General features: G+C 39.5%; 1 protein-coding gene and 1 long non-coding RNA gene across 7 annotated transcripts; one reads left to right on the top strand and one right to left on the bottom strand.

Annotated features, from left to right (window-relative positions):
- Positions 1-2,327: 2,327 nt before the first annotated feature.
- On the bottom strand, positions 2,328-85,633 carry LIFR (LIF receptor subunit alpha). Of its 6 annotated transcripts, XM_009240659.4 has the most exons (21): positions 84,770-85,071; positions 83,439-83,578; positions 57,983-58,143; positions 56,182-56,296; positions 54,612-54,751; positions 50,891-51,054; positions 39,284-39,458; positions 37,983-38,237; positions 34,026-34,155; positions 33,430-33,599; positions 31,505-31,650; positions 30,171-30,333; positions 27,008-27,078; positions 23,870-24,083; positions 21,100-21,279; positions 17,660-17,761; positions 16,531-16,698; positions 13,178-13,339; positions 12,140-12,233; positions 9,943-10,021; positions 2,328-9,571 (listed from the first exon to the last, which is right to left on the bottom strand). In XM_009240659.4, the coding sequence occupies exons 3-21, from the start codon at positions 58,122-58,124 to the stop codon at positions 8,948-8,950; spliced, it is 3,294 nt and encodes a 1,097-aa protein (XP_009238934.2). In that variant the 5' UTR covers positions 58,125-58,143; positions 83,439-83,578; positions 84,770-85,071; the 3' UTR covers positions 2,328-8,947. The 6 variants fall into 6 exon arrangements, with proteins under 6 accessions (XP_009238934.2, XP_054411475.1, XP_002815555.2 ...); XM_054555500.2 differs by lacking the exons at positions 83,439-83,578; positions 84,770-85,071 and adding an exon at positions 85,553-85,633; XM_002815509.5 differs by lacking the exon at positions 83,439-83,578.
- A 91-nt stretch (positions 85,634-85,724) lies between these two features.
- Positions 85,725-108,229, top strand: LOC112133427 (uncharacterized). Its single transcript, XR_008525222.1, has 3 exons — positions 85,725-87,608; positions 104,732-105,726; positions 107,585-108,229. It is a non-coding gene; the product is annotated as an uncharacterized LOC112133427 (long non-coding RNA).
- The last annotated feature ends 35,950 nt before the right edge of the window (positions 108,230-144,179 follow it).

Consider the following 144,179-nt stretch of genomic DNA (forward strand, 5'->3'; position numbering starts at 1 on the left):
AGCTTCATGGATGTAAGAGCCCGAGACATTGTTCAATTTCCAAATCGTTAGGATTGTGCTTGGTGCCATGGGGACACACAGGCCTGGGAAGGCACAGGACTGAGGGCCTGGTGATGCTGGAAAAGGCTTCTCTGAGCCAGCAACGCCTAAACTGGGCCCTGCAGATGAAAGAAGTCACCTAAGTGAAGCCCCTGTGTTCACTTTGTGGGGACAGATGACATGGCTCCCCTGCAGGTCCTGTGCTGTGCAGCTCCTCTCTGTGTAAATGGGAGAGATGACCTAAGGAACAGCTAAACAAGTGCGGAGGCATTTATACCTTTAAGCCCTTAGGTGTTCCTGTAGTTTCTCAAGAGGCATGGGTAACAAACATCCACTGCTGGGAACATGATATACTCTGTCTAATCCTCCCGAGTCCTGCAAAGGTGGGCATGAAGAGCCACGTTTCAGAGATGAGGAAACGGAGAGAGGCTGAATAACTCTCCAAAGCTTATCCTGATAGTGAGTTGTGATGCTGGGATGGGAGCCAGGCCCGTGAAGCCTCCCGCAAGGCAGCGGCTGACTCGGAAAAGGTGTGAACCCAGCCTCAGCCAACACAGGAAAGGAAAGGAGCGACAATGGTAATTGAGGAAATTAGAGTCTAGGTTCCATTCCGAAGGTGGCATGTTGCCTGCACTGGTAATTGGGCAATTCAGGACTAGGAGGGTCCATCTGTTCTCAACACTCTGCTTCCTCAAGGCTTTCAGTCTCTGGCTCGCATCAGCTCCAAGGATGGCGTAGGTGAGGGGAGTACGCAAGTGCCTCTAGGGCTGGAAGAGGCTCAGCCCCGAGCAGAGTTACGGCAGGCTGAGGGCAGGAAGGGGAAGAAAGATTTGTTTGAGCTGATGCTTGACATTCTTTCATAACTTTTGAAGGTTTGGAGACAGAGGTTCATACACTGGGATTGCATTCATTTTAATGTTATTTCCACTTAAAAGGTTTTTTATTTTTTTTTTTGAGATGGAGTTTTGCTCTTGTTGCCCAGACTGGAGTGCAGTGGTGTGATCTCGGCTCACTGCAACCTGTACCTCCCGGATTCAAGCGATTCTCCTGCCTCAGCCTCCCGAGTAGCTGGGATTACAGGCATGCGCCACCACGTCTGGCTAATTTTTTGTATTTTTAGAGATGGGGTTTCACCACGTTGGCCAGGCTGGTCTCGAACTCCTGACCTCGTGATCCACGACCTCGGCCTCCAAAAGTGCTAGGATTACAGGCGTGAGCCACTGCACCTGGCCATCACTTAACAGTTTTTCTCAAGGTCATCCTCAAAGCTTTTCTTGTCTCTAATCTGAAACTAATCACCCAGGGATAAAATCATCTCCGATTTAAGCACAAATCAGTTCAAGGCATCTCTTGTTATTTCAACTTCCCTGGGACCAGCACAATGAATATTTTCAATTCAGTTTTATTGTTGCTCACTCCAGGAGAAAGCTAATAAATCAAATTTATAAGCCACTCATAACAAGCTATTATAGTTTTGTGAAGAACTTGTTTGTAAGCTAACATTTTAGTTGACATTGAATACCTTTAAAAATTTTTTTCATACATCTCTATTTTCCCCCAATAATCTCATCATTCTTCTCTGATCCTTTTTAAAAGTTCCTGGGGTTGAGGGTGCTATACATCTTGACTCAAGAACTCACCATCTGGGAAACAAGTTATGCATTGAGAATCCCCAAAGAACAGGCCATATGTATGAACTTCCTAGCACTTAAATACTAACATGTTTTTCACAACTGAGTTGGTCTGCAGTTTCTTCTGGTTAAATCCAGGCCCATTCATGTTTCAATCCGGCTAAGTCTAGGCTATACATATGACTAAGGACTTAATTTCTCCATTTAAGAACATCTATTTAAGATCACTTTATACTTCAAAATTAGTGGTTTTGCTAAGTCTGTGACTGTATTTCCTAATAGGTTGAAATAAAATTTTGATACATTCTCAGAATCTTCAGGAATGTTTAAGCTATTTTCAGAGGACATAAACTAAAAACCATTACTTTAAAGACCAGTATTTATTATTTATTTGCTAATGTTGGATTCCCACTATTTGATTATTTTTATGCTAACTTCTCAGGTAAACAATAATGATTTAATGGACAGATGGATGTTACACCAATGGCACAGCAATGTATTCAAATGTTAAAAATACATCCATAGCGCTATGTGATTGCTTTACAACCACTGTATTTCTTATGGGATAGAACAAAAAAATACAACAACAAAGCAGATGCCACTTCTCCTAAGTGTGTAACATGGGGAAAAACCCAATAATGCCCAAGCCTGTCAGTGTAAGATGTAAGAAAATATATTTATTTTTTCCATGACAATACTATGATAAAATTGTTAAATACATGCATGTTTTAAAAACAGACATAAGTAACATCTTTAGAGTTAACAGCCAAGCATACTAGTTTTACATTTATGATGTTTTAGTAACAGATTACTTATTTTCTATGTTTTTGCTATAATCATGTTTTCCAAAAGATGCAGAAACTAAGTTCTGAAATTATACAATGATATAAAGTGTCCAAATTTCCCATTCTAACAGCAATTTAATATCCAAATTTTCACAAGGCAGGAAATGTTTCAGTTATCATCTAAGTGGAGTTGTTTTATTCCATATTACTCTCAGAATTCTGTGAATCAGACTGAATCACACACATGTACTTCATCTATAGTTTTCTTCCTGTATATGTGTGTATTGAAATGTTTCCTTATACGATTAAACATGATTTAGGTACACCACATCACAACTGTTTATTCACCTTAAAAAAAAAAGTCTGTAGTGGTAACATTTCAAGAAATGAAAAAGGGAACAGTTTGGGATCCCCAGTTTCTCCCTATCTTCTTTCAGCTACATTTACAAGCATTTGACCAAACAAAAATTAGTAAAGAGTTACTAGTATTTATAAAAAACTTAAAATATTTAACATATAATACTCACTTTAAAAAAACATTCATTCTACAAACCTTATAAAAGACAGAAACTTATATCTGTTCACAGTATGTGTAATTTGTAAACAGTAATTCACTATAATGCAATTTTGAAAGTAAAAAAAGGTAATTTCCTAGTGTTATAAGGACCTTGACTTATGGCCAGCTAATGAAAGAGAAGAAAACCTAACATTCTTATTAGGAAAGTTAAGTATTTTGAAATGATTTATTTTACCTTTCAACATACCTTTAAGGTGGTACTATCTTAAATCTAGGATGTCTATCTATCCAGGCCAATCTTTTGCAAGCAATTCTGAATTTAAATGTATTTAAGAAAAAGCCGTGCTCTTTTTTGAGAAAATAACAGGATAAAACAAATGCCAGGAAGGGCATCAATCACATAATACCTACACCTCCACAACAATGAAAGGTTTCTTTTTCGTGTTGTCTCCCGCTACTCACAATGTTATTCATATTTTTCCTAAATATTGTGTTGGAAGGAAATATTAAATAGAAGGAGACACTAGCTTATGATATATTAGACAATTTGGGGAAAAGTATTTGGAATCAAACTGGGAGAAGAATGTTTTACAAAAATTGTATGAAAACCATTATTCAGTGTTCTTTTCTATGAGCAATTGCAAAAACACTAACACTAATGTTAAACCTAACAGTTAACTTTTCCACGTTATAAATGAAAATTGTATTACCACCTAGAGATATTTTGATCTTTTAAATACACTACTGGAATGTTTAGGAAAATAGTTCAGAAGCTGAAAGTTACCCATTTAAAATGGAATAATTCTAAACGGAAGTACACTTTAAATGTATAAGGAAATTCAACAACTTAAGTGAACCATTCAAATCAGGTGTGCAAAGTATTTTAGACTTAAGTGCAACACATAGGATCTATGTTGTTAGCTTTTTTTGTTTTAAAGTTCTGACTGGCTACTGTAAAGGCAATCTTAGAAGATGCATGTAAATATAATATAAATCAACTTTCTTATCAATTAGACATTTTCCCCACTCACATCTCTTAGTTTTTAGGGTATTCAGTCCCAGCAACCAAAAAGAAAAATGTAAATTATATTTTGTTTCTGGTTAATGTTCAATCAGTTTTTCTTTTGTAAGAGCTTTTGATGTATTGTTTCTACGGTTCTTTAGGCACTTACACATAAAAACATTCAGAGGGTTTTCCCCTTAACATACAACTTTTAATTCTCATGAAAATGTTGCACAGTTAGAATTTGTCTTGCATAGGTAAATTCGGTTTATAACATGGACTCTGATAATCCAAATACTAACATTCCTAATATAGGGAAAAATAAGCACCATTCATGGCTAAAAATAATAGAATCCTGTCATAACCCAATATCATTAATTATAAGGATCTGGATATATTCTAGACCAAATCACACTCCCTGAAACATTACCATGTACAATAAAGCCTGAAATAGCCAACTAATTGAATGTTATTCTTAATCCTTTACATTGGCACTAAAAATAGTTCATCTGTAATAAACATGAATATGACCATGTAATAATTAACAGCACTAATTGAAAAGGAATAAAAAAATCTAACCACCATAGCAAAATAAGGGGTTTAAGTATTATTAATAGCCCTGGTACATAATCCATAAAGATAAAAATGAACCAAATTCAAGCCAAGTAATTTCCAATGATATTCTAAGGCTAAGTCTAAAAGATGAATGTTCTGTAACTTTGGCCATAAATCATTTTCTTCTATGAAAATTTTCTTCTAGAATAAATAAGATGGGCATGACAGCATGAAACTTCATTTCAGCAGGAAATAAAGACTTGAATGCTTTCAAGAAATAGTTTATCAAGAGAATGAGTTCTCAATCAGTTAACCTCACACACGGACACACTGTTGGGCAGAACACACGCTGGCTGGTACAAACATGCCCCAGTTGCACACCCATCAAAGAAGAAGAAATTATGAACACTTAAAATTATGGAGAAATAAGGTATCTAGTGATATACAGGCATAAGTCCTTCCTCAGTTTTCACTCAAACTGTGGAGTCACTTCCAAAGTAGATTTGAATCTTTGAGTCAATAGTCTCAGATCTACACAAGCTAGATTTTGGTGTGTATCACCCTTCAGGAAAATTCTGTTGAATCTGTGACACTCTGGGATAGGACTCAGTCAAGAAAATTAGTTACTGAGCTTTCACGATGTGCCTAGTCTTTGCAGCTAATAATCCCACATTTTACTCTGAGATGCCCAATTTTACGCTTTCAAAATAAGAAAAAAGGCATTTCATAAAATGCACACAAATTTTAACATAATTCAAAATAGAGAATAGCAAAAATAACCTTAGAGCAAACAAAAAATTTTATCAGATTATATACCTGAGCAATAGAAAACTTTGAGATAACATTTTAAAAATATTGACATGTTAAGGAGTATTTTACTTCCAAAATACCATAAAATTGATTTTAAATTCCCTTTGGAAGAAAACATCCCCTAGTCTCCTTCACTAAATTACAAATAATTACCCAAATACAAAAAGGACTTGTAAAGTTCGTTAAATATGGACGGCATGAAGACAATTAAGAAACTACAGGACTTATTTCCAACAAGAATACAATATGCATGAAGTTTTGAAAATGTGACTTTTTACCACAGTTTCTGAGAGTGTAATAGTACTAAATGTTCTAAATGTAATCTTTCAGATCCATGAGCCGTGAAAGTAATGCTGGTTTGGAAAATGAGGTTGATACTTCCTCTCTTAAACTTCTCAATGAATGGCTGCTTCTGTTTCTAAGCTGCAAGAACAAAGCACCTCTATCACATAAGCACATAAACAAACTCAACTATCCAGATACTCAGGGCCACAATCTCAAATCCAGGGCTGTACAAATTCAACAAACTGATGACCCAGATTGCATACATGTGCTAATCTATGCAATATATGATTCACAAGGTTCATCTAATGTTAAAAGTCTAGCTAAGTCTTTAATAATTTAATATTAAAGTATTACTTATTTAAAATGGTCACTCATAAAAGAAATGTAGTCATAATGAGCCCCATAATGATCTCCATTCCTCGCAAGGGAAGCTTGATTTGAAACTGGCTTGTAAGTGAATTGACTTTTAAGAGAGGTAAAAATGTGTCTTACATGAATTACTATCCCACAGATATGATGGAACATAATGCTAGTTTGACAATTAGATTTTTCTAACCAATGACTGGGCTTTCACTGAGGAAAAGAGGGATTTCCCAATTATTTTCCCAGTCAGTAAGGGCTGGAGAGAACACATCTAGCCTCTGCTTCTAACTAGTCCTTAATTGTCACTTCCAAGGGAGAAGCCACAAATCTAACTGGACAGAGCACAATCAGTATGAGACCACCTTGTAAATGGAGGCATGCAACCTTCATTGACGAACAGCGCACATTTACCAGTGTCTCAGACAACTGAACATGTGACCAATCTCCTTCCCACTTCCCTCCCCTCTTCCCGTGTTGTTACTCTCCCTACACACACAGGTTGGGGGGAGTAGAGGTAATATCCTGGGATCTGCACAAGGGTCTAGCTGTCTTCAATTCAATGAGGAAAAAGAAGGAAAACCGCTTTGGCCCCAGACATAAACCACATTCTTTTAAGCACACAGTAACTTATAAGGAGCCTGCCCAGACTTAACAGTGTTACTCTGCTTCTCATTAAGCTAGTGATCCTCGTGTATGAAACTCCAAAAGTAGGGGAAAGGTGAGTGATATTCTGCACTTTTTTCATACAGAAAAAACAGTGAAGTCTTGGATAGAATGAAAGGACTTAAGAGCCCCAGTGATATTCATCATTAGCCAAACAAATGAGTCGTTATATAGGTTAGAAAGGGCCCTGGATCCAGATGGTCACAGTTGAAATGCATATATATTGACAGACAGAGATCAAACAATCTCTTCTGGCCTTTTCTCGTTATCTCAGGTTAGCGTCGTTTAGAGCAATAAACTTTTACTGTAGCCACACTTATCCTTGTCCTGGAGAGATAAAGTACGGGATTGATACATTTCAACAGGGAACAAGGCAGGAGTTGAGGGCAAGCAGACCATACTAACAGCAAGCTTTGGCAGGGAGAGAAGGCAGCCCCAGGTCTGATGTCTGGGGTGGAAGCTAAGGGAAGGAGCAAAAGAGGATACAAAGGAAGACAAGAGAACACTATTTAGCGACGGCTCTGACTGGATATATTTTTCATTACTGAACATTTCTATGAACTATTATATAGTTTTAATATACTATGTATGTACAAAATGAATTGTATTTCATTCCAAATTCCACAGATCATAAAGCTCAGAAATTTAGCTGAATCCTAGCAGTTAAAATCAGGATTCATACACAGAGAACCTAAATAGATTTTGTTCCTTGTCACTCTGGCTTCTTTCCACAACATGGTTTTTAAAAAGATACAATATGAGCTTCAAAAAAAATTAATTGATCCATTATTTGCAAATACATTACAGAATCTCAGATGATAAAAAACAAACAACCAAAAAAACAAACAAAAAAGACATATCTTATTTGGACACTTAAAAATTTCAAGTACTTTTGCCTTAACTATGAAAAGGTAAAATACATAGGCAACCTGAGGGCAGGGAAAATACGAGATACACTTTTTAGTTTTTCCTTCTGCTTTCCCAAGAACCACAATCACTCCAGACATCGCTTATGAGAAACAAGGGTGGGCAGAGGATGCTGTGCTGAAGGCACTCAACTCTGCACAACTCACCAAGCAATTGCTGCACCTGCAACACACATATGCCCATGGATTCAGATCAGTTTATGACAGTTACTAAGAAACAGCCCTTGGGTAACTGTTCCTGTAAGACGCATTCTCTCTTTAGTTTTATATTTAAAAATGTGAGGACTGGATCAGATAATCTGGCATGATGAAAAGACTCATGAGCGGGAGGAACATCCACTAGAAGGTGTCAAAGATCACCACTGCCTGGGTAGCCAGGCTCAATGGCATGGTCTCCTCAGGAGGAACGAAATCCAATCAGAACTATACGGACAGCTAATGCTGCTAGATATTGCTTAGTAGTCATCTCACATAGTAAGTCACTGGAATTATATGCTTATGAATAATATTGAATTTGCTCATATAAAGCTGTCACTGTATCACAAAATAAAATGATTTAAAAAAAAACGTGGGTCTCTAGTCTTAGAAATGTAAATTTTAAATATTAGAGCAACCAACTGAAATAATGGAAGCATAAAAGCTAAAAAATAATGAAAAGGCTTGCAAAACCTATCACAGCAAGAAAACATAATTATGATTTGGGCTGGTCAGTGTCACACTTGTTTTCAAAGTTTGTACCCCTGAGACAACTGTTTGATAACCATTATACAGTAGGCACAGAAATCAGCATACTTTATCAAACAAAACACTAAATTGCTGTCACTACATTAAAAATTATATTAATTTTTGTGAATGCTGTGGATGGAGGAGAATAACCTTAGAAGTTTTAAAATCTGTGCTTGGTTTTCATCCTAGAAAGGAGTAAACGTCAGGCAAATAAACATCACCTGTTACTTGGACATTTTCTCCCTGGCCTGCAAATCCACTTGCAATTCCACCAAGTATACATGTGAGAAAACCACAAACAACAGAACAGAAAACAGTTGCGGCGGGATTTGTTTTACATGTACACACAAGTAGGTATTAGCCTTGAAATGCTTCTTGAAGGTAGAGTACATGAGAATTCTTTGGCTTGATCACAAAGAGCTCCAAATCTTGAGTTTTGTGGATTGAGGATTCTGAGTCACTATACTTTGGCTTTTAGACTACATTAAAAGCACATGAACACTTTTAGTGTAACTCAACATGTAGTGAAGTTCACCTCCTAACAATACTTCACAGGATCCCTCCAAGAATGCCCAGTGCTGATGTAGCAACACTAGCAATAAGAGCTTATTGAGATGGCCGACTGAAGTGACACGGTGACACTGTTAATCGTTTGGTTTGTTCTGAAAAAAGTTTGTAAAGGACCACCCTCCTCCATTAGATTTAGGAGAGTCTTCATCTTTAGGAGGAATCAAAAATTGTCGGGAATTAATGGAGCACGGACTTCCAAATGAGACAATCTCACTGTTGCTGTCTATGGATCTAGGAGAGTCTGGAGACACTAAATTCCATGTATTTACATTGGCCTGAGGTCTGTAACCCGCAGTTTTATCTAAGTCCTCTTCTGCAGTTATATCTTCCACAGTAGAATTAATGGGGAGGTGCATCTGTGGCTTATAGCCTGCCCCTCCTACAGGGTCATTTTCTTGTTCTTCTTCTGGTTTTGCTTGAGGCTGATACATCGACTGAACATCAATGTAAATGACCTGTGCAGTCCCTCCAGCTTCATCTGCGGCTGGGTTTGGTATTTCTTCCTCAATGATGGGTGGACAATAGGACACAACCACATGGTTTTCAGGCTCTGCATCAGAGCGATCTTCAGGACGCTCAGCTACTGGGGAAATTATTTCTGTATCTTCTATTTTAGGAAATGCTGATCGAGTTTCCAGAACCTCAACATTATTTGGGGTACAAGGATTCATTTCCAATGTTTTAAGAGCACTGCTTCCCTAGAAATAAATTTAAAAACAGTGATTAAAAATAGCACTAAATGCTATTGCAATGCTCCTCCTATAAAAAGGGACACTTTTTTCCCCAAATCTGCTTGTAAACAGGTGTCTCTACTACTCTGTATTTCACACTACAGCACAGTCACTTTTTTCTTCCATATCAGTATTTTCCTTGTTATTAATATTTGTGGGAGAAAAAAGAGCATGGTATAATTTAAAATTAATAATTTTAGAAACTGAGATGTTTTAAAGTATACAATTTTCCCAATACTTTTTACTTAAAATGACATTTGCATGTTAAAAACTTTTCACAAAAGATTAAAAAAAGAAGCCAGCACATCAAAGATAAATATAAGAAAATAAAAGATTACCTCACAGACACTCTTCTGAAACTGTAACGCTTTACAGTTTTCTGGATTTGGAATATCAGGGTAGAAGGTTTCTTTAATCCTTTAAATAAAAAATTATTACAGTAAATTTAATAGTTTTAAGATTATTAGATAATAAGTTAATAAATCATTAGGCTTATTTTGAAGTATTTATGAATCCTTTAATGCACATCTGGGATTAAAATGGAAGATCTTTAGTGTGATCATTCACTAGAGCTGTCTATACAATGCACTGAGAGGTTCCAACTTGAAAACCATAAACAGTAATTCCATTTCTAGAACTACAATACCCAAGTATCTCATGAAAATGGAAAGCAAGTAATTAAAATCGTGGCTGTGCCATCTAGTCCAAAGGATCTGGACTATGTAAGAACAGCTGTGATCCCATGGCACTGCTTTACCGAGGTGGTTAAAAAGGTGGTCATAAAGGTGATAACTACGTGTTGTGAGTACACTGCAGGCTGTGCTAAGAAAAAGGTTATTAATCTTGACCAAAAACTAAATGCAGCCAAAAATGAGATTTGCCTTTACCGAGGTGGTCATAAAGGTGATAGCCACGTGTCACGAGTACACTGCAGGCTGTGCTAAGAAAAAGGCTATTAATCTTGACCAAAAACTAAATGCAACCAAAAATGAGATTTGCTCAGTGTCCTATCATATTTTTATATGGATATTATACTAGAAAGAACTGTATTACTTGAAATTCCTACAGAAAAAATAACTTTGTTAATGTGAGTTTGAAACACTAACTTCTAAACTCCCTTCTTATTTTGTTTTTGTTTTTGTTTTTTTTTGGTACTTTAATAGTTGGGTTTTTTTTTTGTTTTTTGTTTTGAGACAGAGTCTTGCTCTGTTGCTAGGCTGGGGTGCAGTGGCACTATCTTGACTCACTGCAACCTCCAACTCCCTGGTTCAAGTGATTCTCCTGCCTCAGCCTCCTAGCCTCCTAAGTAGCTGGGATTACAGGCACGTGCCACTATGCCCAGCTAATTTTTTGTATTTTTAGTAGAGACAGGGTTTCACCATGTTGGCCAGGATGGTCTCGATCTCTTGACCTCGTGATCCGCCTGCCTTGGCCTCCCACAGTGCTGTGATCAGAGGCGTGAGCCACTGCACCCGGCCTAACAGTTGTTTTAAAAATATGACTTTTGCTAATGAGAATATGGTTACCAAAATAGACTATTCTATAATTCTGCAACTATTACTATTCTGATTTATAAGCCAGGATTGCTAACATATGTTCTCTTGTCATAAATGATGGCATTTTTAAGGTTGGTTAGGACTGGTCTAAGCATGAACGCAGCCACTGGCTCCATACCCAGCCAGGACAGCTCTTGCCAGGTGACCACGCACATGGCCCTCTCTCCCACAGAGCCCCCGCTGACCTCACCTCACCTCACCTCACGTCCCTCATTCCTGCTTCACCAGGCACACAGCTCCTCCCACTTTCTCTGAAGGTTTGACTCTTTCCAATTTCAGGGCCCTCAAAGAAATAATTCTGTCTGTAACATTCTTTTCCCTCTCCTTACCCTTTGGAACTCTCCCACACACCAGCTGTGACGGACCGTGGCCGACCAGCTCGCAGGATGTAGCCCCCTGCTGGTCTCCTCAGGGTACCTGGTTCAGTCTTCCTAGCACCCACTCACACTCTGCAAGCACACACTTGCTGGATGCCTATGGTTTACTGTCCCTTTTCCCACACTGTGCTTCAAGTCTGTAAGAGCCATGGCTTGTTTTGTGCACCACGATATGATATCCCCCTTCACATGGAAGAGGTCGTTCATATTTGTTGAATAAATGAGCAAATTATCAAAATGACCAGATTTTCTAAATAGGTCACCAGGGCAAGTGAGATCTTAATCATTAAATTATGCTTAATCTTGTAGATAGCTATTGCCATATTTCAGCCTATAAATATTTTTTATAATAGTAACTGCTATGACTTTAAATTATTAGGAAAAACAGTAGAAAAAATTTACACATTGACCCTATTAAGACCTTTAAATAATATGTCATGTTCTTGCTTAGTATTAAATCCAACATTAATTCTAATTAAAACCTTTTTTACTAACTTATTACAACAAAAAAGATACACTTATTTAATACGTAAACTAATCTTACAAATCTTATAATCATGCCCTTAAGAAGAAAACAGCAAGAGTAAATGCAGAACCATTACCATTCTCGTTTCCGATAGCAAAGGATACTTGTCACCACTCCAACAATGACAGCCACTGCCACTGGGATGAGAATGGCAATAATTAATCCCACAGCTGAAACGAGAGTATTGCAAATATTAAAATCACCATTGTTAGTGTGAAGTACAGAATAGATTTACGTTAGAAGGTATTTAGGTTGGTAGATTATTTAGGAAAAAAAATTAACTGCTGCACGGACACTGAAAAACTATTAAAATCTAACCTTCAGGTATTGTGATAATTTTTATACAAATACTTAAACTCTTCCAAGTAGGGTTTCTCAATCTTGATACTTTTGACATTTTAGGCCAGACAGATCTTCACTAGAGGATCGGGGAAGACAGTCCTGTGCACTACTGGAAGTTTAACAGCATCCGTGGCCTCTCACCGCTAGATACCAGTAGTATCCCCCAATTATGACAACCAAAAATGACACCAGACAGTGCCAAGTATCTCCTAGGTGACAAAATCACTCTCTGTTGAGAATCACTGCTTTAGAGAACCATATCCTCACGGCTCTTTAAGAGCTGTGTGTGAACTCCAACTCAGGGGTAGAGGATAAGCCCATGATCCAAGTGAAGTTCTTTACTGCAGAAAGATAGTCAAGGCCATCACTCTTCTCTCAGATTTGAGTGTTGTGCTTTACAAAAAATTTTTTTAAGAATATCTCCTTCACTTTTCCCTAGATATGTTAGAAATCACTTAACAGCTGGAGTAAAATATTTTTAAACGTTGACCGTTAGATAAATTCAATATGACTTTAGACCTCTAGACTTCAGATGTATCCCAAATTCATTAATTTCTTAGGTACTCATTTGGAAATAACTTCAAATAACTGACAAGAATAAACATGAAGTAATCTTACAGCTTTTTAACCCTTCCCTCTACCAGCCAAAAACTGCAACAAAATGTGAATGTTTTTTAGAAAGGGCGGGGAGGGGTTCCTACGTAAACCAAGAATCACTAGGAACACTATGCATGCAGGATGGAAAGCACCTCAACAGCAACCTGAAACTTACAATTTTCCTTTGTCACCACGTACATACTCTTCTCTGGGCCCACTCCACCATCTGTATAGGCTCGCAAGACCAGGTGGTAACTTGTTTTACCTTGAAGATCAGCAATTCTCAGTGTCTTCTGGGATATGTCAGTAATATTCTTAACCTTTATGTCAGAACGACCTATTTTTAAAATGAAGTATGTTAGCACTCATCTCTAACCCGTTTCAAATGCATGGTTACCCACACCTGTCTCACCAACTGCCCTTCTAAGTGGGTCTAGCTGCGGCCATCCCAGCTAAGGACTCTGGAGCTGCCACTACCTTGTTCAAGCTCTACCCCCACACCAGTCATTAGCTGTGTGATATGGGCCCGTTATTTAAACCACTCTCAAGTGGAGTTTTTCTACTGATGAAATAGAATATCATGACTTAAGCTGTTTGAAGTTTTCACACACATTCTCTAGCATAACGCCTGGCACACAGCAGGCAATCAATAAAAGTCCCATTTCTGCTACTAAAAGCATGAAAACCACCACAACCAAAACCCACTTAGGCTGAGCCTTCCTATGAGTGAGAGTGAAAGATGGGATGAAGCAAACATGCAGATCAATAGAGATGACTCCAAACCACTTAGAAAAAGGATCAGTGTGATGGGAACTCTCAAATGAGACTAGTGAGAAACCCTTTGGGTTATAACTTCAAAAGGAAGAGTGAGGAATCATTTGAACTACTATTTTATTTTTAAAAATTTAACCAGAATAATGCAGGATAATAGGTTAAAAAATTAAATAGTACTAAATGGTTACTAACAAAAAGTGACAGTTCTCTACCAGCTCCTCCCTTCGCCCACTACAACCACTGTAAAAGCCATGTAATCAGTTTCTTCGGGTATCTACCTCCATATTCCAAAGTAGCAAACTTAGAAAGATGTGACTTTTAACTATTAGACCTTATCTACACATACTTTATAAGGGCAGATAAAGATAGAGCTCTTTTACGCTACATCACCCTTTCCCCCACCACATCGTTCATGTAGAAACATCAGAACATTTGATGAATTCAGTGTTTGGATTACTATGATTATATAAATGTGAGTTACTGCTAAGACAAGTTGCTTGGTGCCATCATGTTTCCTTTCTTGTTTTCCCATTGTTACAACTGCTTTTTCCCTCATTTGCTTGATTTTCTATATACCAGTCAATAATTCTTCCCATATCCTCCAATGTACACTCAGTAAGATTTTCCATGTGGTCAACACAACAAAATCCCAGCTCCACATCTTCTCTGCCCTCCCCTCCACCCATCCCTTGCCTCCTGCAGTAGACTGGATGCCCTCCCCTCCACCCATCCCTTGCCTCCTGCACTAGACTGGATGCCCTCCCCTCCACCCATCCCTTGCCTCCTGCACTAGACTGGATGCCTTCAGGGCTGCGGCCCTCCTGGAGCTCCCTGCTCTCTCTCCCCTGTGGCTTCCTGGATCGGCCTCGCTTCATTTCCTCATTAGGATGCACTCTTCTAGTAGCTTCTCGAGAAAAGCAACATGGGGAAAGTAATATTTGCAGCCTCGCATGTACAAAATGTCTGCATTTCACTCTCACGTTGGTTGACAGACTGGTGGAGTATCGAGTTTTAGGTTGAAAATAATTTTCATTCAGTATTTTGAAGAGACTTCTGTGGTACCTTCTAGTATCTGGGGTGTTACTGGGCTGTCTGTTGCCATTATTATCCCTGATTCCTTGCACATGACCTGCTTGTCTCTGATCATTTCTTTACATGTTAGCTGCTTGGAAAATTCATAATGACATACCTTGGCATAGATCTTTTTTCTATTTATTTTGCTGTGTATTTAATGAATTCTTTGGCTCTATATACAGTAGTCCTCCATTTTCCTCAGAGAATAATTGTAACAATATACTGTAATAAAAATTATGTAAATATGGTCTCTCTCTTAAAGTATCTTATTGTACTGAACTCATCTATTTTCAGACTGCGTTTTGCCAGGGGTAACTGAAATGGCAGAAAGCGAAACCATGGAAAGTGAAACCGCGGAGAAAGGGATCTGCTTGTAGTTAGGCCCTTCAGTTCTAAGCAACGTTCTTCAATCGACCCCTCCGTTCAGACCAGATTGATCCTCACCACTCAGCCTCCAAGGCCTGGTCTGGCAGGTACTGGAGAAGTTCCTTCTCAACAATGCCTGACTGCCCACACAGATTTCACAATCCTCCACTCATTTAAGTCACCTGCCCCACTTCCACCCACAAATTTCTGAATCTTCATTTTCCTTGTCGTTTTGCCTCTTCTGTTCTCTCCTTGTGGCTTTATTAGAATTTGGGGGGGTTTCCCCTTCTTTATGCTAACTTTAGTGACCAATCTACTATGTCTCACTGGAAATCCAGATGCTAGAATTTTAACTGATTCAAGTGTAAAATTTCCAAGCATGTGAGGCAAGTCACACTAGACTCTGGATGTTTGTGGAATTTGATACTTAGGATGTCCCTCATTCACCAGCAATCATGAAGGTTCAGGAAATGCAGAACTTGGGGACCGATGGGGAGGCACACACTTCCTGCAGGTGCTCTGGGGAGTGACTGAGACAGTGCCCGACCAGCACTGCTATACTGTGGTGGAGTTCTCTATTTCTCAGGCAGGCATTAAATAATTAAAATGTTTTCTTTCTGAGGAGAGGTCATCCAAGGAAATGAAAGCTCTCAAACTGAAAAGATGATATGCTTGTGTTATGCAGCTATGAATAAGAAACATCTGATTCTCGGCAGAAATATAATGAAAGGAAAAGCCAGAAATCTGTACAATTTTGTATTTGTAAATCTGAGAATTCTCTAAAGTCTTTGGATGTACACTTGCCAATTTCCAAGGATTGTATGTACTTTTTAATACAGCCCCAATCAAGTCAATTAAGTTTTCCAGCTTATCAAGGACATAGCTAAGACGCTAATAGGCCAATGGTTTTTTGTCAAATTACAACTGAGGATCTGAAGCTAACTCTTTGGATTCCTGAGTTTTTCTCCTCCACTGTTCTAAGTACAAGATTTCTTTTTGGAAGTAAACTTCATGAGATGCCCTGTTATGAATTATGTATGGGTCTAATAAGAGATGGTTTCTGTCCTATGAGGCTTATAATCAACGGCTTCAGAATAAATGATTTAAATGATTTCTGAAAGACTATACATGTCATTTATTGCATACTAAAATCTTAAAACTCTTATATGCATAGAATTATTGCCTTTTCATTTCTCTTTCAGATGGTTTTGAAAACCAGTACTAAACTACTGAGCAGGACTTTCCCTATTTTTTCTGTTGTGGTTAATGAGAAACTTCTAAGAAACACTATCCTCATGCTATCAATTTACTTACCTGATTCTAAAACCCTCATCTTAGATGTGTCTCTTTCTCCTTTTCCAAAGTAAAACAAATATCCTCTTAAAAAGCCTCTAAGTTCTTCCACAGGAATGTCTTCCCATTTTACTAATATTGAATCTGCAGAAGTATCCTCAACAGTAAAATTTGGTGCAACAATGGGAGCTGTAAAAGGAAAAAGTCAATTGCTAAAGGGGACTGTATGAATACAGAGTAATACAGTAATGTTTCCTGAGCTTTCTAGCCTCAAAAATAATTCAAGTTGGAATTAAAACTTTATTTAATCATAAACTTTCAGAGAGAGATGATCACAAACGCTTTTTTTGTGAAGCTTACATACTAATAACCATAGACAAAAATATTTTTAGGAACAAAGGTAGAACTTACAATATCACTTTTAGACAAAACACATACCTAGGGAAGCAATCTACGCAAAATCTTTCAGTGGCTATTCAGATAGACTTCATTTGTATTTCCCATCTTTATTGATAGTCCTGAAGAAGTTAATAGTTTTTAAAACTTGTAAAACTACCAATTAAATATTTTGACATCCAAGTTCAGATTTAATTTTCTTGAGGACAAGAGTAAAATTGTGGAATATAAACATTCAACAAATGATTTCAGAGTAAGCAGGCCCAGTGCAGTGGCTGATGCCTGTAACCCCAGCACTTTAGGAGGCCGAGGTGGGAGGATCGTTTGAGCCCAGGAATTTGAGACCAGCCTGGGAAACATAGTGAAACCTCATCTCTACAAAAAAAAAAAAAAAAAAAAAATTAGCTGAGCATGGTGGCATTCACCTGTAGTCCCAGCTACCCAGGAGGCTGAGGGAGGAGGATCACCTGAGCCCAGGAGGTTGAGGCTGAAGTGAGCCATGATCTCGCCACTGCACTCCAGCCTGGGTGACAGAGTAAGACCCTCTCTCAAAAAAAAAAAAAAAAAAAAAAAGGAAAAAGAGGAGGAGGAGAAGGAGAAAAAAGTACTAATCAAATACTTTTTAATTTATCAAATTATTTTACCTTCCTTGAATTAAACATCTTATTTTTAGAATTCAATCATACCATTGTTGCCAATTTATAATTTCTCATGTTACCTTGAGCTCTTAAAAATAAGTACCCATTTAACTTACCCAATTCTTCTATATATCCAATCATGGAGCGTAATAATTGATATCCTTGATTTCTGCATCCATACAGGAAAAAATGGTATCTTACACCTGGTCGAAACTGATCTATAGGATGAACACATCAGCAAACTTTCATAAATATATTACTATGAATATCTATTTTAGAAACATCAAATTTATAACATACTCTAAAATTTCCAAAGCTAATTTTAAAGATGTTTTCTTATTAAAAAATACATACGTATTTTAAAGACTAGTAAATATTCAAATGAAAACTGACTAAACAAAAATTAAATTTACTTCTATTTTAACAAAAAGTTTAGTAATATAAGATGGGATTGCATTGAAGAGAACAACGATGATTTAAGGCTTACATTTTGTTCCTTTTTCCAGGAAGAAATCATCATTGCTTGATTTTTTTTTTTTTTTTCTTTGACAGAGTCTTGCCTTGTCGCCCAGGCTGGAGTGCAGGGTCGTGATCTTAGCTCACTGCAACTTCCGCCTCCCAGGTTCAAGTGATTCTCCTGCCTCAGCCTCCCGAGTAGCTGGGATTACAGGTGCCCGCCACTGCACCTGGCTAATTTTTGTATTTTTAGTAGAGAAAGGGTTTCGCCATCTTGGCCAGGTTGGTCTCAAACTCCTGACCTCGTGACCCACCCACCTTGGCCTCCCAAAGTGCTGGCAACTGCTTGATTTTAATGAACAAAATGTAAGTCTAAATCAGCTTCCTGGGTCAGCTCACTAAGCCATTCATTCGAGGTCCACATCATGCCTCTATAAATCCCTTCCTTACCTAGTGTTATTTCTGAGTTGGAAAAAGCAAACAAATCCACTGCTCTCTCCTCTAGTTCCAACAAGCAGAATTAAAAGTTGCACTCTGCCTTGAAGCTTTAGTGTTAAAGGAACTGGGTCTTAGAGTTTGTTCCTCTTCATAACATCACCATTAAGTGTCCTTGGGTGAGTTAACTCCACAAGATACAGAAATACTTTGAATTAACTCCACAGGACATAGAGGTACTTCCAATTGAAGTACCTTAACTTAAATTCAAAAGGTTGCTTTTAAATGTCTCCTGAATACAATGCAATGTGTGCAATGTGAGCAACACAGACATGCACAAAACAAAATGTCAAGCATGGAGACATTTGCAGAGTGGTGGGGAAGACAGACGAACAAGGGTAACCATAACAGTGTGTTATATTAGAGGTATGTATCAGATGCCATGGAATCTTAAGTGAGGGGCCAAATGAGTCTAAAAAGATCAGAAATAGCTACCATAAGGGCCATCTCAATAAGGCCTTGAAGGGCAATTAGATGCTCATCAGTGGTGGTCGAGAAAGAAGATAATGCCGGGGGACACGGAGGGGGGGGATTGGCAGCATATGGCATTGCATTTAATTTGCAGAATGCAATTATTCTGGTGTGGTTAAAGCATTAGTTCTCCAATCAAGTGCCCATAAAATACCAGTGGCCTGCAGGCTCCAATGTGAGACAGTAGTCAACTTCTAAAATCATACAAACCAAGAAAAACTGAATCAACTTGTCTAAAATGTTAACTTTTCTTCTTGCAATGATTTTCCTTAAACGTTTGTTATGTGCTGGCACGTCCTAAGTACGTAGTAATACAACTCAAGCTCAGCCAACTGTGTTTAGTTTTGTAACATTTTTCTTTGGAGAAAGGTATGCTTGAAGTTATGATTTTATACTGCATGTACATCTGTAAATCTGTACCTCTTTTTATGTTAAAATTATTTATTAACAATATTTTATAGGGCTCTGACACTTAAAAAAAGAGGCTGAGAAGGTTAGAGCATTAGGAATGTGCTAAGGTCAAAAAAGAGAGCAGACAGCTTAATGAGTAGAGAACGGGATGAGAGAGGAATAAAAGGTGTGCCTACTATGTGCCACTTGCTGTTCCAGAAGCTCAACAGTAAATAAAAGACAATATTCCCAGCCTCTTGAAGCTCTGAATAACTCTGAATTTGAACCCAGGTTCTATCACATACTAATTTTGTGACCTTGGAAAAGACACCTAACTTCTCTGAGTTTTTGTTTTCTCAAGCTTTGTGTCTTTGTTCAATTGAGTTGGCACAGAAAGGTCTCTTCCCACAATCATCACAGGGCAGGTGCTCCATATCCTGCAGGTCTCAGCTAAAACTTAAATGGGTAGATACTCCATTTATATCTACTCCAGCCTACCCCAGTCCATCCTGATTATTCTAAAACCCCAGGTGAGAAAGGACAGACTGGAATCGTGTAAGGCTCATTCAGCAACATGGGAGGGGATGCAAGGGAAGATGCAGGAAAGAGAAGGGTAGCATGTGGCTGGGCCCTTGTTAAGGGCAGTGCACTGGAAGAAAGGATAAAGGGAACAACTCAGGAAGATCATTACCACTTCAGCCAATTATACATGTGGAGGAGTTTGGCTGTATTCCAAGTAGAACTGGAAAATAATCTGAACTCATACATGATAATCCAATGAATGGGACCCATCCTCATCATCTGAGAGAGAAAGAGTAAGCAAGTAGAAAGTGTTCCCTGAGAGAGAGGTAAGGAGCAGGCTGCTTGCTCTTCTGCACTTCCCTAACATGCGAGGGAGGCAGGAGACAGGAATGAATGATCACGAAGCATCACTACTGACAGGCTACAGGGTCCAGAAATCCCACGGGGACAGGCAGGATACACTCCCATCGTGCCAGGAAAAAAACGATGATATTGGAGAGAGGGCTCTAATTCCTAAGGACAAGGCTGGATTAGCCTGTAGGTTGTTAAACACTCCTCTGTGGAAAAACTTCTCAGGCTGCATCCCATCGAGGGCCACTCACCTGCAGCTCACAGGCTCCTGAGCATCAGGCTCATGGAACGCAAGGCCTCCCACCCACACCGCGCTCAGTCCAGCCGATGCCCCCTTGCCCTGCATCAGGGAAAGTGGTAAGGGGTTCATGGCCTTTGTGCTCAGTCTCTCCCTAACCTCGGTAACCTGGGCCCTGGGCAAACAAGGCAAAGGCCCTTGTGTGAGATCAGGCTACAGTTCTGTAGTTTTCTTTTTTCATGAACATTTATTTATCCATGTTGCTAAATTTTCCACATAATTTTTAATGTTACTTAACATTCCATTTTATAGGTGTACCATCATTTACTCATTCCCTTATTTGCTATTTGGGTTTTTAATTTTTCACAATTATCAATAATACTGTCGTGAACATTCTTAGATTAAATCTGTGTTGTTCTCTGATTATTTCTAAGAATAAATTTCTAGACGAGTAATTACCAGATCAAAGGGTTTGGATCCTTCCACGTGCTGCCACAACTACCCTCCCAGGAAAATCAAACCTATTTATACCCACCCAGCAGTAAAGAGAATCACTTCACTGCACCCAGTCTTACGTGTTGTCTTTTAAAAATATTTTGTAGAACTTAATTGAGAGACACTAATTCATCTTACCAGATTCTATTACAGTTTCAGTGCTGTTTGAGGGAACTTTTCTCCAGTCCATAAGGCATGGTTCCGACCGAGACGAGTTACACCACTTAATGACGTAGTCGCAAGTCACGTTGGGGTCGTAATGCCAGGTGAGGAGAATCCCCTTTCCCATCCCAACAACTTGTTCTATTTTGAGATCATCTTGAATAAGAAAGGAGGATATTTTACTGGCATTAAAAACAATAATATGAGGCAAACCTCATAAAAATGGACATGAGTTAGAAAAATCACTTCACTGCAAAGAAATTATAAAATAGTGCTCAAACTAGATAAACCTTTAGCAAAGATTAGAAGTGTTGCTCTGTTATTTTTATTTTAACAACTGTAGCACTTACCTGTATATATAGATTAACATAGCAGCTGAAAGAAAGTGATTTTTAAAAAGCGCCTAGGATCAGGTAGTGACATACTGGGGCTAGGACATCAAGATCAGGGCCCAGGAAGGACGCAGCTAAGGACACTGGCTGGGACAGGGCGGGAGACGGGAGACTGGGGAGGGGACAGTGGACAGTCTGAAGCCCTCTTCTCACCACTCACTATGAATGTGTGCAGAGAACAGGCAGGGCCCAGCACAGTGTGCAGAGTAGGCACACAACAAACTTGTGGAAGCAGCAGATGAACTAGCCCCCTCTCTTTCTTTCAAGGAAGACTGCAGCCCCAGAGCTGGGCTTAAGGGGTTGTCTGGCTGATCAGGGGTAGGGTGGGGGCAAGGGAGAAAGCTGTGGAGACACCCAGAGGCTATGAGGTGGGATGGCCAGTGTGGGCACCGAGATGGAGAAGCCTGCAGAGCGTCCTAGGAGACACCAAGGGGCAAGGAGCAAAGACTGAGGGCAGAAGACAGGAGCAGAGGCCCTGGCAAGGTTTTGTTTCCCTGTCTTGCCAGATCTTGGCCTAGGTAAGAAGTGGAACCCCGGGCTGGGGGTGAAGAATTGGGGTGGGAGATAGGGCAGCGTGGTCAAAAGGGAGAAGAAAATTTCCCACTGTAACAGGAGAAAAGAAGTAGATTTTATAACTGATTTGTATTTAAGGGTTCAGTAAAAACAAACATAGAAAGGTTTTTGGTTATTTCTAAGAATAAATTTTTAGACAAGTAATTGTCTCAGGAGCCAGATGCTCAGGAGCCTGCTAACTGCAGGTGAGCGGCCCTTGACGGGATGCGGCCATGGCAGAGTACTTAATCACCCACAGGCTACAGAGAGGGTTCAGTAAAACCAACACAGACATTACCCACTGTAACAGGAGAAAGTAAGTAATAGCTATAACTGATTTATATTTAAGGGTTCAGTAAAAACAAACACGGAAAAGTTTTTTGAACAAAATGTACATTCATAAAGCAACTACTACTAAACGCAAGACAACAATTTGGCTTAGAATAGAGAACACTTCGGACATAACTGCTTTTTTTGTTCAACGTGATTAAAAAGCCACAGTGTAAACCTGAGTTGAGGCTGCAGAGCCTCCCTCCACTCGGGAAATCCTCAAGGAATGAGGATTTGTTCTGGGGCTTCAGAAAGTGTCTGAAAGCTGATGACAAAATTGCTAGTTCTGTAAATTACCATTTTCTAAGGGATACACATAAAAGGTAGGATTATGTTTCCTGACTTAAAAGACAACATAGCTATTGCCTAGCATTGTGAGAGCAATGAAATATATAATCTAAATCAGTATGTTATCTTCTTATGGATGTTCACATCTGTCTCCTTCATTTTTTATTTTGTTATTTTTGCCAGGCCAAAACGAAGAAGCCATTATTAAGCCCCACCTCCTGGCACCTGCCACAACCCCTGGGCATCTCCAGCAGCACTGCTGCCTGGGGTTTGTATCTCTGAAATGCACTTTGTTTTTCCCCTTCCTTCCTCCTAATTCTCCTATGGCTGACTCAAAGAGAACACAGAAGCAGTCAAGTAACAATAAGAAACAGCCTCAAACTGGAGTTGGAAAGCTACTTAGAGGACCCTAACTGGACCAATTTTTCTTCCTCTAGGAGCTGTGGTTATGGAAAGGTGCTCCCACATAGGGGCGAGAGAGCAAAGGTGGGTAGGCAGAAAATGACTGGAGCACAGAGGTCAGTGGAAGAAGAGGTAGAAGTGGCCGTTTAAAGCTCATAACTCTCAAAGGTGTCAAGGTAGAAGCTGGGAAGAATGTACTAATCACTGGACATCTGTAAAATTTAAAGAAAGGCACTAAATTTTAAAAATTACACCACAGTTGTTTTTCTAAAGCCTGTATTGAAGATCTAATTTATACCTTAAGAAGACTTATTTTAATCAATAAAGAATTTCTATTAATAAGGAATTTCTTATCAAAAAAGGTGCTAATTAAAACAAGCGTTTTTTTCTCCTGCCCAACAATTTGCAAAACAGCCTAGCTGACCTAAAATAAACTTTCCTAGTCTTGGGGAAGTGTCTTGGAGAAGTGTCTGAATGTCATTTGAATAAACTGTTAAAATATTTCTTCCTAAAAGTACTATCCACCACTGTACCTCTCCAATATTATCCACTATAGTTACTGAGTACAGTAATGATTGTATCCATCAGTGCACATGCTCCAAGTCAATACTAATGACTTCTTTCTCAATGAACTGTAGACATCAATCTGCTCATTCTGCCTTCTATGTCAGCAGCAACAAGGTATACGAGAAGAATGCTGACATGACAAAAGAGCAAGTAACATCAGACATTTTTCACTTTAGTTTCCCGTTCTTATATACTAAATCATCTCAAACACTCACCATTTGGAATTTCCATGCTCGCTATTTTGGAAGGTGGTGATGAGCCCACAGAATTTTTAGCCACCACGCTGATGATGTAGTCACTCTTATCAAGTCGTATCTCTGCTTTGTGCTGAGGATCAGGGATTTCAGAAAGGGACTGTGTTTCCTCATCTGATGAACATGATACATTGTAGGAAAGTATTTTTCCATTAGCTTCATTAATGGGTAAAGGCTATGAAAAACAGACAAATTGTTATAAAAACCTGCAAAACGTGACTGTGACTAGGCAAGGTAATTGGGTTTAAACTGGACGCTATATTAACAATAACAAGGTTGGCCAGGCGTGGTGACTCACGCTTATAATTCCAGCACTTAGAGAGGCCGAGGCAGGTGGATCACTTGAAGTCAGGAGTTCGAGACCAGCCTGGCCAACACGGTGAAACCCTGTCTCTCCCAAAAAATACGAAAATTAACCAGGTGTGGTGGTGAGCGCCTGTAATCCCAGCTACTTGGGAGGCTGAGGCAGGACAATCACTTGAACCCAGGAGGTGAAGGCTGCAGTGAGCCAAGATCATGCCACTGTACTCCAGTCTGGGCAACACAGCGAGACTCCAACTCGAAAACAAAAAACAACTAGTTACAAGGTAATATCAGAAAAGATGAAGCTGGCCAAGTGCGCCAATAATCCCAGCACTTTGGGAGGCCGAGGCAGGTGGATCATGAGGTCAGGAGTTCGAGACCAGCCTGACAAACATGATGAAACCCTGTCTCTACTAAAAATATAAAACTTAGGCAGGCATGGTGGCGCCTCAGGAGGCTGAGGCAGGAGAATCACTTCAACCTGGGAGGTGGAGGTTGCAGTGAGTTGTGATCGTGCCACTGCACTCCAGACTGGCTGAAAGAGCGAGACTCCGTCTCAACAACAACAACAAAAATGAATCTCTCAACAGTGTGAAACACAGATTTAAAACCCACTGGGAGCAGGGTAAATCAGGAAAGAGACACTGAAGAAAAACTATACTTGCTATAAGCGATAAGAGTACACAAAAATTTAAAAATTAAGTGAATAAAAAACAACATTTATCTCCACATTTTTCAGGAGCAAAACTTTTAAAACTATCCAGAAGCACTGCTCTACTTAGTAACAAACAAAACATTTTAAAAAATAGCATCATGGGTTTTTTTCTAAACATTTGTTTTCTCATTTTAAAGTATTACATGCCCACTACAGAAAATTTGGAAAATATATAGAAGTTGAAACAAGTAAAAATCTCCCATATTCCCACCTCTTAAGTATTCTTTCATTTTAATATTTCTTTCAAGTTGTTTTTCTAGGTATAGATTTTTTATTAACATTGTTTTAATCATATTACACCATTTTACTTTTTACTTTTCCATAATATACACTAATATATGCTTGTCCATAATACAGCTATATACATTTTCATGGTTTTATGTCTCAGGTAGCATGTTTACCAGTGTACTTGAATATCCCTTAAATAAATGAAATTTAAGTTGTCCCTAATTTTTCACAATACTAAAACAAATATTTTGGTGAACTTTTTTGTGCCACTTTTTTCTTTTTCATAGAAATTTTTAATATGAATTTCTAAAAGTGAACTTACTGTATAAAAAGAAATGAACATTCAAACCTCTTCATTTATACTGAACTGCTTTTCACAACAACTGCCTTAATTTATACACCAATGTATGCGGCTCTCTGGTTGAGACTGAGGATGATGTTAATACTGCTAAAACACTCCGCTCCAGCAGAGGTCTCTGTGATGCTCCAAATGGCCTGCTCTAAGGGGCAGGCTTTAGTCCTGAGACTTATGGGCTTCCTGGGATACTCCAGACCACAGACTGTTTGAAATGTCCTCCTCCCCCAGCTTCTCTATTTTCCTTGTTGTTTCTGTCCCTCTAAACCTTCCCCATCTCCTCTGCTGGTTCCTCCTCTGCCCGTTCCTCCTCCTCTGCTGGTTCTATGCATGCTGCTGTCACCTGGGCTCCATCCCTGGCCCACTTTTCACCTTGCATCTCCAAGTGATCCCATTTACATGCTACTCAAAGCTGTTTTCAGTGCCAACCTCTCCCCTGAGCTCCAGAGCCTTACATATATCAAACCGCTTACTGAACTCTACTTATGATATCCCAGTGGCATACCTTTTGAAAACTCACTATGACCAAAACAACACAATTTTCTACCTGAACACACTCTGACTTGGCAAATGGCGGCACCATCAGCATAGGTAATGAAGTTAGAATCTAAGTCATTTCAATGGTTTTAGTCTTAAGTCTTCGTCTAGTTTGAACAATATTCCAAACTTTCCTATATTGAAGTAAATTGTATAATCGTTGCTATATTATCATGAAATCTGACAGGCAACTGAGAGTAGCCACGGGATTTTCTAATCAAGAGTGGATTTAACAGGCAAATACAATCTCAAAGCAATGGAAGTCACATTGAACCTGCACGTACACTTCATTTTACTCAAAGTTGTATCGATGTCAAAAGTTTTTTTAAATAAAATTATGTTTTCCTTGCCATAACAAAATTCACTATTTAAAGGAATCCTATTATGACTGCTTGTGTAAAATCTAATATAGAAAACAATTGTTCATGTTTTTGATAGTCATAAAATACTTAAAAATATAGCAACAAAAAATGTTCCAGCACGGAAAAATTAGTAAAATATGCAATTCACATTTCATCTAAATATTTTACAAAATCATACAAAACTTTATAACTGGCATGTTATAATGCAATTTATTGAAGGGAAATAAATTACACATGAAATATATAAAAATTTACTTTCCTATTAACAGAAGAAAAATATAACAAACACTTAGGATTCTAACCTATAGATTTCGACTGAAGTGAGGGAGATGGAATTAATGAAATCTTCAGGTCCTTTACAGGCCTTATAAGATCAAACTCGAGAAGGCTCAGATCTGACACAGGAGATCCTCAAATGACTGTGGGGAGTTAGGAGTGACGAGGAATTTAGGGGGTTTAGGAACCAGGTTAGAGTCTCACCAATATTGCAACAAAAGCCAGTCTGGGAAGTTTCAGCTCCTTCATAACCCAAGTACTATGTGTAAGTTAAGTGGTTAAGCAAAGTAATGCAAATGTTCACAGAAAAATTAGATATTTACCTTCCAATAGATTATTAAATTTTTTCCATCAGAACTCCACTCTCTCCAAGTATCAGGCCCCTTTGAAGGAACTAAAAAGGAGATTTTAAAGTTAATATCTGAAGACACATACTATATGTATATGGTGCCTGGCATTTTTTTTCTAGGATATTTGGAATTCTCAACAAAATGTGAAGCAGTTCAGTGGCTTCCACTTAGAAAGCGAAGCAACGGAAAATCTAAGCTCTCAACAACTTTTGCAAAAACACACGGCCCCTTCGAATAGGTGAAAATCTACCTGCAGGCCAGCTGTACTGGTTCCCTGGGTTCCCCTCTGCCTCACATCCTCTTACTCCCTCCTTACTTGGCCACACACTGGCTTCCTGGCTGTCCCTCAGATATGCCAAAGACACACCTGCCTCAGGCTCTCTGCATCTTCTGTGTCCTCTCTTCCTCTGTCTACAACTCTCTTCTCCTAGATAAAACAATATGGCATCCTCATCTTTGTATCTCAGCTTGAGTACTACCTTACTAGTGAGGTCTTTTCCAACTACCATATTTAAAACTGCCATTCCCTTCAGCCCCCCTTATCCCTCAGCCTTTATTCCCATCACTTCCTCTCCTCTGTGGCATTTGTCACCACCTGATAAACTGATGTGTCTGTGTCTTTGTGTGTGTGTGTGTACATACATACATATAGATGTGTATATATATAAATTTGTTTCTAGTCCTGGATCCTACAAACTCTGTAGGCCGAGATCTCTGTTTTATCTGCTGCTATATCCCTGCTAACTAGAACAATTCCAGACACATACAGGTCGAGTATCCCTTATCCGAAATGCTTGGGAGCAAAAGTGTTTCAGATTTTGGATTTTTTCTAATTGTAGAATATTTGCATATACATAATGAAATATCTTGGAGGATGGGATCCAAGAACCCATAAAATTCATTTATGTTTCACATACACCTTATACACACAGTCTGAAGGTAATTTCATACAATATTTTAAATAATTCTGTGCATGAAACAAACTTGTGTTAAGTACTTAAGTGTGGAATTTTCCATTTGTGGCATCCTGGTGGTGCTCAAAAAGTTTTGGATCTCGGAGCATTTCAGGTTTTCAGATTACGTATGTTCAACCTGTAATGCATACTCAGTAAATATTTGTTGAGTAAATTGATGCCTTCATCTTAATGAGGTGCAAATAAGATGTTTCCTCTTGGAGATAACAGCTCATTAACTGAAGGCAAAAACTCCTATAGTGGCTAGTCTCCAAAATGACCAATAATCCCCATGTGTGTGGTGCCCTCCCACATTGCATCAGGGTTGGCCTGTGTGACCAACAGTGTACAGTAGACATAATGGTATGTTACTTCTGATTTTAGAGCATAAAAGATACTGTTCAGTCACCGGCTCTGGGAGGAACTGGCTGCCATGTCATAAGCACACTTAAGCAGGCCTAGAGAGAGGCCCACAAGGTGAGGAACTGAGGCCTCCTGCCTTTAGCCACATGAGTGAACCATCTTGAAAGTGGATCCTCTAGCCCCAATCAAGCCTGCAGTCCCCGCCCACATTCCTGACTGCAGCCTCATGAAAGACTCCAAGTCAGAGATACTCAGCTAAGCTGCTCCTGGATTTTTGACCCATAGAAATGGGAAGATAATAATCATCTGCTGTGTTAAGCCACTGAATTTTAGGGTAATTTGTTGCACAGCAATAGATAACTCATATCCTCCCTCTCTCTACTCATGCATAGCTTTCACTTTTGATGATACAAGTAATTCTTACACATGTCGCAAAACGCCCTCATCTCTATTCTTCACATCTCTTCATGTGGAGAGGCAAAAATCTAGATTAACATCTATCATTTATTTGTTTTGCTATTTCTTAATTTTTTGGAGGAAGTATTACATCTCCTACACTGCATAATATAAATAAAGCTCTTGCTATCTTTTGTTAAATGATTCCTAAAAATTAAACCTATTTCGGCCGGGCACAGTGGCTCACACCTGTAATCCCAGTACTTTGGGAGGCCGAGGCAGGCACATCACAAAGTCAGGAGTTCGAGACCAGCCTGACCAACACGGTGAAACCCCATCTCTACTAAAAATACAAAAATTAGCCGGGCATGGTGGCGGGCCCCTGTAATCCCAGCTACTCGGGAGGCTGAGGCAGGAGAATTGCTTGAACCCGAAAGGTGGACGTTGCAGTGAGCCGAGATTGCGCCATTGCACTCCAGCCTGGGCGACAGAGTGAGACTCTCTCAAAAAAATAAAAAACTAAACCTATTTGTAAGTTTTTTGTTTTGTTTTGTTTTTGTTTTTGTTTTTTTTTACACCTGACATCTGGTTATTCGAGGATAGAATATCATTCTGTCTTTGGAAATTATCGTATTTAGAAAACCAGTTACCTGATTTTGTACCTATCTTGACCTAGGTATACTACAGAAACTGAAGTTCAAGATCTTTTAGCCACATCATTTCTCAGGTCTAGGTCACAAATAAAAACTAACAAATTCTCTTTTTTAGCAATCTTTTTTTTTAAAAAAGGCCAATGAGTTAAAAACATAATTAAAATTCCAAGTAGAAGAGAAAAGAATGGGAGAAAAATCATTCTATGCATTACTGTAATATGGTGGCAATCATATTATAGAGAAGCCCTGTCCTTTCACATAATTTATGCCAATCATTTTTCTACACTATGACAAAACTTCAAAAACTATCATTTAAAATATCTGCGATATTTTATTAGCAGGTATTACATAATTTATCTAAACATTCCCCCACTTTTAAGGACTCTGGTAACATTTTTTTTTTTTTTATTTTGAGACGGAGTTTTGCTCTTGTTGCCCAGGCTGGAGTGGAATGGCGCAATCTTGGCTCACTGCAACTTCCACCTCCCAGGTTCAAGCGATTCACTCCTGCCTCAGCCTCCCGAGTAGCTGGGGTTACAGGCATACACCACCACGCCCAGCTAATTTTGTATTTTTAGCAGAGATGGGGTTTCTCCATATTGGTCAGGCTGGTCTTGAACTCCCAACCTCAGATGATCCACCCACCTCGGCCTCCCAAAGTGCTGGGATTACAGGCATGACCCACTGCACCCGGCCAACATCTTTTTAAAGAAGTTGTAAAACTTCAGGACACAGAGTAATTATTAGCCATACATCACTTAGTTAACTTACTGGCTTCTGTGGTTAAGTGTTGTTTTTTATTGCTCCATTTGCTCCATTTCCAGAAAGTTTCAGTAGAACAACGAATCCGAAAAGTATACAGAGTGTATGGATTTAACTTGTCCAGAGCAACAAGATAACTTGAGTTTTCTACTCCTTTGATTGTGACATTCCGCTATTGGAAAACAAATATGTATATATGTATATATTGTGTGTGTGAATACATATATATATATATACACACATACATACACTTTTTTTTGGTAAGAAAGCCTTCACATTTGTAACACAAACCGATGGCATGTCAATGAGTTTGTATATATAACACCCAAAGCAGTTTATCCACTGTAATATTTTAATTCTTATATACCTGCCAAGCCAATGAAATTATGCCCTATAATAGTAATAAAAAATTGGGTTTTCTTTTTAATCCAAATACTGGCTCTAAGTAATAATGGTCAATTAAATTATCTAAAGAATTTCTGATAATCAGTCAAAGGGCTAATGGTGATGCAATAAACCTTAACATGATTTATAATTTGAGATGACTGTGAGGAATAAATGTATTATTTGGATGATATTTGGAAGTTTCTTGAAGGCAGGCATTACTTTTTGTGCATCTTTGTTAATACGACACTTAGAACTTCTAGTATGATGCTAAACATGTAGCAAATATTCAACAAATACTTCCTTAAACCAAGTAAATATAGTTAAAATGAAACAATTCTAAACAAATTTGAAGATCTGCCTGTCTCACAAAAGCCTCCGAACTCCCCAAAACATTACAAAGAAGCTTTTCAGGTTATATTTTACAGTTGTGACTGATTTTCTAGACATCAGTAAATTTCCAAATGAATAGTTAAGTACACCTCATTTATTTTAGACTTACCACAAATTACAAGATAGTATAATATAAAAGTCAACCTAAATATTTAAAATGTATTAACAAGTCATGTTGTGACTTATAAGTACCAATTACAGCTTGTTCCCACTGCCACACTTCACAGTTTTAAAAAATCACTTCTGCTGTCTGCTGCCAATTCATCCATTAATGATGCTAAAGGTTACAGCAAAAACTACTCATTCATTCACAAATTTACTGAGCACCAGCTATGTGCCAGGTACTATACTGCATCTGGGAACATTCTGACGAGTAAAAGCCAAATTTACAATTGTTTTTCAAATGATACAATGCTGTTATTACATGGATACTAATGTCTTTCTTGGTTCTTAGTAAATCCCTATAATAAATAATCTGAGAGCTTAGGCATATCAATTTGCTTAATTCTTTTTGAGAACTGTTTTATCCAAAATAATCACAAAGGAAGTCTTCAGGAGAATCTTACCTGTTCTTGTACTGAATTAGATTTCTTAATTTCAATTTGACATAAAAAATTAATCTTTGCAAAGTTGCCTGGTAAATGCCAAGAAAGTTTAACAGCTGTTGAATTAATGTCCTTCACTTTGAATGAAGTAGGAGTATGAGGATAAACTGCAAATATAATTTTTAAAGATTAAACACTTATTTAAAGGGGAAAACTATCTTCTAATATGACAAATGAGAAGAAAACATAAAAAACAAGGAGGCATCATTAGTGCTGACCAACAACATCCTACCCAGTATCTGTGGAATCGACAAACCTAATTTCTACTACTGACATCTTGCCAACATTTTTAAACAATCAATCATGCTCAAAGCTCTTAAATTAGCATCAGGAATACTCAAAGGTAGTAAGATCACAGTATCTACCTTTAAGGAACTTCTAATTTACTTGGGGAATGACCAAAAAAAAAAAAAAAAAAACGAAAGAAAGATAATTAATAAGAATATAAATGCTAAGTTCTAAATGAATGATACAGATATTAACCACTACATAAATGTAAGCATGGTAGGGTAAGTCTTACAGTGAAGATGGAACTTAAGATGAGCTATGCAGGAAGAATTAGACAAAAATTGGCCAAAAAAAAAAAAGTGCAGAAAAGCGTTTCAGGCAGAGATGGCAATAATGAATGTACAGCGAGGCAAACTGCATATTACACTGGTGATAGTGTGTATGCCCAACTGAGTGGCGGGAAAGAATCACATGGGAAATAAGGCTGAAATGGCAGAGGCCAGACAAATACATACAAATACTACCATGCAAGAATAAAATGTAGCCATGGTGACGCTAGGAAAAATCCAGAAATCACAAAGATGACAGGAAAGAATAACTGATAAAAGTGACTTATGCTTACAAATAAGGCAACAGGATCATCTACTAATCAGTTGTGAGACTGTATGATACACGCCCTTGGTTTAGGCCCTTTCTCCCCTGCCTGAATCTCTAAGAGAAGGTCTAGGCCGTTGCTCAGTGTGCTGTGAGCCTGACATGGAGTATTAATGCACATGGACCATGGGAATGAATACCAAAAGATCAACCACATTTTATTTTTATTTGCAGCTATGTATTAATACGATTGGTAAAAATGCAGAAATTGTCAGTAATAAAAGGGACGAACTATTAATACATACAACAATGTGGACGGCTCTCCAGGACATCCTTAAAAAAAAAAATGCCAACCTGCATACTGTATGATTTCACTTATGTAACAATCTCAAAATGATAGAACAACAGAGATGAAGAATAGATTCGTTGTTGTCAAGGCATAGGGATGTGACTGTATGTACGGGGGATGCTGGAAGGGCAACATGAGCAAGTTCCTTTGTACTGACAGGGCAGTTCTGTATCTTGCACGTGGTGGTGGTTACCTGAATCTATACATATAAATTGCATAGAACTACACACACACGAGTACAAATGAATGCACATAAAAACTGACCAAGGTCACTAGTCCAGTTAACAGTGTTTTAAGACCGTCAATTCCCTGGTTCTGATATTGTACTAGAATTATATAAGATGACACCACTGGGGATAGCCAGGGGACGGGTTCACAAGGCTCTTATTATTGCAACTACCAGTGAGTCAACAGTTACTTCAAAATAAAAGTTTTTAAAAATTGGGCAGAAGATATTTCAGAAATCAAAAATTATCAGAAAGAACTACTTACAGTTTATTTGTAAATTACTAATTCAAGTATTTAAATTCAATAAAATAGTAAAACTTGAAATTATACATTTAAAATTTTTATAAATAAAACTTATGAAATTAATATTAAGTAACTATAAAGAAAATAATCAGCAAAAAGTAATCCCTATAAGCATTTTTCATTAATCAAAGCATTTCACCACTTCTAAAGTTATTTTTAAGACATTAGTTTATGTACAGCTTACCTTTTTCAGTTATATTAACTAAAATTGTTGATTGTGATCGACCCAGAGGATTGTGAGCATTCAAAGTAAAATTATATATTTCTTGATTTGGAAGCATTTGAAATAATAATTGATAGCTTTCATTTGTAGGTGCTTCAGCTCTTTTAAGTCTAACATATTTTCCTGAAAAACTGTTAATTAAAAGAAAAATAATTTCAAAATGGCAAGAGATAAATATTGTAGGAAAAAATAGGCAAATTTGTAATAATTTGTATAAAAAGTTAAAATTTCTAATTAGAGGCATATTACATACTCAGAGAAGAAAATGTATATGATACAGAAAATAGAAGAAAATAATCAGCCATAAGTTTACTATCCTCTGGGTAGTAAACAGTCTCTGTTCAAGTGTTCTTCATTCTAAGCTTCTTAAAAGAGGAGACATGAAATTGAGTGTACATGTGGCTGAACTGCAGTACTTATAAGTGTAATTTTATACAGCATATTTGGTTTTACATCTTGTTTGTAACATAAATGATCTAGTGCAGTTCCCTACGTCATTTAACATGTACCTCCAACGTACTCCTTGCCATCTGACATCCTTTCCCAGTTATCATTACCTTTCAACTAAAGTGTAGCTTGTAGCACGTGGGCCCACCAATGCTGTCGCCCTTCCTGGATTCCAACTACATATAATTTCTTTTAAATCATGTGTCTCACAATTCAGTTGTTGAGGAGTATCTGGTGGATCTAACAGAAAAAAAATGTAGGTACTTATGATTACATATATTTTCCCTGAAAACATAGTATTTTATAAATGTCAATGTTTTCCACAATTTCCTAAAGAATGAAATAATTTACTATTTACATTTTACTTTTGAATAATGCAGGAATTATTCTCTCTGTAGCATGTCTTGTCAGAGTTCATATTACATTAGAATTGACAGATTAAAATATACTGAAAAACGATTCTTAGCTCATTTGGAAACTCCCTATAGCAACTTCAGTTATCGCTTTCCCTTAATCCTATTTCAGAGGCTACCAAATCTGTCAAAGAAACCTGTGTCTAATATGTTAAGTCAGAGAAATCTATAGGTTAAAAGTATTATCATCTATCATCAATATATTGCGATTTGAAAAGAAATACCAAATCATATTGAAAATCAGTAAGTCATGTTACATGTTTCAGAGTTCTAAAGTACATTATAAGTACTGTTATTTAGAAAACTCTTGGTAAAATTCTGCATCTCAGAATATTCGAACTGACTGCAGTTCTTTTGTTGTTTTCCTCTTTATCAAAACTGTTCTCCCTGGCTTTAAAGGCAGGACTAGAAAAATTAAAAAAAATTTTTTTTTTTTTAAAGACGAGACCTTCCAAGTGATAAATGAGCCCAGGTGCGGTGGCTCACATCTGTAATCCCAGCACTCTGGGAGGCCAAGCTGGGCAAATCACCTGAGGTCAGGAGTTTGAGACCAGCCTGGCCAACATGGTGAAACCCCGTCTCCGCTAAAAATACAAAAATTAGCTGGATGTGGTGGAGGGTGCCTGAAGTCTCAGCTACTCGGGAGGCTGAGGCAGGAGAACCGCTTGAACCTGGGAGGTGGAGGTTGCACTGAACCCAGATTGTGCCACTGGACTCTGGCCTGGGCGACAGAGCGATACTCCGTCTCAAAAAAAAAAAAAAAAAAAAAAGTGATAAATGAAAATTCTGCAGTCTGACACTGCTTATTGTAGAAATTCATATTTCTGTAATCATGTTTAACCATACACATATAGAAACTGGTATTTCCTCTGTCATATTTATCCAAACTATCTTTCACTTTAGGTAAAAGTTCTTTTTTAAAAAAACTACTTGTTTAAAAATTCTGTAAAAATTTTTTTTTCCACAAACCTGAATTAAAAAAAAATACTCCTTAGTTTATCAACCAAAACTTAGAAAATTTCATACCTTCCCCAAAGATAAGGATAACATCCTTCAATGATATTTTAGGTAACATTAAGAGGATTAATGAGTGTTTATATGAGAGTTTAACAATTAGATAAGTAAACAAACATTGACATATTTATTCTGAAAACTGTTTTAAATCTAAGGCCAAATATTCAGTCACTTTATTAAAACCACATACCAAAAATTTGGAGTATATTTTAAATGCTGGTTATTTTAGGATTTGGTAGATATTAAGTTGAAATATTAAAATCTAAATAACAAGAGCAAATAAGAGATAAATAGAAGGACAGACAGAAGGGGAAAAATTTGAGAGGACAGTATTTGAAATGCATTAATTTTCTTTTCAAAGAAATTAACTTATAAAATAATCAACTGAAGCTAGGTTAAAAGCTAGGTATACATCAACTACATTTTTATATACCAGTCAATAGAAAATGCAATTTAAAAAACAAAGTCATTTTTAATAATACCAGAAAACACCAAGCATTAGGAAAAAATTTACCCAAAGATATAAAGACCTCATATTAAGATGAATTAAAGAAGACCCAAGTAAATGTAGGGATATACCATGTTCATAGTTTGGGAGATAACAAATATTGTAAGAATGAAAATTCTCCTAAATTGATCCACAGATTTAACGTAATCCCAATCAAAATGCCAGCAGGTTTTGATTGGGTAGGTGTGTGTGCACGCAGACTTGTGTGTAGGGAAAAAACTAATAAGTTGATTCTAAATTTCTTTTTTTTTGAGATAGAGTCTCACTGTGTCGCCCAGGCTGGAGTGCAGTGGTGCGATCTTGGCTCACTGCAAGCTCCGCCTCCTGCGTTCATGCCATTCTCCTGCCTCAGCCTCCTGAGTATCTGGGACTACAGGCGCCCGCCACCATGCCCGGCTAATTTTTTTGTATTTTTTTTTTAATAGAGATAGGGTTTCACCGTGTTAGCCAGGATGGTCTCGATCTCCTGACCTCGTGATCCGCCTGCCTCGGCCTCCCAAAGTGCTGGGACTACAGGCGTGAGCCACCGCACCCGGCCTAAATTTCTTTTCAGTCTTTTCAGTAAATGGTGGCTTAACAGGATATCCATAAAGAAAAGGAAATAAATGAATCCTGATACCTAACTCATGAAATAACCTGCTCTTATAAATTTCCTAAAAGTTCCCTCTGAAGGGAGACGTTACTGCTGCTCAACAAATATTGTACAATATTTCAACCTCCAAACGTTATAAATGAAGATTAAATTATAAATTAAATCAGCTTGTTCTATTACTATGATAAAAGATTACAACACTGTCTGAAATAACAGAAATGGAAACAGTGCATAGTCTCATCTTTTAAGTTTTAATTTCTTCTTTCATACTTTTAAGTCATAGCTCACTTTTGGTATTGCTCATGAAGCAACTTCACTACATATACCACTGGGTCTCAACTTAGACTCCAGGAGTATTTGTGAGAAATGTTGCAAGTAATTTCCTAACATTCCATTAAGAAGAAGAATATGATTTCCAGGATTTAAATTTGAACATAACCTCCCTTTCACTTGAATTCCAAATGCATTACTGAGGAGACAAAAAAAGAGTCAGATTACAGCCATCAAGCTGAGACGAGCACCTAAGCCTGGCTATTCCTTTGGGAATACATCAGTATCGGAATGAAATTCATCACGAAGTACTGTATGCGTAAACGAGAGAGCTGCTGATCTAGACCACAGCTGAGAATCACAAAAAGAAAGAAAGAAAAAGCACTAAGCAATCAAAAGAAATATCATAAAATCTAGTCAATCTATCTTACACACATAATTCAGGTGACCTTTAGACCAAAATCCCAGACTTCTAATTCAGCATACGGGGAGGAAGGGACTCACTGATAAAGATGAAGCTGTCAGTGACACCAAAACATTACAGTTGCTACAAGGAAGGGAGGCAGAAAAACTAAAATTGAGACCTAAAAATTCTACATATTTATGTGGACATTCAACACAAGCCACATGGGCAGGACAGCCCACAACAAACAACTACTTTTGGAAATACCATGGAATTTTAGACTGTGGGGTGATCATGTTAATAGACACCTTGAATGATAGAGCAAACATCATATATAGAACGCAGTGGCAGAGTACCTTTCCCCTCACCCATGTCCTCCTGCCAGCCTGTTCTCCTCAAACGTAATAGTTAAAAGCTGGAGAAGGTATATTACGCTACTGAAAGATTTTGTGTAAAATTGCTATAATTTCTTTAATTTAGATACTTTAAAAAAGGTATACTTTAACTGGAAAATGAATTCACATAATTTCTAAACAATTTAGGGTTAAGAAATATTATACACTATCCTTGACTTAACAAAGCTGTTAACTAAGAATTTAAACTAAACATTAGAAGCTAGATGTTTCAAATCTGATTACAAAACCAACAAATTACACAGATACAGGTTATGTGGAAAACAAGCTTGCAATTCATTTTAAAACAAGCAAATATCCTAGTGCCTCCTTTGTATAGCCTTTATATTAAAGAACAAAGAAATGAGAAAGAAACAGAATCACTCCTCCCACCCCCCACTCCAGAAGAATTAAGGCTTTCAAGGAGGACCAAAACAGGTTAACAGGAATTCTCTCTTTAAAATCATATACTTACATCCAGCAAAAATAACCGTTCCAAATATGTTATCTTCGGTTGTAAAAACTACATTTGTTCCACTACTTGCAGAAACAGAAATATTACGAATCTTGATTGCAACATTTTCCCCATCAAGATGGATCAAGGGGCAGTTTGTATGGCCAATCAGTGCTGATAACACTTTTTCTTGACTCACACAACAAAACGTTATGTCTGAGCCTACAAGTATCACTTTATCTTGAGGAAAAACCTTAGTCTGAGAATCAGGTATCCCTAGAAAGAAAAAGAGGAATTATAAACATTTTATATAGAAGTATTTTACATAAACTTTTCTGTATTTTAAGACTTTTTTTTTCATAAGATGACTTTTAAAATAGCCCAGTATATACACTACAAACTGTTAGGTGCTTTGTAATGATAATGGTCCAAAGATAAGGTGTGTTCCACAGGTTTTGTACGAGCAAGATATATACGAGAAATTTTTCAAAAGTGTATGTGTTTTATTTACTTATGAAGGGATAATGGTGAGGAAGCAGAAGCAGATTACAGGTCAGTGTCTAAAGTTAATGCCACAGGTTTATGTCTAAGAAGTCCAAGGGTTGAAATTCAGTGGGTTTATATATACATGTGAACAATCCACAACCCCCAAAAATCACTAATTAAATAATTCCATTCCTTTTATTCAATGTATTTAGGGCATATGTCTTACTTTCCATCGGCCTAAATATATGCCCAAGTACTCCACACCCTAAAAAAACAATTTACTTTAATCTAGTCCCCTTCCTTCCTCTAATCCTTTTCTCCATAGAGTGATCTATTTCTACAATGATTACCAGCCTTTTCAGGATTTCATTTTATGGTCAACAATTTTCCAGGCCCCCCATTCGAAACTGCCGACATTCTCCCTGTATGGATGCTTTTTGGTATGCTTGCAGATCCCCGTGTTCCTGGGCAATAACTATGCAGCCTCTAGGGGTCTGCTCTGTGAGCCAGAAATTGGGAACTACTTTTTTTTTTGCATAGATTTCATCTCAGTATCATCTACACACAATTTTTAATGCTCCTCAATTCCTATGACAGTGATTTTCAAACCTGGATGTTTATCCAACCACTTAGAAAGTTCTTTCAAAATACAGATTCCTGAAGCCTATCTCAGACTTTTTGATCAAAATCTCCAGGAATGGTGGGCTTAGAAGCTCCCAGGTAATCCTCATGCAGCTGAATGAGGTTATGAGAAGTGAAAGCTCAAACTAAATCTTACTCTTAAGTGAGACTAATTTAATTCATTTGAAACAAACATTCTTTAAATATAAGCTTACAAGAAATGTTCTTCACAGGGCTCCAGTCACTCCACTCTTTGCGACCAGAAAAATGAAGATTGTCAATGTAGCATCTAATTTCCACAAAATGAATGGCACACTCCAAGGGCATATCTGAGGCCCAACTCCAGTGATGAAGTGTATCTTTGCCACTCAGAGTTGTGTTGTGGGTCACCTAAAAATGAACACAAACACAAAACTGTATTTCCAAGTAGCAATATGTTTTGCTTTCCTTTAGAATTAAAAGACACAATAGATTCCATACAATCATCAGCTAAGTTTATGTTTTGTCCTTTAATGCAACTCAGTTTTGTGTAAGGTATAATAGCAGAGTAACAATAATCACGATTCATTTTTGTTTACTTCTTCAACTTCAGACCCTAATGTATTATATAAGATGTTGCTATTCATTGAAACATTCAATTTGGTATGCAAGAAAATACAGGTTGAGTATCCCTTGGGACCACAAGTGTGTTGGATTTTGCACCTTTTCAGATTGCATTATATACTTCTCAGATGAGCATCTCTAATCTAAAAATCTAAAATCTGCCTGGACACAGTGGCTCACACCTGTAATTTACCCAGCACTTTGGGAGGCTGAGACAGGCAGATCCTTTGAGCCCAGGAGTACAAGACCAGCCTGCACAATACGGCGAAACCCCATCTCTACAAAAAAAATAAAAAAATAAAATTAGCCAGGCATGCTGGCTTGTGCCTGTAGTCCCAGCAACTCAGGAGGCTGAGGTGGGAGGGTCTATTGAGCCTGGAAAGTCAAGGCTGCAGTGAGCTGAGATCATGCAACTGCACTCTAGCCTGGGTGGCAGAATGATATCCTGTCTAAAAACAACAAAAAATACATAAATAAAATAACAAAAATCCCAAGTCTGAAATGCTCCAGTGAGCATTTCCTTTGAGCATCATGGTGGTGCTCAAAAAGTTTTGAATTTTAAAACACTTTGAGTTTTGGATTTTCAGATTAGGGATGCTCAACCTGTATACCACTGCCTAATGATCTAAATTTTTCATAGAGTAGAAGTAATTAATGGGGTTGTACTTTCAAAAGTTTAAGTCAAGGAGAGGGGCAGCATTTCAATAAAATAGTTTTAGACTAGATTTGTTTTTTATATAAGTATTCTATATATTTACTTTTATTTTTAAATAGAAGATTAAATATGTATGTTATACTAATACAAATTATTATCAATTGTGAGAAATGAGCAAGATTTCAATAAAATATTGAGGTTCTATAAAAGATAACTTGGGACTTCTAGGTAAACACAATAGATTAAACAACTATTTCCTTCTCCCTTACCTCTTGAAATCACTCCAAAGTAAAAGTAAACAGATTTTTTTTTTAAGGTGTGAATGGACAAAGACAAAATATAGAAATAAAGCAACATCACTAAAATCTGGAAGCTGGAAAGCAGATGGATAATGGTAACTGATGTAGAAGACCTGAGAAAACGAAATCTTAAGCATCCAATGGGAAATACAGGAAACCAGCTTGTTTCTATCACAGAAATGCCAAAGGGCTCAGTGAGTGGCTGTCCCAGGCTCCCCTGGAAATAAAGAGCTCAAAACAGCAGGACTGCTTGAAAGTTGTTTGAAGATATGTTGGCTACCCAGATCCCTTCCCACACTCCACACTACCGAAGGACTACCTTTGTTTACCTTGGCAGAAGAATAAAGATTTATGTTCTGGAAAAGTAAAACAGAATATCTTTGGATTGAAGAATTTTAGGAAGAGATGAAAATGGGGACTATCATTCCAAAAACGGGGGAATGCTAACCTATGCCTTCTTCCTCTGCTCAGCTCCCAGGACACTGGTTTGCCAGACTAATCCTCACCAGGTAATAGTCTAAATGAACTTTTCTGAGTCACATGAACATGTCAAGATGAAATACCTAAAATAATATTTGGAGTTTGCCACCTGCATAGCCCATCCTCATCACTCTAGAGGGAAGGCCCCCTTCAACAAGTCCTGTCCAGAGAAACCAAAGTTCCAATTAGATTAAAAAAAATTTTTAACAGCCCCTCACTTAACTGTGAGCAGCAACCAGGATGACCAGAAAGTGTACAAGAAATTCTAATATGAAAGTCAATAATCGAAAAGAAAAAGAAAAAATGTGAGGAAACAGGGCATGTAGAAAAAAAATTTTAATCATTACTATTCTCAGAGACAAGATATTGCATCATGAAACAAAACCTGGATACATTTAAAAAAGAACATAAATCCTTTCAAAGAAGGATCTTCTATAAATTAATAAACATATTAATAGAAATTCAATAGCAGGATGCAAAATCCAGTTTAGAAAAAATTTCTGAGAAAATAGAAAATACATAGAAAACAAGAAAGATAAAAACAATTAGAGGATCGTTGTGGAAGGTTCATGAAGAACAGAAGTTCTAAGAAAAAAGGAGAAGACAGAGAAGGACAAATCAAAGAAATAAAACAAGAAATTCCCAAGCTGACACACATGTGTTTTTAGACTGACAGGGGCCCAATGAGTGTCCAGCACAACAGAAAAAGATTGATCCACACTAAGAAACAATGGAATCATACCTTCAAAATCTTGACAAAATTTCCCAACCTGTAATTCTATACCCAGTTAAACTAGTAATCATGCATGAGTACAGAACAGACATTTTCATAAATGTGGTATCTCCATGTATTCACTTGGTAGGCATTTTACACTCTGCCCAGTAACGTATGAAAGTTCCAGTTCCTCTACAACTTCTCAGTAATAGTAATTGACAAGCTTTTAAATTTTTAAATAATTAAATTAAAAGAATAAATTATATTTGCAAGCTAGCTATTATAGATAGCAGATAATATCTACAATAGCAAATAACTACTGACAGTTGGCTCCCTCTATTCATCGCTCCACATCTGTGAGGTCAACCAACTATGGATCAAAAATACTTGGAAAAAAATTTGCATCTGTGCTAAACATTTGCAGACATTTCTTGTCCTTATTCCTTAGACAATACAGTATAACTATTTACACAACATTTACATTGTATTAGGTATTCCGAATAATCTAAAGAGGGTTTAAAATATACAGGAGGATGCCCGTAGGTTGTATGCAAACACTACCAAGCATCTTTGAATTCTGGTATCTAAGGGAGGTCCTGGAAGCAATCCCCCAAAAGATACCAAGGGACAAGTGCATAAGAGAACGACTGGAGATTCAGCAAAAAGAAGATCCATCATAAGACAAAGTTGTAGGAAATACCCTAGATGACGGAGATCCCTTGGACCACAGCTTCCTAAGAAATGTGCTGAAAGACACTGAAGTCTATCTTGAGTGAGTTATAAATATATCTAGGTATTAATCCATTCAAACCTAGAACTGCTTGGTAGGGGTTGGGGCTACTGGAGCCTCTGTGATGCCTCTGGCCACAAGCGGTCTCGGCTGTTCACCACACTCTGTGCTATACAAATATTATCAGTGTCTATGTGAGCCTTCTGTGAATAAGGTTGGGAAGCCAGTCAGAAAACCCTCAGAGAGATTTATCCACAAAGATAAAATTGATAAAGTACTTAGTATATTTGAAAATTCCAAGGACATCTACACAGCCTGCAAAGAATTTAGGATTAAAGTAATGAAGCAGAGAAATAAACAACAAAAAAAACAAAACAAGATAATATAAGGAGTGTACAAAAAATTGTGGATTTTTTTATAGATCATAATACAAATGATGAATACTGTTCTACCAAAAATTATCATAGACTCTATTGGAAAAAGCTAGGAAAATGGCAGGCTGCGGGGAGAAGGAGGGAGAGGGAGGAGCAGAGAGAAATGAGGTGGTGCGGGGAGAGGAGGAAAGGGAGGGGGTTGCTATCAAGAAATAGCAACATAAGCATGTTATTTGGAGAAATGAAGATAAATAATGAAAGGGATCAGTTAAAAGAGTTGAAACAGTTCGTTTCCAGGGAAAGTCAAGGAGGAGTATTTGCGTCGGGGGGAGCAGTGCCTGGTGAGCTCTTCCTAGTGTGTGCAGCACACAGCTCCCACTGCTGGACACAGAGACCACGGACAGACAAGTGCCTCACAAATGAAACATGAATGCAAAGCGTTCTTGATTTTTAAATTATTATAAAATAATAGCATTAGTACAAAATAATAGGATTATATCATAAAATGACTGATCACAAGCAATTTTGTCTTAAATACTGACATTAATAACATACTATTAATAAAAATGCCCTGAGGCGTTTTCCCTTACTTTACAGTTCTAAAGAAATGTGTTCTTTCTCATTGCTTCTTGCTATTATTTTCCCAAATTTTTTCCCAAAAGTAGGGAATTACTGCCTTGTCACTGGCTGACTTACGCATGTTGTGGAATGAGCTATATGGCTTTAGCATAACAGTCCCTTCATTTAAGTTTGATTTCACTCACATTTCAGAGTGTCCCTCTTTAATTCTAGTATTCTCTAGTTAGTTCCTCCTCAAGTTACATTAAAAATAAAAAAAGCCTCCGCCCTATTCATCTGACAAAGGGCTAATATCCAGAATCTACAAGGAACTTAAACAAATTTACAAGAAAAAAACCAAACAACCCCATCAAAAAGTGGGCAAGAATATGCACAGACACTTCTCAAAAGAAGACATTTATGTGGCCAAAAACAAAAAGCTCATCATCACTGGTCATTAGAGAAATGCAAATCAAAACCACAATGAGATACCATCTCATGCCAGTTAGAATGGCGATCATTAAAAAGTCAGGAAACAACAGATGCTGGAGAGGATGTGGAGAAATAGGAATGCTTTTACACTGTTGGTGGGAGTGTGAATTAGTTCAACCATTGTGGAGGACAGTGTGGCGATTCCTCAAGGATCTAGAAGCAGAAATACCATTTGACCCAGCTATCCCATTACTGGCTATATATCTAAAGGATTATAAATCGTTCTACTATAAAGACACATGTACACGTAGGTTTACTGCAGCCCTATTCACAATAGCAAAGACTTGGAACCCACCCAAACGCCCATCAATGATAGACTGGATGAAGAAAATGTGGCACATACACACCATGGAATACTATGCAGCCATAAAAAAGGATGAGTTCATGTCCTTTGTAGGGACATGGATGAAGCTGGAAGCCATCATTCTCAGCAAACTAACACAAGAACAGAAAACCAAACACTGCATGTTCTCACTCATAAGTGGGAGTTGAACAATGAGAACACATGGACACAGGGAGGGGGACATCACACATCAGGGCCTGTCAGGGATGGGGGGCTAGGGAAAGGATAGCATTAGGAGAAATACCGAATGTAGATGATGGATTGATGGGTACAGCAAACCACCATGGCATGTATACACCTATGTAACGAACCTTCAGTTTTGCACATGTATCCCAGAATTTAAAGTATAATAAAAAATTATAAAATTTAATAAATAAAAAAATTAAAAAGCCTTGTCCCTAAAGGGAGTAGTGACAAATAATATTTGTTTAGCAGATTTACAGATAATACTACTTACTTTGCAGACCCCAGAGCAAATATTGCCACTTTACAAATGATAAAAACTAGGTTTGAGGAGTTATCCTAAGCCTCTAAGTGGTAACCCAGAATGCAAAATGTTAGGCCATAATGACAAGTTAAGCAATATAATTTAAATAAATAATACCTTTATGACAGCACCGGTAGAACTGTATCAAAGCTAGCTGCAAATTAGATTAACAGACAAGACTTGCCATTAGAATCAAGAAAAGTGAGAGTTTGCAGGCTGAATTAAGATGGGCTTTAAGGCTGGGCGCAGTGGCTCATGCCTGTAATCCCAGCACTTTGGGAGGCCGAGGCAGGCGGATCACAAGGTCAAGAGATCAAGACCATCCTGGCTAACACAGTGAAACCCCGTCTCTACTAAAAATACAAAAAGTTAGTTGGGCATGGTGGCATGTACCTGTAGTCCCAGCTACTGGGGAGGCTGAGGCAAGAGAAGAGCTTGAACCCGGGATTTGGAGGTTGCAGTGAGCCAAGATCACACCACTGCACTCCAGCATGGGCAACAGAGCAAGACTCCATCTCAAAAAAAAAAAGGATGGGCTTTAAAATAAGAAGTAGGCAGACTGAGCAGAAAAGTGAGACCCCATCTTTATAAAAAATCAAAAAAAAAAAAAAAAAAAAAAAAAAAGCTGGGCACAGCAGCATGCACCTGTAGCCCCAGCTACTCAGGACACTGAGGCAAAAGTATCCCTTAGGAGTTTGAGGCTGCAGTCAGCTATATGATCATGCCACTGTACTCCAGCCAAGTTGACAGAGCAGAACCCTATCTCTAAAAACAAATGAATAAAATAAAATAAAATAAGAAGTAGGATTTGACCTGGGTCTTGAAATGTAGGTTCGAGTAGGATACGTGAGAAGAAAGGGGAGGACATTTTAAATTAAAATATATATATTTCTTATAAAATATAAATTGTAGCAGTTAAGAGCAGACTCTGAAACCAAGCTGCCTGAGTTGGAATCCTGACTCCACCACTTAAAGTCTTCCTGTGACTCTGTATCATCTGTAAAATGGGAATAATAATAGTATCACCCTCTTGGGACTGTTGTGAGGATAAAAAGAATCAAGGTATACAGTAATGTGCTATGTAACAATACTTCAGTCAATGTGGGACCACATATACCATGGTGATCCTATAAGATTATAATGGAGCTGAAAAATTCCTATTACCAAGTGACATCATAGCCAACATAATATCATAGTGCAACGTATTACTCATGTGTCTGTGGTGATGCTGGAATAACAAACATACTGTGCTGCTGGTATAAGAGTATAACACATATAATTGTGCTCTGTACATAATACTTGATAATAATAAATGACTATGTTACTGGTGTATGTTTTAGTGTACTATACTTTCTATCTTTTTAGAGGGTACTCCTTCTACATGTTTTTAAAAGTTAACTGTAAAACAGCCTCAGGCAGGTCCTTCAGGAGGTATTCCAGAAGAAGGCATTGTTACCAGAGGAGATGACAGCTCCATGCATGTTACTGCCCCGAAGACCTTCCAGTGGGACAAGATGTGGAGGTGGCAGACTGTTATACTGATGATCCTGGCCCTGTGTAGGCCTAGGCTAATGTGTGTGTTTTTGTCCTTGTTTTTAACAAAAAAGTTTACAAAGTTAAAGAAAAATAATTTTTAAAAATACAAAAAAGCTTATAGAGTAAGGATATAAAAATATTTTTGTACAGCTGTACAATGTGTTTTAAGCTAAGTGTTAATACAAAAGAGTCAAAACGTTTTTTAAAAATTAAAAGTTCTGAAATAAAAAAGTTACAGTAAGCTAAGGTTAATTTATTACCAAAGAAAGATAAAAAGTTTTATAAGTTTAGTGTGGTCTAATTGTACCATGTAGACTACAGTGGTGAACAGTCATGTCCTAGGCCCTCACATTCACTCACTGACTCACCCAGAGAAACTTTTAGTCCTGCAAGCTCCATTCACGGTAAGTGCCTTATACAGGTGTACCATTTTTTATCTCTTTAAACATTTTATTGATACATAGTATTTATGGGATACATGTGAGTATTGGTTACATGCACAGAATGTGTAATGATCAAGTCAGGGTATTTGGGGTATCCATTATCTCATGAGTATTATCATTTCTATGTGTTGGGAACATTTCAAGTCTTCTAGCTACTTTGAAATATATAATACATGGATGCTAACTACAGTAACCCTACTTGGCTATCTAACATAGAACTTATATCTTCTATCTAACTGTATATTTGTACCCATTCACCAACCTCTCTTCCTGCCCCTGTCCCACCAACACACCCTTCTCAGTCTCTAGTATCTATCATTCTATTACTAATATCTTTACCTCCATGAGATCAGCTTTTTTAGTCTCCATGAGTGAGTGAGAACACACTATATTTATCTTTCTGTGCCTGGCTTATTTCACTTAGCATAGTGGCCTCTAGTTCTATCCTGGTTGCTGAAGATGACATGACTTCATTCTTTTTTATGGCCAAACAGAATTCCATTGTATGTATATATCACATTTTCTTTATCCACTCATCTACTGAGGGACACTTAGGTTGATTCCACATATTTTCTATTGTGAATAGTGGCATGATAAACATGTGAATTCAGGTAACCCTTTAATATACTGATTTCTTTTCCTTTGGACAGATACCCAGAAGTGGGACTGCTGGATCCTATAGGAGTTCTCTTTTTAGTTTTTTGAGAAATCTCCATACCAATTTCCATAGTAGTTATACTAATTTACATTCCCAATCGCATTGTATAAGAGCTTCCCATGCTCCACATCCTCACCACTATATGTTTTTTTTTGTCTTTTTAATAACTGCCATTCTAACAGAGGTGAGCTGATTTGACTGTGATTTTAATTTGTATTTCCCTGGTAAGTAGTGATATTGAGCATTTTTTCATACACCTGTTGTCCTTACGTCTTCTTTTGAGAAATGTCTACTCATGTCCTTTGCCCACATTACAATGGGAGTATTAATTTTTTAATTGTTGAGTTGTTTTAGTTGACGGTAGATTCTGGATATTAGTCCTTTGTTGGATGAATAGTTTGGAAATGTTTTCTCCCATTCAACCGACTGTCTCTTCACTCCACTGTTTCCACTGCTGTGCAGAAGCCTTTTAGTTTAATATAATCTGTCTATTTTTGCTTCTGTTGTCTGTGCTTTTGTAGTTTTAGCCATAAAATCTTTACCTAGACCAATGTCCTGTAGTGTTTTCCCCATGTTTTCTTCTAGTAGTTTTATAGTTTCAGTCTTACGTTTAAGTCTTTTATCTATCTTGAGTTGATTTTTGTATATGAGAGACAGAGATCCAGTTTCATTCTTCTGCATACGAATATCCAATTTTCCCAGTACCATTTATTGAAGATGATATCCTTTCCCCAACTATGTATGTTCTTGGTACCTTTGTCAAAGATCAGTTCGCTATAAAAACATAGTTATTTCTGGATTCTCTATTCTGTTCCACTGGTCTATGTATCTGTTTTTATACAAGTACCATGCTGTTTTGATTACTATAGATAACCTTTTAATATATTTTGAAGTTGAGTAGTGTGATGTCACCAAGTTTGTTCTTTTACTCAGGACTGCTTTAGCTATTTGGGCTTCTTTTGACTTCATACAAATTTTAGGACTGTTTTTTCTATTTCTGTGGAAAATGACATTGGCATTTTGGCAGGGACTGCATTGAATCTAAATGTGCAGATTGCTTTGGGCAGTTTGGTCCTGTTAATGATATTAATTCTTCCAATCTGTGAGCATGGAATGTCTTTGTGTCCTCTTAAATTTCTTTCATCAGTTTTGTAGTTTTCCTTATAGAGATCTTCCAATTACTTGGTTAAATTTATTCCTAGATATTTTATTTTTCTGTAGCTATTGTAAATGGGATGGCTTTCTTGATTTCTTTTTCAGCCAGTTCATTATTAGCATATAGAAACACTTTTCATTTTTCTATACTGATTTTACCTCCCGCAACTTTACTAACTTTATTTACAGATGTAAGTTTTTTGGGGGAGTCTACGCTTTTCTAGATACAAGATTGTATCACCAGCAAAGAGGGACAATTTGACTCTCTCTTTCCCAATTTAGATCCCTTTTATTTTCTCTCTTGCCCGACTGCTCTGGCTAGCACTTCCAGTACTATTGTTGAATAAGAGTGGTGTAAGTGGTCCAGTCTTTGGGTCCCAGCAGTGGAAGTTGTAAGCTGAGTATGCCTGTCTTTGGACCCCAGGATGGCATTCACTGGCCCCATTGTTACTGGGTCCAAGGGGGCCAATTCTTGAGCTTCCAGGTGGCTTGCTTGGATGCTGGTATTGACAGTGGTGGGCTGGGTACGTTCTCAGGCCCCTGGCCAGCAGGCGTGGTGTGGGTGACGGCAGTAGCAGTGGTAGGATAACCCTCTGGGTCTTGAGCAGTGCATTCTGGTGCTGGCAGTAGATACAATGTGCTGAGTGGGCCAGTCTTCAGGCCCGCAGGTAGCATGTGCAGTAGGTGCCAGCTGTGGTGGTAGCAGCAGGGTGTATGGGCCCAATCTCAGGCCCCTAGGAGAGGTGCTCAGGTGCTGAGAGTGGTAGACTAGGCTAGGTGATTCCTAGGTCCATAGGCTGTAAGTTCTGGCACCAGGGCAAGGGAACAAAGCTGGGTGGGCTTGTCCTCAGGCCCTCTCATAGTACATGTAGACACTAGCTGTGGTAGGCAGGCATGCAGTGTTCCCCATGCTCCCTCCAGAATGCTCAGGTGGACAGCAGCAGTGGCTGTGCTGCGGCCCTTCTACTGAGGAGGAAGAGATTGCTTTCAATGGTAGCCACAGGCATGCAAGTGGGGAACGCACAATTTGCATTCTAGTCTCAGTAGCTGTAGTCTGCACTTCACTCACGCTTCGGCCTTAGCGGTGGCACATCATGCCCCACTTGTGCTTCAGCAGCTGCAGGCAGGGGATTCTGGGCACATGGAATGCACTTTAGCAGTGGAGCCACTGCTGGTGTTCTGCTGGCTGCCTCACTTTCCTCTTCCTTCCCTGCTTTAGGTGCTTACTGTCACTTCTCTTGAATCCCGATGCTCTCTCTAGGATGATCTATTTGAAGTGTGATGATCTACTATTCCCTATCTTGGTTCTTCTTTGTAGAGAAAGTGAGTACGAGATGCCTCTAGTCAGCCATCTTGAAGCTCCTCCTCCATTTAAAGTCTTCTATACCATATTTTTACATATCTTTTCTATATTCAGATACAGAAATACCATTATATTACAATTGCCTCCATTATTCAGTACAGTAACACGCCATACAGGTTTGTATGTGGCCTAGAAGCAATAGGCTATTGTCCCATATAGGCTAAGTGCTAGCTGACTATTGTTATTTTAGGAATGAAATACATGGGTTGTCAAAGAGAAACAATAAGAAAGTATGAAATATAGAATAATCTTTTTTATTATCTTTACTATTTTATCTATATACTTGAGCAACTTGAACAAATAAACTGTAAAATCACGAGATGGTCTTCTAATTCTTAAACCTGTAACTAAGCAAACTACAAATCTATCAAGAAAAAGAGTAAAAGGCTGAAAGTGAGCATTTCCAGGTAACAGCTGTCAAACTTTTCATAACTGTTGTTCATTACTCCATAGAGGCCATTCATAAACAGGATTGAAAAAACAAGAGAGGGAAAAAGCATGTACTGATAAATTCAAGCCTATAGATTTATAAAAAAAATTCTCTATGGCTAAGCTCTGGCTAAACATGCTTCAAAACATTAGACAAAGGTAAAATAATACACTAAATTAAATGTACACTTTCATTTACACAAAACATGCATATAAACAAGTCCAGACAGGAATACACAAAAACAGTACTTACTATTTTCAAGTGGTAGAATCACGGCTTATTTCTCCCCTAATTTCCTACGCTATCTGTAATGGTTACACATCATTTAATAATTAACAAGTGATTTTTAAATCATGCATGATGTTTTTAATGAACCCTGAAAGGTATCTGATTTACTTCCTAAATAATCCAAAAGTTCACTGATACCACCCTTAAGGCTTCTTGAAAAAAATTATTCAGTTTCTTTAATGTCATAGGAAGAAAATCTATGTTCAAACTTACTAATTTTACGAGCGCCATACTCTCTTTACGTAGAACTTTAATTTCCCAGATAACATTTGAGCGGTGTGGAAAAACTGAACCCCTGTCGTTCCACTTTAGGTATAATGTAGAGGTTGAGAAATCAGCAGACAAATTCAAGATCTCTGGAGTATCTGGAATTAAGGCTTTAAAAAAAGGAAACAAAAGAGAAAACTTAGTAAAATAAGTAATGATTTTTCAGACTGTAACTCCGCTGATCAACTACTTATAAACTCTATTCCTTCTTGATCAAAAAATCAATAATCAAGATTTAAAAGGAAACTCTAGAACCTAGTAATAAGGACATGGACTGAGATGCCACATATTATGGAAAAGATAAAATGTCATGGATATTTCAAAGAAATGATTGGATCAAAGAAATGAAGGGTTGGTTCTAATGAGAAAGGGAAACGACCAATATTCTCTCAAATTTCGGAAAAAGGGGAACATATATATTATTTATTTGTAAAGGTAGCTCCCAATGCTTCATTAGCCAAATTTAAGAAAATTATTTATTAGCTGGCTGTTTCAAATCCACAGCACATTTTCTAAGACAAACAGCAACTAGGTTTCCACAGTACTCTAGTGTCATTTAGTCAGGAACCTACAGGTAGGCAACATCAGAGAGAAGAAAACGAGTTTCCTCTGTATGGCTGCAGGCCAGCCCTAAGAAAATAACAAAATATAGAAAGCTTCCTTTGGTAAAGGCTTCTATTTTCTCTGCAGCTGTCTCAGGCATTTCCTGGTGTCAGAGTCTCTCGTGCTGGGGGATGTCACCCACTTGAGAAATGTTATGGGCATTACTGATTTTAGATACCATTAAATAGTAGCAGGACTGTCTCAGTGACTAAGGCATTGAGTTAAGAAGCCAGTGGTTACTGTGCAGAAGTAGCAGGATACAAGAATTGTGTCAGAAAGGTTCCTTTATCAGTGGTATGCAACACAGACTGCGGGGGACTGAGACAGGTGATAAGGTGACAAATTAGGAGACCACTGGAGCAATCCTGGCTAGAGTAACAAGGATATAAACTAAGATGCCATCTATGGAAAAGATGTCATGGACATTTCAAAGAAATGACTACATTGAAGAAATAAAAGATTGGTTCTAATGAAAAAGGGAAACAACCAATATTCTCTCAAGTTTCTAGCTCAGAAAGCAGCAAGAGGAGCAAAAGGAATCGGAAACCACTGCGAAGAGACACAGAAGCCTGGCTATGGATGAGTAAGTGTCAGGGGAAGAAGACACCATGGAGTCAGAACCATGGATGCAGACTTAAAAGGAACTCACTGAGTGTAGTGGTAGAAAAGAGCATGAACACAAAGACATAAACCAGCCAAAGCTCCTTTTAGGGGCTGCCAATAGACAATTACACCTTCAAGGAGCCAAAAACACCAACGTGAATCCAGAGAGGGAATCCTAGAAGCGGAAGGAAACCAGAGAAAATCCAGGATCATCGAAATAAAAACAAATAGTTGTTACCTGGGCCAAATAAAAGTTTATACAGGAAGACTGTGGAAAAACCACTGGCGAGGCTACTGTTAATATCTGAGAAAGAAGTTTAGGAGAACAGTGGGCTCTGAAGCTGCATTACAAAAGGTAAAGAGAAAAAAATCCATGCTCAAAGGTTTAGGCATCTCCTAGGGAGAATCCAGGACACTAAAAAAGGTAGCAGGAAGAGTAATGTATCCTTGAAAATCATTAACTCTCCCTAAGGGCAGACAAATCACGGAAAATTTTGGACCAATGGAAAACAAAGAAGGTATGAGCATGTTCCATTCTATGAAATGTAGACTTTCTGGTTTGAGAATCAGAGAGACTTGAACTTTCTTGCATGTTTCCTCCTCAAATAACAGTAAAGTAAATGTGAGTTAGAAGAAATCCACAGACTCACCCTTTCTTGCCTCATTTCTATCCTAGAAGCTCAAGGACCAATTACATATAGTCATGGTAAGCCCAAAACTGCAGGACAGTGCAGGGCTAGGGTAGTTGAATATGCTAAATAACAAAAAGGGCAGAACAAACCAATACACATTAATCTTGGAACTTAAAAATGGTTCTTAAAAATAGGTTTAACTAAAATTTGCCCAATACAGTGTTCGACACTGGATTTATGTAAAGTATTTAGGGCTGTACAGGACACAGAACATGTGGATTTACAGTCTAAACTACAAAGCAAAGTCAACAGTTACACAGCTGTATAAGGACAGTAGAGGATGCTTTAAAAAGAAGTTATAAGTAAGTGGGCAGCTGCTTGTGGAAAAGGAAAAATGCAGACAAATGGGAGGCAAGAAGTTGATTTAGTGCCAGGACAGGGAAAGTTCAGGGTGCCAGTGTGACCAGAAAAGAGCAAGAGGCTTCCAAGAACACAGCTCTTCTTTCAAATGATTCAGGATGTCACATGATGTAGTAACTTACAATTTATGAAACACGGGAGTATTTTACTAAGACAACGCTCATCTTTAAAATGCTTCCCTCCCTGAAAAGTCCACATAATTTACATTTTATTTAAATAGCAGTGAGCTACTGTTAAAAACACAAGTAATAGCCAACATTTCAAGCTAAAGACAGTAATGGCCATAATTACAAATACAAGGATTTTAAAAAGCCACTGTTCCCTTTCTTTTCTTTATAGCATACAGGGAAGTTTCCCCTAAGCTCCCATTAACTGCCATCTGCATTTCTTTGTGCTAAACAGACATGTGAGGACAATGTTAACTTGCTTTCTAGAAACTCAGATAGGGAAGAAATTTAATGAAAATCTTTCTTATTTTCTTCTAACGCTAATTCAGCTTTACCCATAATCTACGTGCTCCTGCTTCCTTAGGACAAAAGGAGATAAGAGTATTCCCAGCTTTTTTTTTACAGGACCCACATTCTGCTTCAGAATGACCCAAATTTTCAGGTGATTTTAAGAAATGCAGAAATTAAAAATCTTATGAAAAATTTTTCATGCTTACACATGGTAAGTACAAACTTTACTGTGTGTGTGTGTGTATATATATATATAATCTTGTTTGCTTTATATAATTTAGAAAGCATCTTTAGATCCACAGACACTTAATTTTCACACTTTTATTTAGTAGCAAATTGTCAAGAGATCCAGATCCTCTAAAGGACAGCTATACATGCATTGCAGAGCTTCTCTTGCACACAGGAGATGCTCAAAGATTTGCTGATGTATCCGTCTCCTCCGTTCCTTACACTCACCTAATTTGCTTTTCAATTTTCTTATCCCAATACTGTTATTCTAATCACGATCAGGACCATTATTATTTATAATGCTACCAATACATTACATGATATGTAAAACACAATGAACTATTAATCGACTGAGTCTCCTATAGTCTGTCTTGATTTGCCTTTCTGATTCTAATACTGTCATTTTTCAGTAGCTTCCCAGATAAGACTACACCCTAGAGCAAAGGGCATCTGAGAAATTCTGGAAGGTACGCAGGAGTCAAGGGGGCTATGGAAAGAGTATGGAACTGAGGGAAGGAGCCTGAATTCTGGGCTATTTTGACTGGCCAGAAGAAAAGTTTGCTTCCTTCTGATCCTGGCTACCATCTACAATTCATAGGAAGGTTGCTGAGTGAATTAAAAGTAATAGCATAACACATGAAATTCAAAAAACTAGAAAGCACCACAATATTAACAAGTGACACTTGAGTTACTTTAAAATTTAGTTTGTTTTCAAATACTTACAAACGTTTTGTTCATTTAGTGTGAATTTACTTGTAGAACTTCCAAAATCATGTAGAGAATGTATTGTTATTTCATAATCACCATGTGAAAGAGCTGGAATTTTAATACTGGTTTTCTCCAACTGATAACAAGAATGGGACCTGTAATAAGAAATTGAATTTTAATTAGCAAATAAAATTAATAGTATAATTTTCATAAAAATTTGGTTAACACAAAATACGATGGAAAATACTTTATGCCCTTTTTGCTGCAAAAACATAATAGGTTGTACTGCATTTTAAGACTGAAAAAACAGATTGATAGTAATTTTACCAATGTGGGGGTAGGAAAAACAACCTCATTGCACCAAAAGTAGAGTAAGCATAGATGACTCCAAACAGCTGGAGTTTTTGCATGCCTTTCAAAATCCCACCTCAACCTTCCCTTTGTAGGCTGACTTCCACTGCTCACACTCCACCCCTTCACTGAGGGACCAGTGCATCACAGCGCTCCTCATGCTAGGATGATGTTCAATGGATGCTGATGAAGGAAATGAAACTGGCAACTCCCCTGCTCCTCTGCCTTGGCTCATGGTTTATTCTTAACAGAACTTCCTCTTCAGTTCTGTTTTCAAAATGCTTCCAGTTCCCCTGGTATCTCTTAGGCAAAATGATATTTTCCTCTCTTGTTCCACAACCCTTGATATCTCTCCAGAGCATGCTTATATTCCTTATACTGTTGTTCATATATGTTTCAAACTTCTTATAAAAATTTTTACTTTACTGAAAGGACTTTCCATGCCTCTTGCTTTCCTGCCCCCACCAACCACCCAGCCCCAGCCTTAGGGCTGGGTGCTTAGGACTCTGGACTTGAATGGGTCCAGCTCATCTCCTTCTAAACCTCTCACATGGCGAGGCTTCTTTAGGCATCGGCAATGCAAAAACACCGGAATTCTCCAAATCATGCCATCTCATACATTCAAAAAGCCATTGTACTCAATATTCTTTCAGGGTAGAATGTCCTCCTATTCCTTTTCTGCTGAGAAAACTGACTGTGCCTACTCCAGAATTACACTTCCTCTGACAGCCTTTCTAGACATTCATACTCCTAGTGTCCACTCCTGTGCACAAAACCCACAGCCTTGCTACTATTTGTTTATTGTGACCTCCCAGGGGAGCAGGGGGCCAGAACTAACTTCCTCTCTGTTTGGCCTGCGGTGGGCATGTGTGCTCTTTAGCAAACTTTTCCGGCTCCCCCTTCTGGACTCACACTAAGACTGTCCTTCCCTGCCTCTCTGAAAGCAAGGTATGGCCATGTGGCTTTATTTGGTGGCAGAAATCTGAGTGACAGTCTTATCTACCAGATCTGCACTGAAAGCCAGTGCAGACTCTGTCCCCTCTTCTCACCTTGCCATCACACCTCATAATGCCTGGTGCCCTACAGGAGAAAAATGAGGCAGAGGTCACGGCAGACTCTGCTGGACACAGAACACAAGCAGGAAATAACCCTTTAGTTTCACAAGCAACAAGGTAAGAACTGAGGGTCGTTTCTGCAATTCAACCTAGCTCATTGCGAATTAAAGTAAAATTACCTGTTTTCAATGCAAACTTCATAATCAGTACCACGGCCTGTTCCAGAGGGTGCTTTCCAAGAACAGTCCCACACTTGCAAATTGTTAGTTACACACTTCAAATCATGAGGAGCCCCTGGAGAAGGAGACAGACAGACAGACACACACACACACACATAAACACAGAATATACTGAATAAGTCAACTGCACTCTAAAAGGTCAACCATTTTCAGTTATAAGCACAAGCATGTGTGTCTGCAGAGAGCCCATGTTTTTTTCAAAGAGATGATCCTGCAGTCATGGGAGTGGACTGGTTTTCTATTTCTTTTTGCAGCTTTGGTTAAAAAAAACCTAAAGGGTAAACTGATGAAAGTGGGCCAGCTACTAGACCATTTTGGGGTTAGGCTGCTATCACAAATTCCACTTCCAAGCAACTAAGACACATTAAGGGAGTGAGTGGCTAGTCATGTAGATTCAATAATGGGACCAAGAGAGGGCCTGAGCGGGGGATTCTAGCACTCTTGAATCTTCAATGGCCCCACTTGAGGAAAAAACAAAAAACAAAAACAAAGAAGTCTTAAGTAAAAATGATGTTCCTTCCAAGTCTTTAAACGAAACTTTGAAACTCCTAGTCACCCCCACTTCATTGCTTGCTACCAGACTGCCCCCTTGGTAGAATTCCCAAGGTAGGTTCCCAAGGTAGGTACCTTGGTAGAATTCCCAAGGTAGGTTATTATGAAGTATATTAAATTTAAACAGTAATAAACTCATGAGTTCATTTGAGAAATATATTTTTGGTGTGGGCCTAAACAATTGGAAAGTAACAATTCAGAAGATTACAATCCTACTAGTACTTATTCACATCTATAAAATAACATTACATCACGGAATATGTAAGCACTATGCAATGAAAAAAGTCACCCTGAAAAGAAAATGAGTAAAAAGAAGGGGGGTATAAGAGAGAGGGAAAGAGGGAAGAAAGAAGGGAAACAAGGGGAAAAGGCAACTATAGAATAAAAAAGGTAGTCCATCTCAGATTCTGTAAATGTTTATGAAAAATGTTTTTGTTTTTGTACATGGTTGGTATGATATTCACTGTAGCAATAAATTATAAAGCTATTTATATGACAGAAAAACAAATATTACATTAAAAGTACTCATATTATAAAGCAGCAATAATCATAATAATAAAGTAATTTAATGAATGACCTTGGGGAAAAGAGATCTGTTTAAATATGGAAATAATATAAAAACTAAACCAAGGGGCAGGAGGATGATAATTTCTTTATATAAATAAGCTATAAAATATCTACATAAACATTCTTAATATATTTAAGATGTAACATAATACATTTAAAAATATTTGGATTTCATTGATATGACATTCTAAAAAGGTAACATTATAGAGACAGAAAACAGTGTCTATGGAGACAAGGCAGTGCTGGCAGGGGATGGGCCTGGGAGGGCTGACTACAGAGGAGCCAGGAAGCTTTTGCAGTGCCAGGGCTGTTCCCTATCTTGATTGTGCTGGTAGTTAGTTACATAACCACATTCATTGTCAAAACTCACAGAACTGAATCTCAAAAAGGCAAATTTTATTGTATGTAAATTATATTTTAATTTTTCATAGTAAAATAATATTTTGATCTATCATTAAGGATCTTTTTAAAAGAAACTAAAAGTACATAGAAAAAAGATGACAAAAAGTGAATTTTAACCAACAAAATCCTAAAGGGGTCAATAAAGCAACAAAATTGCTTCGTCATCAAAATGGAAATAAAACTGCAATCTGTTCATTCTCTGGAAGGCTGATGCACTTACCCTTTTTCTGGCTATTTACTTGATTCATTAGATATAGAAGAATAAATGTTGATAACAGCCACTGGAAATTTGAAGCAGTCCTCATTCTTTTATTGTCCACCATTGAGGATGGTCGTTTCAAACATACATAAATATCCATCATCTGTGCAATGCAGTCAGTCCTAGGTTAGGAGAGGAATTCCAGATGGTGTTCAGATTGTTCTGAAGGCTCACCTTATACTGTGCACACAAACACTCAAATAGATTCTGACAGATTCTGAAATACTGTACATTTAGAGACTTTGGAGATACTCAAACTCAAGCTTCCCTGGCTTGTGGAGACATCAATAATTGGACACAGCTGTTGCTTTAGGTATCTACTACAAGGCCAATTTTCAAATGATGGGCTTCAAGTTAAAGATTATAACTATAATTATAAAATTACAATGAAATTATAAGCACATGGCTATCAACTCTACTCCAACCCTACTAAAATGTAGAAAAGCAGTGCACGAGACTGAATTTTTGACAATTTTAAGTGATACCTGGATTGATATTTTTATGTATTTTATTAGTATGTTAACTTGTGTTTAGTCATTTATGACAAGTAATATTAGTTTTGTCTCCCATTTACATGGTGATGGAAAGTTTCTATTTCATACAAATTTAATAATTTAAAAAGAAAAAACTAGGGTAACAGTATGGAGATGTTGCACATTGGACACTTAGGGATCCCCCAGAGTAATGAAATTCCCATCCACCCTTCACCCTTTCTTCCTAGAGGGACACCGCCAGCCAACAAAGTCCTTATGATACACTGAAAACTCTTGTGTCAGACCTAAAATTGCCTCATTTATTACAACACTGGCACAGGGCACCAAAGATCACAAAACATGTAAGCAAAGGCTAAAATATTAAAGAGAAATTTAGGATAACCAAAAGGAAAATAAAAAGTACTTCCAGAGAAAATGGGGATGATATAGGAAACAAGAAAACTTAAAAGAAAAAAAAAGAACCTAAAAAACCCTAAATAGTGTCCTCTGAGCAAACATGGCATAACTATAAAAAACAATAGGATGCAATGAAAAAGGAATAACAGGAAATAAAAACAGCTCTTAGAAGTTAAACATATTGTCTGATATTAAAATTAAAATAAAAAGATTGAGTAATCTTTCAGAACAAAATACAAAAAAAAAAAAATAGAAAATGTGGGAAAAGAGATAAGAAATGGAGACTCGATAAAGGAAAGGAGATCCAACACCTAAATAACTGGAGCCCATTGAGAGAATTCAAAAAAATATTTTTCTTAGTGAAAGCAGATGGCAAGATCTCTTCTTGGCTACTGTTAAGTACTGTCAAAAACCCAGGAAATGAATTCCAAATAGCTTAATTATAACCAAAACATGCACAAGGCGTGAGCACACATTTCAAAAGTGTTCTATTATTTTCTAGATGAATGAATAACTTCCTAGTCAATTCCAGGGTCGTTGAGTTTACTTACTAGAATGAAAGTGTATTCACAAAATGTCCAAAATGCCAGTTGCTGAATTTATAGAATTATACAACTGTATAAGAATAACTGAGTAATGGAGCCAAACATGACCCTAAAACTCAAACTCTGACTAAAATAATCATAAACCATATTCACTGACTGGCTAAACATTATCTTGAAATGAAACAGTCCCTCACTACAAGTTTCGATTATTCTAAAAACAGACACAGGCCCTACAGCCATGCCAGGAAGAAGTGCAAGAAGGGGTGGAAGGAGGCAGTTGAGAAAGAGCTCTGGACCAGGTGCTTCCAGATTTAGATGCTAATCTTGGCTACATTACTAATTAGTGGTATGGCTGAGGGTAAATCACTTAATCCCTCCCTGCTTCAGCCTCAACCATTGGAGCAGAGAGGCATGCTCTCTATTCAGGATCCACATAAGAGACTTCCCAAAGCGAAGCTGTAATATTCCATTCCTGCTGGCAGGGAACAGGCACGCAGACAGTAGCGAGCTCGCACAAAGCCTACGCCAGCAACAGCCACGGATCAAAGACTCTGCTGAGGAGGTCAGTGAGCAGGAGGAAGGCGATGCCCAGGGACAGAAGGATCAACGGCAGTGTCACTGAAGCCTCCTTAACTTAAGCAGGATAATAAAGAAGACTTTCTGGTGTGATACATTTATACAGAGAATTCTGGGCAAGTCTATTTGGGCAATACAATATTGTGCTTACAACACATCAGACTTCTCCACCAAGCAAAACTTTCAAATGGACTTACTGTGGGCCAGAACAATACATCAACAGAGCCTTCCGAGGCACTTTCAGAAAAAAAGGGATGCTTGTGAAGCTTTTCTCTGCTCACTCCTGATAGAAACATTGTCAGAATTCACTTTTTTCCCCTGTCAATGCTTTATTCCTTAGAGGAGCATAAATTTTTACAGAATTTCAGGCGCTAACTTTCAAAATTAGGATGCGGCAACAGGGTGCAAATGCACATATGCAGGGGCAAAGCAAGCAACAAACGTGTTCACAGCAAGTGCAAACTGCAGCCCCTCTGCCTAGCATAAAAGTGGCAGCCACCAGCCTCATTTTGCCAGATATGCTGATTTTTCCAGATGAGGTAGAAATCTGGCATTTTAAATGAAACACCAAAGTTTGTAAATGTAAGAAAATAATGCATATGTTTTACACATTCTAAAGGCCAGACAAAATATGCTCATGGGCAGTATCCTTCCTGCCCAAGGGTGACCAGTTTGTTTCCTATACTAATTATTTTAAACGATTTAAAAAGTCAATAAACCCTTCTGCTAAAGAAAAGTAATCATGCAGAATAAATTTGTAAGATTGCTGAATGGAAAGAAAAATATCTGGTTCTATTTCTTTACACATATGCTGACTTCAATCTTAGACCATCATAAAGCACAGGCAGAACTTGAGCCTGGGGCCCCACATGGCAAAGTTCGGTCCTGTCAACACGTGCCCCTGAGCTTTTAAAGGCCTTGTTTGTGAAGATGAGTGTTCATACGTGTACTTTGACTTGTATTTTTCTCAACCTTGAGAATGCTGGTTCCAGTGTACATGAGGTTTAGGGCTTTTCTGCTGAAGAAAATTAGAAAAAAAGAGTTGAGAAAAGTAAAGCTAAATACCAGAAACTGTTGCTTATTTTGTCTCTGTTCCCCTGTCCCCCAACCCCTCTCTCTATATACATAAATATGGTGGCGGTGGTGGGGAACAGGTAGGTAGAGACAGAGCAGGAAACGTGACAGAGAATGAGTCAGCACGTCCTGCTGGCACGAAGCTAGCCTGGTGGCACTGAGGCCTCCAGCCTTGTGTGCAGAAGGAGGCCTCAGGCAACACCTGCACAGTCAGGGTGAAAGGAATCAAGACAGCCCAAAGCATCTTTTATCTCAAGAATCTATCTTTTTGCCATACAATGAGATAACTCCCTTGTCATTAATTCTCAAAAGAAATTAAATGCTAAGCTGGAACACTCGGGGGAGAAAAGACTCTGAACTACTGTAAAGGTAAATAAGCCTATGAGTGGGTCACCCATCTACAGGAGTGGAGATGCTGGGAGTTGAGCCAAACAAGCGCAATCACACAGGCAGTAAACAGTACCCGCATTGCTCATTTGTATTCTTCCTAGTGTCCCTTTCTTTACTGTTTCCTAGGAGGAAACATCAACGTTGTTTAAAAACTTTGACCAGCAACTATTTTCCTTATCCCATTTCCCTCCCACAAGATCTTAAATTCCTCCAGCATTAGCTCCCAGTGAAGAAGGCTTTTCAGGATCATAAACTCTGCAGTTTGATAGACTCCATTGTGTTACTGAAGTGAAGTGTAGGGGCTCTTCAAGTTAAAAGAAAGAAATACTTACGAAAAACATAAACTTGGCCAGACTGAGAAGTTCTATCTGGGAAGACTAGACTGCACAGGAAGGCATGAATAGCTTTTCAGAAAGAGGGAAGCTGGAACAAAGTGATGTTTCAAGGAGATTAACTAGCACATAGCTGCAGTAACAAAGATGTATGCAAAATTCATCAGTATATAGGTCTAGTCCTAGCAAAAATCTAGTCCGCAAAGAGCCCACATAACCTAGCACAAGGAATTTGAAAAGACTGATACCAAGATGCATTACTGAGAATATCAAAATATCTGCATCAAAGATGTTACAAGTTTTCAGGGAGTGGAGGCCATACACAAGGGCTCAGGAATAAGAACAACATCAGAATAAATTACTCAAGTCAGGCCTCTGTGACTTGCGGTATGAGTGTGGACAAACCCCCATTGTAACACAGGGATGGTGACAGCACCACTTCCAGAGCAGGTTACGGGTGTACATGAGACACTAGGTGTGTGACCCATAAATATTCTTGAGAAGGAGAGGAACACACCAGACTTCTTAGCAATAAAAGCTAAAAAGAACACCTTCCAAAATACAAGTGAAAATTATTTTCACACTTAAATTCTATACTCAAACCGTTGAGTGGATAACATGTATTTTACAAAGACATGCAAGATGTCAAAAGATATATCACCTTCCGTGTACCCATTCTCTGGAAGCTACTGCAGGACATGACTGACCAAAATGAGGTACAAAACAAAAAAGAACAAGAGAGAAAATATACAATCCATACAACTGGAGTCAGAACCTAGAAAGAGGCCTTGCACACTGCCTCTGCTGTGTGTCCGGGCCACACTAAAATGGTTGCCATTCCACAGCTGCCGGACCCTTCAGGACTCCTTAGGGCAGCACCCATTTTCCCTTCTTGGTAATTTCATCTGCACTCTCCTCAAGTCAGCAGTGATGCTCCTAGCAGGAGGTATGTTTGTGATCACCTCTGAGAGTCCACAGGTTAGATGCCATCTTCTGCTGCTTCCACAACACTTTAATTATATTTATGTCATGGGGTTGCACAATTCATGTTCCATAGGCCAAATCTTACCCACCTCTTGATTTTGTAAATCCTCCTAGGACACAGCCACACCCATTAGTTTAAGTACAACCTATGGCTACTTTCCCATGACAATGTTAGAGCTGAGTGGCTGGGATAGAGACTGAATGGTCCACAAAGCCTAAAATATTTACTGCCTGGCCCTTTACAGAAAGAGTTTGCTGACTTCTGCTCCACTGCTTCACTTCCTAATCTTATAATTCTCCCCACAGACCGTCAGATCCTTGAGAGCAAACACGTCCGAGTTCACTGTAACCCTCAGTGCCCAAGTAGTACCTGGCACAAAGCAGACACCAAAAACTCTAAGCCAGCTGGCTGAATGAATACCAAGGCACAAATGATTACATGCCCACACAGTATACCTTCATTGTTAGGCTGCATGCTAACCCAGGTACTGCCAACACTAGGAATCTAAGTTAAAGCTCTGGTTCCCAAACTGCACTGAGGCACCCCAAGACACCAAAGCAAACCGACAGAGCTATCACAGAATATCTAAGGTTTTGAAGGAAACTAAGTGACATCTGTCTAACACTCTGAAAACCATTAGTTCAAGGTAGCCCACAGTTTCAACATTTGGTCATGCTACATTAAAAAAATGTGTGACATCGTATCTTTATCTTTGGTGAAGAGAGGGAGGGACTAGTAATTGCTGGGATAAAACGCAAGTACTACCCAAACAAATCAATGTAGAAATGGAAACGAGGGTGCTGGTTTCCAAGATTTGAGAAGCTATGCAGTACTCAATAGCGTCACACATCTCATCGGTAATTAAGGCTTTTTAAGAATGAAATAAAAATACTACCATAGGCCCTCCATATCCCAGGGTTCTGCAACCACAGATTCAACTACCCTTGGATTGAAAATATTCAGAAAACAAAACCAATAAAAGATAACAGTACAACAATAAACAGTATAAAAACAGTACCGTTTAACAACTGCTTACATAGCATTAACATTGTATTAGGGATGATTTAAAGTAATCTAGAGATGATTTAAAGCATATGAGAGGATAAGCACAGGTTATATACAAATACCACACCATTTTATATTAGGGACTTGGCATCCAAAGATTTTCACATCTGTGAAGGTCTTGGAACGTGCCCCCACAGAGAGAGAGGGACAATTATATTTTTCCTTTTAAGTGGATACACGTTATTTCTTCAAACTGCTACTAAAGTGCTTGATCATAAATACTCATTAAATTGTTTGGACCCATTTATTTCATAAAGAGAACTGTTAGGTAATTCTTTTGACTACAAGCATCATGAAAAACATTAACAAAACACAACGGGCACTGTGAACTGTGACAGTCTGGGAATCTGAGTTAGAGAATAGCTCGGCTGCTTAGGGATTCCACTGTATCATACTTCAATATGCATTCTACATGTAGGAAAATAATATTGAAATTTAACATTTGCTACATTATAAAGACAAATCTATCACTGTGCATAATGCAGGATATTCATTCCCCAAAATAACTTTTTGGTCTATTATTCAAATAGAATAATCTTGTCAATTTTTTTTCCTTAATTCTTTTGCATTTCCTGGGAACTTTTAAAAATAGACTGTCTTCCAAAGTTTTTGTTTTTCAGGATCCTCCATGTCAGTTTTAGTAATCTCCACTGCAGTGTGGACTTCCCTGTTAATTCAAGAGCCAGTCCATTATGAATCTCAGCATGTCAAAACAAGTTTGAATACATCACTTCCATGCTTAAAATTCTCCAAAGGCTCCCCACTGCTTCAACACACAGTTCCAGTTCCACACTGTGGGCACAGCCATTCGAGACGGCCATGAACCCCTTCCTCTCCATACCACAGCAGCTCCCCAAACACTCCACATTCCCTTTGGTCTCAAGGCCTCTCCCAAAACCACTGCCTCCATGGAGTGCCCCCTGGAATGTCTCCTATATTTCCCATTCTTCCATCTTTCAGGACTCACTCTATCATACTTTAGAGTAACATCTGACTACTCATATCCCACCTCAACTATGCTATAAGAGTGACTGGTATGTAACAGTCTTCAATAAATATAAATGTCTACCAAACGAATGAACTTGTTTCTTCCATTTTAATGATGAAGCGCTCTATTATTAAACAACCTGAAAACATTCCTCCAAGAAATCTTTAACATGCAGGAAAACATGACGAAAACTTATCTCTAAAAAGAAACAGGAACATCTCCATTTCCCAGTACTTCTCACTAATACCAAGGATTGTCTTTAAAAAAAAAAAATTATTCTGTTGGGCCATAAATGGCATTTCTTTTTATTGCATAATTAAAATATCCTTTCATGTGTTTATTGGTAATTTGCAATGCTTTATTTATAAGCTGTTTATTCTCTTTTGCCCCTTTTTCTAATTGGGCATTAATCATTTCCTTAATGATTGCTAAGAAAAAAAATCTTAATATGCATATTAGCTCTGTTACATACACAGCAAATAGATTTCCCAATCGCTTTTACTTTCCAGTGAGTCTTTTGTTTAACTCTTACTAGATCAGATTTCTCTATTTTGTCCTTTGTGGTTTCTAACCATAAAGGTTTTTCTCATGCCAGGACTATGCAAATTGTCCTGATGTTGCCTTCAAGTACATTTAAGGTATTTCACATTTTCAGCTTCATGCCATATAAAATTAATTTCAGTGTACAGTTGAGTCAAGGACCCACCTTTTCTGTTTCCCTCTAAATGTTTACCACTTATCCCAACACCACTTATTAGGTAATCCATTCCTTCCCTCATTGATTTGAGATGCCATTCAGGTTCTATTCCTACTTAGCTTCCTTGGTGGGACTCCTTAGCTCACTGCTCCTTCTATCCTTCACTTCCTGACTGAACAATATTATCTGTGCTTGTGGCTATAACATCACTTGTATGCTAATTACTTCCAAATCCGTGTTCCCAGGATTGGCCTCTTCCCAGTTACAGATTAACCATTCACTAGACAATTTCTTGCTTACTTACACAAATCCACTCAAGTAAGGTTCCTTCACGCATGACAAAATATTCTGATGTTTCATATCCACTTGGATATTTCAGATTTCTCAAAAACTCCAGATGTACTGAATTAAGCTCACTTTCCCCTCCAAACCTGCTCTCTTGTACCCCAGTCTTAGCCCATGGCACCAGTGTCTTCTGAGTAACCCTGACTCTTCCTTCTTCCTCACACCTCCCACCTGACTTGCCACTTTTACCTAAAACATGCCTTGACTCTTTCCCCATCCTCTCCCTCAAGTCCATTTCTACTGCTCTGGAGGCTCAGGCCCTCCTCACCCTCTGGCATATGTAATTTACAACCCTCTGGCAAGGGCCTCACACAATCCATCTTCCATAGTGAGTTGCAAAGCTTTAAATAGCATCTATATCACTAACCCTATCATTCTTTGAAGCTCCAGGCCAAATATCAGGAGGCTGGCCCACCAACAGCTCAGACATCTGTCCACACTAAAATTCACACGTCTATTCCGCAATCTTCTTCCACCTCCTCTACTCCTTTCCTAGGGGCATCTCTTCCTCTCGGTTCTTTTTTTTTTTTTTTTTGAGACGGAGTCTCACTCTGTTGCCCAGGCTGGAGTGCAGTGGCGCGATCTCGGCTCACTGCAAGCTCCGCCTCTCGGGTTCACGCCATTCTCCTGCCTCAGCCTCCCGAGTAGCTGGGACTACAGGCACCCGCCACCGCACCTGGCTAATTTTTTGTATTTTTTAGTAGAGACGGGGTTTCACCGTGGTCTCGATCTCCTGACCTCGTGATCCGCCCACCTCGGCCTCCCAAAGTGCTGGGATTACAGGTGTCAGCCACCGCGCCCAGCCTTCCTCTTGGTTCTCATGCTGACCACTACGTCCAACCAGACACAGTGCTCTGTTTATGCTCCCACTGGACATCAATTTCCCCTTTAGGCATTGTTCTTATCATACCAGGTATTATGGAAATCATTCTCTCCCTTCCTTCCACCCTCTTTTCCACTATAAGCTAAGATCAGAGCCTTATCTTTGTAAAATCCGTAATGTAGGAGTGCTTTATATCCACATGTACAAGATTTATTTGGTGACTGAAGCAAATCCATTCAAATAGAGTCCTCGGTGAGGACTTAAAATATTTTCATGCCATTCAGTTGTTTGTCTACATTCTGAAGAGTAAGCTGACAAACTTTATGCTTTTGAACGAACCTGTTTGCTATACAAAAATTCATTAATAAAAAGAATACTGGCTCAAATTGAAGTTTTTTTGTTTTTTTTTTGGGGGGGTAATACATAGAGTAAAACTATCCCTAAAGGCCTTTCTAAATTCTAGGAGGGGGAAAAATACTAATTACACAATAATTCTATCTAGGTAACATGCTAGTTTTAGCTAACTCTACCATGTAAAATATAATCTATACATATATTTCAGATATTATGCATTATTTATATACTGTTTATTAAGGGGCAGCCACTTTGCTAAGTTCTTTCAATGAAAAATTGGATTTAATTTTCATATCAATCCTATAAGGTCTGTATTATTAATATTATTTCCCTCTTTTTATAATAAGAAAACTGAGGCACAGAAAGGTCACACAGCTAGTAAGGAGCAAAGTGGGACCTGCAGCCAACTCTGACTGCAAATCTCAGCTCCAGGCCATTACACTAAACTGTAAAATGAGCAACTAAGCTGGAGTCAGGAGTCCTGGACTCCAGTCCCTATTCTACCACTGAATAGGTGACAGGTAGGGGCTCGCAGATAAATCACCTAACATCTCAGGTCTTAGCTCTCAAATTACACAACTAAGACCCAGCATCTGCTTTCCCTACTTTAAGTATCATAAGAAACTTACGGTTGTTTTGTTTTCAGAAAACCTTGTTTGTCACCTGCAGGAACAAACTGGTAGATGTACAATGTGATTAGAAATTCAGCTCTCCCCCAACCTGTCCGGTGAATACTGTTGCTGGAGGAAACACCACCTGCTCTACCAAGCACTTCCACTAATCACATTATAACAAAGATCAGACAGTCTATGTTCAGAGAACAAATGGAAAATAACTGCCATCTTACTGTTCTCCTTCCAACTCTAAGTACACTTTTAATTGGTTAAGCTCTCAACTCAGCAGGTGCAAACTCAAACATACTCCAAGAGCCAGCCAGATGAAATGACTGGAGCCGTTCACATGACACAGGCTGGCGGGCAGCCCCTCACCAGCTCCTTGTGTCTGTATTATACCACAGAGGACGAGCGGCCGGTACAGCCACAGATCTTCCAGTTTTTCCAAAAGGGTAGGAAATCCAGGTTGTTGCTTTTTTAGTTATTATTATTATTATTATTATTATTATGAAATATCCTTATTTTTAAATGCTGGCAATTAATTCCAATAAAAAAAAACACTATGTGGGCCAAACAAAATACATTTGCAAGCCAAATATAGTTCTTAGGGAGCCAGTTAACCTGTCACAAAATGTATTGGCATTAAAAAATTCTTGTCTTGCTGCTGAAATAATCTTAAAATATAAACTGTTTTAAGACCTAGATTTCAATGCACACATGTTGACCAAAATGTGCCTGAATGCTTTCTTAACATTCTTTAGGGTCAGAATCTGAAGCTTTCCACTCCAAAATAATTCAAAATTTTTTTCTTTATGACATTATTTAATCCCAGATATCAAAATCCTAAGCATCACCTTAGATTATGCTTCTCAAAACAACAACAACTAAAATAAACCCTTTAGCTCTGGCTTCAGACCACGGTCTACAACATCTTCTAAGCAGGTGAAACATCTTCTATGTAAGAGTGGAACAGAGTATGAAAAACATAACAGCACCTAAAATAACTGATATTTGGCAAAGCTATTTCAGAAAGGGGCATTCTTGTTAAGAAATAAAATCCTACAGACACAGAGGCCTATGAGCTTGATAACTGATCCTGGATAAGATGATCAACAGTATTAAGAAAGGAATCCTAGAAGACCTCTGACCCATGCACATCAGCCCATCCTTAGCCTCAACTTGATAAGCTGTTGTACTGGGAAAAGCAAGGACCAGAAACAACAAAATGTATCTCTGCTTGAACAAAATCTTTTCTAATACATGAAAGATGAGTATTAGCAAGGTAAAGAAATTCAAGCTGTGTAAACAGAGTGAAGAGGCTGCTTTTATCACATGATCAGCCTTACTCAGAGTGCTAATTCATAGGATGATGTCAACCTGGACAAGAGTGATATAGACAGATATCAAAAACTTCTGTTTTTCTTGGTATCTTCATTAATGAGTTGGATGAAGATATAGGAATCATATCCAACCTATCTGTGGATGGAAAAAAATGGACAAAATAGCAAATATACAGGGTGTAATAACAGGATTCTAATAAATAAATCCAATAAAATAAATTCAGCATGGATGTCAGGGTCCAAAATGAAATGATAATGTTGATAACAATAACACACGGAAAATGAACAAATACAGATGGGAGAAGATATGATTTAGCAGCAACACACATGAAAACCACAAAAAAAAGCGGTTAATAAGCTAGGCCAATATTGTAAGATGGCCATAAAAATATTAAGAAGGACTACTTTTTTGTCTTCTCACTTGATCAGACACAAAATGTCTAAAATCCTGTCCTCCAGTGGTATTAAAATTGGAGGATTCATTTTAGTTTGAAAAATAAGTAGATAATCTAATATCAAAGTATTAACATGAAACATAAATTATGATTGTTGGTTTTATTACTGCCCAAGTCATCATAAATTCTTGCTCAACGTAAATCTTACTCTAGTAAATCCCATCTCTCACCTAAGTGCCAGCTACTACCTATTTCATAGAAGTACCACCCATATGTGGGGACACTTGAACGTTTAGCAACTTGAGGGTAAGGCATCAATAAATCTGTGTCTGAGAGCTTTAAATAACAAATCCTTTTTTATTATGTAAATTTAATCAGAAGCTTTATAAAAAGGAATGACAGAAGACGGCAGAGGCAGCACGATGCCTCTAGTTATGACTACCGCTTGCGCCACTCCCTCAACTTTACCAGGTAAATAAGAACAAACCTCCAGAGTCGGGCCTAGTTGGGGCCTCTTTCCCTCAGCCTGCACAAATGCAATGCTTCTAACTGGTCTCAGGACTTCTGATCCTCCCATAGCACAAATTCAGTTTTGTATGCCTAGAATCCTCCATGGCTCTCCCTGGCCTACAGGGAAAGGTCTCAAGTTGAACATGGCATGAGGCTCCAGCTTTTTCATGCCAGCCTAAGTCCCCAGTGCCATCTCTGTGCACCTCCTCACAGTGGCCCCGTGCTCAAGTTCTACCAAATGTGTAAACGTGTCAGGCTCTGTGGTGCCTCAGTGTTCCCACACAGACAGATCATCTACCCGGAATGTCTTCCCACTCCACTCTTCCTTGTCCCTTTAACAAATATCAACTCATCTTTCAAATTTCAGTATGCACTGTGTCAAATCCAACCTTCCCCAATGGTCTCAGGGCGTAATGCATATGCTTACATTACTACATATAATATTATACAGCAATGATTTATAAAACCATCTTTCTCACCAAACTGAGCACAATGAAGATTTTTTCCCTGGGAAAAAATATGTGAAACAAATATGACAAGTGTCACACTACACTTAGGTTATACAAATGGCTAAAAAAGATGCTAAAGCAAGATGAATACCTTCAATAGAAATAAAAATATGCAACTCACATACTAAGAAATATAAATAGGCAATAAACATGAAAATGACGTGAAACCATATTTCTACCGATTGGAAAAGGTTAATAAGAATGATACTAGATACTACCCTGGACAATGTGGAGAAATTGGAACCCAACCTGTAGTTGTGTAAAGCCACAGGCCACACACTCCAGGGAGGCCCGAGCACTTAACCTGTACTCTCACAACCCTCCAAAGAGGTTTGGTATTTTTCACATGGCATGCATGAGGAAATAATTAAGTGACTTATCCAAAGAATTGTGGCTCATTAGGAGCAAAGCCAGAATTTGAACCTAGACTTGCAATTGTGACTCTAGAGTCTGAATTGGGAGTGATTATGTTGTCTTTCCAATTGAAAGCCTTTCACTCAATAACAGTAAGAATGATGAAGATAAACCAAGGCTACAAATATTTATCAAGAGCTCACTATGTGGTAGGCTCCATTCAAGCACTTCACATGCAACTTATAATCTATTTCTAGGAAATTTTCCTCAGGAGATATCAGACAAGATTTCAAAGGTGTGTTCACTAAATGCACTTATAATTTAAATGAAATAACCTGAATGTTCATCAATTTGGGATTGAGTAAAGAAGATGACATCTCTGCATGCATTCCGGCCCACTTCTCTCTTTCTGTACTCTTAATAATTTCTCTATCATGTTAATTAAAATCTATATGTGGTAATTTAAAAATTTATCTTACCCTTCCTTCCTCCCAGATTTATATGCCACTTTCTACCTGACTTTTCTCCAGATATACGTACAACTTGTCACCTGGAAATATCATAGGTACCTTGCACTATGTCCAAAACTGATTGATTCATAACCCTCGTAAATTTGTTCTTCCCCTAACCTACACCCTCTCAAAATATAGCTAATTTATTCAAGCAAAAAAACCTAGCAGTCATCCTTGAGTCATTCCTTTCCTTCCCTATTGGCCTCTACCCACTTCCTATGTACTACCAGCTGCTACACCTTCAAATGCATGCCGAAGGAAAAAACACCCATCATCCTCATTGCTAACCCCAAATTAAGCGCACCAACCTCTTTTGCCTGAACTGCTATAAGAGCCTCTGAAGTGGTCCTCTTGTTTCCAGTCTTGCTCCCCACCAATCCACTCTGCACAAAGCAGAACCTTTCAAAAACAGCCATCAGATCATGTCACTCCCCAGTTTAAAACTATCTAGTGGATTCTCATTATAAGCACACCCCACTCTCTGTCCTGCATCCCTTTCCACACTCTTCACATACACTTCTCTCCTTTGGTCACCGGCTTCCAGTCTCCAGGGCCTTCTTCCATTCCTCATATGCACCAAGCTCGATCCACCAAGGGCCCTGGCACTTGTCATTCCTATCATGGGGAATCAGCTTCCCCTGACTCTTCTCATCATTCAAATTAACACTCACTTCCTCAGGAAGGCCTCTCCTCATCACCTAGAAAGGGGGTTAATTCCCTGCCTGCCTCCCTCCCCCAAATCCCGCACCACGACCACACACTGCTCACTCTTCCTTGCGGTATCCTATTTTATATTCTTCAGCGTACACATCAATACCTAGAGGTATCTATGCATACATAATTCCTGACTTATTGTCCCTCCCTCCCCGCCTAGATGCTGAGCTCCATGAGTATCCAGTACTGAATATCCAGCATGACCTGAGAGTTTAGCATAGGTGGGAAGGAAGAGACAGAAAGCAGGCTCCTGTTCAGCACTCCTCTTCAGCCCTATAGCCCCCAACAGCTAGAAAAACTGCCTGGCACACAAAAAGTGTGCAGTAAATATTTGTTAAGTAAACTGAATAATGGATGAATAAACTGAATCTAGTGTGCAGTTATGCACCATGGAAGATTATTAATATAAGTTAAAAAATTTAAATCATGGCCAGGCACAGTGGCTCATGCCTATAATCCCAGCACTTTGGGAGGCTGAAGCGGGTGGATCACCTGAGGTCAGGAGTTCAAGGCCAGCCTGGCCAATATGGTGAAACCCCATCTCTACTAAAAATACAAAAATTAGCCGGGCGTGGTGGCGGATGCCCGTAGTCTCAGCTACTCAAGAGGCTGAGACAGGAGACTCACTTGAACCTGGGAGGCGGAGCTTGCAGTGAGCCAAGATCACGCCATTGCACTCCAGCCTGGGTGACAGACCAATTTAACATATTTGGAGATGTAGACATAAATATATGTGTGTGTGTGTGTGTGTATACACATATATATATATGTATAGAAATTAATCTAGAAGGATATGTTAACAATGTTGCCTGGGGTTATCTCTGAATGGTGAAACTGAAATTTTTTTTTGTATTTTTACTTATACTCCCTGAGCTTCCTTAATTTTTATAAAATGAGCATTTTTACTTTTATGATTTTTAAAAAGCTACTTATGTTTAAAAAAATAACAACCCAGGGCAGGGCACGGTGGCTCATGCCTGTAATCCCAGCTCTTTGGGAGGCCGAGGTGGGCGGATCACGAGGTCAGGAGATCAAGCCTATCCTGGCTAACACAGTGAAACCCTGTCTCTACTAAAAATGCAAAAAATTCGCGAGGCATGGTGGCAGGCACCTGTAGTCCCAGCTATGTGGGAGGCTGAGGCAGGAGAATGGCGTGAACCCGGGAGGTGGACCTTGCAGTGAGCCGAGATCACGCCACTGCACTCTAGCCTGGGTGACAGAGCGAGACTCCATCTCAAAAAAAAAGGAAAAAAAAAGAAAAAAAATCCAATGTAAAATCAAATAATGGATAAATCACAAAATAAAACCAGCTAATAAAATGAACAAATATTTTATTTCCTAGTATTCAAATAAATGTGGAGAAAATTAAACTGTATCAAAAGTCTTAAAGATATTTAGTTGTTTTGACTCAATAAACCAATTTTAAGGGAAGAATGTGAAATTTATTGGAGAAGGGGAAAAAGCCAGCTTTATGCTTAAATATATTTAGTGTAACTTTAATTACGAACTAGAAATATTTAAAACAATGTAATTGCTCAAGTTATGGTTCATCCAGAGAATAAAATGTTACACAGTCATCAATACATACTAAAGAATTTTTAGCAACATGAAGAAACATATATACACCATTACATGAAAAGATGGGGAACAAAACTGAATATCCAGTATGACCTGAACTATATGAAAAGAGTGAAGGAAAAGATGGGCAAAGAAATGTTACCTACCATAGTTTAAAACTGGCAGGCTTTGCCTTTAGATGTGTTTTGTTTGAACCATATATATAAAACAAACAAAATTTAAAAACCCTTGAATTATTTGTCAATATTGCAAAATAGTGTTTAAAAATCAAAATTAAGAAGCTCTGGAAATACTCATTCCACATCTCACAGGACAACAATCAACTCCAGGTAAGAGCAGTCACTCCTACCTAAGAAGATGTGTTCTAGAGTTTTTCACAGTTCTCACCTTTCCTTACTGGTCTTCAAAACTGAGACAAGTTCCAGTTGCCATTTACCATCTAGATTGTCAATGTTGTCTATCCTGCAGTAGAGTTTAAGAGAAAGTGACATATTTCTGATTGTCTCTATATCAAAAGCATAAAGACAAAAGGCAGGACAGGCTCACTTCTCCCATTTATGTAATGTCCACTGTCCCTGTAAGCATTTGAGTTTTTGATCCCAGCAATGCAGCCTGTGGAATGCACTGAGTTCAGCGCTCACAGCTTTGACAATTTGTGAGCTGAAAAAGTTTCAAAATAGTCATCTGTAATTTTATTGAAGCTGGCCTTCAGGGAAGGGTGAGTTGGCAAAGTCCTAAGTCTAGCCAGCGACCCAATGTCTACATGTCAACACAGCTTGGTTGCTCTCCAGTCACCATTACATACTCAGTGCAGCTCATACAGTGTTTCTTTGTGAAAAGTAAATCCCCGACACCCCCAAAAGAAAGCTAACTGCCAGTTCCAGTGGGGGCAAGGGGAGTAAAGTCCATGTAAGGCAATGGTATGGGGTAGAACAATGTGAGATAGATATAAGTAATATGTATCTATATGTACAACTTGTCACCTGCAAGTCTTGTCACCTCCAGTGTGACAAGAGATAGATAGAAGTAATACATATCTATATGCACAACTTGTCACCTGCAAGTCTCATACGTATCTTAAACTGTGTCCAAAAATGATTCTTGATTCATAACTCTCCTAAATTTGTTCTTCCCCTAACTTACACCCTCTCAAAATATGGCTAATTTATTCAAGCAAAAAAAGAAGTAAAATGGTGACTTTGCTGTTGGTTACACAACCTGTGATGTAACTTATCCTACCATGAATTCTACACAGGAACATGAAAACACGACTCAAGAAATTTTCTTTCTTTTATTCAGCCGTATGAGGAAAATAAAATGCAAGCTCAGTATTTGTTATAAAGGTTCCAAGACATATCTTTCACGACTACTGAGGGTCTACACGTTATCAAAATATTTAGAACAGTTGCCAACTTAAAAAAAAAAAGTCCCTATATAAAACTAATTACAAAACTAATGTAGTTTTACACACTGTCAAATGGAAACATTATTTTTAAATATAGTCATGTGTGCTTAATGACAAGGACACAGTTCTGAGAGACGTGCTAGGCAATTTTGTTGTTGTGTGAACATCATAGAGTGTACTTACACAAACCTACATGGTATAGTCTACTAGACACCTAGGCTAGATGGTACAATAGCCTATTGTTCCTAAGGCTATAAATCTGTACACCATGTTACTGTATTGAATACTGAAGGCAATTGTAACAGAACGGAAGTATTTAGGTATCTAAACATAAAAAAGGTACAGTAAAAATATAGTATCATAATCTAATGAGACCACCATCATATATATGGTCTGTGGTACACGACTTTCTGTGGTACACGACTGTAAATGCTTTATTGCCACTCTCTCTGAGTAAGATCATGCGCTAGAATTTCTCAAGTGGGATAGCCATAAATTCCATGCATCCTAGATTTGCTAGGAGGAGCTCATTTTCAATAATTTTACAAAAGATAATCTCAAAAAGGCATGAGGTCATACTTAAGATAATGAAAGATTATCCTTCACAGAAGATATATAGTAGCAATTTTAAGCCTATTAACCTAGGATATGCTCACACTTGTGTAATGTAAGTCATCACTAAATCATTCATGAATGTCAACAAAGTGAAATAACCTAGTATGTTCCCCATATACAGTAGTTTGTTGAATAAGCAGGAGGCAATGTTTGTGTTCAGTAAAATGTAACATCACAACAAAATTCTTTTTAAAATCAGAGGAGAGGAAATGAGAACTACTTGATACTTAACTGTAGTAACCATCTATTTATTGAGTGGGCCTCCTGGCTTTGAACCACACTGGTCACTTCCATATGTCATTCACAGGGCAGAGACATGTCTGTCCAGGACACTGCTGCAAATCTGATGCCTACCTAGTGCCTGTTAAAGAAAAGGCACTCAACAGTGACTTGAATGACTCACATCCCACTCTAACACCTCTATAAAAGGAAAGAAAGATCAGACCCTGACCTTCAAAAATTTATACAGGACTATTCAAGACAACAACAGAAAAAGAAGAAAAATGCCTTCAATTCAAAATAAAATGTATTGGCAATGGAAGGCATTTCAGTTTTGAAGTAAATAAAACTCAACAAAATATTTCCCAGTGACCAGAAACAACAAAATAGTTTGTCAGAATGCCCTGAAATGCTTTCCGTAACAGTTTGATAAAACTTACATAACACAATTATTCTGCTTGGAAATTCTGTATTATGAAGAATAGAATACTGGCTTTAATCACCATATCAGATCAGTGAGATCAAAGTAACATTTATTAAATACTACATGTGGGCACCATGAGCTGGATATTATTATCCCCATTTCACAGATAAGGAAATACAAAACTTGCCCAAGTTCACACAACCAGTAGTAGCAAATGGGAAATGGGATCTGATCCAAGACTCTTCACCACACGGCATGCTTTATGTGTGGGAAATCCAGGAAAGTAAAAAGAATAACAGTCAACTGTAATTTCAACACATGAAAGACACTATCACCTAACATTCGGCCTATAGTCTTCCTGGCATTTTACTACATAATATGTAGAAAATTGTACACACACACATATACACACAAACACACACACACTCCATAGGCAAAAACAAGGATCAACGTACCCATATGTTTTACAATCTGCTTTTTCAGTTTACAAATATTGAGCATCTTTCCACATCTATAAATATTCCCCTACGTTACTGTTAAAGAAAGGGTATTCTATCACATGTATGTACCACAATTCATTTAATCAGTCCCCCTATTATTGAGCATTTAAGGTGTTTGTAGTTTATAACTATTATAAACAAACTTACAGGCTGGTTACAGTGGCTTACGCCTGTAATCCCAGCACTTTGGGAGGCCGAGGCAGGCGGATCACGAGGTCGGGAGATGGAGACCACCCTGGCTAACACGGTGAAACCCGTCTCTACTAAAAATACAAAAAATTAGCCGGGCGTGGTGGCGGGTGCCCATAATCCCAGCTACTTGGGAGGCTGAGGCAGGAGAATGGTGTGAACCCAGGAGGCGGAGCTTGCAGTGAGCTGAGATTGCGCCACTGCATGCCAGCCAGGGTGACAGAGCGAGACTCTGTTTCCAAAAAAAAAAACTTACAAAAATTATTTTTGCAAATTAGAGGAGGGTTTTTTTTAATGTATATTTTTGTGGTGGTCACTAGAATCTGGAAGTGAGTTTTTTCCAAATTTCATAGGACCTCCCTCCAGATTTTGGTACACCCCAGTAAGTAGGCTTCTTAAGAATCACTGCGAGGAGAAAGGTATTGACAGGAGTATGGTGCACAAATGCACTATAACCACGGCTAAAGACTGGTCTCTGTACACATGCTTTATCGTTTCTCTTTCGTTTAGACTGCTAGTGGTGAACATGCCTGACTAAGGGATGGGGCACATTTTTGAGGCTTCTGATGAGTAATACAAAATTGCCCTCCTGTAAAGTTATAACAATTGAAACACCCACCAACAGCATTTGAAAGTGACAATTTCCAAAATCCTCCAGTTGACTAGATTTGGTTTTAAACAATTATATCCCCATATGGCCATAAATTTTTAAAATAGCTGAGCTATTGATAAAGCACATCTGAAAAAAAAAACAGGGAAAAATTCAAACAATAAATGCTAGATTTTAAAGCATCTGCTTTCAAATACAAAATATAAAACTTAATGATACCAGATACCAGTAGGCTGAACTTAACAGAATGGCTTTAGAAAATCCAGTGATAACAGACTTTGAAAGGTACCAAGCTAAGATGTAAAACACTGCACCTTCGTTTGCCTGTCTGGCTTAAGAGTTTGGGTTTTAACAGCAACATGCTCTATTTTTCTAACAAGAAACTCATAAAACTGTATATTCTTTCGGATTGTATAAGTACTATCTTATAGCTAACTTGGCAATCTGAAGTTCTTAAAATTCCTTTAGATAATTACTTATTCAACAAATATGTGAATGTCTACTATAGACTAGGCACTGTTCTTTTTTTTTTTTTTTTTTTTTTTTTTTTTTTTTTTTTTTTTTGTGAACCAAGTATTAAAATATGCCTTTATTGGATGTCTACTATTCCAATACACTGTTCTCAGGGACTTATATATATGACATAATCCAATCCACATATTCTATACATTTTATATACTAGGAAATTGAGGCTTTTTTGAGTTCAGGAATTTCCTCAAGGTCACACAGCTCATGGCAAGTGATAGAACCAGGGTTAGAAAGGCAGTTCTAAGCCCATTTTATAATGCTGGCTCTTTTTTTTTTTTTTTTTTTTTCTTTTATTATTATTATTATTATTATACTTTAGGTTTTATGGTACATGTGCACAATGTGCAGGTAAGTTACATATGTATACATGTGCCATGCTAGTGCGCTGCACCCACCAACTCGTCATCTAGCATTAGGTATATCTCCCAATGCTATCCCTCCCCCCTCCCCCCACCCCACAACAGTCCCCAGAGTGTGATGTTCCCCTTCCTGTGTCCATGTGTTCTCATTGTTCAATTCCCACCTATGAGTGAGAATATGCGGTGTTTGGTTTTTTGTTCTTGCGATAGTTTACTGAGAATGATGATTTCCAATTTCATCCATGTCCCTACAAAGGACGTGAACTCATCATTTTTTATGGCTGCGTAGTATTCCATGGTGTATATGTGCCACATTTTCTTAATCCAGTCTATCATTGTTGGACATTTGGGTTGGTTCCAAGTCTTTGCTATTGTGAATAATGCGGCAATAAACATACGTGTGCATGTGTCTTTATAGCAGCATGATTTATAGTCCTTTGGGTATATACCCAGTAATGCAATGGCTGGGTCGAATGGAATTTCTAGTTCTAGATCCCTGAGGAATCGCCACACTGACTTCCACAAGGGTTGAACTAGTTTACAGTCCCACCAACAGTGTAAAAGTGTTCCTATTTCTCCACATCCTCTCCAGCACCTGTTGTTTCCTGACTTTTTAATGATTGCCATTCTAACTGGTGTGAGATGGTATCTCATTGTGGTTTTGATTTGCATTTCTCTGATGGCCAGTGACTAGGCACTGTTCTAATGCTAGGGACACGGTGGTAAATCTCACAAAAGTTCCTGCCCTTGAGGAGCTGTTGGTTCTAGAGAGGAGTTCAGAACCCTGCACTTAAGAGTCCGAAGATCATGGTTACACTGCCAATCAGGACTCCTGGATTCTTTGGCAAATTATAACACCACCACTGGGTCTAAGTTTCTTTATCTTAAGAAGCTGACCAAATGGATCTGAAGGGCCTTCCAGCTTTCAATCAAGTTATCTACTTTACTTGATTTTTGTTTAAGTGCTTAATTTTCTATTATTCGTAAGAGCTTTGCATTTTAAGCTCTAAATAGTTTTTCCACAAAATCAGACTCTCCCAAAAGAACAATTTTACATTTACAGTAAAATTGTGGTGATCCAGGCAACTTCAAGGAATAAATGTAGGATGAAGTTCCAGTAAGAAGAAAATGTATGCTCCTAACTAACTGTTTCTATGGAGATGTTTTTGCAATGGTCTTGCCTCCTTCACCTTTGTACTGCACTATAAACACTAAGGCATGAAGCATGGCACGGCTGTGGGTCTCCAGGCCTGTTGCATGGAAACAGTTGGCACCCTGCCCCCATGCAGCAGGCGCCTTAGTGCTTATTGTGGCACTCGGGTGTCCTCAGGGGCTGCAGCCTAAAGTCCTGGTGGCGATTCTCATCTCTCTCCCACTCACCTTACCTCCAACTCAACAGGTACAACAATTCTGCCTGAAGTCTACATCTCACTGCCCCATTAGCATTTCTGTCACCTCTTGCTATTTTCCACCAGATGTTCCACAATTCAACAGTCCTCGGATTCAGGGTGTCTTTGGAGAAGCCCACTTTGGGGAGAAGTTAAAAGAAGGTATTGCAAGAGGCCTCAGTATTCCAAGGCATTCTCTGGAAGAGCACCACACATACACTTTAGGTAGTGATATCACCGCCTTGTGGCCTCTAAGGATACTGCCGCTCAGTAATATAGCATATATACAATGATTCCAATTCTTTCTCTGTATCTGCCTTACAAACCAGAAGAATGATTGGAAGCCAAGATTTTCACCTCTGTGCAAAAGTATAGAAAAAATCCACCTACCAGAAGTTTTTCTTCAACTTCCAACATGAAAGCATAGAATAGTATCTCCCAAACACACAGCTTTGCTCACCTGAGCAGTATCAGCAGCAACATCCTATAAGAATGCATGTGTTGTCATTTTAGACAACGTAAGACAAATTTGCAATTCCCATATTTCACAAAAGGAAAGGTAAAGGAATTGGTAAAAGTACTTTAACTCGGGCATCTAAGCCTCTAAATTTACCCCAACTGGTAGGTGTTTCTGCTCTTTTACTGAAGAGCTTTTGCTATATCAGGACAAAAGGACACAGGCTTCTTTACTGAAGACTAAGGACCTAAAGAACCCTCCTTTACATATAATTTGCACAGAACTTAAGAGAAACAGTTGGAAATAAAATTGTCATAAGTAGGAACAGCTTATTATGCTAAGTTATTAATTGATTAAGATAGGAAATAAAAAAGTTAAAAACCATCATTCTGGAAGATCACAACACTTCTAATATGGAACAGGAGTCCAAAAGTCACAATCAGGAGAAAGATGTAGATTCTTATTAGACATCTATAACAATTGCTTGGCATAAAACTCATTTCCCAAGTTTTCAATTAATATTTAGAATGACAGATTAGAAGTTGGGAAAAGGAAATGCCACAAATTATTGATATTCCCTATAGGGCAGGCACACATTCCTCCTGTGAGAATAAAAGTACCTACATATATTTTATCTACTCATTAGTCTGTCATCTGGCCCAAAGAATTAAAACATTCAATACACACACCCACACACAAGAGGCATCTTTGAACTCTTAACACTTATACAAATGGCTATTCCACGGAAATAAAAGATAAAAATGCTCACCTTTCTGAAAATCTCTCATAAATCACTATAATTTACTGAAAAGGTTTGTTTTTAAGGTTTTACACTTGAATTTCATGGAGGAGCAGTCAAGTGTAATTGACTTAAAGCAATAGTTTTACAAAAGTGATACTTTGAAAGAAAAATGATAACAGTATAACCGATTGGCTGATGTCAAAGGCCAGAGCCAAGCTGGAAAACTAAGACTCCCGAATCTAAGTATTTTGACCAAAAGCAGGTAAGATTATTTCGTAATTATTCATTTACTCAATAACTATTCATAGCCCACTATGTGATGAAGGTGGTTCCTGGTGCTGCAAATGCAATGGGTAACAAGCAGATGTGTTGCTAGCCCCCTGGAGCTTCCAGCCTATAGAGGACCTCCACCACTCACATCTTTCCCACATCTGTAAACATTTCTTGACATGCAACACATATGGGCACCAACCCCAGCCCACTCTTCTGCTTGCAGCTCTCTCCTTTCCTTTCACCAACTCCAGCCACAGAGGCGGTCCTCTGTCCCTCAGGTATGCAAGGCTCAGTCCTGCTCCAGGGCCTTTGCACTTGCCCTTCCCTCTGCCTAAGCCACTCTTCTTTCAGATCTCCAAAATCATAGGCTTCTTCCCCCTCACTCAACTCTCAGCTCAGACCCCTCTACCCCACAGAGGCTTCTCAGGCCACTTGATGTAAAACAGCAGCCCACATCCTGTCCCATTCTACCAGGCAACCCTGTTTGCTTGCTTTCGCAGCACTTAGCACTATCTAGTCACCATCACTTATTGCATCTTTGCTTCTTATCCATCTTCTTCGCTGAGATTACAGCAGGGTCTGTCTGTCCTCTGTCCTGTGCAGTGCCATAATTTAGTCCCTAGAAAGTTGTCTGGAATATTAACAGATGCCCAATAAATACCTATTTCAGAACAAATATAGACAACGTTAGCAGTTTTGTATCACAACAGTACCAAATAAAAGGCAAGAGAATGCCTTAAATTCTAAGAGGGGTTTGGACCATTTAAACTATATATCTATATTATACGTATGTATATATTTTAAAAGATTATGATAGCTTACACTAGTCCTAAAAAATAGCCCTCAAAAATAAGCATAATGAAAATACTGAAGCTCAACATTGGCTGATGTTCAAGCTTTATACTGTATTAGGCTCAATTTCTAGCATTAGCATTACTTTTACAATTTATTCTTTTTCAAGAGCATGCTGACAAGAGACCCCAATTTTTTCATTTTAAAGAAAAGCAAGAGCTAAATATTTTTTAAAAGCATCCATCCCCTTAAAAGTTATTAATCCCATCATAAACTGTAAAATTTGTAACCATATTATACTAACATTAAAATATAAGATACTGGTGATAATCTACAGAAGGCAGGGATTTGAGTGCCTAATGGCAACCGAATTTTATGAAACATAAACTACCCTCATCTTCAATTTAATCAAAGGTACAAGCTGCCTCTCTATGTTCAAAAATATTTAAACACTTAAGAATTTTTCCTACAGATTATTCTTTAAAATGTGTATCTGTTCCTTCTTTTCTTTTGTTAAACAAAGAGCCAAGTTATTACCCAAGGAATAATGACTTTAGTTACTAACCATCATGGCTCCCACTTCACAGCAAAGATGCCAAAGACTCTTATGGATTACTGTGAAGTTATATAGAAGCAAACAGTGTATGCTGGGGAGAAGGCACATTTATTTCCTGGAAGGTGATATAAAGAAACAAATGACTACTGCCTTTAGGCCTTTGGGAATAACCAAATCCACTTAAAAACCTCAAAAACTAATGCTTTACAATTTCATAGCAAATTATTAGAAACAACCTACATATATCACAATAAAGAGATTAAATAAATTATGGTCCATCCCTAATGGAGTACTCAGCAGCTGTCAGAGAATGAGGCAGGCTCTCTTAGATACCAATGGATACTGCCATGATTTAGTACTCTGGGGAGGGAAGTGGGGAGCTGGTGCAGAGTATACAATGGGTCCTCATCTTTAGGAATACAAACAAAAAGAACACGTACAAAATGTTTACATGAGCATAGGCTATGTCTGGAAAGACATACTCAAGGAGCCAGTAGCTGTGGAACATGATGGGAGAGAGGTATACTCTCTACTCCGCATCTTTTATATCTATTGAATCTTCTCCAGTGTGAATAGATTACCTGCTGCATAATTATCATAAGAATAATGCACATTATTACCAACACATTTGTCAAGGATGACCATTCAGAAGCAAATTTTTCAAAAATCACAAAAGTTTTGCTCCATCAACAGCAGAGCCCTGATTCTCATTCCCCAGAAGAGCATATAAGTCTCCACTAATCAAGAGACTTGCTAGTGATCTCACTCACCTATTACAAAGCAAAGAAGTCTCAATTCAATTCTTGAAGAGGAAATAGCTGCTCAGATCACCTTGAGAACACATCATATATTTAAATTGAGCTTGCAACTAACTCCCTAATGCAGTTTCCAAATGAACAGTTGCCGCCGACTATAAAGCAGAAAGTCAACGTAAAAAACAAGTAAAAGGACGGTCTCATGTTTTTAAAAAACACATTATACTTAGGCTTCCTTTTCTCTGCCAGGCTTAGACAAGAAACTCTCTGGTAATAGTGAAATGTAATTTCAGATCTGTGGCAAAACAATCATGTAAGGGGGAGGGCAAGTAGCATTCGCGCTGAAAAAACTCCTTGGTTTTTCCACTTGTGAAAAGGAAAGGTTTGCCTTAAATTTAATTTCTGTACCATTTCTGGACCCCTGCCTAAACGATACTACTATATCACATTAATCTTACTTCAAGCAAATACTTTTTAAAATTCAAAACTAATCTGAAACTGAACACGAATCGGAAGGCAAACTTTAAACTGAAAGCTTTCTGTTGAAAGAATGTATCTTTTAAAGACACATAAAAAGAAATGCAAAGAACCGATTTCCATATAAATGCCACTCACTAACAATACAGGTTATAACAATATTTGACTGCATTAAACACATTCAAAAAGGAACCCAAAGATACCCAACTGCAAATAAAAGACCTCATATATTTTTGGTAGCGGAATGTGGGGGGTGGGGGGCAAAATCACATTAATTCAGATTAATCATGTAAATTCAGAACACGTGATGTGCAGTTTTGTGTTGCTCAGAACTCCTGAATCCAGCTTTGTGCTTTTACACAACATAACAGAAATGGCATCTTTCACAAAGCCTCACTTTGACCTCCAACACTTTAACTTTGGGTTTAACCAGTACACCATCTTCGGAAGTTAGCGCATAAAAATACAGGTAAGTCAAATGCACTACGGATACAGAAAGGACGAGGAACAGGTTTGAAGAGGAAATGAAGCACAGGGGCACGAAATCACCTGGCAGGTCACCTCTCCAAAGAAAAAAACATTTCAAGCTCCCTCCCATCCCCCAGGTAACCTCTGGCCTCAGAACTCACTGCCCTGCGTGGGGCAGAAGTTCTGGGCGCTGGAGTCCGCGTCCCCCGGGACACGAGGGTGACCCAAGGGCGCGCGGAGAGCGGCGGGACCCGGAGCGGCGCTCTCCGGGGTCACTCCCCTAGGACGCTCCGCAGAGCCGGGAGCGCTGCCCCACCCCGCCCGGGCCGCCCCTGGGGACCCCGCTCGGGACTCCGCGGCTCCCCTGCTCCGCGCCGCGCCCACCCACCCCCAGGACTCACGGTACGCTCCCGCGCCGCTATCTTGCCATCCCCTGCCGCTGGCTCTGTAGCCTCGGCCGCCGCCCCGGGGCTGCCCAGAGCCCGCAGCCGCCCGGGGGCAGGAGCCGCCAAGGAGGGGGCCGGGCACAATGCGCCGCCGCCTCCGCAGCCGCCGTCTCGCCTCTCCTGTGCCGGCGCGAGGCTGCTCGAGGCGGCCACGGGCGAAGGGCGGCCCGCTGCGCTCTGCGAACCCCGCGGGCCGCCAGAGCCTCCCAGAGGCAACGGTAACGGCCACCGCCACTGCCGAGTCGCTCCAGCCGGGACTGCGGCGCGCGGGGGCGGCGCCTGCACGCCGCTCGGCTGGGGGCGCAGCGGGCCTGGCCCCGCCCCTGACCCGCCCCTGCCCCCGGCCCCGGCCCCGCCCCAACCCGCGCGCCCCCGCCGATCCCCGCCCGCGCGCCCGCGCGCCCGCAGGGGTGCTCCAAGGAGTCGGAGGAACGCGGCCGCGCGACGGGCCCCGGACGCCGAGGGTGGTGCTTCCTCCGAGCCTCCGGTGGTGAGGCCGCTCTCAGAAGGTCATGGAAGCGCAGGGGAGAGCGAGGCGGCCGAGCCCAGGCAAATCCTCGCGAAAGGCCGAGTGCGCGACGGCTCTGCGGGAAGGACCGCGCCTCCCCGAATTATGCCGCTGCAAACAGTGCCTTGAGAAGAAGAAAGCGCGGAACCGTGTTTTCGCCGCCTCTGTAACCACTGCACACAAACCAGCTTCTGGGAGAGGGGGATGATTGTTGGGACTTTGCGAATTACCTAAACAGCCCAGGGCCGAGGCGCCGCCGCTCGCGTCTCCGTCCTCCTGCCGGGTTCGGGGCTCCCCTGCCCGAGAGGGCCAGCGGGCGCGCCGAGAATATCCTGGAGCCATCTAGTCTTGCCTCCGAGGCGGGGTGGGCTTATTTGTGCGGAGAAGAAACGGATCTCTTAATGGGGTGAGATTTTTCCTGCGTACATTGTTCCCATTTCCGCAGTTTCACTTGGCCTCGGTTTTCTAGCAGAGTAATCACCAAATGAAATTAGCTGGAGAGCGTTTGATGGCGCAGAATCACGGTCTGAAGATGTTTACGCTGTATGCCGGACGCGTTTGATGGTGTTCTCTTCGGCACAATTAATTTTGCAAAGTTCAGAAATGTGCCAGATAGAGCCCCTGGCACGCAGTCGGGACTCTACAGACACACCTTGAGTAGGAAACAGGCTTGTTTGTTTCATCTGTGATTTATGTGATGCACCAGCACCAAGGCCAACGTGCTTTTTAAAGACCTTTCGATGAAATTCCAAAGCAATTTATAAATTGGCAAAATGAAGCTTGTTTTGTAAAATAACTCTTCCTTGTTGATCATGTAATTAAATGGGCAACAAAACACCTGAAAGTACATTTATTGAAAAGTAGACTCCCAAGACAAAAATATGTATTTCACAGCTAGATACGGTCGCTATTAGCGTCCTAATGGCCAACTCCATCCATGTGCGTATTTTGAACACTAAAAACGCCTCCTGTTACCCCTAAGACCTTGTTTGGATAACATTTTTCTATTATATGTACTCGAAACCAACCCCATTTAAGATGTTTACCCTTATTCTTGAGTCCTTGATGGTTTGGGAAATTTATCATTATTCATATTGCACAATTCTGTCACTGTCTTTTCCATTAGGCACAGTGCCTAAGGTCCACAATATTTTTAGAGGCCCACAAAAAATATTTTAATTTCTTTTCAAATCAGAAGGAAAAAAAATTTAGGTTTAAGAAAGTATTTTAATATACATTATTTGTTTTTGTGCTAATACAATCTTAAAATATATATATGTGTGTGTGTGTGTGTGTGTGTGTGTGTGTGTATATATATATATATTTTAATGGAGTAAGGGGCTCAATGAAGGCAAAAAGGCGTAGGGCCCAAGAAAAACATGATGTGGCCCTGTTGGCTGCGGTTGAAAAATCCCATTCCACGAGAAGAATTTAGTTTTAAGCATATTACATAAAATGCTCATTTCTGTGGCCTTGCTATAATAGAAAGATGGAGATTCAGAGTAGTGATAATGGCTAATATCCACCTGATACACACCATGTGTCCATTACCTCGTAATCCTCACAGCACACCTGTGAAATAGGTACTATTCTGACACTTAGGGGGTAATGCAGGTTTTGTGGGGCGTGCAGTTTATGCAATTTGGGTGGTCCTCTTAAAGAAAAAGCAAATACTGTGTATTAGTCCGTTCTCACACTGCTATAAAGAACTGCCCGAGACTGGGTAATTTATAAAGGAAAGAGGTTTAATTGACTCACAGTTCCACATGGCTGGGGAGACCTCAGGAACCTTAACAATCGTGGTGGAAGGAGAAGCAAGTACCTTCTTCACAAGGAAGCGGAAAGAATTGTGAGCGGAGGAACTTGCCAAACACAAACCCGTCAGATCTCGTGAGAATTCAGTTACTATCACGAGAACAACATGGGGAAACTGTCCCCATAATCAAGTCACTCCTCTCCGTAACAAGTGGGGATTACAATTCACGATGAGGTTTGGGTAGGAACACAAAGCCTGACCCTATGACACAGCATGTCCAGGCTGCCCCAGCACCACCCAATAGAAGGGAAAATGGCAGAGGGAAAGTCCTAGCAGAAAGAGACCTCAGTCTCAGCTAATTGTGGTGACAATATATTGCTTTTGCAAATTGTACACAAACATATGACCAGGTGAATGTATCGCCAAGGCTCCTGCCAAGGCCTGGGATGGAGGCCCAGAGAAGATGCCCGAAAGTTTATGCTGTGTGAGCTTCACGGAAGACCTGCCTTCCATGTATACCCATTTTACAGGTAAGAAATTTAGGAATTTGCCACAGCTTCTAGGGAACACCCCATGCCTTACACCATACTGAGGTACAATTTGAAGAGTTGCGGTATACGCACTGTTTCATGAGAAAAAACGGAGTTTATATTTCTGTAACAAAGCAAGAGCTTTAAAAATATGTTAGCAATATTTGACCAGGCCATAACCCAGCTTGGGGCACCTGACTGCTGTCTGTGGTGTCAAGAATAAATTTTTCTTATCTGTTGTATAAAAATCTGAATTAATCCCTATGGACTCCTGAAGGAATTTCAGCTCAATTTCAAGTTTCATGGATTGAGACTATTTTTACTTACTTTGTCATAGACCAGTCTATGTTGTAAATTCTAATTTATATAATATTTACTTTTTGCAATTTCACGAAGTGTTGCAAAATAAGTATCAGAACAAGAACGTATTTTGTTTGATGCTTATATTGCATAATACAACGAGCCTTATCTCCATAAGTGTTTGTTGAATAAATAAAATAATGAAACAGAGTAAGTCACAAAACTAGAAGTAAAAGTGTAGGTTTTGTCACAAGCTAAAATTGAATGGGACTGAAGTAGCAAAATGTTGAGCTGTAAGTACTTGCTGGATAAGCAGAACTGACTTCTTAGTTAATTATTTTGTGCTAAATGTCTGTGATCTTCTTCCCAGCTACTGGCTCTTCTTTCTGTTTTTGTTTTGATAATTTATTTTCTTTTTTGTAAATGCTATTGCATTTGAAATGCATCATTATATAATAATGTTTAAATGAAACAAAAATCATAGTCACACCTGTAATGAAAGTTCTGGAAATGAAACGCTTTGTTTTTTGAACAGATCAATTACTCACAGAAACAGCAACCTTGAGTTGATGGGGGTTTTTTCATTAAATCACCTACATCTTGACCCTTAAACAGGCTTCTCTTTATGTGTGATCTAATATATATAGTGTTTATCAGTCAGCAGGAGAAGATATGGCTGTGTTCCTGGAATAAATTTTGGAAGCAAAAAAAAAAAAATCTACAAATTAAGCATAGTTTATTAAATGGTGAATAATTGAAATGAGTGAAACTGTTTTTCATTTTAAGCCTGACTGATAAATGTAGACTTAAATTGGTTTATTTTTGAGCACAGTGTTGGACAAGATTCAAAACTTTAATTATATCCCTGTAACATGAAGACATTTGAGAATAATCAGCTAATTTTCTCTAGATTTAATGTTCTTTACCCAAAGTGGTTTGGAATGCTATTTGAGAGACATGAAAAATATGACAAAGACCATAAAAAATAGTATCTGCTCAAAATTCTGTTTAGGATATTCTCTTTTAGATTCAGTGATTTCAGGGTGCTATGTCAAGTAATTTGATAAATTATATCTCTAGCTTGGCCCCAACAGGATTGCGTTTTGTCTTTTTTTTTTTTTTTTTTTTTTTTTTTTTAGATGGAGTCTTGCTCTGTCACCCAGGCTGGAGTGCAGTGGCGCAATCTCGGCTCACTGCAACCTCCGCCTCCCAGGTTCAAGCAATTATCTGCCTCAGCCTCCCGAGTAGCTGGAATTACAGGTGTCTGCCACCACGCCTGGCTAATTTTTTTGTATTTTTAGTAGAGACAGGGTTTCACCATCTTGGCCAGGCTGGTCTTGAACTCCTGACCTCGTAATCCACCCACCTCGGCCTCCCAAAGTGTTGGGATTACATGCATGAGCCACCACGCCCAGCCTGTCTTTTGTTTATTTATACCGTGCCTTCTTCCAAAAGGGACTTAAGGTGGTTTATTTACAATGAAAGACAAATATTTTTTAAAAAAGAAAAGTTGAAATTCTGGCTGAGACAAACAATAGTATTTGAGCATAAAACTGAGCCCAAGCTTCCTCATAGCAGTGAAATAGGGGAAATGAAGGTTTGCATAGCTCTCATTGTCAAGCGGAAGGAGTCCTACAGTTTCATCAGGAGAAAGCCTTTCCTGACCCAGTCTCTGGGAAGAATTTGTCTTAAGGGTACTTATCTGAGCGATACTCACATATCTAAGTTAAGAGGGACACTACACAACAACAATTTTGGCTATCTTTTGGTGGCACACAGAGCTAATTTTTTTTCTGGTGATTAACTTCAGAATTGCTATTGTCGAAAGTAGGTAGTGAGACTCTTACTGTGGTTGTTTCGTTTTTGTTTTTGTTTTCGTTTTCCCTAGCCTTTGAAGTCAAGCCAATGATGTAATATCAAGTCTTGGTTTTCCTAGTTTCCTTCTCTATAAAAAGGGCTTATTAAAAGTACCTACCTCATAGGGTTGTAGAGATGACAAAATGAGTGAATTCCTATCAAACCACTTATTGCTATATCAAATTTACTGTGGCTTTCCTCAGCCAAGGTATATATATCTATTTTTTCCTCCCCTCTTAGAAGTTGTCTTATTGTAGACCATCTGAAATCCCTTTTAGAAGGATGCATGCATATGTGCCTGACACAAAGTAAGCAGTAAATATTTGCTGCGAATGTTATCATTATTATGATTTCTACTACCACTCCTAAATCTATCAAAGCAAATACAGGAGCTTACTTTGGGAGTAGGAGTGATGGTGAGGCAGTTCTAGCCTCCAATTGTCCTTACAGAGTAAAGCTTAGAGAATTATGAGGAGTAAATTGGTATCACTGAGATACCCATAAAATAAAGCAGTCATTTTCCCTTTGGTTCCATTGTATTGTTTACCATCACCTCCTGTCCTCTATGACTTCACTTCACTGTTTAATTTGAAGAACATGAAGTAAGAACACTTTCCCCTGATACACTAACATTTGCTTAACTCCCTGGGTCTTGGAGACCTCTTATACTCTTGGGAGGCTAAATGGCACAGCTGTTAAAGCCAACTCCCTGAGCCAAAAGCCTAGTGTTGGGGATCGTGGGAGCACCGCAAATGTGAAGAGAGCCAGTGACAGGAGGGAGGCAGACAGCCCTAGCAAACCCTCTCTTTCCAGAGTGAACTCTGCCCATCCCCTCTGCTCTGCCCCCTCTCCATACGGTTGGTCCCAATTAACTTCTATCTGATTGAAATCTTCGTTTCACATTCTTACTTTTCCTCTCCTTAAGGAATCTTCTTGTTTCCCTTCTTGCCTCTCCCATCTTCTTTTCCGCCTCCGTCTTCACCTATACCTCACTTCTTAGCTCTTGAGCCTCCATCCCTTTACCTCTTCCTTTTGACTTCCCGAGCACTCTCCTCTGTCCCTGCTTTTCTTTCTGTCCCCTTATTCTTATATTCTTATTCTTATCTGTTGACCAGAGTCATTTAGGGAGGCAAAGCAAAACATTTAAATTGATGCTACCTTCTTTCTTATAGCCCATCATACATCCAGAATACTGAGCTAATATTCTCAATTAAGCTAATGGATCTCACAAAAAAGCAATTTACTCCCTTTTGAGTGATGATATTAAGCCCATTATTGAATGTATTCCTATGCTACTGCACTCAGTGCGTTGCCAGAGGCATCTTGTGCAGATGGAGAAAGAAGCCAAAAGATTAAGGGATTGAGCTGAGGTCCAGCCAGGGGTGGTGGAGTGGTTCAAAATTGAACTCAAATTCCTTAAATCCTTGAATATATTATTCTAAATTTTGCACTTAATCCACCGCCTTCAATATTATGTACAAAACCAAAAAATCTAAAACTACAGGGGTGAATTTTTCTTCCCAGTTTCTGACTGTGAAGAATTTTCAGTGGTTACACATTTGCCAATAGGCATAATTGAAGGTCTCTGAAACACTGGGTAGCTGAAAAATAACTAGTCAGTTAAATAATTAATTTAAATAACAGTAATGTCCCCAGGGTTTTCTTCGGGTACCTAATCTGGAACACTGCCTGGGTCTCATATCGGGAAAACACAAGTGACCATCACTGTGGCAGCTCTGGTAAACAGGGACATTTCTGTGGATGGTGTTTCTACTGGAATTTAAGGTAACTGAGGACGCCACTCTCAAAGGGAAAGACTGCAGCTTGGAATTTTTTTTCTGTGACACCCCCAAGAAATTTTGTGTTTCTGGTTATTTTGTTCCCAGGGTCTTAGACTTGAAGGGCTGACAGAAACCTTACCACTACCTTAATCAATGTAGTATCCCACTCAAACGTGAGTTCACATAGAATTCCATTCTGCCTACCCAAGTAGTCTTGACCTGGACTATACCAATTAGTCTAACCTTACTGGGTTTTTTCTTAACTCTAAAAAAGAGAAACATAACTGTGCAGGTGACTCTCAGGTTGGGAGATTAATATTAATTGGTTATTAACATAGAGTCCCCATGCTAGGCACTTTCTCTGTGTTTTATATATGTAGATATTAGTCTCACTTTACAGGTGAAGAGACCAAAGCTCAAAGGAGTAAAATAACAAAGATATGAATGCACCAGTCTATTTAATTCCAAAGTCATCATAATTTATAATGATTTAGAAGATGTTGGCTAAAAGTGAGGCTCAGAATTCATAATCACTAGAAAACATTGAACATTTATTAAGCACTTACGGCATGCCAGGTACTGTGTACCAACTCAGCCCATCCTCCCTACAACCCTGCAAGTTACAGGGAGGGCTGTCACCTCCATTTACAAATCAAGCAAAGAGGTTCACTAACTTACCAAAGGCCACACAGTTACTGACAACAATGTGATTCAAACCATGGCAGTCTGGCTCCAAAGCCCACACTCCTCATTCCTGAACGCTATGTTCCACTTCAGTGCTGGCCACTGAACCTTCTCCTGCCACTTCTAGTTTCAGGACCTTCACTAGGATCTCACCTACACCGCAGTGCCGCTGTGAGTGAGGCTTTGACAAAGTTGGGTTTTGACTGAGTGCTGTCAAAGGCTCTTCTCAACCCAAGGACATGCTCTGAATTCTGTCTCTCTTTAGTCCAAATGGCTCCTGTCCTTTGTCTCTGTTGGGTTGAATCTAACTCTTTCTCTCCTGCATTTCTGTTTCAGATTGTATTGCTTGTTGAGATAGAGACTTGCTCTTTCCTTTGGGTGTTGTTTGAGTGCAGAATTGTGTCTCTGTAGGATCAGTCCATCCCCCTTCCCCACACTACTCTCTTCTGCTTTGAGACCCCATGATTGGATTTTTTTTTTTTTTTAGACTACTGCCCAGGCTGGAGTGCAGTGGCACCATCACAGCTCACTGCAGCCTCGACCTCCTGGGTTCCGGTGATCTTCCAACCTCAGCCTCCCAAGTAGCTGGGACTACAGACACACCACCACGCCTGGCTAATTTTATTTTTTGTGGAGACAGGGTCTCATTATGTTGCCCAGGCTTGTCTCAAAATTCTGGGCTCGAAGGATCCCCCCATCTCAGCCTCGCAAAGTGTTGGGATTACAGCTGTGAGCCACCACACCCAGTCCCCCATGACTGGATTCTCATGCTATTCACCTCTGGTGGGTTACTCCTTTCTTCAACCTTAAAGTGGTGTTATATTCAAAACCACCAACAGCCGGGAGCATCCCTAGACACTTCCATTGGATTTAGAGAGTGTTATTTTTGTCTATGCCATATACATGCGTATGTGTATATATATATACACAAAATATATATATATACACAAAATATATATATACACACACACACACACACACACACATATATATTTTTTTTTTTTTTTTTGAGTCAGTCTCACTTGTCACCCAGGCTGGAGTGCAGTGGTGCAATCTTGGTTCACTGCAACCTACACCTTCTAGGTTCAAGTGATTCTCCTGCCTCAGCCTGCCGAGTAGCTGGGATTACAGGCTCCTGCCACCATGCCTGGCTAGTTTTTTGTATTTTTAGTAGAGACAGGGTTTCGCCACGTTGGCCTGCTGATCTCGAACTCCTGGCCTCAAGCAATCCATCCACCTTGGCCTCCCAAAGTGCTGGGATTACAGGTGTGAGCTTTCATCTTTATTTTGCACAGCAGTTTAGTAAGGAATTTGTTGAAATTATACTAGACTTATATTCAGTATTGAGCCTTGGATGTTTAATACTTTATCTTTAGAAAATAAAAATTTTCAGTTGAAGAACAAAGCATATCAGTATTCCATTAATATAGTTTCAGTATAACAGATATAACAATGAAAATTGTTCAATGAAGATTCCTTTCCTGCAAGTGGTAGAAATACAGCCCTCACTAATTTAGGCAAAAAAGGAAGGGGGAAAGATCATGAAAAAAGAATATTAAGTCCCAAATGGCAGCATAGCTACTGCCTAACTAATTTAGGCAAAAAGGGAAGGGAGAAAGGCCACGTAAAAGAATATAAAGTCCCGGATGGTGACATAGCTATTGGGGGAAGGTAAATTCCTACATGAAGGAAGGTGGGAAGGGCAGACAGTGCCTTCATATGTCCACAAAACATGTGAAATGAGATGATGTATATGAGAAAGCATCAAGTGGATAAAATATACCTCTGTCATGATTGTTGATTTTTTTTTTTTTTTTTTTTTTTTTTTAGACGGAGTTTCACTCTTGTTGCCCAGGCTGGAGTACAATGGTGCAATCTCGGCTCACTGCAGCCCCCACCTCCCGCGTTCAGGTGATTCTCCTGCCTCAGCCTCCCAAGTAGCTGGGACTTCAGACATGCACTGCCACGCCTGGCTAATTTTTTATTTTTAGTAGAGACAGGGTTTCTCCATGTTAGGCTGGTCTCGAACTCCTGACCTCAGGTGATCCCCCGCCTCGGCATCCCAAATTGCTGGGCTTACAGGCATCAGCCACTGCGCCCGGCCTCACTGTTGATTTTTAAAACTCAGTGTTCAACAAATATTTATTGAGTACTTAATACATATGCATGCTAAGGAAACAACAGTGAGTGAGACAAAGCCCTTTGTCTTATGAAGACTCTTATGAAGCTTACATAGTAAGACTCTCAAAACATGGTCAGAATGTCCTTGATTAGCCTGAGTTGCCACAAAAGAAAAGAAAAAAAGAAACTATTTTAAAATTAATTTTTATTGCTTTCTGTCTTTGTTTTTCTTCCTATCATAGCACTAGATGAAGTTTTAGATATAAGCTTAAAGCCTGAGTACTTGATTTCTCAATGACCGAAGGTTAATTACAGCTCATAAAAATATTAGAATTAACATATAATATTCAGCCTAAAAGATACAGGAAATATATTGTTCCTTTGATTTTAAATCCCTTTTAGTGGCTCAGAGTTAAAATAAAGTTTGCAGACGTATCAGTTGGTTTAAAATCAATATTTTCTTCATTTTAGGCATTTTCTATTTGCCATTCAAGGGAGAGGAAAACATAAAGAATCTTTTTTCCCCCCAGCCACTAACACAGCAATAGATCTACATATAAATTGTTAGTTCCCTTCTTTTGTATTAATATCTCTATACTCTTGTTCACTATTTTCCAAAGGCATTGAGAAGTTAATCAGAAGTTTATGAAAAAAGAGACTTTCTAATGAGAGAAGGTTGGGTAACACTGAGTTAAACAGCTTTATAAGTCACAGGCCTTTTTAGAACCCTTAGTTCATTGTGGATCCTCAATTATAACATAATGTAATGTAATAATATAATATATGGGAGGACACTTCCCAACATTCATCCCTTTTCCTGGTAACAATATCTTGATTGTCCTTTGGGGAACCCATCCCTCATTCTTAGTCCCTGAGTTCTGGTGAGTCTGTCCCCCATTCCTGGCTTTAGAAATGTTCATATGACAAGTGATTCATTGGTAAGTGTTAACAACCAATTCTAAAAAAAAAAGAAGAAAATCCTTGATTTGTAGCATTTGACATTTTCCATGGTGTAAATACTCTTACCATGGCCAACTTCAAGCTACCAAGGTGAAATCACTAAACACAGAGTTGGGAAGAGAGGCACATCATCAGCTCCTGGGAATCTGCAGCGTGCAGTGTCAGAGATGACCCAGTCTAAGTGAATCAGACCATTTATCCCTCTGGGCCCAGGACTCAAGCCAGACCAGCTCCTTAGGTCCAATTCCTTTGATTTTTTAAAGAACTGTTGTGAAAGAGGCACCATCTTTCACTGCATTCGTTGAAAGGAAGGAATTGGAACCAGTTCTGGTGATCTACTTTCCATGTGGTCTGTTTGGAAAGAGCCTGGCTGAGAATGCAGACCCTCAGAGAAGTGACTAGCAGAGCTGAGAGATGGAGAGAGACCAAATTCTAGGATCACTGTTGGAGTCCTTGGATCTTGTCCAGCCTGAAACTTGGACATTGCTGTTATATGAGCCAATAAATCCCCTTCCTTTCTCTGTCTCTCATTCTGTTTCTCTTCATCTCCCTCTTATCCATTATTTGTTTATTAATTTTCTTTTATTAAACCTGTTTTGTTTTTATTTCATTGAAAGAATATGACCATTCTGTATTTATTTATTTATTTATTTATTTATTTATTTATTTTGAAGACAGAGTCTCACTCTGTTGCCCAGGCTGGAGTGCAGTGGCATGATCTGGCTCACTGGAACCTCCGCCTCTTGGGTTCAAGCAATTCTCCTACCTCAGCCTCCCAAGTAGCTGGGATACAGGTGCATGCCACCATGCCCAGCTAATTTTTGTATTTTTAGTAGAGCCGAGGTTTTGCCATGTTGGCCAGGCTGGTCTCGAACTCCTGACCTCAGGTGATCTGCCCACCTCAACCTCCCAAAGTGCTGGGATTACAGGTGTGAGCCACCACCTGGCCCAACGATTCTGTATTTCAAAGAGCCTGCCATGACGTTAATATTCCCCCAGAGCAACTTAGGAACTGCCATTCTAGCTCTTTCTCTCCCTACACCTCACAGAGACTGGGTACTGTGAGTAACTGTCTTCTAAACATCTGATCTGACTGCTTTGTTGTAAAGGCTGTTCAGATTCAACCTATTCAAAATTGAACTCATATTTTCTGCTGAAAACACACTTCTCCTATGACTCTCATTTTCATTAACTTATGTACAAATTATGTTCCTGACCAGGGATGTAACAGTGAAGACGATAAAGTTCTTGCCCTCATGGAGCCCTCATTCTAGAGAGAGAAAGAGACCATGCATAAACACATAGGTAAATAATGTGCCAATGGCAACTTGAAATAAGTGCTTTGGAAAAAGTGAGTTTAAAGGGATAGAGAATGACAGGGGTTTCTATGCTAAATGGAGTAGTTGGAGGAGGCCTTCTTGAGAAGGAATTTTTAAGCAGAGAGGGCTAAAAGAAATGAGACAAGGGCCTATGGGAGTTTCTGGGGGACCAACAGGCACATGGTTGGCATGTTCCAGAACTGCAAGGAGGTCAGTGTGGCTGGAGTCCAGAAGCATGGGGAGGTTGGAGAGGTATCTGGGGGGCCAATTAGGTGGAACGTTGTAGGCAGGATAAAGGACTCTTGAATTTCTTCTGCACACGATGGCAAGATTTGGAGCATGAATCCCTCTGCCCCATGTGTGAGGAGTAGATTATAGGGGTCAAGAAGAGACACTACACTGAGGGGCTGAGTATAGTTAGTCAAGGGAGTGACCATGCTGGCGAAGACCACCCTCCTAGCTATGCTGGTTGGGCATCATCTTTGATGTTTTCTTCTCTTTCATTTGCTACGTTCGTGCATACATGCCCAACTGGGGGTTTTGTTTTTATAATGCACCTTACAGCCATCAGAAGCAGGTTGAGCATCCCAGGATGCAGACTCTAGGACAGAGATTAGTGTGGAAGAGGTTTATTGGGAGTGCTCTTGAGACAGTAGTTTGTCAAAGAGAAGGAAAGAAAGCACAACTGGGCAAAGAAAGAAGTTCAACTGCAATGTGGTGAGTTCTGAGGCTGAGATGGCCCTTCAGAGCTGTCCTGAGCTGTGGTGAGAGGTAGGGGCCTTTATGCCCCCAGTGATCAGTCATTGATGCCACCATCCCAGGAAGCGGTCATGACCTTGGCTGAAGGCCCTCTTTTGGCAGCATTCCCAGTGACTTGGATAATCTGATCATTATTACTGAAGGGGAGGTCTGGGCACCATATTGCAACACCCTGGTACCACATCACCCATTTTTACACTTGTTACTGAAACTGCCTTGATTTAATTTCTCATTCTTCCTGCTTAGATTATAGCCCACCATTCTATCTCGAGTTATACTCCAAAGTAAAAGTCAAATTAGTCCTTATTGCCTACACAATGACATTTAGACCCAGCGCAGCATTGAAACTCTTCAAGAGCCAGATGTCATCCCCTACTGCAGGGTTCACCAGACTGTGGCCTGTTAGGAACCAGGCTGCTCAGCAGGAGGTGAGAAGCAGGCGAGCGAGCATTACCACCTGAGCTCCACCTCCTGTCAAATCAGCAGTAGCATTAGATTATCATAGGAGTGTGAACCCTATTATGAACTGCACATGTAAGGGATCTAGGTTGCGTACTCCTTATGAGAATCTAATGCCTGATGATGTGATCTGAGGTGGAACAGTTTCATCCTGAAAACATCACCCCCACAACCCCAGTCCAGGGAGACATTTTCTCCCATGTAAACTGGTCCCTGGTGCCAGAAAGGTTGGGGACCGCTGCCCTACCGTGTGTCTTACAATCTGGGCAGACAAGCCTAATTGGCACACCCTAAAATCGCACTGTTGCTTGAACCTGAAATGTTGTCTTTCCACTCTATCTATTAAAATCCTATTCTTCAAGGCTAGAACAAATTCTACCTCCTCTTTCCAAAGAATCTTTATTCTAATGTTCATTTAATTCTGCCTAGAGTATGTTGCTTATTTGTTAGCTGGGTAAGTGCAGTAATGAGGTCCTCATCATTTTATTTCCCCCTCAGTTCTTTACAGCATTTAACATGGTGGACTCCCGATAAGTGTCAGTTGACTTAGTCTGTTTCAGCCTTTGTCAATAGCTAGATGATATCTTGAGTGGCAGTATAGCAGAGGGGTTACCAGCAGAGATTCTGGACCCATACTATCTTGATTCCCCACCATTTAATAGGTCTGTAACAGTTAGATAATTAATCATGCTATACCTTAACTTGCCCACCTGTAAAATGAAGATAATAATCCCACCCAGTTCTTAGGGCTATGGTTAGGATTAGATGAATTTGTCTAAGTAGAGCATTTAGAACAGTGGCTGCTATTTAATAAGTACATGTAAGTGTTGGCTTATAATGGTACCTAAAGATTATTAGGGGACCTGCCCAAGTCACCAGTTCCCAAGGTAGCCTATGTTCATCAAGACTGTCCCAGAAGAGAGTGCTGTTCTTGCTGAGATTCTGTGAAGAGGCCTTCATACAGTTCTTCTGTAGGAAAATATAATAGAGTCTTGTTTTCCTCTTATGAGCATACCTTTAATGAGTGAGGATTTTCTTGCAAAACATTTTGGAATTCTGTGCTTTCCTGAGGCTTTTTCGGTCTGGACTTAGACTGGGTTTTAGAATGAACATTATGCACTTTCCCGGTGATGCAAGAAAAAAAAAAGTACAAAGCATCATATTTATAAGTGAATAGATTCATGGACACTTTAGAACTTAGAGTTCACCTATTGCAGGAGACAAGAGAACAAAGAGATTAAGTGACTTGCCTAACTAAAGGACAAAGTTACTTAATAACGTTAGCCAATTTTTGTCTGAAGATGCCATTTTTTCAGCATGTATAATTCAGACAAAAGTAGATCTAACTTGCTAAATCTCCACAGAACAAAAAAAGGAACTCTTGTTTAATTTTAAGGCTATTGTGTTATTTAAAATTTATCCTAGATTTGGCACAATACTTACTGGTCTTATAATTAATTACCTTTTCTCATGAGCAAAAATAGTTACCATAATTATTCATTCATTTGTGTATTCATTCATTACTCAAAAGCCATTTGTAAGCCTCTTTTGTGTACAAAGCATTGAACTAAAAATTGGAAACTTTGAAAATGAATAAGCCCTAGTGTTCTGTGACTGGCTCACATCTGTAGAATCTGTGTCTCCTGAGTAGTCCAAATTTAAGCAACTTCAAAATGTGGGTGTAGGCTGCAATTCGATCTTCACTGGCCAAAAGTTAAATATTGTTAGCCACAATGTCAGTGATCAGATTCAGAGCCAAGGTGCCGCTATATACAACCAGTTATCATTAAGTGAGCATCTTTCTCTAGAAACAAACAAATAATATGCACTAGTCGGCCAGACACAGTGGCTCACGCCTGTAAGCCCAGCACTTTGGGAGGCTGAGGCGGGCGGATCACTTGAAGTCAGGAGTTTGAGACCAGCCTGGCCAACATGGTGAAACCCTGTATCTACTAAAAATACAAAAACAATTAGTCGGGGGTCGTGGTGGGTGTCTGTAGTCCCAGCTACTTAAGAGGCTGGGGCAGGAGAGTCACCTGAATCCGGGAAGCGGAGGTTGCAGTGAGCCAAGATTGTGCCACTGCATTCCAGCTCAAAAAAAAAAAAAAAAAAAAAAAAAAGCACCAGCCTCCTTCTCCTCCTCTCCTTTGTTCCTACTGATTGAGCTGTACAAAAGCCAGAAGAAAAAAGATGACATGACATTACAAATTTTGTAGCACAATGTCTTGTTATCATAATGCAATATTAATGCAGGCATTATGTTTCTATGGGATGTTAAGCATAAAGTGAAAAAATATCCCATGGTCAATGAATTTGGAAACTTCTGGTTAAACAACCTTAAAAATGTGTCTTTTAGTGCGCTTCCCTTTCTGAACTTTTAGCATGCTAATATGCATCATGAATCTCTAAGGGAGGCTAAAACATTTGACCTAAGTCAAACTAACTTGCCTGTGGAACCTTTTGTTTGCAGGGAGGGCATTGCCCATGAGTACTTTCAAACCGAAGGTCAATTTTGTAAGTTTCTATAGTTCATCATCCATTAGGTATTGCTTTTTTCTAATAAATAGGATTGTTTTTACTATAGCTTAAGCCCATTTTATCTTTGAATATTATTATGGAGAAAAATGATTCAAAATCGTCCGTATAAGAATCTTGTCTTTACTTGTATATTAGTCTGTTCTCACATTACTGTAAAGAAATATCTGAGATTGGGTAATTTATACAGAAAAGAGGCTTAATTGGCTCACAATTCTGCAGGCTATACAGGAAGCATAGCAGCTTCTGCTTTTGGGGTGACCTTAGGAAGCTTCCAAACATGCAGAAGGCAAAGAAGGAGCAGGTGTCTTACATGGCAGGAGCAGGAACAAGGTAGACAGAGTGAGGGGAAGGTGCTACACACTTTTTAAACAACCAGGTCTTGCAAGAACTCAACTCACTGTCATGAGAACTGCACCAAGGGGAGGGTGTTAAATCATTCATGAGAAACCTACTCCCATGATTCATTCACATCCCACCAGGCCCCACTGCAACACTGGGGATTATAATTCAACATGAGGTTTGGGTGGGGGCACAGATCCAAACTATATTGATTTGAAAATCCTTATAAAGCACCCCTCAACATTTGTGCTACCACCTGTTTATCCAGAGCTTATGACAGACATCTCCAGTCTATCCTAGTGCTCCTTCTGTGCAGGCCTGAAGGGGGGTCAGAATATCTTTCCAATGCTATGCTTCAGCAGTCATTCCCAATCCATGAAATGTAACCTGCTGGATTGAAATGAATTTGCCATGGTTGTTAACAGTAGCTACCCCTTAATAGCACACCTACTACACGCCAAGCACTTTGTGCAGCCTTTTACTTAGAATCTGTTATTTCATCTCCATTGTAACTACCATCATAGTCATCTAAGTCACCATCATCTCTCACCCAAACTGTTGTGATCACATCCTAACCAATCATACTCCTTCCCTACACGCTAAGAAACAGTTCAAACTGTGTGCATGGTCTATATAACCTGCAAGATGTGGCCGCTGCAACTTTCCCCATGTTTGTTTCTGTCACTCTCCTGTGTTCTAACCATTGATCCACAGCTGGATTGCAGGTTTGGAAATTCAGCCTTATTAGTTCACTAGAAGGGAGCAAGACCCTAGAGAATCAAGTCACACTAATCAGCTCACAAGAGCTCAATGTGTAATGCATGATACCAATTTACTAATTTAAAATGAGAAGTGCAACAATTAAACCAACCAGATGTTTGTGTTGCTTGTCTGTGACTTCTTTCTGGAAGCTAGAAGTAGCCATTAGGAGCTTTTGAGCTGGAATCAGACTGCTTGAGTGCGAATCTTGACTCTCTGCTTACTAACTAGGTGATCTCGGGCCAGTGGGTCAGTGTGCCTTTCGATGTCTACTTCACTGTCAGTAAAGTGGGGGATAATAATGAATCCTACCTGTCTGCGTTGTTGTGGTTAGGAGTGAATGAGAAAACATACCTGTTACATATTACCATATTACTTAGAACAGAAGTTGGTGCATAGTAAGCATTCAACAAATATTAGCGACTGTTCCTAGAATGAAAATCTACTGAAAGAACTAACTTAATATCAGAGCAAATGAAATAAATAATTTTAAACAATTTCTTTTGCTAGCGTGTTGACCTTGTAAGTTACTGTTTATGCGTTCATCCCATTCGGTAGTTATTGACACCCAAATAATTTCAGACATGATCAGATGCACTTGGTAGTCCCTCATCGCATAAATATAAATGAATGAATGGATGAATACTGAAATGTAAATTTACAAATCAGCATATATTTTTGCACTTTCCTGATTTTGTCACCACTCCCACCCTATTTCCCGGTCCTCTTTTTGCCTTCAGTTTAAAAGGCTCAAAAAGCAATCAAGGGGCTGGGCGCGGTGGCTCACACCTATAATGTCAGCATTTTGGGAGCCTGAGGAGTATAGATCACTTAAGGCTGAGGCTGGCTTATTACTCGAGACCAGCCTGACCAACATGGTGAAACCCCGTCTCTACTAAAAATACAAACATTAGTCGAGCATGGTGGCATATGCCTGTAGTCCCAAATTACTTGGGAGGCTGAGGCAGGAGAATTGCTTGAACCTGGGAGGCAGAGGTTGCAGTGAGCCGAGATGGCACCACTGCGTTCCAGCCTGGGCAACAGAGTGAGACTCCATCTCAAAAAAACACAACAAAACAAGAAAAAGCAATCAAGGTAAGCCCACCACTTAAAAGCTCGGCCTGCCACTGCATCTGGTCTTTACTCTCCCCTCTGCTTACTCGTGTCAGCCACACTCACTGTCTCTTTTCCTTACACATGCCAGGCTCCTTCCTCTACAGACTTCCCTCATGCTTTTTCATCTGCCTGAAATTTGTCACCCCAATTCTTGGTCTGGCTCATGTCTGCTTGCCTCAGAGACTCCTCCCAGACCCCCCGGACTGGTTAGATTCCGTTATTGCAATTTTCGTAATAGTCATTAAATGGTCATTGTTTACCATGGGTATTCCTTCCCAGTAAAATCAATGAGGACAAGGACACTTTTTGTTTGCTGCTGGATCCCCAGTCTTCAGCACATGGGTAGGTAGTCAATCAATCATTGTTGAATGAATGAATTTAATCTTCTCAACAATTTTCTGTAAGGGAAAGTCAAGGCTTTGAGCTGTCAAGTGACACACCTCAGTTACACAGTCAAACTGAGAGCAAGTTCAAACTCAGGTCTTTCAACGAAAGCCCTTTACTACCCAGCACTGCTGCCACTTGGTTTCTGCAAGTTACCTAACTATCTACACACACCATCATTTTCCTTAGCTTAGACTATATTCTACTTTGCTTCCTGACAGTCACAGTCTTTTCCTAAGCTCTGGACTTTTGCTTTCATTCTTGAGCCTATCCAAACCTTCCCCGTAATATCTATACACATTGTTTTACCTCTCTAGCTAGAATATATTTCATCCTATCAAGACATCTTTTGTTCCCCTGCAACCCTGCAATTCCACACCTACGTATATACTCAGCAGGAACTTGTGCATGTTTTCACCAAAAGGCATGCACTGAAATTGTCACAGCATACTATTCATAGTAACTCCAAACTGGAAACTATCCACATGCCCATCCAAGCAGAACAGATTAACTGTTTTGTATTCATATGTCATATTATATAACAGTGAAAATAAATGGTCTAAACTTTACACAACAACACAGATGAATCTCACAAACGTGATGTTGGAGGAAATAAGTCAAGAACATTCTATATGATTCCACTTAGAAAAAGTTCAAAAACTGGCAAAACTAATTTACAGTATTAAAAGTCAGGAATGGCAGCTAACTCTTGGAAGAGTAGTGATTGGAAGGGGATGGTGGCGGCCCCAGGGTACTGATAACATTCTTAGTGTTTAGCTTATAAAAATTCAGCAATATATACATTTATGATATGTGCACTTATATTTATGTATATTATACTTTAAGAGGTTTTATAAAACAACTTTGTATCTGTTTGTTTCTGATTACTTCAATTTACAGAGACAAGTTTGCAATCTGATGCCATTATCTGAAGTGCTGGTTACCCACTATTTACCCAGAGAGATCTTCCTATACATGGAAAGAGACCACTCTGAATTGTTTAAAGTCTAAATTGTGACAAATGTGAAGAACACAGGGCTGCCTGCCATAGACTGTCAGAAATCCACTAATGGCTGTGCTGAGTCCATGGGCAGCTGTGGTTTGGGGCACAAATTAACAAACACGCATTACACAGTCTGCTGATCCAGAAAACATGCTGGACTGGTTTCCCACCTCTCGTATCTCTTCTCCATCCTCTGTAGGACCCAGAGGCCCCCCACTTATAGGCTCATCCCTGCTCTGGGTTGTGGGACAAATCCTGTCCTTAGGGGGAAATTTAAAGAGACAGATTTGGGTAACTGAGGTGTGACCCAGGCTCAAGTCGGTTTACCTCAGATACTTGGAATGGTAGGCCTGGAAGAGAACCTTGTGAAGATTGCTCTTTCTAGGATTTATTCCTGTGTCACTGGTTTTGCATTTTGTTTGAGAAAGAGATACAGAGGAAGGTGATGGGGGAAGGGCATCATAACGCTGTGGAAAGAGCATGGCTTTGAAATCAGACTGCTGGGCCCACATACTAATGCCGTGGTTTAATCAGCCACATGGCCTGGTTATATTCCTCCCTGAGCCTCTGTTTCCTCATCTGTATGGTAGGGATAAAAGAACCAAATTTAAAGTTGTGAACATCAAAAACCACCTTGCTTGTCTAAGTCATTATCATCTCTTGTCTGTTATTGCAATAATCTGCTAACAGTTCTCTCTGCTTCCTGCTTGCTCCACTGCCATCTGTGGTCAACATCATATCCAGAACAATCCTGTTTAAAAATGTAACTTGGATGATTCTTCCTTTTGCTTAAAACCTGATCATGCCTTTCAATTTCTCACAGGTAAGAGCCAGAGTTCCTATGATTATCTAAAACAGGCATAACCTTGCTCAACCTTGGCACTCTTGACATCCAGAGCCAGATAATTTTTGGTTAAAGAGGGTTGCCCTGTGCATTATAGGCCTAGCTTTCCATGACAGACTTGCTGGCATTTTCTTGGTTCCACTTGACTATAATGCGAGCCAGCACTCGGAGTCATAGAAACGTGATACCATCCGATAAGCAAACAACTACAAATGCCAAGAGTGAAAGAAGGCTTGGAGGCCTGGCTGGTTGTCATTTTTAATGTGTTAACGTGACATCAGACAGTTTCTTTGGCAGGTATCACAATAGTGTCAGCAGGGAATCATCTGGTTACAGTAGTTAGTTGCCTGTGATAAAGGATCAAGTAATCAAGTACGTACTATTTCTGTCTCAGATTTTCTTCATGCCTGTTACAGGGAGGGATTCGGGGCAATATTGAGACACATTCAAAGCACAGAGTTGTGCAAATTAGTCAAGCAACACTCTGAAACTAAATTTTTAAGTAGAAATGGATCTGTGGACACAATCCTAAAGTGCTCACATAAGCAAAACCATTGATCGAACCATACTGCGTTTGTCTGAGATAAAATTGGAAATAATTTATCAAGTTGTCAGTGGAATCGATTTGAACTGACACTGATGACACAAACAGATACTGAAGGTTATAAGAATTTCATGAAAAGCTCAAGGCATTCAAAGACACCAGTTAAAAAGGTTTTTATGATTTGGTTTCTAAACATCTGGTCATGGTATTCAGCCAACTCATTCTCCTCCCTCTCCTTTCTTATTCTGACTTAATGTCTGAGTATGAAGCTAACAATGGAGGAGGATGTAGTGCTGATTGACGGAAAGAAACAGATATTTGAAGCTACGTTTTGAGTATCTAGATCTAATTGTAAGTGGAGCCCTGATTTCAGCTGACTGACACCTCTCGCTCTGCCTACCCACCTATTCCTTCCTTTTGGTTATTCCCTACCCAGCTGTCAGGATTTCCACTTATCACACCTGGCCAAATCTCCCTGGTGCCAGTCATCTGCCTAGACTGCCCCTTCACCTGTTCCCACACTGTCCAGATAGTGCCTTGCCTGCCTAGTCTTCCTCCCACAAGAACCTGCACACCCTCCTCTTCCTGCCTGCTGACTGATAGCATCCCCACCTCCCAGACACCTTCCCAGAGTGCTTATCTCCAGTTTTGACATGTCCTGTCCTGTCAACCAAGAACTTCATCCTCTCAAAAACCATGGACGTTTTAGCTCTGTAACCAATGTTTGTTTTGCTTAAGACAGTTTGAATTAAGTTTCTGTCACTTGCAACTGAAATAGCCCTTGATTTTCATTGGTAACAGAACTTAATCTTTTTAAAGCAGATTGGTTTTGGTTTTTTTTTTTTGAAAGAGCTAAGGGTCACTTAGAATCAGCCTTTTTGAACAACATAGGCATTTAAGCATGAAAGTATCATTTGTGCATAAAATATTTTGCACTAAAATGTAATGAATATAAACTCAAATGTGATAAAACTGATTTCATACATGCTTCCAGGAATTCCAAGGAGGACCCTCCATGGTGCCTTCTTAAATTGAAATGCATTTATTGAAATGCATGTTATCAGACAACTGTTAATCAAACAGTGGCTTTAGAGTGGCATTTTTCCAAGGTGTGGTTAACAGACCACCTGCACTGGTAATATCTAGTTTAAAATTCAGGTTCCTAGGACCCATCCAAGGCCCACTAAATCAGAATCTCTGAGAATTGAGCCTGAGAATATTCTTTTCTTTTCCTTTTTCTTTTCTTTTCTTTTTCTTTTTCTTTTTCTTTTTCTTTTTTTTTTTTTTGAGACAGAGTTTTGCTCTTGTTGCCCAGGCTGGAGTACAATGGTGTGATCTCGGCTCACCGCAACGTCTGCCTCCCAGGTTCAAGCAATTCTCCTGCCTCAGCCTCCCAAGTAGCTGGTATTACAGGCATGCACCACCACACCCAGCTAATTTTGTATTTTTAGTAGAGACGGGGTTTCTCCATGTTGATCAGGCTGGTCTCGAACTCCCAACCTCAGGTGACCCGCCTGCCTTGGCCTCTCGAAGTGCTCAGATTACAGGCGTGAGCCACCACGCCCAACCAAGAATATTCATTTTTGATAAAATTCCAGGTAACTACTAGACACTATTTCTTTTTTTTTTTTTTTAGACAGAGTCTCACTCTGTCGCCCAGGCTGTAGTGTGTAGTGTAGTGGTGCGATCCTGGCTCACTGCAAACTCTGCCTCCCGGGTTCAAGTGATTCTCATGTCTTAGCCTCCTGAGTAGCTGAGATTACAGGTGCCCACCACCACACCCAGCTAACTTTTTTTTTGTATTTTTAGTAGAGACAGGGTTTCAAACAGGCTGGTCTCAAACTCCTGACCTCTGGTGATCTGCCTGCCTCAGCCTCCCAAAGTGCTGGGATTACAGGCGTGAGCCACCTTGCGCAGCCTAGACACCATTTCTTTAAGACATGTTTCATATATATATATTTTTAGTTCACCTTCAATTGTACTGTCCTAACCTAAAGAATAATTCCAAGAACACTTCCTCATTTAGACAATCAATACAGAATGAGTACACCTGTGAAAAGTGGCAAAGGTTCAGATAATTTAGAAATACTTAGAAGTAGAAGGCATTAGTCACCTTAGGCTCAGTTCACTGTGGTAACAAATGATGCAAAATACTAATGGCTTACAATTTCAAAGACTTATTTTTTGTGCATTTACATTTCCATTCTAGGACTCTCCAGAACTCTAAGATGTCAGAACAAACTTTGGGACATAGTTGGTCTTGTAGCAAAGGATACAAAGAATAGATGAACTACACCTGGCTCTTCGAGTGTCTGATAGAAGCAACACACGTTACCCACAGCCATGTTACATTGGCCAAAACAGGTCATGTGGCCACACCTGGGGCCAGTGAAGTAGAGAAGGATAATATTTCTACAGAAAAGGGATACCACAGGAAGGAGCAGCCAACATTTTGAACAGAAATATAATCTGCTATATAGGACATTTCATAAAGTAGGTCAGATATTTTTTGAAAAAAAAAAAAGAGGGGAATCTATGTATGGTCAGATAAGTTTAGGAACTCCTACATAATACACAGCTCTAGAGCTATGCAATGTAAACCAGCACACTGAAGGCTCTCAGAAGTCCTGCAATAGAAAAATAAAATCAAGATTGTTTAACCCCAAGTTTCCAAGCTTTGTTTCCATGGAACATTTTCCAAACACCGTCTCAACATACCTCAATAATTTGAGGTATACTCACCAAGAAAGTCATTTATGTTATAGACAAAATACTGTAACACTTTCTTCTACTATAAAGCATTCATTTGAGCTGTTCCTAATAGAATGTTGCATAATAAACTCTGTGTAGCTTTGAGCTATTCGTATGTTTTTAAAAATGTGATATTCTACTAGGTCATCCAAAAACCTGGGGAATTCTATGCAAATATCTTAATATTCTTTGAACTAGTTACAGGCTGTTGAAATTTAATAGTGTTAATGGAGAACACATAAGAGGTGACTCTAATAAGCTAGCTCTTCCAGGTAGAAGAGTGTTCCAGAAAGGATTTTAATTTTAAATCCTTCTCATTACTATGTTTGGAATTAGGCAATTCCTGTAAATTGAAGCAATGCACTTTTTTCCCCATTTATGGGAATCTGTCATTTTAGAAGTTCATAAATAAGTTCTGCAGTTATAAATTAGTATAAAAGTACTTAATTCTATGAGAGTCATCATCAGGGAAGCTCATTTTCTACTTTTTCTCCACCTCCACCCAAATGCATCCTTGTACCTCCTCCACTGGGATACTCATATGGTGCAATGTGATTTATGCTGCTGTGGAAGTGGAGGTTCTTGTTTCTCAAAGTCACTATGGCTGGAGTGTGCCACAAACAGAGGTGGCTGTGGTTGCCTCCTAATTCCTCCAGTTTTAAGTCACTGTGGTGATCATCATTTTGAAAACCCATCCTCTCTTCTCTCCCTGCCACCTTCCTTTCCCTTATCACTGCCTCCCAGTCAAAGTTTCTCTGGCTCTTCCTCCTAGATCTGCTCCTTAAATCATGGGGTTCCTCCAAATTCTTCCCTTGACACTCTTTTCAAGTCACTTTCTACATCTGCCAGGGTGAATTAATCTGCTACCTGGCCTTCTGCCCCACCTAGATCTGTCTCCACCCCACATTGCTCCTAGCTTCGGTCCCGTATTCTAACTGCCAGTAGGTCATCTCCGTCTGGTGCCTCACATCTGCCTCAAAATTAATGTATCCCAATCAAAACTCATCATTTTCCTTTCCTAAACCTGCTCTTCTTTTCTCTCGTTCCAATTCATTGCTTCAGCACCAATTGAGCCTCTTCAGTAAAGAATGAGGCATTATCTGTGGCTCCTCCATCTCTGTCACCCCTAAGCTTCACCTCATGCCCACCTTCAGCCTCTGCAGCCCCACAAATATGAGACTCAAGATCTTCTTCGCTATCTCCATGTGCTTCAGATGCTTATTACCACTTTCTAGGCTTCTGAGAGTGGGATATGGATTCTGGCACCTGGACTGCTTGGGATGGAACTCTAACGCTACAATGTCTTTGGAGTGACTTAGCCAAGTTATTCAACCTCTCTGTGCCTCAGTTTCCTCATCTATAAAAAAAGGATCATTACAATATCTACCCCAGGGGGTGGTTGTCTGTATTACTTTGGTAAATAGGTGCAAAATGCCTCACACATGGTATGTGCACAATGGATAGTGGTGGTTAGGATTATAACAATGCTTTAGCTGATTTCCCTGGTACTAGCATCCTTCCCCTCCTATTAGAATCATCTTTCTAAGAAGAAAAATCTTATCAGGTCACTCCTTAGCGTCTGCTGGCTTTCTACCATTTAAAGACCAAAACTCAACTTTCCTAGCAGGACATTTAAGACCCTTTGAAAATCTGTTCCCAGGCTACCTTTCTGGAGTATTTCTGGCTGTCTTTCTCTAAATGTGGAGTCTACACTCTCAGCCAATCTGAACTTCTCACCATTCCTCAACCACTCCGTGCCCCTTCATAGTCCTGTGCCTTTTCAGTGACTATTTCTGTGTTAATCAGCTCTCCTAAGGTACGCTGCTGTAACCAGCATCCCATGTCTTGGAGGTTTTCAACAGCAAGGTCTATTTCTTGCTTGTATATTACACATTGGCTGCAGGTTGGCCTCAGCTTTATTCCAAGAGTCTTCTTTTTTTCTGGGACTGAAATGAAATGAGCAGGTCCTTTCTGGAAGTGGTTTTCTCACATGTCAGAGGGAGAAGAGTAATACTGGAATGTCATGATGAATTTTGCTCATAAGTGACACAAATCACTTCTGTTCACATTTTATTGGCCTGAGCAAGTCACCTGGCCAAAACTGACCTTAAATGGGGCAGGGAAATATAAACCTGTCACAGGGAGATGGAACAAATAATTGGAAACAATAATGTAATCTCTCACAGTATTCTATATTTGAAATGCCATCACACATTCTTCCTTTTCCCCATTCTTAAAACCTTCAAAGCTGCATTATCACTTCCTTTGTGAAGCGTTTCTTTTGCCACCAGGTAGAGTTAGCTCACTTCTCTGCATTCTTGCAAGCCTCACTTCTAAGAATGTGCTTACTACACTGGACAAATGACCACTTCTTTTTTTTCCTTTTTTTTTTTAGAGATGGAGTCCTCTCTGTTGCCCAGGCTGAAGTGCGGTCTCATGATCGTAGATCACTGCAGCCTCGAACTCCTGGGCTCAAGTGATCCCTGCTCCTCAGCCTCCCAAGTAGCACGTGACACCATGCCTGGCTATAGCCTCTTCTTGATTTCTCTATCGCCAGTTCCAAGCATCTCAGAACATACTGACAGAATGAATAAATCAGGCAGTTTGTTGCTTGGCAATTTATTAGACAGGATTGGGAACTAATATGCAGAGGTAGGTGACCAAGTAACTCCTTCAATCAGGCAGAAAGGAGACGGAAGGATCAGTGAGACTCAGTTTGGTTTTTTCTCCATGTTCACTAAATACTTACATCATTTTCTTATTTTGCCCTCAGTCTGTTGCTATGCAAGAACAAATACCTTAGAGATATACTATTTATGCAAACAGCCTTGGGCATTTATATATATATAATATTCAAATTAAAATAAATTATGCACATATAGTGTTTGTTAAAACTTTGCTTCAAATCAAGTGATCTATTAAAAAGACAAGACCAGCAAAATTATCTCCATGAACCACCAGTAAGTTTCATCTTTAGTAATCTTTTTGGATAATACTAAATCAAATTGCCAGGTTTTCAGTGTTACCTCCAAAGTACTGCAGATTCATCCCCTGCCAGCATTTCACTGGCACTATCTTAGTTTCGGTTCTCATCACTGTTAATCTGCACTTTTATCACAATGCTTACTTGGTTTCTTTCTGCCCAAGAAATTCCCTGCTGCCACTTCCTCAGCACCCTTCAATCAAGAAGCTATTCATCAGGCATTGCCTTCCTTCTGAACCCTCTCTGACACCCTGTCTTCACCATCCTCCAACAGAGTTAAATCCGGTCTCTGTGTAACTTTTTATCATTGTGTTTGATCGCATTGCATTGTAATTATTTGTTTATTTGTCTGTTTCCTCTTGATGGAATAAGAGTTGTTTGAGAACAGGCACTGCAGTATGCTAATTCCTCCCTATACTCAGAGCAGAGTGCCTTGCACATACGTAACGTGTTCAATTGATGCTTGCTTGTTACATGGAGCTGCTGTTGAACTGAAGGCCAAAATTATGATTTATAAATTTCATGATCAGTAATATGGTACAACTTAAAACACTTTTTTGTTCTTGCATTCTAACATATGCTAATATTTTCATGATACATGGAGAATGGAGTGTTTCTAGTATTAATCATACGCTTTATGTTAAGTAATGCAGATTTTCACTTTCATATATAAGCACTATGCAAGGCTTTTTGGAAATGAACCAATTCTCATGAGAACTTATTAGTGTATTAAGAAAACACCGACACCAAAAGTTCAGGCTAAAAAAGCAAAAATAAATAAATGAGACTACAACAAACTAAAAAGCTTCTGCACTGCAAAGGAAACAGTCAACAAAAAGAAAAGGCAACCTACAGACTGGGAAAAAGTACTTGCAAAGCACATATCTGATAAGGGGTTAATACCCAAAATTTATAAAGAACATTTATAACTCAATAGCAGAAAAATAAATAACCTGATTTAAAAAGGGGTAAAGAACCTGAACAGACATTTCTCCAGAGAAGACACAAAAATGATCAACAGGTATATGAAAAGGGTACTCAACATCACCAAACACCATTGATATGGTTTGGCTGTGTTCCCGCCCAAATCTCATCTTGAATTGTAACTCCCATAATTCCTATGTGTTGTGGGAGGGATCCAGTGGGAGATAACTGAATCATGGGGGTGGTTTCCCCCATATTGTTCTCATGATAGTGAATAAGCCTCATGACATCTGATGGCTTTATAAGGGGTTTCCCTTTTCCATTGGCTCTCATTCTGTCTTGCCTGCTGCCATGTAAGATGTACCTTTTGCCTTCCACCATGTGAGGCCTCCCCAGCCATGTGGAACTGTGAGTCCATTAAACCTCTTTTTTTTTTTTTTTTTTTAATAAATTACCCAGTCTCGGGTGTGTCTTTATCAGCAGCATGAAAATGGATTAATACAACCATGGAAATGCAAATTAAAGCCACTGTGAGACACCATCTCATACTCATTAGATACCATATCACACCCTTTTGATAATAGGACTATTATTGAAAAGTCAAGAAATACCAAATATTGGTGAGATGGTAGAGAAAAGAGAACCCTTGTACAATGTTGGTGGGAATTTAGATTGATACAGCCATGAGGGAAAACACTATCGAGGCTCATAAAGAAATTTAAAAATGGAACTACCATATGACCCAGTAATCCATCTTCTGGGTATACACACAAAGATGAAATCACCCACTCATAAAGATATCTGCGCTCTCATGTTCATTGTGGTACTGTTCCATAGCCAAGACATGGAAACAACCTAAGTGTCAACAAATGAATGGATAAAGAAAATGTGGAATATACACATACACATACACACACAAACACACACACAGGAATATTATTTAGCCTTAAAAAAGAAAGAGATCCTAATGCTTGCCACAACATAAATGGACCTGGACACTATGCTCAGTGAGTAAGCCAGACACATAAAAAAAATAGTGCAGGACCTAACTTATATGTGGAATCTTAAAACAAAAAATCACATAGACAAGGAGAATAAAACAGTGGTTATGGGTCAGTGGGGAGAAAATAGGGAGATGTAGGTAAAAGGATAAAAAGTAGCAGATAAGTAGGATGAACACACCTAGAGATCTCATGTAAAGAATGGGGACTATAGGTAATAAAATTGTATTGCACTAGGGATTTTTGTTAAATAAGTAGAGTTCAGCAGCTTTTGTCACACACACACACATAAAAGTGACTATGTGAGAGGATAGATACGTGAATTTGCTTCATTATAGTAACCGTTTTACTATCTATTAATACATGCATCTCATCACATCATGTTGTAAGCCTCAAATATATACAGTAAAATTTATTTTTTAAAAAAGAAGAAAATGCTTTCCAAAGAAATATTCTTCATAGGATATTGTATGATGGCTAAAGAAAAATTAGATGATGTCATAAGTCTTTTTATTATCTTTGTAATAGAATACAAAAGCTAAAGTTTTACTTAAATACAAAAATTGAAGAAATAAAGAGAATTTAAGTTATGTGTGCTTTAGAAAAACAGTACAACATACTGACTTAACCAGCTCTTCTAAAAGAAAAGAAGTCAAGTACAAATTACATCCATTTAATTAGCTCAAAGATGAAAATTTCAGTTTTAGTAACTGTAATACATGTTATGTAAGAGACCATGAGGAACAGATCAAAAGGGGTTGTAATTAAAGTGAATCTTCCCAGAACCCTGGATTACATCAGGAACATGGCCAGAACAAGCAACGCTACTGACTTTTGCCAGGGTCATGTTTGGAGGTCGCTTTATCATAGCTCTTTGCTTAAAAAACATAATTTGGGCATAGAAGAGCTCCCAACATCCAATGACCTCCATGTGCTTCCCATTAGGGTTAGAAGAAGAAATGCTGTGGTAGTTTCTTGAAATAAAATGGAATGGGATTTTTAGACCTCTTTCCAACTTGGCAAAACAGGCTGTGTGTCAACCTGGACATCAGGAAGGCCCAGATATTTCTAAAATAGAGAGACACACAGTCATTCAGAGTTGCATATGAACCATTGCAAATGGTAACCTAGTTGCTCATTTTTCTTTTCATGGAGGAAAGCATCTAGGTCAGCTCACATGGCTATCTACTTTATTCTAAATAACATAATAATTTTAAAAATATAAGTCAATAGCAAAATATTGTCAGTGAGTTCCCTTGCTAGCTAAGCTATTATAGACTTGGGAGCTGCCAGAAACGACCTGTTATATCTTCTCTTCTTCATCCACTCCCCACCAAGAGAGCATGATTGATGACCCAGAGCAGTGAATCCCCGTCTGTTTCCCATCTGCAACTGGGATAATATGAAGCAACTAAGCTGAGTGTAGCATCACTGTTGGTTACTTATCCGGTATCCACTTCCCCTTTTCCCCACTTCCCCAGCCACTGAGACATAAGTAGATATTTGCCTGGGGTTCTGGTAAAAGCTTTCGTTTTCTTTTTTTCTTTTCTTTCTTTTTTTTTGAGACGGAGTTTCACTCTTGTCACCCGGGTGTCAATTAAAAGCCCCCATTTTAAAACATCGGCTCTGACCAATGACATAGCAACATTATGGCCTTGTTCCTTTAACTCACAGTTTCTTCCAGTGCTAAGAATCATGACAAACTGTCCTACCTATGTTAAATTTTCAACAAAGTTTGTAACTTAAGAGACTTGGTCAGTTGGAAATAAAAGAAGTCTCACACTTAGAATGTTTAAATAAAAGAATATACAAAGTCTGTTACACCAAGCTGTACATAACATGGTCCTCATTATGAAAATCCTACCTCAGAATTCTGGCTGTAGTTATAGTGTTCACCTTTCATTATTCATGTAGAAGCCTTAGATGTAAGACTTTCATGAGGATTCCATAATTATCTTTTGCAAATTGTGTTTTTATGTGATACTCACTGTAGTCATTTTCCAAGTGCTAACATGTAGATTCCTATAGGCACCACTCATATTTCTGTTTAAAAAACAACAAAAACCTTCAAACTGGTAACATCTGATTGATAGACTGGGTTAGGGATGCTTGCACCTGGAGCGTAGCCAGACCCGAGGCCCTTGCAAACACACAATTATACTAGATCCATCACATCAAAGCCACTTTCTGTGTTGGCTCCAATTTTAGGTCTGGCACATTGTTTCAACTCGTTCTGCTTTAAAACTCTCAAATAGTTTTCAGATGAATGGGTGCAAAATGGCAGCTTGCATATCTTCCTTTAACTCTCCTTTTTGGAAAAGTGTCCACCAAAGAATTTAGAAATGAAACAAATCCATCAATTAAGCATTTATGTTATTAATAATAGCCACCATTGACTGAGACACTAGGTGCCAAGAATTGTGCTGATCTCCATTACCCTTCACCAGTCTATAAGGTAGACTGGTGTTGGTCTCTTGATATTAAATCCATCCCTTATCAATTTGGAGAGTTTTATGAACAGCCACAGGACTACACTCTGGGAATACAGTACTGAAAAAAGTAGACCTCCTGCCCCTTACTCCTCCCCATCCCAGCCCTCTACAAACACACAAACATCCCATGGAGTCTAATGGGGAACAGACATCCCAATGCAGTGAGTGTCAAGAAAGAGGGAAACTGAGGAGCATATACCAGGGGCCCTAACCTAGACAGGGATGGGAAAAAAACCTCACGGATAAAGAAGATGTTTAAGCCTGGACATTAAGAGTTATTCCGGCAAACGAAGTCGTTACTGGTGCTGGAGGTGAAAATCACTCCAGGCAGATGAGACAAGATGCTGTTGGATAAGACGGCCCAGGAGCAAGAAAGAGTCAGATAGCACTTCTGAAGGACTGAAAAAAAAAAGGGCCACTATTGCTTGAGCTAAGAGAACTAGCAAGAGAAGACTGGTGAGATAGGCAGGGACCAGATGCTGTGGGCCACATTTGGAACTTTATCCTAAAGGCAGTGAAAAGCCATTACAGATGGTGGTGGTGGTGGTTGTTACTGTTTTAAGAGAGTGTACGGGATGGGGGACAAATAGGGAGAAGAATGATCAGATTTAAACCCAGAATCTGAGAAATAACATTGCCCAAAGTCATTTTAAAGCTGGAGTTGGACCCAGCGTGCTAGATTCCCACCTTTTGCTCCTAACCCATACATCTCTATTGCCTTCTAGTTTTACCAGCTTCATTCTAGTCGGGGCAACTTATCATCAACAAATCCATCAAAAGACCCTTCAAAAGCACAGGTATCTAGTGCTTACCATGTGCCTGGGCCTACTTTAGGTGTAGGGATTCAAAGGCCCTGGCCTGGAGATATGCCCTGCCTTCTGTTCTTTCTCAGTTGCTACTGTAGAATTTGGAATCTGTATTTCTGACTCTATCCATTAATACGTATCACAAGGCCTGTTTTATTTTTGACCTAGAGCAACATTATATCAAAGCATAAGTTAGCTGCAATTGGAGGTTGTGAGGGAAACCATTCTCTCGTTAGCAAAATCCCCAATATTCAATATAATGCCAACATTAACATGTGACATGGATACCCAGTTGCAGATGAGTAGACTGAGGTTCTGAAGGTTAAGCCACTAGCCCAAGGTTGCACCGGTGGAAAGTTCTAGGTTGAGAGGCCAGAGTCTGTCCTCTGGGAAACCAAACTCTCAGGGCTACACAGCCAAGCAGGTTTTCTCTGATCACGTGCTCAGTCTGAAAAGGAAGGAAGGAGAGAAGAAAGGGCTTGAGGAAGAATTTTAATATGAAGGACACTGTATGCAGGATGATGAGACTGTCCAATCATTCCCTGTGGCTTTAAATACTTTTATTGACCTCATTGTTAAAAATCCTCACAGAAGGCAGTATTACAGAGAAAAGAAATGAATTTTCAATTTTAACTAAACTCATTTTTCTTCCCTACTTGTTTGTTAAGTTAAATGTCACATGTAGTTGGAGTTGTTAGTAAGATATGCAATTTTGCTCAGACAAATAAGTAAAGAATAAAATATTTATAAAATTCAGAAGGTATATTTGCTTAGGTCTTTGAGTGTCGTTTTCAAAAGGCCTTAAATCCAGATGGATTAATCAAGCACATCTCAGATATTGTCCTTTCAATGCTCAGGAAAGAAATGGCCCCTAATAGGATAAGAGGCACATTATGATCTGAACTTGAGAATTTGCCTGGAAGTTTTTCTTTAGAACTGGAATTACTCTAGAAAGTGTATGAAACGCTCTGAGCTCTTCATTATTTCCCCAAATCATCTATCTATAGGTTAACAATGCATTTATACATTTTACCCATAAAAATAAAGTCGATCCAGTTATGCATATGTTTATTGGTATTTGTTGTAATTTTACTTTGAAGAGCTCTATGTTATTTCTTTTTTTTTTTTTTTTTTTTTTAGACGGAGTCTCACTCTGTCGCGCAATGGCGCGATATCGGCTCACTGCTAGCTTCGCCTCCCGAGTTCACGCCATTCTCCTGCCTCAGCCTCCTGACTAGCTGGGACTACAGGCGCCCGCCACCATGCCCGGCTAATTTTTTTTTTTGTATTTTTAGTAGAGATGGGGTTTCACTGTGTTAGCCAGGATGAAGAGCTCTATGTTATTGATCTCATTTTAAAAATCATGTTCTTTGGGATACTGCCTCCTTTAAGTGTAGGGCTAACTCCTTTCCCCATTTTTTTTTTTTTACAAGTTAGCTATTTATCTTGTTAGATCATGTTTAAACAAGAAATAGTAATGCTTATGTTATACTTTAGAGGACTATGAATATCAAAGTGAATGTGCCTTAACTATTAAAAAAATAAAATGGATGAAAGTAATTTTGCTTATTAAAAATAATTCAACTTTACAACAGCTAGTTCTCAAGTGAAATTGAATCTCAAATTAATCCCAAGTGATTATTGAAAATGCTATAAAATTCAAATCTAGTACCATGAAATTTAAAAAAATGGGAGAAGGGTTAAGGATAAGATTTGATAACCTTATTCCATTAAATAATAGTATATGGAAAGTACTGAAATGGGATTTTAGAAATATTAAAATTTAATTCCCAAATTAGAGGTGCAATAGCAAAGGGTCAGGAGGCAGAGAAGAAAATGTGTGTGTGTGTGTGTGTGTGTGTGTGTGTGTCCTCCCTCCTTCTTTATCCTCGAGCAGAAAGTAGCTCCACCACTTGTAAAGGGAGTCCCTAGAGAAAGGAAAAGCCCTTAGCTACATTTCCCAGATTTGGAAACCTGGAAATGCTAGAATTGTGAGGGCAGGGTGTGGCAAAATTTCTACTTTTCACTGTTTAGAAACTCTCCTATCTAATTGGAACTAGAACCATCTATGTAGTTAACTCATTTAATTCTTACAAACCCGGGGCACGGATTCCATATTGATTATTCCTACCAAACCAATGGTTTTTCTAAGACATAATTCACCAAGTAATTTATCAGAGGTGACTTAGTAAACGCAGGACCTAGAGTTAGCCTCAAATCTTTTCTATTATTTTCTCTTCCTCTCCTGAATACAGAAATATAGGCTTTGATCATTTACCTTCTCTGAGTAAACTATTTCCACATGAGAACAGATTACATCCTTTGACTGTGATGAGTAGAAACAGATCCTCTGGGGAGGCTGATTTGCAAGCTGGGTACTTGACCAGGGAGGACTGGTCAAAGAGCCAGAAGACCATACAAGCATGGGGGGAAGGGACTGGGAAGTAAGAGGGATATGAAAGTAGGGAGGTGGGAAAATATTTGGTAACTTTTCCTTGGACCCTAGAGATCCATGTACCATTGTAAACATCATTTGGATGTCTCCTTTGACACTGCCTCTGTCCTCTGTGCCTGGCATAACATAGAAAGGTAAAGCAGTGGTCCTGTGATATTTTAGGTAACTAAGGACCACCATATGACTGATAATCAAAAGGCAAATACTGTTTCAATGATGACAGTGAATAACAATTAGAAGAAGAGCTATTATTTATGAAGAGCTTATTGCATGTCCACCGCCACCACCACCATTATCAAAATTCATTAGCATGTATTGAGTCCTCACTGTGTACCAGACACTGTTCCAAGCTCTTTGCAAGTATTATCCCACTAAATTTGTACAACTATTCAATTAAGTAGATACCATTATTATCTCCCCTTTATAGAAAGCAGAAACTAAGACAAAGGCAGAAACATTACTTGTCCAAGTACACAGCATCCAAACCCAGGGATTTGACACCAGAGACTGCAAATGACTTACACATTTCATTCAAAAGATTGTTGTTGACTCCCTTTTATATGCCAGGTTCTATGAGGAGGCAGTGAAGCAATGTTGAGAAACAGTTGACATAAATCCTGTCCTTATGGAATGTACAGTCAGCTGAGGGACAGTAGTCAAATGATGATATAAATAAATGTAGAACTGTAATGGTGCCAAGGATTCTGAAGGAAGGGCTTGCAGCACTGTAATAATATCTGTCCAGAAGACCTGCCCTAGTTTCACTTAATCTTCACAACAACCCTATTCCTATTTTGTACATTGGGACAGCAGAAGCAAGGTTTAGGGAGAGACAGGAAAACCCTCTAGGCAATTGCCTAAGGGCAACCTAGTCAAACCTTCCCAAGTTATGAATCAATTTTTTCACTCTGGGCCATGTCACATTTTAGTTGCCATTAGCAAATCATTTCGCTTAGAAGCCTAAGTGGTAATTATGTGCACATTAAGGGATCCAGAATACTGATTTTACTTTAGTACAACTCACACTTTTTGTATGCAAAGATTTTCCACTGCTCATATAACAGACACCAGGCATTTAACTGACTGCTCACATGGGCATGCTGGCAGGAGGTATTCAGCTGAGGACTCCACACTAATGTTTTGGACTTAACATTATGCTTTAACTTTTCATCTGTTTTGCGGAATGTAGAATTTGGCTTAATGACTATGTTTATTTCTGTTCAAAGCACTGGAAATAAAAGGTTTGTGCAGATGTTTGAAAGACACCATATAGACTATTCACAAACTTTTGTGGTCAGTTTAGCCACCATGGTCAGGCCCAGTGACTCACTCTAGACTGAGTTTTGTTGTTTCTTAAAATATTGTTTTGCTCTTGTCCTCAGGAAAGTTGGTGTATTCGTCACAAACATTGCTAGCTGGGAGAAGGGGGTGATAGGAGGTGGGATAATGTGAAATAGTCTGTGTGACAAAAGTTTGTTTCAACTTTCCTAGTTATTCCTAAGACTGTGTTTGACCCAAAGAGCATTTTGATCTAGAAGACACCTTAAATTGGAGTGTCTAGTGAAAACCTGCATGCTGTGAAGCAGAGAGCTGAGTCTCTGAGAGATTCAGTGATACAACCAATGCCCTGGACTGGTTGGTGGCACAGACATGCTTACCACTAACTCCAGCCTCCCAAGAGCCACAATCCATAGTTACTTAACTCCACTCCATGCTGACTCTTGGACTTAAACTCTTCATTTCTTTTGGTGTTACTATTTCTTCCCTTCTCCCCTTTTTATACCTTAAAGGTGGTGCCACAATCATCTGAACTGACACATATTAACCCACTAACTATGGCCTTGTAGTTTTTGCCAAATAAAGCATTAGTTATGTAACTCTACTCTGTTTTCTAGGAGTATAGAGTTTTAAACAGAAAATTTTAAAGAAATTGGAAATTTTTTTAAGAAAAAAAAAGAGGGAGAATTAAAATGTATAGACAAGCAACATCAACTAGCTTCATGAATTAAAGAAATTTTAAGTACATTATGTGAGGCTGTGCACAGTGGCTCACGCCTGTAATCCTAGCACTTTGGCAGCCTGAGGTTGGCAGATCACTTGAGGCCAGGAGTTTGAGACCAGCCTGGCCAACATGACAAAACCCTGTCTCTACTAAAAACAAAAAATTAGCTGGGTGTGGTGGCACATGCCTGTAATCTCAGCTACTCGGGAGGCTGAGGCACAAGAAATGCTTGAACCTGGGAGGTGGAGATTGCAGTGAGCTGAGATTGCACCACTGCGCTCCAGCCTGGGCGACAGAGCGAGACTCCGTCTCAAAAAAAAAAAAAAAATATGTTACGTGAGACGGCACCATATGTGCATATTTTTTCTATTTTTTTAAGAAAAAACTAACAGTTTAATTAAATTAAACGAATACTTTTAAAACTATTTTTAGTTTGTATGGATATATAATAGTTGTACATATATATGCAAATTTAATGGTAATAAATGTGATGGACATAGTAGCTGACTATTTCAGCAATGGGGTCAGGAAGAATTGTATCTTTTCTGATTAGCCAGGAAAGAATCAAGGGGAAGGAGCAGCCGGGAGTGGTGGCTCACGCCTGTAATCCCAGCACTTTGGGAGACCGAGGCAGACGGATCACGAGGCCAAGAGTTCAAGACCAGCCTGACCAACATGGTCAAACTCTGTCTCTACTAAAAATACAAAAATTAGCTGGGCATGGTGGTGCACGCCTGTAATCCCAGCTACTCAGGAGGCTGAGGCAGGAGAATCCTTTGAATCCAGGAGGCGGAGGTTGTGGTGAGCCGAGATTGAGCCACTGCACTCCAGCCTGGGTGACAGAGCTAGACTCTGTCTCAAAACCAAAAACCAAAACAAAACAAACAAACAAAAAACATAAAAAAGGAGGGGAGGGGAAGATGTCCAGTATGAAACTGGGGGGAAGTTAATGAATTCTATTAGAATGGGGAGTCTGGCATAGGTAAAAACTTAAACCTATGCTGTCTAATACAATTGTTGCTTGCCACATGGAATTAAGTTTAAATTATTCAAATGAAATGTAACTTAAAAATTCAGTTCGGTCACATGAGACACATTTCAAGTGCTCAATAGCCACATGCAGCTAGTGGCTATTATATTGGACCACACAGGTATAGAACATTCTCATCATTGCAGAAAATGCTTTCAGACAGGGCTGGCATAGAAGATGCATCAGAGAAGAGGAGGGGGATGGACTGGTGGGTAGATGAGAGGGGCACATAAGGTAATTGCAACAGAATGAATGTTTATGTCTCCCCCAAATTCATATGTTAAAATCCTAACCCTTAATGTGATGGTATTAGCAGGTGGGGCCTTGGGGAAGTGATTAGGTTGTGAGGGTAGAGGCCTCATAAGTGAGATTAGTGCCCTTATAAAAGGGACCCCAGACAGCTCCCTTGTCCCTTTTGCTATGTGAAGACATGATAAGAAAACAGTTCTCTAAGAACGAAGAGTGGGTGCTCACCGGGCTCTGATTCTGCCTGGTGCCTTGATCTTGGAATTCCCAGCTTACAGATCTGTGAGAAATAAATGATTTTTGTTTAAGCTACCCAGACTATCGTATTTTTGTTACAGCAGCCTAAACAGACAAAGATAGAAATGTTTACCAGGAAAAGTATATGCTAGATGGATAAGGGGAAACGAGAAAGAGGACACATGGACGTGATCCAGGGAAAGGTCTTGAATTGGGTTAGAGCTTGGGTTCAAGGCATTGGCTGGCTGCGATAAAACCTTTGTGCATATTTTTTTAAATGGTGTCCCTCTGAGCAGAAGCATCCTGTGGTTTTGGCTGGTAGATAGTTCTTTGTGCAAAGAAAAAAGTGTACTTTCCTCAAAACAATGGAGATGGTTAAAAGATCAGTGGTTGTCAGGGCCTGGAGAAGGCAGGAAAGAAAAGAAGGATGAACAGGTGGAGCACAGCAGAGTTTTAGCAATAGCAATGAAGCTATTGTAAGATACTCTAATGGTGCATATATGTCATCACACATTTGTCAAACCCATAGAATGCACAACACAAAGAGTATACATAGTATACATAGTAATGTATACTATGAACTTTAGTTCATACTAATCTATTAATATTGATTCATCAATTGCAACAAATGTACCACACTAACATAAGATGTTAACAATAGGGGAGACTGGGAGTGGGGTGGACGGGGTGGGCAGGGGTATGTGAAGCTCTCCGTACTTTGTGCTCAGGTTTTTTGTAAACCTAAAACTGCTCTAAGAAATAAAATCTGGTAATGAAAAATAAAAAGGGAACCTATTTAACTATTTCTCATAAAATATTTTCAGGCACTCTAAAAGTTTTCATGTTCACATACACAATGACATGACAATAAAACACACTAATCTGGTTTTAGCTGATAATCTAATGTAGTTATATGTGATTCTATCAATATCCGACATGGAAAAAAAGCAAAACAATGTACCTTCCTCCAGGTTTCCACAGAGCAGCTTCAGGCATTCATCTTGGTGAGCAGAGTGCAAGCTGGATTTTCCTACCCACTTGCTCTCTTCCTCAGGTGTCTGTGCAGTACATAAACTGTACAACTGTGTACAGTGACCATTTCTACTTGGGTCTCTAAACAAGGGCTGGTATAGTTACAGAGACTGAAGACTGAGGAGGACCATCTCTGTAGGATGCCAAGGATTGACTGGAGAAAGTCTGGGTAAGTACACGTCACAGGAAACCACACAAGAAATACCCTTTTGTAGGGCAAAGAGGCAAGGTCAGAGCCCTGAGAGACCCTTACAACTGGTATTAAAGCAGAGTGAAAAGAAATCTAAAGGGACAGGTCTAAAGGGACATGGGACACAAAGCCAGGAAGGAAGGAAGCAAACCCCAGCAATGCTGTACCTGGAGGGTGATGAATGAGTCGCAGAGGCTCCCTTTCTGAGCTGGGATTAGGAGTTTGATAATGGTCTTGCAAGTGCAGTTCTGCAGAGCGAAAGGGCCCGGTGCCTTGCAGCAGAGACACGTTCTGGGAGAGAGGGTTAGGATTTGAGTAAGTTCACACTAGGAGGCTATATATACATGTGTGGCATTGCCCAGGGGCTGGAGGGAAAGAGGAGAAGGAAGTGCATCCCAACAATGATTGGAATGCATCAGCAGTGCAAAACAAAACTCTTGGGAAAACCAAATTGTGTCTTGGATTGTAGTTCAAGGAACTAGTAACGGGATAAAAAGCTTTTGCCTCCAGGCCAGCAGCGTGAGTCCAACCCAGGTTAGGAGTTAGCAGTGTGTTTCAGATGTCAGTGTGAAAGGAATCCATGGGGCCAATCTAACCTTCTAGTATTAGAGTAATCCTGAAAAGAACCACCTGCCACAATAGGTTTTTTTTTTTTTTTTTGAAACAGAGTCTCACTCTGTCCCCCAGGCTGGAGTGCAGCGGCTCCATCTCTGCTCACTGCAAGCTCCGCCTCCCCGGTTCCTGCCATTCTCCTGCCTCAGCCTCCCGAGTAGCTGGGACTACAGGCGCCCGCCACCGCGCCCGGCTAATTTTTTTGCATTTTTTCAGTAGAGACGGGGTTTCACCGTGTTAGCCAGGATGGTCTCAATCTCCTGACCTCGTGATCCACCTGCCTGGGCCTCCCAAAGTGCTGGGATGACAGGCGTGAGCCACCGCGCCCAGCCCACAACAGGTAATCTTAGCAGCCTGCTTCATGAGATGAGTGGTAAGGGAAGATGAATTGTGATACTGGCTCATTCTTAGCCACGGAGGGAACCTCTTTAGAGTAAGACTGGAGCAATATGGACAATTTGTGCCACTCCTTTATATATAGGCCAATGCTCCTCGAAGCTTGATTCATGGACCAGTTGCACCCAAATCACCCTGGGATGCTTATTAGCAATGCAAACTTTCCTGGGTCCACTCTAGACCAAGTGAATCTGCATCTTTAGGGATGGGATCTGGGAATCTGCATCTTAGCTTCTTAAGTGATTCTTGTGTACACCGAAGTTTGAGGATTATTGGGGCAGATCAGAGGTTCTCAAACTTTAGCATGCATGAGAATCACATCACTTAAAGGGCTTGTTAGCTTACAGGTGCCTGGGCCCCACCTGCAGAGTTTCCAATTCACTATCTGGGATGGGGCTTGAGAATTTACATTTCTAAAACATTTCCAGGTCATGCTGCTGGACTAGAGACCACACTTTGAGAACCATTGCTGTAAATAGAGCTCTTTACCTGGCTCGGAAAGTGTAAAATCGCCCTTACCATTCATCCACATAATTCAGCTAGCTTCTACCATCCTGTCATATAGATGACTAACACCCATGACCTCTTTTTCACCTTGTTAGATAACTTCTAGTTTTAAATTGACAATATAAAAAACGATCACACCTGGCCAACTCTAATCTTGTATATTGTTCTGTTTCCACATGTTTATATTATTATCAACACTGTCCTTTCCTCATTTTTGGTGGTGACCTGTTCAACTTTGTGTTACCTTGGGCTTCAAAATGCAAAATCAGCTCCTTTCTTTGCTTGCCATAAGAGATGGCATGCAAAAAAAAAAAAAAAGCTTCCAAAGTAGAGGAACCTGAAAATATTCTGAAATTCAGAAGGTGTTATTTTGGGGAGCCTTTCTGGGACAGGATGTCCCCATCATCAGCTAGAGGAAGCCCAGCTTCTGATAAACAAAGTTGTGCCTTGCACAGATCAAAGGGAGCCATTTATTGAAGGAAGGGATGGAAGTATTTGATGAGGCCCTTCTGCAGACTCCCTGTAAACAGGATAAACCCTATCAATGAAAGCTTATACTCAGCCAGGCCACAGTCCCCAGGAACAATGGAGCAACAAGAACATTGGGTGGTGAGGAAAGAGCCTTGGTCCAGACAAGATTGTTCTGCCAAGAGAATGGCCGTAAACAGGATTAGTTGTAATGAGATTATGAACTTAGGACCTGGAGGCCTGAGCTGGAGAGTTCAGTGTTACATAAAGAAAAGACACAGAAGTAGCTCGTGGGGTGAGAGGATGCCAAAAGGACAAGGACTTTTCCTTCCTAGCATCCCTCTAGCCCAGGGGTGCCATCTCTCTGGGGAGGAAAAATTAGTCACTGTAATTGCACATATTGCTTGTGGGAGTAGACAAACTAGGGACTAAAGCACCAAAGTAGTGGGCCTCAATTAGGGGATGCTGGCAATGTCTGAAGACATTTTTGGTTGTCACAACTGGGTGAGGTAGTGCTACTAGCATCCAAAGGCAGAGGCCAGGGCTGCTGCTCAGTATCCTACAATGCACAGGACAGCCTTGCACAACTAAGAAATATCCAGCCCCAAATGCAGAGGTTGAGAACCCCTGTGCTGGAGTGACGGAGAGGGAATCCAGCTAGGATGCTGGTAGATGACCAGCTGGAGACGAAGCGTGGCAGTGGTGGGGAGGGAGCAGGCAAGTATTTCATGGGCTTAGTCTAGAGGGATGTCACATTAGCAGTCCTCAGAAGGTGAAAGTTGGTTGTTGAGTGGGGGTGGATGGAGCAAGAAAGTTATTTATTTTATGCATAAAGCACATACAGTGCATAAAGACATAGACAGCATTTCTGGGGTATTAAAGTTTCATGGGGATTGGCGGGGTGCTTGGGAAAATAATGTCTAAAAAGCCTCCTTAGGAGGTGATAATGAGAAAAAAAAAAGGTTGAGAAACACTGATTAGACTCTAGAAATTCACCCACTTTCCCCAGTTGCATCCAGGATTCACGTGGTGGGATCTTTCTAAGAAACAAATCTATGGCAGTGACTCCATGGCTACGACTGGTTTCTTATTGCCTTCAGGATAAAATAGAAATATCCTTGTATTTTAAGGCACACTTTTTTTTTTTTTTTTTTTTTTTTTTTTAGAGGGAGTCTCACTCTGTTGCCCAGGCTGGAGTACAATGGTGCAATCTCGGTGCACTGCAACCTCCCCCTCCCGGATTGAAGCATTTCTCCCACCTCAGCCTCCCAAGTAGCTGGAATTACAGGCATGCACCACCATGCCTGGCTAATTTTTGTATTTTTGTAGAGATGGGGTTTCACCATGTTGGTCAGGCTGGTCTTAAACTCCTGACCTTAGGTGATCTGCCTGCCTCGGCCTCCTAAAAGGCACACTTTCAATCTGGCTCCTGCCACATTCTACCTAACATTCCTGGTGTCAGCCATAGTGAATCACTGAGAGCTGTTCCCAACCCACTGAGCTTTTTCTCTGCAGGCCTGCATCACCCCATCCTGCCCCTTCCTCTGACACCCCTCAAGTGGCTAACTGCTACTCCTTCTCAGCTCCTCCACGAGGTCTGCCCTAACTTCCTCAACACTGGGCTGCTTGCCCCTTTTCTGCACTTCCCCTGGCATAGGATGTATCTTACTCCTATTGTAGCATTGTTCCCACTTTGCTATAATAATTTACTTCCTTGTCCATAAGGAACTCTTAGGCAGGCATCTATGCCTAGCACAATGCCTGGTGCATACTGAAACCTCAATAAATATTGGTTAAAACCATAAGATAATTTGCACTCATTATCTCCTTTCATCCACTTAACCTCCTTTGAGATAGCTATGATTATCCTCATCTTGTAGAAAAGTGCATGGATTTCTCAGATGAGGAATGGGTATAAACTTCTTCTATGCCCTCTTCTGGGTCCTAAACCTTATCTAGACCTATGGCCAGAAAAGAGAATGAGCAGGCTTCCTCCAGGAGCTATGTTACCAGTAGAAAGAGCATAACTTAGAAATGAGTCACAGAAAAAACAAAGTGTAAAGACAGAAAGTGAGTCAGGGATAAGGGTTTTATAAATACAAGTGTTTCCCATTCTGACATCTATAGGATAAACCAAAGGCAGCACCTAGCTCTCCGAAAAACAGTTTGAAACCCATTGCCTTAAAGTCCTAGAGCTAAGATATGCATTTTCAATAGAGTGACCCCAAACTGGACTTTCTGGCACCATTACTGAAAGGGTCACTGGCTTAGTTACAGAATCTACAGGGTATGATAATAGTTGAGATGGAAGTCCTCAGGGTGCAGTTTGAAGCATAGACCTTGAGAACCTGGAGATCAGCGGGAAGGTCAGGACCCAAGGCACAGTTTAGGAGTCATCATTAGTACATAGGGCCTATGTTACAGGTGGTCTTTGAAGCTCTGAGAGTGAATGAAATTAGAGAGGGATAAAAGTGTGGAGTGGAAACACGGCTGAGTATGAAAAGTGCCAAATAATTTCTCAATGTCTTGCATTTTCAGTTAATTTTTTAATCTATAGCTTATCTTCTCAATTAGTTTACAGACTCCTTAGTGTTGGGGACAGCTTTAGATACTTTAAAAAATTTTAAAGATGCTTAAGAATTTAATTAACAAATTAATTAAACCTTTTCCCTCCATCATTAAACTTCTGGAAATAGCTGTAAACCAAAAATAAAATCCTAAACCTTCTGACCATGTGAATGGACCCATCCTCTCAGTAAGGGCATTCCAAAGTTAACCTGAAAAACTAGTTCAGGCCATGATGGGAAGGGAGGGTCAGACATGCCTCATTATACTTTCCTCCCTTTTAGAAATACTGATAGAACAGACTTTTTAAGCCTGATAAGAAACATTTTTACAGTCTATTCTCTCTGAAGCTTGCTACCTGGGGGCTTCATCTGTATGATAAAACCTTGGTCTCCACAATCCCTTATCTTAACCCAGACATTCCTAAGTCTTTAGACAATAACTTAACTCTTTCAACCAATTGCCAATCAGAAGATCTTCTAATCTACCTATGACCTGGAAACCCCCTGCTTCCAGCTGTCCCACCTTTCCAGACTGAACCGATGTACATCTTACATGTATTTGATTGATGTTTCATGCTTCCCTAAAATGTATGAAACCAAGCTGTACCCCAAGCACCTTGGACACATATTCTCAGGATCTTCTCAGGGCTGTATCTTGGGCCATTTGTCACCCATATTTGGCTCAGAATAAATCTCTTCAAATACTCTACAGAGTTTGACTCTTCGTCACCACAGCTTTCCTTTTGTCTTTACTTCCTTTAGTTTTAACTATTTGGGTTCTGCCAGCATCACAGGACTGAAATGTCTCTTTAGCAAGTTGCCTATAACTTCTACATTTTCAAATCTACTGGCCTATTCTCAAGTCAACTTCCACAATCTCTGCAGCAATCAGCACTACTAGTTCCCCTCATTCACTGAACAGTTGCCATCCTTGTCTTTCATATCACTGTGTTCTCTTGGTTCTTTCTCAGACTTCTTTGCTGAATATTACTTTCAGCCTCCCTTCCTGGCTCCTTTTCCTCTCTTAGTCCCCTAAAAGAAGATTATTGTTCAAATTTCTCTTTGTCCCTCTCCTCTATTTTTTCAGGTTCTACCTTGACAGTCTCATCCGTGTTCTCAGCTGTGGCTTCTAGGATGATGACTCAAGCCCTGATGTCTTTCCTGATCATTTTGGGCCTGATTCTCTGGAACTGGGGGAGGAAGCTGAATGCTGGTCCACCTTTTAACAATGTGGCCAGCAGCCCTAGGTTGATACTGGAAGCAAACATTAGTATGGTAAACTACACAAGGACAAAGGTAGAACAGGATACACAGGGGTAACACTGACCTTAAAGGGGTGTTATAGACTGAATGTTTGTGTTCTGCTCAAAATTTGTATGTTGAAACATATGTATATCTCATGATTTCGCTCCCCTCTAATGTAATGGTACTAGAAAGTGGGGTCTTTGGAAAGTATTTAGGATTAGATGAGGTTGCAAGATGGAGCCTTCATGCATGGGATTAGTGTCCTTAAAGAGAGTCCTGAGAGAGCTTGCTTCCTCTTTCTGCCACGTGAGGACACAGGACGAATACTGCTGTCTATGAAGCAGAAAACAAGCCCCTCTAGACACGTTATCTGCTGACACCTTGATCTTGGCCTTCCCAGCCTCTAGAACTGTGAGAAATAAAATATCTGTTGCTTAAGCCACCCAGTCTGTGGTGTTTGGTTATAGCAGCCTGAGCTGACTACAAGGGACAGTCAGCCAGGACACAAACTTGAAGAACTGGAGCAAAGATGGGAAGAGAAAGAGATGCCCGGTGCATGTGGGTCTGCTGTCATTTCAGGATTTCTCTCCTGGACCCTGAGTTCCCGCCATGGCATAGCTCTTACCTGGATTTGTGTACTACTTATAGGATCAGGAACAGTACATATGTACTGATTTCCAGACCACATTTCCATGAGGCCTTGCCAGATCCTTCCACTGGGACCTCCTGGCTCCTTCCTCCAAGCTCACTTGACTTTTGTTCTCCAGGGTTCTACACTTGGCTCACATCTTTGCATTTCCTTTTTCACTTTGCTGGGTGATCTCATCCACTCCCACGGCTTGAGACACTATTTTTAAGCTGACAACTCCCAAATATGTATCTCTAGCCTAAACTCCAGACCTGTAAGTCTACCTATAAATTAAATAAGAACCTAAAAATCAATATACCCCAAAATGAAGCTATTCTTTTCTCCCCAAACTGACTCTGTTCTGTCTCCTGTGTTCTCACTGCTGGATAATAATACCAATGTTCATCCAAGCTAGAAACCACTGCATCATCCTTGACTCATCCACCTTTCTCCATGTGTGAATCAATTTGCCTCTTAATCATCTGTCAATTTATTCACACTTTTCCTTCTCCACTGCCAATTTCTTGGCTACTCTTCATCATTTTTCACCTGGATATTCCAGTTGTTTATCAACCAGTCACTTGTGTCCAGTTTCACAACCTCCCAATCAGTCCTCCAATGCCATTATACAATTTTCTTTAGACTAGGAAGCTGATGATGTTACTCCATAGTTCAGTGACTTCCCATTGTCTCCTACCAGATAAAATCTAGACACAATTCTTGACACACACTCCTCCTTCTCTATGTAGGCTTATTTACAGACATTTTCCTAGTAGTACTTCATACCTTTGGTACGAATGGTGTCAGTCTCCATAATTGACCATGCTGTTTCACAATTCCACACCTTTGCACATGTGTGCCCACTACCTGGAATGCCCCTTCCCTTTATTCTGGTGGATTAAGTCGTTCAAGCCCCAGTCCCTGCATCATCTTCTCTTTCAGGCCTTCTCTGACCTTTTCTTTTTTTTTCTCTATGCTCTTCTTCTCTTACATCCATTGTATATACCTGTTTTCCAGCACTAGTGGGCTAAATTCTAATTCCTTGTTTTAAGTTTTTATCTTCCCGTCTAAATTCTGAGTTCTTCAAGGACAGGGGCCTTATCTCATGATTTCGCTTCCCTCTGCAGCTAGCACAATGCTTCTAATACTGTGTTCCTTGGATTACTAGTCTTATTGTTACAGGTAGTTAGGCATGAGTGGCGCAGGAAAAGGATCTTCTCCCCCCACCCACTAGGAATGTCAGATTATGGTTCGACAATTATCACAATGACTCTCTCAGGAAGAGACAAGCTCCTGCTGATCCACAGCTGTTAACATTACAGTGTTAATTGCATGCAGACACCTGGGAAAAGCAACTTCCTGGGAATATGCATTAAAAGACAAAATGGAGTATGACTTTCCAGGGGCACACCACTGGAGAAGGGAAGAAAGCCTCAGACGTGCACGCGTACAACTTCCTAAACACACTGCGCACGCTCAATTCCCAAGGGTAAGGCAGGCACTGTGCATGCGGGCCGCCCACCCTAAAGAAAGAATCACCCTAAGGGAAAAGGGTACAAGATGGCAGCCTATAAAGTCCCAGGGTCAAGGTTAAATGCTGCACTTGTTCTCCAAGGCACCCCCTGGATCTCTTCCACGTGTTCTTTCCTTTCTTTCCTGTTCTAAAGCATTTTTAATAAACTTCCATTTCTACTTTGAAACTTGCCTTGGTCTCTTTTCTTGCCTTATGCCCCTCAGTTGAATTCTTTCTTCTGAAGAGGCAAGAATTGAGGTTGCTGTAGACCTGTACAGATTTGCCGCTGGTAACTGAGATACCTTCCACCAGTCACACTATGGGTTATTTTAAAAGGTATTCTTGAAATGAGAATCGGCGGTCAAATAAATTTTGGAAAAACTGCATATTCACATTACCTGTGAGCTCAGAGAAGTCTTTCAGCAGAAACCTGTTTAATCTGGTTTAACTCTGTCCCTTCCAAACCCAAGGTCAGGGAAAGACCCTTAAGCAGATCCTTACAACATATGTGCAACAAGCAAAGGTAGAGATGTGCCCAGACAAAGGGTGATGTGGGAAAACAGAGAAGGGGCTGCCCCAGGGTCCAGGGGTTCTGGAAGCATTTTTGGAAAAAAATGATCTCCATCACTCACAAGAAGATAATGGCCAATTTAACCCTCAGAAAGAAAACTTCCTAGTATTCTAATGTCTCCAGGGACTAAACTTCAGGATTGAATGTAACTATCCAAGGGTTTTATTACCCAGGAAGGTCAAGCCTTCCAGGATGTTTTCTTCTCTTATTCATTCCTGTGGTCAGAGTCAACTTTGAACTGGTCTGCTCCACAGATGAACCACATCCTTCAACTCACTTAACAGCATCTATTATCCTATTGTTGCTTATATTTTTCTGGTTATGTCCTAATGATCTCCAGCCACAATACCAGAGGGCAGCCACTGGTCATTTACACTGTCATCTCATGGACTATAAGAGGCCCAAGCACATAGTGAGACTCAACAAATGTTTATTAAATGCAGTGAACACAAGCATAATCTAATTCTTCCTATTTGCCTTGAGGTGGCAGAGATGCAAATGTGGTGACCCAGAGCCTGAACTTGGGCACTTGGAGCTCAGGTGGAGCATTTTCTGCAGTGGCTGAGGCTGAGGTGGGCAGAACTTTTCTTCACTGCTTCTATCTAGAAGAAAGGAAATTAACTAGTCCTACTGAACTCCCAGACCTGTGAAGAGGAGAAAGGGGCAAGGCAGCAGAAAGGGGCAAGGCAGCGTCTCTGACTTGGATATCCAGCACATTCCCCCAGAGACAGCCATTTGTTTTGTAAACCAAAGGGTGTCCAAGACAAGTCTCAATCAATTTAGAAAGTTTATTTTGCCAAGGCTGGGAGTGGTGGCTCACACCTGTAATCCCAACATTTTGGAAAGCTGAGTTGGGCGGATCACCTGAGGTCGGGAGTTTGGACTATCCTGGCCAACATGGTGAAACCCCATCTCTACTAAAAATACAAAAATTAGCTGGTGGTGGGCGCCTGTAATCTCAGCTACCCAGGAGGCTGAGGCAGGAGAATCGCTTGAACCTGGGAGGCGGAGGTTGCAGTGAGCCGAGATTGCGCCACTGCACTCCAGCCTGAGTGACAGAGCAAGACTCTGTCTCAAAAAAAAAAAAAAAAAACAAGTTTATTTTGCCAAGATGAAGGACACCCCATGACACAGCCCCAGGAGGTCCTGACAACATGTGCATAAAGTGGTCGGTGTACAGCTTGCTTTTATACATTTTAGGGAGACAGGAGACATCACTCAATACATGTAAGATTTACGTTGGTTTGATCTGAAAGGGCAAGACAACTCAAAGGGAGAGGGGCAGCTTCCAGGTCATAGGTAAATTTAAGCATGTTCTGATTGGTGATTGGTTGAAAGAGTTACTCTCAGTATTATTATCAGTAGAAAGGAATGTCTGGGTTATGATAAGGGGTTGTGGAGACCAAGGTTTTATCATGCAGATGAAGCCTTCAAGTAACAGGCTTTCGAGAGAATAGACTATAAAGGTTTCTTGTCAGACTTTAGGTTTGTGTTGATATTAATGCTGGAGGGGTACAATGAGGCACATCTGGCCCCCACTTTACATCATGGCCTGAACCCGTCTTTCAGCTTAAATGTTAGAGGGCCCCGAGGGGTGAGTTTTATTTTTGGTTTGCAGTTTTACAGACACTGGGCTATATTTCCCATTTTGCATAGAGGCAGGCACCACATAGAGATGAAGACCAAGCACTGTGTTCAATGCATGGACTGGAATCCTTGCTTCACTACTCGCTCGCTTTGTGATTCTAGGCAAATTGCTTGACCTCTCTGTGCCTAAGTTTTCTCATCTGTAAAATGGGGGGTGATAATCACAGTACCCCTTCCTCCTAGGATTCTTATGAAAATTAAATTAGTTGCTATTCATGTAGAATTTAGAAGCAAGTCCTATTTAAGTGTGTGAAAGGAAAATAAATTTTGGGACCCCCAAATCACAAAGCCAAAGGGAAAAGCCAAGCTGGGAACTGCTTAGAGCAAACCTGCCTCTCGTTCTATTCCTAAAAAAGATACCTGCTAAGATAAAAAAAGTGACATACCTTCCTCACAAGGAAATTCCCTGTGGACAAAGGACAGACAGAACTCAAAGTCATCCCTCTGCTCATGGAGGTAAATGCATAGCTGATTGTTTCCTTTGGAAAAGCTAACTAGAAATTCCAAAGATTGCAACCATTCATCTCTTACCAACCCATGACCTGGAATCCCTCTCCTCGCTTGGAGTTGTCCTGCCTTTCCAGACAGAACCAATGTACATGTTACATATATTGATTGACGTCTCATGTCTTCCTAAAATGTATAAAACCCAGATGTGCCCTAACCACCTTGTCGTCAGGACCTCCTGAGGAAGTGTCATGGTTATGTGTCCTTAATTCTGGCAAAATAAACTTCCTAAATTGACTGAGACCTGTTTCAGATAGTTGGGGTTAACAAGTGTTTGTGAAATCACTCAATCAATGTTAGTTGCTATGCTGGGGCAGATCCAGAATAAGACCACGGATAATGTATTAAGCTGTTCTTGCATTGCTATGAAGAAATGCCTGTGATGGGAATTTATAAGAAGAGAGGTTTAATTGGCTCACCATAGCTCTGCAGGCTGTACAGAAAACAGTGTCAACATTTGCTCAGCTTCAGGAGGCCTCAGGGAGCTTTTACCCATGGCAGAAGATGAAGCAGGGGCAGGCCTATCACATGGAGAAAGCAGGACAGAGAGAAAGAGAGAGAGTGAGAAAGAGAGAGAGAGAGACGGTTCCACACACTTTTAAATTACCAGATCTAGCCAGGAACTCATCACAAAGACAGTACTAAGCCATGACCCAAACACCTCCCACCAGGCCCCACCTCCAGCATTAGGGATTACAATTCAACAGGAGATTCGGATGGGGTCAAATATTCAAACTCTATCAGATAATTACCTGCGAGCACAAATTATCTATATTGCCAGCACCTACTATTTAAAAATAGTAATGAGAGCTGCTACTTTCATATCCGATTCCATCCTAAACATTAACTAGAAGGTGGGCATTATTTTCATGTTTTATTGAGTAAACAGGCTCAGAGGTTAACATGCTCAGTGCCGCACAGTTGCATATTAGGTGGTAGAGCCAGGTTCCAAATTCATGCCTGTCCCACTGCCAAGCCCAATACCTTTCCATCAAGGACACTTTCTTTTTTTTCCCCCATGGGGAAAGTTTGGTTTAGAGGCAACCCAGTACATCCCCATGACTTACTTGTTGGGAAGTGGTTCATAAACCACTTACATCACACAATTCATATCATATCCAACCTGTGTGTTCAGAATTAATTAGTATTTATTATAAAAGTTAAACTGATATGCAACATTTGCTTTTAAATAAAAAATATTAATAGCAAGTCTCTTTCCTTCTTCACCTTTTCCATCCCCACTAGTTCCTAAAGTCTTAGGAAACATGAAAAATCATCTGTTCATTTGTAAACGTATTTTTTTAAAATAGTATTTAGAAATGAGATTATACACTGTTTGATATCTTCTTTGGATTATGTAACATTTATCTAAGCTATTTTAAATCCAAGCACTCATTCTTAGAATCGTCTTATACTTATTGGGATGTTTTGGTTGAAAGTCTACTGATGGCGCTTACAGCTCAGGGTCACAGCCTGTATGTATAACCAGAGCCTGTGGGCTCATTGTGCGTCGCATTTTCATCTAAGAAAAGTCCTTATCATATTCTATGTGCATCAGATACCCCTCAGATCAGAGCAGGGGTCTGTGGCTAGAATTAAAAAATCTTTTTTGTCTATCTGGGCTTTTTCAAAACAAAGGCTTCAATATTCAACATAGCTCTCAAACTCCCATCTTCACTCCCAGCCTTCTCTTTTGCTCTCTCTCTCACTCTCTCTCATATGTACTCTCTCTGTCTCTCTCTCTCATTCACAAGCTTTCCTTTCTCGAACCCTATGGAAAATTACCATGCATTCCTACTTCTAGCAGAATAGAACCTCTTGCACAAGAGGAGTGGAACAGTGGTCAGAGCATTACAGCTGACTCATCTTGACCAGAGAAGGTTACAGCTGGAGGCCCCAGAGATTGCCCACTTCCCCCCTCCATTTGACAGCAAGGGAAGCAATGGCCGGAGAGGATCTGGAACTTTCTCTCAATTTCACTGAAGGCCAGAGGTAAAATCAGGATTGTCTGAAGACAAGTAAGGTCAGGTGCATAGGGTTATATGTAGGAGTGTAGTTAACAGGTATCAGAAACTTGGATTTAATTTAGAGGTGGTTAGGACACACATAATATTTTTCAACTATGCATGAACTATGGGATTCTGCATTTATTTAAAATATGGATTTGTCCATTAATTCTTTCTCTTGAGAGGGCACTTCTTTCAGAAATGATCTAGGCACTTAAAAACATTTTAAAAATACATACACGTGAGATCATACTTTCACAGTGATATAAGCATCATTGCTCATATCCCTAATGAACAGATGGGGAAAAGGAGGTAGAGAGAGAGAGAGAGATGGAGAGTCAGCAACTCACCACAAGAATCTCCTGGTTGCCTGTCTGGGCTTCTGTCAGCTCCATTTAGTTGAATTTCTATTCAATATTATTACTGAGGTCTTATACTTAACATATTCTTTGGGTTTCCTGCTTATCTCTAAGCTGAAGAATTTTTTTTCTTCTATTCGCTTTTCCAATCTTCAGCTTCCATGACCTTAAAAAAAAAAGTACACAAACTAAGCTGGTCTAAAAGCAGCCTGTTTGCAACCTGATATGAGACCTGGAATGCAACCAGATAAACCTTGGTGTAGGGTTCTCTAAACACATTCAACATTTTTTCCAAGAGGCAATCGGTTTATTTCCTTTGAAATGCTTGACGATGAATTAACAGTACATTTCCGAAACTATTGAAAGAGCAGAAGTAAAATGGTAGTTATACATGTCAGAATGGGAAATAGAGAGCTATGGAATTTGTCTTACTTTGAAGCTTAAACCCCTTTTAATATTCCTTATATTTAGCCACATGTATTTTTAAGGTGGAAATTAGTTAATGGAACATTCTCATAGTCCATATTTTTTATTAAGGTTGATGTTTGATGTACCAGATAATGTCTACTCATTTTCTGCTTTAAAGTTTATAATTCTTGATAAAAGGAAAAGTGGTGAATTATGTAAGCCAACCCTGAAAAGTATTTCCGTATTGAGTTTTGTTTGTTTCAAAGAACCTACTGTACATATGCAAAAAAATATGTATTGTCAATTGTTTTACCAAAGCCATGAGTCCCCTTGTCAGCGTAGACAGAATCAGTTGTCTTTGTGTATGAGAATATCATGGAAAAGCACAGATGTAACAAGGGTTCCTTCCAAACCTAAGTGGTAGAATTATGTGACTTAAATTGTGGAGTCAGGACTAATCTCACAGGCTTTCAAAATTGCTCCCTCTTATCTCTTTAACCTCCCTTTCCTCTTTTATCTAAGGAGGGAGAGTGAAATAAGTAAATAATCCTGGATTTGTGAGAGTGGAAGGAAATGTATTATGACTTTTAAGGTCCTATTTTAATACCTTTGACTAATGAGACATTAATTACAGTGTTAAATAAATCTTGAGATGATTTCAAAGCAAAGCCTGCTCTTTTTTTCTTCCACTGATTTAATATCTAGGGAGTTCCACCCTATGAAGGGCAGTTTCTTCTCATTGGCTATCTTCAACAGTCCAGGCCAAATAGGACATTTGAGTCCTTTCAAAGTGGCCTTCAAGTCCCCTCTCAGCCCTTTTAGGTGCTGCCTTGTCAGTTCATGTCCAGCAGCCCTAAGCAGAGTTCAATCAACATCTTCCCTCTCCTCCAAGTCTTTGCAACTGCTCTTCTCCTCCTGGCTGCCTGGCATTGCTGTTTAACCCAGAGCCTTAAAGTCTCTCCCACTGCCTGCTTGCTGAGACACAGTCACAGTCATGACCTTCAGAGTTTCTCTTGCTGCCTGGGCCCAAACTGCCATCTCCACCAATGTCTTCACCAGCACCACCATCCTTGCCGCCTATTGCCAATACTCACAAAAGCCACAGCCTAACAGTCACCACTAAATTCTTCATCAGAGCTTCTGCTGTTAGCTCTAGGACAACGGTTCTCACCCAGGGGCCATTTCCTACCCCCTCCCCTCAGTCCCAGGGAACATTTGGCAAGTCTGTACACATTTTTTGGTTGTCACAACTTGGGGAGGTGAATGCCACTGGCATCCAGTGAGTCAAAGGCAAGAAAGCTGCTTAAGAATTTACAATACACAGGAGGACCTCCATTAACAAAGGATTACCCAGCCCCAGATGTCAACAGTGCTGAGGTGGAAAACCTTGCTCTAGGAGATAGCGGAGGCCTTTATTCTCTTTCTGTACCTTTGGCAAAAAAACAAAGATAGAAGAAAACAAAACACAATCTGTCCTCCAGGCACACCTGGAACCCTCTGGTCTCTTCCCTACTTCTCAGTTTAGGATTGGAGAGAAAACAAGTGGGATTTTGTAGAACCTGCCTTTTCATTTATGGCGTGGGTCCTCTCTCATCTGGGCAGAGGCTGGGACAGACAGGCTCCATCTGAACAGAAGAACCCATTTACACCAGAGGTTGTCAACACTGGCTGCACATCAGATTCATGACATCCAACATTTTAAAAATACTGAAAATACAGATATTCAGAATTCAAATGGAATTGGCCTGTGATGAGGCCTGGGTGATACCTTTTAAAAACTCTCTGGGCTGGGCACAGTGGCTTACCCCTGTAATCTCTGCCCTTTGGGAGGCTGAGTGGGGCGGATCACTAGAGGCCAGGAGTTTGAGACCAACCTGGCCACCATAGTGAAACCCTGTCTCTACTAATAATACAAAAATTAGCCGGGCATGGTGGCTTGCTCTTCTAGTCCCAACTACTTAGAAGGCTGAGGCACAAGAATTGCCTGAACCCGGAAGATGGAGGTTGCAGTGAGCCAAGATTGTCCCACTGCACTCTAGCCTGGGCAACAGAGTCAAACTGTGTCTCAAACAAAACAAAACAAAACACTCTCTAGATTATGCTAACATGCAGCCAGAGCTAATAACCCCTTGGACCGGTCACCTACACAATGGGAGAGAGAACAGATATCCCCAAAGAACTGAATGAAATTATTCTTCCAGGAACTTTTTAGTGCTAAAAAACATCTGATCTTCCAGTAGGAGGGAAGTCATTTAACTGTGTGGTCAGCATGGGTGATCTGGGCAGATACAGATTATTTTAGATTATTTGATGTTCTTCACTGGAGTCTTTCTATGGCTTGAATTGAGGCTTATTTTTAATAATAAAAAAGTTTTAATATTTATCAAAATCAGGAAAAGAAGGTAAATTAAAGATTAAAAGCCATCCTCATAATTAAGCACTCTATGCTAGCTATTTATTTGTCTTAGAAAAAAATGATTCTTTCCTCTTTTAGAAAGATACAATAATTCTAAATTAAAGTTTCGAGATAAATTATGACTTATGAAAAATAATGGGATAGTATCATAAATAAAAAACATTGTCTGCATGAAATATGACCACTCTAATCCTGTACATTTCCTCCCCATTTCAGTACAATGAAGTTTTTACAAGGCAAATTAATCTAGCATTAACCTTGAAATGATTACCCTACCTTACTGATGAAACTGATAAAACAAAAATACTTTTAATGCTAAAGAATCTTGTTACATTCTCTGTAACTTAAGTAAACTATATCTAATTTCTCTTTTTTGTCCCCATTCTTTAGCCACACACTTAGCATTCTGTAGCAAAATAATCACTGGACCCCAAATGAGAAGCCTGAGTTCTAGTTCAGGCCATAGAACTGCTTTATAAAGTCAATTAACTTGGCTGGGCTGCTTCTTCATCAGTAAAGTAAAGGCATCACCAGGTGATATATAAGATCACCTCCATGTTTAGGAATTAGTAGGAAGGCAGATTATTGGTTTGACAACCCTCGATCAAATGAAATGCCTGGTTTTCTGTCCTGGTATATAGTGTGGGAACACGTCATACGTAAAATATGGTATATATGCACATATATAATATATACACACGTATGTATATATAAAAATTAACATATATATGCTATGTATGTATATACAAATTAACATATATGTGTTTATATAACATATAACAACATATATAATATATATGACATATATATAAATTAACAAACATTTACTGAGCACTCTGCTAAAGAAATAAGGTAGTGCTATGGAGAATTCAAAGAATTGGCAATTATATCCCTGAGGTTTTACTATAAAAATTATAATTTAGGCCGGGCACGGTGGCTCATGCCTGTAATCCCAGCACTTTGGGAGGCTGAGGTGGGTGGATGGATCACTTGAGGTCAGGAGTTCGAGACCAGTCTGACCAACATGGTGAAACTCCATCTCTACTAAAAAATACAAAATTAGCCCGGTGTGGTGGTGCCTTCCTGTAATCCCAGCTACTCAGGAAGCTGAGGCAGGAGAACTGCTTGAATCCAGGAGGTGGAGGTTGCAGTGAGCCGGGATCGTACCATGGCACTCCAGTGTGGGCAACAAGAGTGAAACTCTGTCTCAGAAAAAAAAAAAAAAAATATATATATATATATATAAAATTTAGTTGGGGATATAAACAGTCATATCAGATAAAAGTATTCAGAATTTCCAGTTGATATTTAATAAAATCAATCAACATTTATTGGATACCTACTGAATGATACCTACCTGATAAGTATCACAAATAACAGTGCTGATTTGTTTAGAATAAAGATGCGACTTTTTCCTTCCTTTAAGTAAACTACAGTAATACACTACATTAAAACTTCAGTTAATGGTATATTTGTAATGTTATACTTCTAAAGAAGGCCTCTAAATTACATAGGCTCCGGCCTCACAAAACCTGGTTTTTCTCCTGATGGGGCAAACTAGGGAATACAGCATGGAAGCAAAACCCACCAATGGCCTGATGTCCCTAAGTTTGCATTTTGGCTGCTGTTGGGATCACTATACTATGTCTGTGTTGGGTCAACTGGAAGTTGTGGGCAGTCATATTCTTTTCAGAAAAGCTTTCATTGTTAAAAGCTACATCTTGACCAATACACATGCACCTTAACCAGAAGCATGGTGAAACCCTGGGCAGTACACGGATAACATCTAGGTCAAGGCTAGGAACGTGGAGTTTAGCCATGGGCACCACTCTGACCAGCAGAACACCTTGTGGGCAACGGGCTGAATGACCTAGCCAACTAAGAGAACATCTAGTAGACCCAAAAAGTTTGAAAAAGGGGAGAAAGTGTAAAAAAAGAGAGGCAGACCAGCTACATAATTTGGAGGGTCCACTACAAAATAAAAATGTGGACCTATTGTTGAAAAAAATGTTGAGAATTTTTGGTAATGACAGCAGAGCATAAAGCCATGAGTGGGACCCTGGAAAGCATGAAACCCTGTTGAGTCACACATCTGTGAAGTCAGCCCTGAAGACAGCAAAAAACTTAGGAGAAGGGTGCTCACATTATTGGGCATGTACTATATGCTGGACACAGTGCAAAAACACATTCACAATTCATGTTATTTTCAAAACAAATGTGGGAGAGAAATATCAACATTTCACGGATGAGCAGAACTCTCAAAAAGGTTAGGCTATCTGCACAAAGACACACAGGTAGTATGTTTGTGTGCACTGAAGTGGAGGAGGAAGAGGAAAGAGAGGGAAGGGACCCAAAGTCATTGACCAAGTAATGGTCAGAACCAGGAACATTTGGGCGTCTGTCATTAAGATCATTTAACAGAGCCAAGATGTCAACATGGTTTGATTGCCATTGTGAACAACAATTGAGGCAGTGAATAGGAAATTAAAAACACCATTGTCTTTTACTATTCCTTTGAACCATTTATCCCTGTGCTGCTGCAGGGAGGTTGTCATTCCAACAAAAGCAGACACATTTGGAAGCTTCTAGATGCTCAGCTTTTATATTTAGTTACTCTGGTTGGCTCAGGGTTAAATGACAACTGCTTTATTTGCAACTTATTTATATTAAAGGTGAAATGTCAGGTTCACACAGGGTAAAATAAAGGACTCTCTATAAACATGCAAACAAATGCAAGTGTTCGCTGCCAAAAATATCCAAACAAACCAAACCAGAGAAGAGAAATACCGCCTCAGCCCAAACTGTAGAGCTCTTCCACATGACCTCTTCAGTAGATGAAAGGAAATCCTGAAATTCAAGACCAAACTCAATCAAATGCTAATTTAATGTTGTTCCCTAGTAGACACCAAGTCAAGGGAGATTTGCCACTTATCTGGCTAATTTGAGCTCTGGGACACCCAGGGTACAAACCGAGGCAAAATAAATCTAACAAGGGATTGGAATATTTTGATACTTTGTCAACCGTCTTCAGAGTCACTTGGACACTGTCATCTTTTTCACTCATGCTTGTTTGTTTACATGCATCTATAAAGCATAATTAAGAATCCTTTGATATAAAAGTAAATTTATTTATTTAAGTACTGACATATCCACACATGCTCATAAATGAGCTTCAAATATAGAGGTGTTCTTAACCTGTGCAATGTTTTAGGAAAGAGGGTGGCAGTAGGACCTGCACACTCCTGGATCCTAGAGATGACAGATATGTGACTTTTAAAGAACACGTGGACCTGGCATTATTGATTGTCACTAAGGAGACCTGATCTTATATCAAGACAAGGAACTGGAGTTAAGCCCATAATGCGCTGTGCCAACTCAGTGGCCCTTGAAACTGGCGGAACGGGTTTGGTGCCTACTTTGATCTATGCACATGAAACTCAGAGCTCCCACTGAGAAGAGAGTTTATAGGATCATGGTTCTGGCATCTTTCCTGAGAAGGGAAGGGGAGGGAAACTGTCATCTTTTCTTTCGCCCATTCCACCCTATATAAAAGTAGACAGTAAGACTGCAAATTATATTGCTCTATAGTTGTTCCTTCTATGGTAAGAGGGACCTGGTCAGCCTCTTTATCCCCTTGGCAAATTATTCCCAGCTTTTGAATGGCCAGGCTTCTTGGAGGCTGATGGCTGCTGTTTCCTGCTTAGCACTCCTCTGGGAAGGGGAGTGGGGAAATAAAGACTGAGCTCAAAAAGAAAAAGAAATAAAGACTGAGCTCAAAAAGAAAAAGAAAAGAAAGAAACAGCCCCCCATCAGTATGGAAACAGCATGCATGAGATGCTTAGTGGACACAGAGGCCTGGTTCTAAACCAGGGTTCTAGGTTATATCACAGCCTGGTCAGTAATTTTGATGAGCTTTGATTTCCTCTATGACCAAGAGATAGTTGAAATCTTGTTCTTAATTCTAGGGGTAAGGAAAACCCTGCATTTCTTAAGCAAATGGCACAATATGTGAACAAAGCCCAATGCTTATTCCAGTAAATCTTATATAGAATAAAGGTCAATTTGCTGACTTACTTAGAGGAAAGAAATCATTAGAAGACCATTTTTTTGTAATCTTGCAGCAGAGGAAGTCAGAATATTGTTCTCACATCTGCTTATGTGGAATGTCATTACCGATAAGAGTGACACAACAGGGACATCACACTCAGAGCCCCTGACTCCTGCTTAGTGATAAAGTGCACAGAGCCTGGAGCCAGCTGGCTGGGTTCAAATCTCATCTCTGTTCCTTTCTAATTATGCTAATGTCTCTGAATCAGTCTTCTTATCTTTAAAATGGGGATGTTAACATCCTCTGAAGGAGCTGCTAGTTTCTTACCCGGTAGCTATGCTATCTTCCTTCCTTTCTAATGATTTTGTCCAGTTCAGTGGTATTTCCAGTTAGAAACACTCATTTCCCAGACTCCAGTAGGGGGTCTGTTTGACCTGGTTCTGGCAAATGAACTATAAGCAGGTGTCATTGGATGGGGCTGTTCCCATGGAGATTGACTCAACTGGCACATGCTTTTGCTCTTCAGGGTCCCTCTACCTCGGATGTGATTCAGTACCCAATGGTGGAGCGGTCGCTGAGGAATGAAGACACATACAAAGGGTAAAGGAGCAGGTAGGATTGGGAAACATTGCTCCTTGAGCAGCTGCAGGCATAATGAACTGCCCATTCCTCTATTCCTTGTTATATGAGAAAAGCAAAAAAAAAAAAAAAAAAAAAAAAAAAAAAAAAAAAAAAAAAAAGTGCGTTATTAAGTTAA

The sequence above is a fragment of the Pongo abelii genome, chromosome 4, assembly GCF_028885655.2.
Source record: "Pongo abelii isolate AG06213 chromosome 4, NHGRI_mPonAbe1-v2.0_pri, whole genome shotgun sequence".
Taxonomy (NCBI): Eukaryota; Metazoa; Chordata; class Mammalia; order Primates; family Hominidae; genus Pongo; species Pongo abelii.

Excerpts from the sequence above, each read along its gene's own strand:
- LIFR (XM_054555498.2), bottom strand. The coding sequence starts at position 74,102 with ATGTCACTTTCTCTTAAACTCTACTGCAGGATAGACAACATTGACAAT. Across the intron at positions 34,156-37,982 it reads AACGGTTATTTTTGCTGGAT|ATCCACCAGATACTCCTCAA; the intron begins GTAAGTATATGA and ends TTTTTCTGTTAG. Across the intron at positions 10,022-12,139 it reads TGCTATCGGAAACGAGAATG|GATTAAAGAAACCTTCTACC; the intron begins GTAATGGTTCTG and ends TTTTATTTAAAG.